General features: G+C 34.8%; 15 protein-coding genes across 23 annotated transcripts; 5 read left to right on the forward strand and 10 right to left on the reverse strand.

Annotated features, from left to right (window-relative positions):
- Positions 1-133: 133 nt before the first annotated feature.
- On the reverse strand, positions 134-3,043 carry LOC129316416 (uncharacterized). Of its 3 annotated transcripts, none has more exons than XM_054960835.1 (9): positions 2,583-3,042; positions 2,293-2,479; positions 2,072-2,205; positions 1,863-1,975; positions 1,538-1,781; positions 937-1,089; positions 711-790; positions 558-619; positions 134-414 (listed from the first exon to the last, which is right to left on the reverse strand). In XM_054960835.1, exons 1-9 carry the CDS (start codon positions 2,979-2,981, stop codon positions 275-277), a joined length of 1,512 nt encoding a protein of 503 aa, XP_054816810.1. In that variant the 5' UTR covers positions 2,982-3,042; the 3' UTR covers positions 134-274. The 3 variants fall into 3 exon arrangements, with proteins under 3 accessions (XP_054816810.1, XP_054816811.1, XP_054816812.1); XM_054960836.1 differs by having other exon boundaries at positions 570-619; positions 2,583-3,041; XM_054960837.1 differs by lacking the exons at positions 134-414; positions 558-619 and having other exon boundaries at positions 710-847; positions 2,583-3,043.
- Positions 3,044-10,617: 7,574 nt separating this feature from the next.
- LOC129316417 (uncharacterized) lies at positions 10,618-14,143 on the reverse strand. Its single transcript, XM_054960839.1, has 9 exons — positions 13,699-14,143; positions 13,398-13,587; positions 12,797-12,930; positions 12,582-12,694; positions 12,258-12,501; positions 11,622-11,774; positions 11,399-11,478; positions 11,247-11,296; positions 10,618-11,077 (listed from the first exon to the last, which is right to left on the reverse strand). The coding sequence occupies exons 1-9, from the start codon at positions 14,101-14,103 to the stop codon at positions 10,929-10,931; spliced, it is 1,518 nt and encodes a 505-aa protein (XP_054816814.1). The 5' UTR covers positions 14,104-14,143; the 3' UTR covers positions 10,618-10,928.
- Positions 14,144-19,184: 5,041 nt separating this feature from the next.
- Positions 19,185-27,745, reverse strand: LOC129316030 (vacuolar protein sorting-associated protein 41 homolog). 3 transcript variants are annotated; one of them, XM_054960267.1, is made up of 20 exons: positions 27,326-27,745; positions 26,550-26,819; positions 26,258-26,440; positions 25,802-26,062; positions 25,037-25,169; positions 24,829-24,919; positions 23,965-24,067; positions 23,394-23,497; positions 23,223-23,316; positions 22,968-23,123; positions 22,822-22,884; positions 22,639-22,704; positions 22,044-22,244; positions 20,825-20,902; positions 20,600-20,719; positions 20,421-20,501; positions 20,233-20,318; positions 19,893-19,974; positions 19,600-19,780; positions 19,185-19,499 (listed from the first exon to the last, which is right to left on the reverse strand). In XM_054960267.1, the coding sequence occupies exons 1-20, from the start codon at positions 27,581-27,583 to the stop codon at positions 19,282-19,284; spliced, it is 2,829 nt and encodes a 942-aa protein (XP_054816242.1). In that variant the 5' UTR covers positions 27,584-27,745; the 3' UTR covers positions 19,185-19,281. The 3 variants fall into 3 exon arrangements, with proteins under 3 accessions (XP_054816242.1, XP_054816241.1, XP_054816240.1); XM_054960266.1 differs by having other exon boundaries at positions 19,185-19,780; positions 26,258-26,437; XM_054960265.1 differs by having other exon boundaries at positions 19,185-19,780.
- A 1,896-nt stretch (positions 27,746-29,641) lies between these two features.
- Positions 29,642-34,600, reverse strand: LOC129315353 (serine carboxypeptidase-like 51). Of its 2 annotated transcripts, XM_054958988.1 has the most exons (13): positions 34,346-34,596; positions 34,137-34,231; positions 33,915-34,022; positions 33,547-33,787; positions 33,377-33,420; positions 33,219-33,286; positions 33,024-33,129; positions 32,707-32,909; positions 32,566-32,635; positions 31,815-31,865; positions 30,290-30,342; positions 30,046-30,187; positions 29,642-29,927 (listed from the first exon to the last, which is right to left on the reverse strand). In XM_054958988.1, exons 1-13 carry the CDS (start codon positions 34,467-34,469, stop codon positions 29,868-29,870), a joined length of 1,365 nt encoding a protein of 454 aa, XP_054814963.1. In that variant the 5' UTR covers positions 34,470-34,596; the 3' UTR covers positions 29,642-29,867. The 2 variants fall into 2 exon arrangements, 1 of the variants encoding a protein (XP_054814963.1); XR_008594460.1 differs by lacking the exon at positions 30,290-30,342 and having other exon boundaries at positions 34,346-34,600.
- A 7,250-nt stretch (positions 34,601-41,850) lies between these two features.
- On the reverse strand, positions 41,851-45,733 carry LOC129316235 (serine carboxypeptidase-like 51). The gene is made up of 14 exons (XM_054960550.1): positions 45,672-45,733; positions 44,955-45,107; positions 44,744-44,838; positions 44,488-44,595; positions 44,162-44,402; positions 44,030-44,073; positions 43,881-43,948; positions 43,667-43,772; positions 43,356-43,555; positions 43,203-43,272; positions 42,806-42,856; positions 42,517-42,569; positions 42,294-42,426; positions 41,851-42,175 (listed from the first exon to the last, which is right to left on the reverse strand). Exons 1-14 carry the CDS (start codon positions 45,730-45,732, stop codon positions 42,101-42,103), a joined length of 1,458 nt encoding a protein of 485 aa, XP_054816525.1. The 5' UTR covers position 45,733; the 3' UTR covers positions 41,851-42,100.
- Positions 45,734-46,846: 1,113 nt separating this feature from the next.
- LOC129316809 (serine carboxypeptidase-like 51) lies at positions 46,847-56,173 on the reverse strand (the record flags this gene model as incomplete). The annotated part of the gene is made up of 11 exons (XM_054961179.1): positions 46,847-47,481; positions 53,829-53,961; positions 54,045-54,097; positions 54,391-54,441; positions 54,629-54,698; positions 54,900-55,105; positions 55,207-55,312; positions 55,404-55,471; positions 55,562-55,605; positions 55,687-55,927; positions 56,012-56,173. Coding segments are annotated over 11 exons (1,206 nt in total), but the record flags the coding sequence as incomplete, so codon positions are not given.
- A 14,001-nt stretch (positions 56,174-70,174) lies between these two features.
- Positions 70,175-71,096, forward strand: LOC129315177 (cyclin-dependent protein kinase inhibitor SMR1-like). The gene is made up of 2 exons (XM_054958738.1): positions 70,175-70,466; positions 70,587-71,096. The coding sequence occupies exon 2, from the start codon at positions 70,593-70,595 to the stop codon at positions 70,908-70,910; it is 318 nt and encodes a 105-aa protein (XP_054814713.1). The 5' UTR covers positions 70,175-70,466; positions 70,587-70,592; the 3' UTR covers positions 70,911-71,096.
- Positions 71,097-79,006: 7,910 nt separating this feature from the next.
- Positions 79,007-83,796, reverse strand: LOC129315785 (uncharacterized). 3 transcript variants are annotated; one of them, XM_054959835.1, is made up of 10 exons: positions 83,660-83,724; positions 83,472-83,536; positions 82,853-83,107; positions 82,002-82,788; positions 81,403-81,521; positions 80,382-81,290; positions 79,974-80,298; positions 79,649-79,814; positions 79,424-79,529; positions 79,007-79,338 (listed from the first exon to the last, which is right to left on the reverse strand). In XM_054959835.1, exons 3-10 carry the CDS (start codon positions 82,987-82,989, stop codon positions 79,221-79,223), a joined length of 2,667 nt encoding a protein of 888 aa, XP_054815810.1. In that variant the 5' UTR covers positions 82,990-83,107; positions 83,472-83,536; positions 83,660-83,724; the 3' UTR covers positions 79,007-79,220. The 3 variants fall into 3 exon arrangements, with proteins under 3 accessions (XP_054815810.1, XP_054815808.1, XP_054815809.1); XM_054959833.1 differs by lacking the exon at positions 83,472-83,536 and having other exon boundaries at positions 83,660-83,796; XM_054959834.1 differs by lacking the exons at positions 83,472-83,536; positions 83,660-83,724 and adding an exon at positions 83,208-83,455.
- An 11,704-nt stretch (positions 83,797-95,500) lies between these two features.
- On the reverse strand, positions 95,501-96,522 carry LOC129316396 (NDR1/HIN1-like protein 10). The gene has a single exon (XM_054960802.1). The coding sequence runs from the start codon at positions 96,422-96,424 to the stop codon at positions 95,819-95,821; it is 606 nt and encodes a 201-aa protein (XP_054816777.1). The 5' UTR covers positions 96,425-96,522; the 3' UTR covers positions 95,501-95,818.
- A 5,611-nt stretch (positions 96,523-102,133) lies between these two features.
- Positions 102,134-103,448, forward strand: LOC129316293 (cyclin-dependent kinases regulatory subunit 1). Its single transcript, XM_054960638.1, has 4 exons — positions 102,134-102,263; positions 102,361-102,466; positions 102,564-102,624; positions 102,991-103,448. The coding sequence occupies exons 2-4, from the start codon at positions 102,414-102,416 to the stop codon at positions 103,141-103,143; spliced, it is 267 nt and encodes an 88-aa protein (XP_054816613.1). The 5' UTR covers positions 102,134-102,263; positions 102,361-102,413; the 3' UTR covers positions 103,144-103,448.
- A 4,850-nt stretch (positions 103,449-108,298) lies between these two features.
- Positions 108,299-113,875, forward strand: LOC129315346 (uncharacterized). 2 transcript variants are annotated; one of them, XM_054958981.1, is made up of 4 exons: positions 108,299-108,444; positions 111,082-111,194; positions 111,285-111,441; positions 113,429-113,875. In XM_054958981.1, exons 2-3 carry the CDS (start codon positions 111,112-111,114, stop codon positions 111,409-111,411), a joined length of 210 nt encoding a protein of 69 aa, XP_054814956.1. In that variant the 5' UTR covers positions 108,299-108,444; positions 111,082-111,111; the 3' UTR covers positions 111,412-111,441; positions 113,429-113,875. The 2 variants fall into 2 exon arrangements, with proteins under 2 accessions (XP_054814956.1, XP_054814955.1); XM_054958980.1 differs by lacking the exon at positions 113,429-113,875 and having other exon boundaries at positions 111,285-112,052.
- A 3,528-nt stretch (positions 113,876-117,403) lies between these two features.
- On the forward strand, positions 117,404-122,379 carry LOC129316084 (pheophorbide a oxygenase, chloroplastic). The gene is made up of 7 exons (XM_054960342.1): positions 117,404-117,995; positions 118,125-118,360; positions 118,524-118,650; positions 119,825-119,961; positions 120,954-121,113; positions 121,213-121,491; positions 121,802-122,379. Exons 1-7 carry the CDS (start codon positions 117,579-117,581, stop codon positions 122,054-122,056), a joined length of 1,611 nt encoding a protein of 536 aa, XP_054816317.1. The 5' UTR covers positions 117,404-117,578; the 3' UTR covers positions 122,057-122,379.
- A 2,518-nt stretch (positions 122,380-124,897) lies between these two features.
- On the reverse strand, positions 124,898-126,456 carry LOC129316246 (protein SENSITIVE TO PROTON RHIZOTOXICITY 2). The gene has a single exon (XM_054960568.1). It carries the CDS (start codon positions 126,395-126,397, stop codon positions 125,153-125,155), a length of 1,245 nt encoding a protein of 414 aa, XP_054816543.1. The 5' UTR covers positions 126,398-126,456; the 3' UTR covers positions 124,898-125,152.
- A 1,716-nt stretch (positions 126,457-128,172) lies between these two features.
- LOC129316085 (50S ribosomal protein L9, chloroplastic) lies at positions 128,173-132,994 on the forward strand. The gene is made up of 7 exons (XM_054960344.1): positions 128,173-128,385; positions 128,680-128,807; positions 130,699-130,744; positions 131,055-131,152; positions 131,246-131,293; positions 131,717-131,894; positions 132,667-132,994. The coding sequence occupies exons 1-6, from the start codon at positions 128,242-128,244 to the stop codon at positions 131,835-131,837; spliced, it is 585 nt and encodes a 194-aa protein (XP_054816319.1). The 5' UTR covers positions 128,173-128,241; the 3' UTR covers positions 131,838-131,894; positions 132,667-132,994.
- A 3,339-nt stretch (positions 132,995-136,333) lies between these two features.
- On the reverse strand, positions 136,334-137,507 carry LOC129315979 (zinc finger protein ZAT5-like). Its single transcript, XM_054960179.1, has one exon. It carries the CDS (start codon positions 137,233-137,235, stop codon positions 136,450-136,452), a length of 786 nt encoding a protein of 261 aa, XP_054816154.1. The 5' UTR covers positions 137,236-137,507; the 3' UTR covers positions 136,334-136,449.
- Positions 137,508-141,409: the final 3,902 nt, after the last annotated feature.

The raw sequence follows: 141,409 nt of genomic DNA on the forward strand, positions 1-141,409 counted from the left end.
GAACCGTTATCACAGAAGCTTCTAAAATTAGATATTTATTTCATTTTTGTTTTCTCGAGATACTATAAATGCTCGATACCTACTCGGCCTTTTTTTTTTTGGCCGGTTAGAAGCACAGAAACAGACACTCAGATAAGAACAAAGGAGCAATGTACCTCAAATCGTATATCATCGACAATTATTGTTGATTTTACGGCTACAACGAGCATTTTTCCATTAATATAATGCAATTTTAACGCATAATTTTTCGCGCCAATAATTTTCTGTGGCAAATTTAATACACCTTCAGCGCGCGAAGATCTGCATAGTACTGTGTGATCCATCCTTCAATTATCTGGACTTCTTCCTCTCGTTGGTTGACTAACCACTTTGGATCGCTCGGCATTGCGCGCAGAATATCCAAGCAATGAGATCCTGAAAAGTCAATTCTTCCGATCAAAAGGTACCCTAGTGTTCCTTTTTCTCTGTCTTTCTCTTGATGTTTTATACAATATACTGTTTGATAGGTCGAACAGAAATGATAGAACACTGGAGATCCTTGAATATGATGTAATTACTTAAGAGAATACCGTTGACTGTATGGACGGCAACGATACTGTCCGATATGTTGTCCAGAACCCTGAAAATATACACCAGATTCACACGATGCTGTTGCTAATCATCGGTCTAAACATCGCGATAGTAAAGTTTTTGAATTTTAAGGTGCTTACCCTCCGCTACTATATGGATCTCTGAGCCCATTTGAGAAAATGATGTTGCTCCCAAACCTTTGAAGGACCAATTTGATATGCTGTGCCAATAGCCACAACAAAAAACGAAGCTTTCATAGGGGGTCAATATCTCACAACTGGAAGCATTTTAAAGCCATACATATAGAAAACACGTTAAGAACGAGTCTACATGGATGTTAGCAAACAGAACAGCACAAGAACTTACGTGGCCTCCATAGTAAGTAGTGACCCAATGAGGCCGAGGTGCAACATCGTATGCCTTCTTGCAATCCCTCACATAGCTTTTGAGATTGAAAGGGCTTGGTGGAAACATTGTATCATTTCCACGCCCTATAGGTATTACCATCTCACTACATCTCTGTAAGTAAAGAACAGTCTCGTATCATTTTAAGGCTAATGTAAATATTTGTGCGCATGATTTCTCATCCATCATAATTAATTCGTCATTCCAAATGTAAGCTCAAATGATAAAAGAGTGGGGAAATATTAGGATAGAGATCTGAGGTTTAAAATAGACCAAAAGCACTCATAGAAGCAACTGAGCTGCAAGCCACACTTCAATTTAGTAAGAAGGATCTAAACCTTAGCTATTGTGGTATAGCCTTGGCTGTGTACTTTCAGGAAGTTCGGTTTTATTAATTGAAATTCAACTTTTTGTGGGAATGAACAAATTTTGGAAGTTACTGCATTTCGTTAGTTATATTGTGTTATCATATAGAATGCTATTGCTAAACGAGACAGTTAAGCATTTGGAAGGGAAAGCGTATGAAAATGCCAAGTTGTGAAAACTTTGAAAACGACATAACCTGCCATCTCCAACCGACAGCAGTCTCAGTTGTGTTGATAGGGCCATTGACTTTACATGTACCGTTACCCTTGTACGCCACTACACCTGCATATATCTTATTGAGAATATCACTTCCAAAAGAGGCTCCATCAATGCCGCCACAGATCACAGTAACTGGGTACCTTGGTGGTCGATTATATTGAGCTGCAGAAGCATACATCGTCTCCAGGTAGTCTTTCAACTCAGAAGATGAGTTCAGAGGACTACCAAAATGTTCCAGTGTAATTAATCAGGAAGTGAGCTAATGGACTAAAAGCTTAAAGATAATGACGTAGTGTTTGTACCTGCAAGTGTTGAATCTCTCACTAAGGATGGAAAGGCCATCTGGCTCAGAAGCTGCTCTGTCAATTTCAGACCAGGACTTGAGGATATTTTCATAGCAAGTCTCACTTGCTTCCTGAATAGATACATATCAGATCATCATTGAAGCTTCTTTTTAATGCATTTGATGTGAAAATTTGCAGGGTCGAAGCAGAAAAGCATGGTATATTACTTGAAAATCCCTCGTGACAACAGAATAGTAACCATTTGATGGTGTAATGTTATCAAAATAGAGAATTGGAGCTGATGAGGCAAGCGCACCGAGAGCCACATGGGGATATTTGAGTCTAAACCATGAAGCAAGCACTGCAGAACAATAATTTATTGACTCAGAAGCAAATGGCAGTATATGTATGTATGTAGAGAACTTTTCAGGCAACTTGAGGTGCTTACTTCCACCATATGATCCTCCAATAACAACCACTGGGGACTTCTGTGCCTTCAGTTTCTTCTTTATATGTAAGAGGACTGCTGCATAATCTGCAATAGCTTGAGCAGAGTTGAAATACCCTCTATTTTTTGCATTCTTCAAAGCTTCTTCCCTGGATCCAAACGGAACTGATTTGCCATAGTACCGGTGCTGATTCGAAAGGAAAAGGAAAAAAAATCATATGCTATACCTTTGAATCAGTGGATTACTGAATATCAGTTAAAAAAACAGAGGGTATGTGCCACTGGAGTACCTCTATATAAACTATGAGAGCCTTGAAGGAAGGGGCGTTATCATTGAGAAATCCAATGACCTTAAGGTCATCATCTATGGGTTCTTCTGCGCCAAAGTAAGCAAATATGGGAGCACTGGAATTGGCTCCACCCCAGTACTTGAAATTGATCAGATATCTTTGCGGAAATGTTGTGTAGCTTTCTGGCCTGTAGTTGAAGTGATCCAGGGTCTGTTTGTAATAGAAAGTTTTCAAGTCCCCTGTATCTGTATCATCTGCTGTCAGGGCTGCAGTGTCGTGTAAAGTTATATCCCCTATAGGGCTCAACCTTGGAGTTATTGAAGATTGCGTTGCAGTCAAATAGGATGAAAATATGAAAGAGATGAGCAGAAGGCATTGAAATGACGAGGGGTGTTCCATTGCAATTAAGGAGCAGAAGGGCTCCTTGTTGTTTTGTTTCTATGTTGGATGTGAATAAGAAGAACACGTCGTTATATGAGGACTTCCGCTGAGTTGAGCCGTGCTTATCATATAATTGGCTCGTTAATGCGGCCAGTCTTCTTAGTAATGCATTTGCCGTGATTTTTTTTTGCACGTCCCTTAGCTTCAAGAAAATCATTAGAGATATTAATACTTTTTATCTTTTAATTTGACGTATCTTATTTTATTTTTAATTTGTTGAGATTCACAGTTTTTGTTGTTCTACAAGATTTACGGTTTTAACAATCTTTTTTTTAAATAATTATCTGTTTTATCCAATTAGTTATTGGGATTGTTTTATGTTATCTTAAAGTTTAAATTTTTTATTTCACTATCTTCTATTTCAATGCATAGAGTTACTTTTATGCTAAATATTAAGTATTAGATGTATGTGTCTCTTTTATCGAGAATTTAAACAACTTGTCATGTTTTGAAGACTAATTCTTTATGCTAAATTCAATTCTTGTTGATTCATCATGTAGTGATTTATTTGATGGGGCTTTTTCACATTTAACTAATCATAATTTAAACAAATTAACACATTTTGATCTACAAAACAAAATAAGGCATTTTGACCTACTTGCTAAGTGATTTAAATGTATGAACCCGATTTATAGAGTTAGTTGTGTGGGTTGACTTGACTAATCCACTAGAAGAAACCAAAATTAAAATTAAGCACATATATAGCATGCTTAATTGAGGACAAAATCGAGACTCACTTATAAAAGATTAGTAGTAAATAACTATTCAAAACGATGTTGCTAACTATGGCCATAAATAAGGGCTAAGGATTTATTTATATAATGATGAAAAAAAAAATCACAACTATATAGTATAATGATGTAAAAATACTATAATTATATGTACACAGAAAAAATCTGCGGTCAAGTAGGCTGATTTGATAATTTAAAAGAGTAAATGAATTAAAGAAAGAAAATAGGTAAACAAAAACTAAAAGGATAGTGAGTGAGTTACATTTATATTAGAATTTTTGTTAAAAAATCTCTTGAAATGAAGGAATAATATTGGAACATTTTTTTTTTACTAGACAAAATAAGTGGCGGTTGGCAACGATTAAATAATTCATGAATCTGACTAGTTTGGTGATTATCGAGCAGTCAGTGGTATTTGGGTCCATATAACAAATCAACTATGGAAGTTAATTGATTAATGAAAGCGCGACGGATAAAATCACCCTAATGAAACTGTGGATAAAGTTTTTTCAGCCGTCAATTTTATCTTCAGCCATTTGCATTTCAGTTTTGACTAAAAAAAATGAGATGCTTAGGACAAAACGATAGAATGCAAGCCACATGGTACTACCCCGTCCTTTAATTAATTTTTTTCCACACAGTATCCCTAACAAATTAAACACTTTTTTTTTTTAGCAAATAAACACTCCTTTAACTAATAACTTTTATTGAGGATGATTTTAAAATTTTACAAGAAATAATTAATTTTAACTAACTCCATTAATTTACATAAAGTATTATTTATTTTTATAAAAAGGATCAGAGGAGTATCTTTCAACAATTAGTGTTCTTCTTATTAGATGCATTAGCAGTGAATAAGGAGAAAATATTATATCAAAGCTAGTTAATTACAATTTGAAACTTGGTGAAAATGCCTGGTCAAAGCGTTTTTTTTTTTTTTGGGAGAAAGGATATGTTATTGTTGCTCATTTGAAATGATTAGAAATATGGATCAGGATATGATTGAGGTGGAGTTTGAAGAAGATAGATACATAGCCGTTCCCCAAGAAAAGTCGCATGCCAAAAAGTTGGGAAGCTATCAAGTAATGGATTCAACGTGAAGCAAAGGGAAGTGTGTGAGATTCTCACTGAAAGGAATGTTTACAAATCATTAGTAGATTGATTTTGATTGAAATGGTAAAACATGTCGTAAATGATGCTCCCTCCCATCCTTTTTACAAGAGAATTGTAGGAGGATTCTCTTAGTCTTCTACTTTAAAGAGACAACAATCTATTGTCTTGAATATTCGTCAGGGTTTTTCTTTTTTACCCCTCAATTTCATTCCTTGAAATTCACTAGTTTGCTTCATAAACAAGGGAATTATTGAAAAGAATATGCATTTACAATATATTTATTGAATACAAATTAATGTTAATGATTCGGTTAATTGAACCCGAGTGAGGAGTCAAATTTGTGATTGTGAGATGGCTGTCCACAAGAATAATTTTGGTGCCCATATTTCGCATTCATTCCCATCCCATCATTCTTTCGGTATTTCAAGCCACAACCACAGCATTGTAATTCCCCTCATTTGGTTCTTTTCAATAATTGTATGGAAATCAATGATCACCTCACCACGCATGTGGTGGAACCTGCAAAAGTCGCCCTTCATACTTATGAGGCAGCTATTTGGCGCGTGAAATGTATACTCACAAGATTTTACTCAAAAATATCTAGATGTAATAGAGATATATTTTAACGTTTCTGTTGTATTTCTAATAAAATAAATTAATATAATTATAATAAAAACTATTTCGACGTAATTATACTTTTTTCCCTCTAAAATCGTCGCGCATTCAAAGAAAACACTTGTGTTAGTAATATAATAAATCCTTTTAACCAAATATATATTATATATATATAAACAAGCCTATATCTATGAATGATGTGTTCCTATTTTTTAAAATATGCTATTTCATGAAGCCATGTAAGATCGATTTAAGAAATTAATTTTAATTTATATTTATATTTTATTTCTTAATTCTCACTTCCATTACATCCATTATTATAATTGTAACTTCCATTCTCTTAACTCCTTTATTAATTTCCTCATTTATTTCTTAACTTTTCTCTCTCATTATTTTTATTATCCAAACTTCCATATCACTTTTTCTTGTTATAAAATTTTAAATTTTTAATACAAAATTCTATATCACTCATCTTTTATTCTTAATGAAATACGGAAAAAAGAAACTGCCCATGATCTGAAAAAATTGAATTAGATTTAAGTATGAAAATTTTAAATTATGAATAACTTTCATTTTCTATGATCTCTATTCTCTAATATCATTACTCCTTTATTTTTGTATTTCAAAATTGTGATGTATCTTACTTTACAATTATTTACATTTAAATTTATTGTTTGATTATTATAATAGATTTTTTTCATTCTAATAACTATCCCTTTAATAACTATTACTTTAAATATTTTAAATTTTAAATTTATAAAATTTAGATTTAGATGCAAAACTTTTCAATCATGAATTACTTCCATATCCCATGATCTCTATTATCTAATATCATATCATATTCTCTTTAATTTTGTATTTTGAAATTAATGATGTATCATATTTTATAATTATTTATGTTGAAATTAATTTATTTAATAATTTCTTGTTCTAATAACTACCCCTTAATTTGACTTTCCCTAATTTTTAGATCTATGTTTTTGCATATTGCTTCCCATGTTAACCTCCATATTCTATCTTAACTTCCCCCATGACCTCTCAATTTGCAAGATGTGTCCCCCTCTGTGTCTCTCTAAACTATCATGATGATTTCTCTTTTCAATGGTAGCCTCCCCCATGCTTTGCTCTATGCTTTTCCAGCCACATGAAGATGATTGCATCAACATGAGGGGATTATCACCAACTCTTTGTTCATTCACAATACAATCTCAAGCGACCCCACCAAAAAGTAAACTAACATATAGGATTTGCTCTCCCATCGTGTGAGTGCATTGTTAGAAATATAAGTCATATACTATCAACTTGTGAAGGACATTAAAATTTCTTGATGAAGTTGTTGAAATATGTATGATCTCCTCTAGTATTTCTCTATGATAGTTTTATTTTAAAATTCTTATATTATTCATTTTATTTGTAGATTTTTTTTTCACTACTAAAAAAATTAAAATTAGGGACGGATATAAAAAAATTAAAATTAGGGACGGATATAAGATGTCATCACATTTTGGTTAAATTTTATAAATTTAGTAACCAATTTAAATCTGTCATTAAATCTTTATATTAGTGAGAAATATTTTAATTGAAAATATTTTAAAAATGAGCTCAAATATTTTATAAAAATAAGCAATTTATAGCATGCATAGAGAGGTTCACATAAAAAAATTTCAAAATTATCACATTAAATAATTTCATAAATAATTTTTCTCTTGTTATAAGTAAAATATATAATATAAAATTATATAACAAACAAAATTATTTTTTATTTTATTATGTAAATTTAAATATAAAATAAAATTTTTACCATATGAAAATATTTTAATTATAACATAGATAATATAAAATGATATTTACAAATATTTATTTTCATAATATATATTATTTGGTATTAAATAATATATTTATTAAATAATAAATATTGAATTATATACGCATGTGTTATGTGTGTATGTGATACTATATATTATCAACATATTTAAATAATAATATATTAAATATATAAAATACATTTAAGTTATATATATGTGTTGATTAAGTAAATATATATATATATTATATATATATTAAATTTTGCATATTAATAATGAAAAGCCATCACAGCTCAACTGGCAAAGGCACATATGAAAAGAGAAAAATTTTTATGTTCAAGATGAGGCAATGTCACATTTAAAGAGAATTAAAATAGATTGTTACACATTTAAAGAGAATTAAAATAGATTGTTGACATGATGGTAACGAGTCATGAAAGTCTAATTGACTATGGCATGGTGAGTGGCAAGTAATGTGTACTTGTAAGATAGCATGGGAGGTGACATGATAGTGATTTAACTCATAAAAAATTTTTAATTATAAAATAAAGTAATGACAAAAGTTTGTTAATTAGTGATAGATATTTTCTGTTACTAATAGTAACATATTCGTTTTGGTCACTAAATTAATAACGTTGTATTTGTGATAAAAATTAGTGATGGACGATTCGCTACTAAAGCTAAAATTAGTGATGAATTTTGCTTATTAGTGATAGATTTAGCTATTAATATTTTCATTTTTTTAATAGTTTTTTTGAATGCATTGATAAAGAGTATTGAGAATTTATCTTCCTTCATATCTATATATTGTAGGAAGATGTGCTTCTTATAGTAGAAGAGGCCTTGATGCCTACAGATTCTTTTTTTGCATAAATGATGCAATCCTTTTTACTAACCCATGTGCATTATGTTAAAAAATATTTTATTGATTTTCAATATTCCTCTATTATACATTTCACTTATTTTTTTTCCTTAAATTTATATGTTGATTGCCTCTTGAGGTCTTTTTTATCATTCTATAAGTTATCTTATTTTAATCTACAGCCATTATCACAATTTGTAGGCATAAAAATTTCCTTGCAAATCTTCTCTACAAATTTTGGTATTCTAATTTAACTTGCTTTTGGATTATTGGGGCTCTCTCTCGCTCTCTGGATTTTCTTTTTAATTAAGTTTTGTAGTATGCATGGACACTTTAATTAAAGACAATTCATAGTTCTCAGTTGATGTTGGATTTTTCACATTTTGTGATTAAGATAAATGACAATATTATTTGCTAAAACAAAATGTTAAATTTTTTTCTAGTTTATATGAACCCTTATATATGTGCGGTCATGATTGATAAAATGTTTTCGTTATATTTCATTTTCATTTTATGCCCTTCAGTAAATTATATTTGTGTTTTTTTAACTGAATTATATAGAAATTATATCTTCAACTTTTTTATCTTAATTTTCTTTTTCCCTGATTCCTCACTGGTCATCCCTACCATTCTCTTATCAATTATCTTAGCTTCCAATCATCTTATTTTTATTTTTAAAAGTTAAAAATTGACTTGGAGGATGGTTATTCTTATAGGAAGAATGGGTTGAGCTGCAAAAAATTCACTTTATTTCCATGACTTTATGCTTTGGGGTTGAGGCTGTTTAATTAATTCTTAAAAAATATTAAATTATATTTTATTTTTTCACACATTAATAATAATAATAATAATAATAATAATAATTTATTTATGACTTATACTAAAAAATTATTTTCACAGGATACTTACCAGTTGATTAAATAGTTTAAGAAAAGCGGTTAAAATTAATTAATGGATCCAATTTTTTTAAAAAAAATTATCAAAACATTTCAAAACAATCACTAGTTTAAGTCATTAACCTTTATTATAATATTAATCACTCCCTACTCCAAATAAATTGAGGGCTTATTTTGTTTAAAGCATATAAGACTGGGAGTTGGTTGCGTGAAGAGAGCATTATATTTTGAGAAATATGTCATGAATCTTTCACCAAATTCTGGAAAATCTTATATATTATGAACCATGAAATGATTATAGAGACATCATCTTATAGATAGGAGGTGGAAATACAAACATCACATGTTTCGGCCCCTTAAGGAGGTGCTTCGACCTCTTTCTTGTAACCATTACTGTAGGCAGAATCCATTAGACAGCAAGTGTGATGATACGCATGGCAGCAAAAGAAAACAATGACACATATTTTCTGTATAGAGAAGGGCTCAAAACATATACAACATCTTCCTATTCCCCTTGTCGTTGACTTGGCTTCCATGCTCACACTTGAGTCCTTTCAGGTCGCGGCTCATCGATCTCCTTCATTACTTAGATACATTATTAAGTAACCTCGCGAGTATATATCCACAATAACGATGCAGCTGACCCACATCAAAGCAACTTTAAACATTGCACGCATTAATTATGTTGCATGGTGTAGTTGAAATTTTTTTTTGAGTTGAGTCTAATTGAAAAGGTTAATTCAATTGAGATTTGAATCCTCACTCACATTTAGTGCAAGATTCATGTGCCCAATTAAAAAAAAGAAATATATATATATATATATAATTCATTTATAAATCAATAATTCTTTGTAATTTTAATTAAAATTTTTATTCTTACATTTAAAACGGTCATTTCTTTAATCTCTTAAGAAAATTAAAATTATTGCATCCTCTGTAGGGATTCGTCTAAATTGTGGGAGATCCTATTCTATAATAACTAGTTATCTTACTCCTTTGTTCCTATTTATAAGGTAAAAAGAGAAAATTAATTTTGATCCTACTTACAGGACCCTTCATTATTTTTTATATTTATTTTTATCATTTTGTTTTTATTAAAAATTATTAAATAGAACCAGATGGAGTATCTTTTAATTTGTAAATGAATAGAACTCTTCTTCCAGCCAATTTTTTTATTGATTTAATTAATTTCAATGAAATTCGATATATTGTAATAAAACCGGATATATTGCCACTTCAATTTTAATATAGAACTTTACTAAAATTATTTGGACTCTGGGGACAAATTTTAATATTCTTGTATTAAAATGCAGGAGACTTTTTATAATTTAACTTCAAATACTTTAATTTTAAAAATAACTTATGCTCAAGGGGGACAAAAAAAGAAATAACTGAACCGTTATAACGGAAACATCTAAAATTAGATATACTTATATCAGTCTTTTCCGGATAATATGAAAGCTCGCTCTATGCCCCCCCCCCCCCTTTTTTTTTTGCCGTAATTAGAAGCATTGAAACATAGATAGTCAAAGATAAGAATTAAGGGGCAATAGTGCAATACACCTCAACTAGTAAATCATCAACAATAATTGTTTTATTTAAAAAGGATAAAATACAAACACTCATACAAAGTTACATATTTATTCATTCGCTTATAAGAAAGAGCAGCCCATTTTTTACCGAAAAAGACAACACACAGGGACCACTGAAACACTCACCAAATTCATATAGAACCCACAATCTCCTTTTCACAAGGGGGTTCGCGTTGTTATTGAATTGAGAGGACAATTATTGTTGATGTTACAGATATTAGGGGCATTTTTTATTAAAATAATGCAATTTTAATGCATCAATTTTGGCTCCAATAATTTTCTGCGGCACATTTAGTAGACTTTGAGCGGGCGAAGATCGGCATAGTACTGTTCGAGCCACCCTTGAATTATCTGGAGCTCTTCCTCTCTTTGTTTGACAAGCCACTCTGGATCATCGCCTGGCTTTGCAGCAGCAGGCAGAATATCCAAGCAGTGAGATCCTGAAAAATCAACGTTTCCGATCAGAAGTTAACCTAGTGTTCCTTCTTCTCTCTGTATTTCTCTTGGTCCTTCATACAAGATAGTGTTTGATTGTTCGAAAAGAAAACGTTAGGAAATTGGAGATCCTTGACTGTGATGTAATTAATTAATTAATTAATTAGAGAATACCGTTGACTGTAGTGATGGCAACGATACTGTCCGATATGTTGTCCAGAACCCTGAAAATACACACACACACCCCCCAGATTTACACGATGCAGTTTTTAATTATCGCTCTGAACATCGAGATAGTAGAAAATTTTGGGTTTTAGGTTGCTTACCCCCCGCAACTAAATGGATCTCTGAGCCCATTTGAGAAAATGATGTTGCTCCCAAACCTTTGAAGGACCAATTTGATATGCTGTGCCAACGGTCAAAACGAAAAACGAAGCTTTCATACCTCACAAAAGGAAGCAATTTAACGTCATACATGTAGTAAACAGTACATCTTAATGAGAACGAGTCTACATGAATGTTAACAAAGAGAACAACACAAGAACTTACGTGGCCTCCATAGTAAGTAGTGACCCAATGAGGCCGAGGAAGGACACCATATGTCTCTTTGCAATCCCTCATAAAGCTCTTGATATGGAAAAGGGCAGGTGGAAACATTGTATCATTTCCACGCCCTAAAGGGATCACCATCTCACTACATGTCTACAAGTGAAGAACAGTCTCATATCATTCTAAGGATGTAAATATTTATATATGCACATGATTTCTCATCCATCATAATTAATTAGTCATTCCAAATTTAAGCTCAAATGGTAAAAGAGGGTGGAAATATTAGGATAAATGTCTTAGGTTTAAAACAGACCATCAAAAGCACTCATTGCTAGCTGCAGCTAACCAAGCCAACGTAAGCCACGCTTTAATTTAGTAACAAGGATCTAAACCTTGGCTATTGTGGTTTAATATACAGATTTAGACTTAGCTGTGTACTTTCAGCAAGTTTAGTTTTATATTAGTTGAAATTCAACTTTTTTTGTGGGATTGAACACATATTTTGGAAGTTACTGCATTTCGTTAGTTATATTGTGTTTATCATATATAGTGCCATTGCTAAATTAGACAGTTAAGCATTTGAAAGAGAGAGCGTATGAAAATGCCAAGTTGTGATAACCTTGTAAGCTACCTAACCTGCCAGCTCCAACCGTCAGCAGTCACATTCGAATTGATAGGGCCATTGACTTTGCACGTACCGTTACCCTCATACGCCACTACACCTGCATATATCTTACTGAGAATATCACTTCCAAAAGAGGCTCCATCAATGCCGCCACAAATCACAGTAACTGGATAAGACGGTGGTCGGTTATATTGAGCTGCAGAAGTATACATCGTCTCCAGGTAGTCTTTCAACTCAGAAGGTGATCTCAGAGGACTACAAAAATGTTCCAGTGCAATAATTAATCAGGAAGTGAGTTAATGGACTCAAAGCTTAAGGATGATGACGTAGTGTACCGGCAAGTGTTGAATCTCTCACTAAGGATGGAAAGGCCATCTGGCTCAGAAGCTACTCTGTCAATTTCAGACCAGGACTCGAGGATGGTTTCATAACAACTCTCACTTGCTTCCTGCATAGATACATATCAGTTCATCATTGAAGCTTCTTTTTAATGCATTTTGATGTGAAAATTTGCGAGGTCAGATCAGAAAATTAAACCATGGTATGTTACTTGAAAATCCCCCGTGACAACAGAATAGTAACAGTCCGATGGTGTAATCTTTTCAAAATAGAGAACTGGAGCTGATGAGGCAAGTGCACCGAGAGCCATCTGGGGATATTTGAGTCTAAACCATGCAGCAAGCACTGCAGAACAATAATGTATTAACTCAACAGCAAATGGCAGTATGCATATGCATGCAGTGAAGGGAGAATGTGCCCCTTCACTTGAAAAAAATTTCTAATTATTGTTATGAGATTTTAGATTTTACATCTCCTTCCTTTCATATTTTCCATTTTTTTTTCAATATATTTTGACCATGAACTTCATTTAATGAGATTTTAGATTTTACATCTCCTTCTTTTCATATTTTGCATCTCTTTTTTTAATATATTTTGAACATTAAATTCATTTAATTCTTTCTCTTCACCCGTATTTTATTTTTTTAACCTTTTAATTCAAAGCCTAGTAATATGATAGATATAAAAAATTATTTTTTAAAATTTTTAAATTATTTTTTAAAAAATTTGTCTCTCTAATTGATGGTCTTGGCTCTGTTACTGTATGTATGTGTATATATGTAGAAACTGTTAAGGTTACTTGAGGAGCTTACTTCCACCATATGATCCCCCAATAACAATCACTGGAGACTTCAGGGCATTCAGCTGTTTATACTTTATATGTCTGATGATTTCTGCATAATCTGCAATAGCTTGAGCAGAGCTGAAATACCCTCTATTTTCTGCATTCTTCATAGCTTCTTCCAAGGATCCAAATGGAACCGATTTCCCATAGTACCGGTGCTGATCCGAAAAGGAAAAAGAAAAAAAAAAATCACATGCTAGACCTTGGAATCAGTGTATTACTGAATATCAGTTTTAAAAAAAAATAGAGGGAATGTGCCACTGTAGTACCTCTATATAAACTATGAGAGCCTTAAAGGAAGGGGCGTTATCATTGAGAAATCCAATGGAGCCATTAAGGGCACCATCTATGGGCCCTTCTGCGCCAAAGTACGCAAATATGGGAGCACTGGAATTGGCTCCACCCCAGTACTTAGAATTGATCGCATATCTTTGTGGAAATGTTGTGTAGCTTTCTGGCCTGTAGTTGAAGTGATCCAGGGTCTGTGGGTAATAGAAAGTTTTCAAGTCCCCTGTATCTGGATCATCTGCTGTCAGGGCTGCAGTGTCGTGTAAAGGTATGTCCCCTATAGGGCTCAACCTTGGAATGACTGAAGATTGTGTTGCAGTCAAATAGGCTGAAAATATGAAAGAGATGAGGAGAATAAGGCATTGGAATGACTTGGGGTGTTCCATTGCAATTAAGGAGCAGAGGGCTCCTCCTTATTTCGTTTCTAGGTTGGATGTGAATGATAAGTTAAGAACACGTCGTTATATAAGGATACTTCGCAGAGTTGAGCCTGCTTTATCATATAATTTTCAAGCACTAGGAGAGGCATAATGATATTATATCCTCTCTGGTGTGGTTAATAATGTGGCTAATCTTAATTAGTGCCAATATATTTGGCTGGACAAAAAAAAAAAAAAAACAGTAATATATTTGCCGTGATTCTTTGCATGCCCCTAGCTTCAAGAAAATCAATGGAAAGAAGTTAACAGTTTTTATCTTTTAATTTGGCGTATCTTATGTTATTGAGATTCATTGTCTTTGTTTTATCGCAAGATTTATGGTTTTAACAACTCGTTTTTTCTTTGTGAATGATCATTTGTTTTGTCTGTTTTATCTAATTAGCTGTAAGGATTGTGTTTTGTTCTCTTATTATTTAAATTTTATTTTTTTTGTCATTATCTTCTATTTTTATGCGTTGTATTTTTCATAATTTTATTTATAAGTTACTTCCAACATATTTTATTATAATTAAAAAATCTTAAAAATTATTAACTTTATTTTAAAATGTAATAAATTTCTAACCTCGCCCTATTAAATATATGTTTTAATAACATATTTTTTATATCAACACTTAATTAAGGTAAGAGGAGAAATTTATGATAAAAATTTAAAATAAAATAAATTATTCTTTTATAACATGGAAGATGAAAGTGGGAATAAGATTTATCAACCTGGTTGACTCATGTGATGGTTTACTTGACTATAGATTACCACATATAACAAATTAAAATTTAAAAAAAAAATTACATTCAAGTTTTACAAAAAAAAATTAATTATTATATAGTTCAATGATAATTGAATTAAAAAAATTAACAATTATTATCAATCTTCTCAATTTAATTGCTACTAAATTTTATAATAATTAATTTTTATGTATAAAACTTCAACGTAATTCCTCCTATCAAATTTAAACAAATTAACACATGTTCACGGACTAACTGCAGTGAGTTGAATGCATGAACCCAATTTACAACGTGTGGATGTGGAGTTGTCAGTGGTTTTTGGGGCCGTAACAAATCAACTATGAAACTTAGCAATTGGCTAATAATGAAAACGGGACCGATAGCCGTCAACTTTATCCGAGTCATTGACGTGTCAGTTTTGTCCATAAAACGAGATGCTGTGGACAAAACAATAGCATACAAGCTACATAGAACTATCCTGGCCCTTACTCAGCATATTTTTTTAAAAAATAAAATGCACCAACCTTCCTTTCATTTTATTAAAATTACAGCAACTTTCTCTTTATTTTCAAAATTTATATGGTAGTCCAACTGTTAGAAATATTCTAAAATATTTAATTTTTATTTATAATTATATTAGAAAATTTAAAATTGTTAATTTACCATTATTTTTTTATTCTACCACCCGAGAATTTTGAAAAATCTGGGAATGTTATCACGATCCGTCCAAACTTTAATTTACCTTTATAATCTAGTTGTTTATCCTCTTTCCCAACTAATTAAGTACAACAATATTTAAATTAATAATCAAAATACTATTTTAAAATTATAAAAGTAAATATAAAGTATATTGACTAACTCATATCTGATTATATTAAATCTCCATGTTATTAAGGTTTTTTTAATGTTTGAAATATTAAATATTTAAAAAAATACTAAATAAATAAGTTTGCATAACTAAAAAAATTAAAACATGACTAAAAAGGATAAAAAGTATAAGTTAAATATTTGTGGTAACTTGAGAATAATTTTTAGATAACATCCACATTTAAATAGGAGTATTTTTAATTCAACACATGTGACTTAACAATCAATTAATAGTTCAATGGAAGTGACTTAGTAAAAGGAAAGTATGTGTTTTCTAACTATTTTGGTTTTAGAGGATGTTCATATAAGTTTTAAAAACAAAGGGGATGCATATGTAATTAAGATAAAATAGACAGAAAGTCAATGTATTTTACTCTATATTTTATGATAACATTTTTGGTCTAAAAGTATTAATTTTTTCTAACCAATTATAAATTTTTATAACTAATTAAATAAAATCCTCTGACTAATGACTTTTTATTGAGGGTAATTTTAATTTTTTACCAGAAATAACTAATTTTAAAAGCCTTCGTTAATTTACATAAAGTTGCTAATAGTTTCACATAAAAAGGACCAGAGGGAGTATCTTCGGACAATTAAGGCTCTTCTAATTAAGCAGATGCATTAGTGGTGAATAAGGGAGAAAATATGACATCAAATCTAGTTAATTACATTTTGAAACTCAGTGAAGCTACCTGGCTAAAGTGTTTAATCATTTTGTGATGACTGGAAATATCGATCAGGATACGATTGAGGTGAACTTTGAAGCAGGCTAGGCCCCACAGTGAAGCAAGGGGAAGTGTGTGAGATCCTCGGAGAAAAGGAATGTTTACAATTAATCATTAGTAGATTAATTGATAATTGATTGAAATGGCATTAATGATTCTCCCTCCTATCCTTTTTGTCGGCGGATTCTTTAGTCTCCTACTTTGAAAAGGCAACAACCTCTTGTCTTTGAGCATTTATTGGAGTTTTTCTTTTTTACCTCCATTTCCTTGCTTGGAATTGGCTGTGCATTAATGAAATTAATTATTAAAATTCACTACTCAGCTTCGTAAATAAGCGTATTATTGGAAAGAAATTTGTATTTGTAATATATTTATCACGCCTAAATTGATTTTAATGATTCAGTTATTTTTTTTAAGAAGACAATAATAAAAAAGTAGATATCCCCATTCAGATCATAATATAAGATGTCTTCTAAAAATTATATTTGATCTAAAATATAAAATATTAGGTAGTTTTTATAATTGTATTCTAATTATATCTCTACTTCATTTATTATTATTATTATTATTATTATGAATAATGCATTAGAACTTTAATTTTCATTATTAAGGGACTTACATAAGAAATATAATGATGATATAATTAATAAGATGCACATTTTTTCAGAGATTAAAGTTTTTCTTTTGGCTTTTTTTTTTAGAATTGTAAATGGGTCACCAATGTTATATGTCGTGGTCTAGAGACATTAATTAAAAGACCAATTAAGTTTATCATGACTGTCAGGCTAAAATTGACGGGTTGTCTATTCATTGGTAACAGGGCTTGGGTGACACAACGTAGGTCAAGTTCTCCCTCTGTCTTCTGGGTGAAGGGACTCTCCTATTCTTTTTCTTTTTTTCTCTCCGCTTTCCCCATCTCCACCTTTAATATTATTTTATTAAATAATTTTTTTAGAAAAATAAAACTAATGAAGGGTGGAGATGGGGGAAGTGGAGAGAAAAGAAGAGAACAGAAAAGGAGAGTCCCTCTTCCCCCATCTTCCTCCCTCAGTCCCAAATTATGAGATTATATTAGAGAAATTTTTTGTCTCAAAATAAAAGAATTTGAAAAAAAATAAAATTTTATTAATAATACTTTTTCAATGTTATCTTTTAAATAAAGAAAGAACTAAAATGATATTATAACATACTAATTAAGTGTGTACGAGCATTTTTAAAAGTTTATAGTTTTATTATGAAAAAGTAAGTTTGTAAAATATCATCATTATATTTTATTGGTATTCCCAATCTTCTCTCAAATTATTTTATATTTTAGAATGAAAAAAATAATTTATAAAATAAGTTTAGACAAAATTACACATGCACATAAAGTTCATTAAATATAATTTACAAACTTAATTTTTTAAAAATAAAAAAAAATAAAATTTTAAAAATACTATTCATTTAATATAACCTTTAATGATTAAAGAGAGAGAAAATGATAAGGAGGGAAGGGTGATATTAAAAAAGTACATTTAATAAATCCTTATCTTTGTCAAATTATTTTATATTTTATAATACCACATTACCTTCTAAATTATCTTATAATTTAGGATAAAGGTAATATCTTCTTACTGCTATTACTTATTACAATTAATTTGTTTTCTACATTTAGTTTTGACAAGAACAACAATGAACAAGAAAAACACAATGGTCCAATAAATAGGACTGTGAGATGAGGCATGATGGTTTGGCTGTCCCCAGGAATCATTCTTCTGCCCATGTTCACATTCACTTCTCTATCCTTCGGTTGGGATTTCAAATCACAACCACACCTTGTAAATTGTAATCGCCCTTATTTTGGTTCTTTCAATAATTGCATGGAAATCGATTATCACCTCACCATACATGTGGTGGAATCTGCAAAAGTCGCCCTTCATACTTATGAGGCAGCCATTTAGCGTGTGAAAAGTATAGTGGCAAAATTTTATTTGAAGATATCTCGATGTAATAGGGATTTTTTTTTTTTTTGGGTGCCAACGTAATAGATACATTATGTTAACGCTTTTGTTGTATTTCTAAGCAAAGTAATTAATTGATTCAAGAGTTAATGTGTTCTGACTGAGATTAAACCAGAGTCGAACCAGTTTAATTAAATTAATATATTTTTAATTATATATTAATTATTTTAGATAAAAATAGAGGGATGTATATCGTAATTCAAAATAATAATAATAATTTTTAAAAAAATGAAATTAGAAAGTTAAAATATAAACAAAATTATGTTTAAAAATTAAATTTTTACACATGATATTAATATCTTTATTCTTTCACGATTTAATTTTGTTACTTGAATCAAGACCTCTACTCATATTTTGTTTAAAACCGTTTCGCTTGCCCATACAGCTTGTCATAGACTTGCCTTTTATTTTATCACCAATACCATATGATTTGAAAGTTTATAATTTTATTTTGACAAAATATATAAAATGTTATGATTGAATTTTATTGACATGCATAATCTTATTTTAAATTATCTTGAAGGAATTTCTTTCTTGCAATTCGAGACTCAAGAGTTAATAACCAAGAGGTGAGTCCTTCAATGGAGATGCACTCGCAATTTTCCCTTTAAAAAGAACTGCCTTTCAACTGAACCAAATGTTCAAGGCAAACCACAAACACGCGGGCATTTCAGCTCACAAGAAAAAATGTAAATTTTAAAGAATAAAATTAAAAAGAATATGTATGATCTATATTGATGATAGATTGAGGACAAAATTGAAACAAGGGAGAAACCACACGTGCACAATCGACATGCAACCCTGAACTAAGATGTAACCATGCATGCACAAGCTGTGGGCAAAGACACAGACAGAGAAAACACAAACTCAACTAGCAGCAGTAGTACACAATATACAACGCATACGAGGGCTGCCTGACTTGGTTTCTTCTTCTTCATCGCCCTCATCGTCCACATAATCATTATAAACATCACACGTTTCTGCCTCTTGAGAAGGTGCTTCAACCTCTTTCTTGTAACCATTACTGTAGGTAGAATCCATAAGACAAGAAGTGTGATACGCATGACAACAAAAGAAAACAATGACAGATATATTCTGTATAGAGAAGGGGTCAAAACATATACAACATCTTCCTCCTCCCCTGGTCTTCGACTTGGCTTCCATGCTCACACTTGAGGACTTCTCAACCGCCTGAGAAGCATAAGCATCATTCCTTTTAGATCGTGGATCATCTCCTTCATTACTTAAATAAATTCCATGCCTTGCCTCATTGTTATATTTAATCAAAAGATTAACAATGTCCGCCTGTTTCAATGACAGCAAGTCAGTAAGATATTTTCTTGGTAGCTGTAACCAACTTTTGGTATTCGAAAATTTTTCCTATACTATGGAAAGGGTGGGTGGGTGGGTGGAGCACCTTAAGGATATCATTGCATCCATGTCTGAGTGAGGTTTCGGTTCTGTAATCAGTAATAATTTTAACCAGCCGATCCCTGAGCCTGTAAGAAAAGCCGATACAGAAACAATAGTTAGTGAAGACAAACGTATCCATAACATGGCTATCCTTGAAAATGAGGGGAAAAAAACAATCCGATCGCAATTGGAATTAAAACATGGTGATTGACATGAAGATCTAAGATTAGAGACATGGACATCTGCTTACTCAATTTCTAACCCAGATAATCACGGACTCTTCCTTGAATATGTTCTATGTAATAGATGATACAAAATGCTGTCAGGTCATACTTGTTACTCACCGAGGTATTTCCAATCCATTGGGAACCTTATTCACAATGTAGAGGGGATCAAGATTTCCAACAGTGTGCTCCAATAGCATGCCCACCTGACAGTTACAAATCAAGCTTAGAACAAGCGAGCATGAGCAGGTATACAAAGCATGTGAATATATACATCTTGTATCCCCAATTTAGTTGTCAGCACATACCATTTCAGGTTTGTGAAGACATTGCTTGATTAGCTCTTCCCAGAGTTCATCATCATGCTGCATATTAACAAACTCTACAGCCTGTGCAATGCAAAATTGTAATGTTTCACTAATTATATAATTCACAAAAAAAATACAAAAAATACAAGAGCCACTTTAAATAGGCAAAAATGAGATACCTCCTCTATATCCCCCAAATCATTAATAATGACAGCCAGGGCTTGCTTTGAGTTTCCCATCCTTCCTAAGATGAATACTTGCTCCCTCAACAAATTTCTTTTGACGCAAATTTCGTGAGCCTGAAATAAAATACTATGACTTTGATTCACAAGAATGAATACATAGAAATTTCTTTGACCAAGAAAAAGATATAAATTTCAACATTAATATCTGATTGATCTCACCTTCTCAAGGGTATAATGCTGACTGCTACGAAGGAATGGAAGTAGCATTTTTGGATCAAAGTCTGCATAAAGTTCTACCTACACAGGTAACAAAATTTGACATTAGGGCCATAAAATACATTCACAAGATTCACATGACCGTTGTTTATGTTTAGATGCAGAATACAGGTATAGTACAACAGAGACAAGTTTAAGGCATATCCAAGAAGAATAAAGCACCAAGTAAGTTCACTAACATATCCATAATGACATGGCAAGACCACATCAAAGTAAAGCCAGGCCATAACCAGAGATTATTTGAAGTTTGCAAACATAAATTGTAGCAATAGCTAAAGGTTACTAAACAGAAGTGTTTTCATGCAATGACGGGAACATGGCAAAATATGTTTGGTACACGGAAATAAAAAGCTTTCCATTTCCATTGAAAAAAAGAATATGTAACATACATTATGCCCCTGATACAGTTATTTCAAAGTAACTTGTCATTATTTATTTATTTAGAAACGCAATCCAAAAATAGTTTAGGCATATACAAAGAAGGTTGTTGGAGATGCTGATGAGAATGGTGAAATAGACAATTTTAAGTCCTGTGAAGAAGGGTAGAGAAAGACTAGTGAACACTCAACACTCAATGAAGTTATTGAAAGAGATTTTTCGGTTAACAATTTATCTAAAGATATGATTGTTGATAGAGCGCCATAACATCATGCAACTCGTATAGCTCCTAGTGAAATCATCTTGACTGTTGTTGCTGTAGCAACACATTTCTAAATTACAAAATCACCTCCTCTTTCTATTTTCTTTTCCATCATATTCCATTCTGCCACGGTGCCACCAAAACAACCCCTTATCATTAAGGTCACATAGTGACACCTTTTTTTTTTTTTTGGACCATCAAATGAATAAACATCTAAGTTTTTTTGTAAGTTCAACATTAAATCATTAATAAAAATTATTTACTAATGGTTCCTAAATTTTCCTTTCAAATGTTTTATATAGCTTTCGCCTTGAACTTGGTTGGAGCTGGTTGCTTAATGCGGAATCACAGATAGCAGGATAATTTCTGACATGTACACAATGCGGCAGCACTTTGGATTGGATTCCTAGTAACTGTTCATCGTGGCATTCATCTATTGCCAATAGAGATATTGCATTCAACTACAAACTTAAGAATCCAAATCAAAGGATGGAAATTTCAAAAGAAAGAAGGGAAAGATACCTGCATATCATGAAAGTCCTTCCCAGCATGTGGGTTTACTTCAAACAGTGAATGGAGATATAAATATAAGAAATATCTGTAATCACACTTATTATTAGCATTGAGAAGTTGCTTCACAACTTCGGCTGGGCTTATTGAGTCCCTGTTTTGGATTAACAGAGAAACAGCACGCTTGCAATCAAGAATCATCAGTTGGACAACCTGAACAGGCATAGATTAGACAAGTAAGTGTGAAATGATCAAGTAAAGAAACCTAGTGCAAAAAGAAGAGCAACTCTATGCACTAGGTTTCTAAAGGATCTGAGAAACTGTAGGACTGTTGGGGTCTAAGTCTAATATCAAACAAATATGAATACCACCGATAATTCTCCCTTGGTCAATTTGCTTGTTCATATACATTAAATAAATCCAAGAAATATGATGGCGTAAATTATCATTATCCCAGTTTACTACACAAGGCTCTTCAAGTACAATAAGGCTAAAAATTAAATGCAGGTGAAGAGAAATGAAATATGAATTTTCAAAAATAATAAAAAATACATAGGAAACATGGAATATTCTAAAATAAATTCCAAATTCACAAATTACACCATACCTTCTCCCGAACTGCATCATGTAGATTGTGTTTATCAATGAAGTCAAACACTTCTGGCTTTATAAGCTAAATATTTCAACCAACACAGAATAGGTTAAAAGACATTAGTCCCAGAGAATTTTTATGATATTCAAGCAATTTATTACTCGCCGGACACAGGAAAAACAGATCAACACCACTTACATCAGCATACAATGAAAAAGCTTTCTCATATTGCCCATCAATTGCATATAATTCTGCCAATGCCTGCACGCACAAAGAGGAACAATTTAATGCTAATATAAGCAAATGTTATCAGACTCAAGGCATATATAATTGACCAGACTAACCTCCTTGACTGAATCAGTCATAGATGAAGTATTAATCTGAGGTTCTATGGCTGAAATAACCGGCAATGCAGAATAAATTACAGATGGCCAGGATTTTACTGTGGAGAGGAGACTCTTATGATAGGATGGATTTGTAGCCAATGCAACAAGAGCAACCTGTTGAACAAAAAGCAAAATAGATAATATTTTATTCAAGTCAGTTTATCATAGATGCTTCTAACAAACACTAATTGTAATAGTAATTATTTAATTTACCTCATAGGCAGTATCACGCAGTCTGGGGTTCTCTATGGGCATATAAGGAACCAGAACAGGGAGTTGACGAAGATGAGCAAAGTGAAAAACCCATCTGTTGGAAGAAGTCTAGTGACAATCAACAAAAAAGAATTATAACAGAATAGACTGAGAGATAATGGCATGTTGTACCTCTCCCATGCTGAAGCTGATCCACGGAGCAACTTGGGACACAAAGAAGCCGCTTCAGCATATTTCCTTTCCACAATAAGATGATCAAGATACCTAGAACCCACCTATAGAGGTAGGTCCAAAAATTTGGAATAAAAAAGAGAGTGGGGAAAAACATCAATCATCCGTAGATGCTCAAATTCAACTTGAAGGAAACAGAGATTACTACTAATATATAGTACAAAGACTTGAGAGATTAGAATCACAACCAATCATGCTCCAATAGTGATCAAATTAATTTTAATTTTCTCCCACGTGCATACATAGGCACAGGGGATATGCAGGTTTATATAATGCAAGCACACAAATTATGGAAGGTTAAAAGTTTTTTCAAAGAACAAAAATACCAATAGTTAAGCAATACATGATTATAAATATTCAGATACATGTAATCAACAAAAACAAGTGTCTCCATATGCATACATATTCATGGTTTACAATTGAGCAGTACACACGTTTTTACTGGTATGAGGATACACATCTGACTTTAATAATCATAAACAAAGGGAGCACATCGATTTAATTTAACTACCTCATCAAGAAGTTCACTCCGTCCTTGACCAGATTCAACCACAGCCAAAGCTTTTTCATGCCAGCCATGTTGAAGAAGCCAAGTAATATGATCTTCAGCATCCCTGTTTAATAAGTCATAACATAAAACAAACATTTCAGATATGTTTAGAAAGTTTCCTTCACAATTTTTGAGAAAAAAGCTGAAATCCAGATTTCATTTGTTTTTATTTAATTTTTCCAGTCACTTGAGGCCAATGGATAAGGTAATTATTCATTAATGCCGAAGTTGTGGTCTAGAGAGCAATAAGTTGAAGGGGGAAAGTATATGGGGAGGGGGGGGAGATACTTATTTTCCTACCAAATGGAATGAAATAAATATCTAGAGAGATCTGGCACAGAAAAGGGGATTGATGATTTTTTGTACACACTTTGAGGGATCTAATTTCTTTTCTTTTCTTCTTTCTTGGTATCAAACCATTATATATCTGGAAGTTATATTGGACTTTGATTAACTGAGTTGAACCGAGAAGGACCACAGAGACAGAAAAACAACATCTAATTTTCTTTAGTCATTACAACAAGGAGTAACAAAAATGGTTCCTTAAATTAGAATTCTTAATTTCTAATATATGCGAAGCAACAAATTAGGCAAATAGTGAACATGCAAGTCAACATATAAATCATAGCATTAGGATATTCCTCCATGCCTAAAAGATAGCTGGCATTGGAAGGGCACATCATTAATATGAAGAAGAGCACAAAATGTATAAATAATGATAGTCAGACAGATAAGGTTCCAGACATGCTTTTTCTGGTTATAATTCTTATATAAATGCATCAATCCCTACGAGAAGTATAATAATTTAAAGAAGTTAACATTAACCTTGGTTTTGCAATGACAACATCCTTTGGCGATACAATGTAGTAATGAGGTTCATCACCTGCAGCCCACTGACCACCAGCATAACTGCTACCTAAATTTGAAAGAAAGAAGTTACTACTACTACTACAACTGCTGCTATTACTGTTATTATGCAAATCCAATTCATTCACATAATACAGATAATAAACAATGCTAACCAAATGTCAACCTGAGAAGGGAGTGTGAGCAAGGGAATAGTCCTTTGCCTTGTAATGCTCAAAGCCATGTACTGGTAGAGCATCTGTTGAAAGTTCATCATTATTCCATGTAACTACACGTACTTCTGGTCTTTGTGCATTGCCCTGTTGAAACTTATGTTTATTCACCTTAAGAACGCAGCAAACTTTCAAATTTAATGAGGATGATGGTATCATAGTGGCTTCACGGTTCTAGCCTTTTATGATATGTGATTATCGTTTTACATTCTTCCCATATTTAAATTTAATGGACATTGTGCAGTTAGTTCTAGATAAGATCTCCATTTCAAAACAAACGATGCTAGCTAAGAGTACTAACAAAGAATATGATAACAAAATTCCTGACCTATACCACAATAGAGAATGTAATAGCAGAGTGTATATATGATTGACTAGTTTGTAAGAAGCAGCATTATGTTAATATGGTAAGGAAACGTATTTAAAGGTATGATGCAATCTAAAATTCCAATGAGACCTATCATGATTTGATCCTTTACAATGAAAATTATAAACTTCCATTGCATCCCAGTAATATGGACCAGACTATGACCACTGTAAATTTAAAAATTTGGAAGCTACAAACCCTTCATCTTAGTTATCTTAGGAAACATAAACAAAGTACACAAGGCTGCAGCTTGAAAAGGCAAGAGAAGATAGAGATGGTACAAATAGGAGGTGAAATGTCTCTATGAAAAGTTGAATGAATTTTATCATTGAGTGCAACTAGCATAACATACCTGACGTGAAGGAGCAGTGCTACTAAAATCCCTTTCTCCATCCTTTTCTGCAGGAATATAAGCTAGAACAACCAAAGCATCACCAAAGGGTGCAATTCCCGAGATGAAATAGGTGGTTTGGAAAGATGCCACAATATCCACTTGGTTCGTCCCAGACAAGGGAAATTGCCTGTATGTCCCATTGGCTATTTTATGGTGATGTGCTCTTATTGATGCAATTTTGACAGACGTACCCCACCCAATAACCAAGAGGGTGTCATCCTGTGTGTGATTGAAGGACATCAGGCTTCCGTCTTGTCAAGAGATAATACAACAATGAATTGTACGGTGATCATGCAGCTGTTCAAATAACTAAAAGTCTAAAACAAGCCTCAGATTTAACTATAGCTGTGGCATCCACCTGCCACAATGCCCATGTTCGAATAGCATGCATGTCTACTTAGAGATTTGACAAACCTGCCAAACCAGGTGGGGAGGCAATAGCTCAGGGCGGGGACTATTGCGTGGTCTTTCAATAAAAGTTATACGCTGGTCATTGGCAGTATCATAAACCTTCACTCCTGCATCATTTGCCCAAGCAACAAGACTTGTTCTCCATTTCACTGCATGTATTGGACCTTCACCAGAGTGCAGAACCTGCTTTTTATTTTTTGTTTTTTGTTTTTTAGGCGTTATTTCTATGGTTAATAAATAATAAATTGAAGGACTAGTGAGCAATTGTGTTCCTAGGGTTAGAAGAATCCAAAACCTGATCACGATAGCCTAACCATTTCTTTGAATTAAGAAATAAATGGCCAGCTAGGCCACCAGCGACGAATCTCCTAGATGTTTTTCTTGAATAATCTGGGTCAAGAGCAATTGCCTTCAATGGGCGATGATACCCAAATTTTATTTTCTCATCCGAGAAAAGGCTGTTTATCACAACCGATCCGTCATCAGAACAGCTTCCAATATATTCACCTTCTATGTCAAAGCAAAGGTCGTTAACAACGGCAGAATGAGCCGAGAATTCTTTCACCTGTAATAGGGAAATTCGATTAGAGAGATTTTAGAAACAATACAATAACATGTCTGCTATTGGCTGTGGCATTCCAGAAGCTACAAGCAATCCTCCATGACATTGCATAAGATATATGGTGCGTACAGTGTGGCCTCTAAGGACCCTGAAACAGTACGAGTAATGATAGACATAATTCTTAACAACCACTTGAAGAAACAGACAACGCAAACAAGCGCTCACTCATGATAAAAGCAAGGGAAAGGAACCATTTTGAGTCTAGTGAAACGAGGCTCGCAACCTAACCCTCATGATGCCAAGCACTCGCTATAAAACATTAAAACATAGAAACAAGTTCCAGAAAGAATGAAAAGAAGTTAAAAAGAAAAGGGGAAATGCAGTAGAAAGCTCCAAAGTTGATATGAAAGCTCGAATTTTAAATAAATAGTGCAACACCAGACGAAATTGGATCCAAAAGATCCATCGTCCACTATAAATGACGAAACGAAATGAGAGTGTTAGGTCACCTGATTGCCAAGAAAATCTAGTATGTGAACGGTGCCAGCATGGGAGCCAAGAGCGATCATCCGGTCGGCAACCGCAATACAGGACGCCGCATCACTTGCTAGCAAGGAAGGTATGCTGCCTCCCAATCTCTGGTACTTAAGCCTAGGCTCCTCTTCATCTTCCTCCTCCCCCTCTTCCTCCTCTTCCTCCTCTTCTTCGTCCTCCTCTTCTCGCTCGTCATCTCCTTCGACGCCGTTCTCAGACGGAATCGACGCCATTCCAAATCCTTAGTCTAATCCAAGTTCAGTTGAGAGGGACGATTGAAGAAAGGAGTTGATCTGTTTGTTCTCTTTTGACAGGCTTGGTTTTCTTTTTTAATTGGGCTGTGAAAGTGAAGAAGATGATGGAAGAAGCACGAGGGGTGGCTGGGCTAGCGTGAAGCACACATACATGGCTTTAGGTGAATAAATGATATTAATTGGCTACGCGACAACAACAGAAAGCGTGCTGCGTATCGAGGGCAGGCGACTCCCTCTATCGTTTCTGTACGGATCAAAGGGAAAAACTAATAATTATAAAACTATTTAAAGTTATTTTTATTTTATAATGAAAATTAATGTTTTATAAAATATATTTTAAGAATAAAAAATAATAAAAATAGATATTTTTTTATTCTTTTTTATTCTTTAGAATAATAATTTCAGAATATTTAAAATTTGTTTTTATTTTTTATTTTTTAAAATAATATTTTATTTTTTTTTTTAAATACCTTTTAAAGACATGATATTAAATAAATTTTTTTATTCTTTTATTTTAAAAAATAGAAAATTGTTATGAGAATAGATTGCCAAACATCCTTTTAGAGTTTTAGATATATTTTTTTAAAAAAATGTTTTATATAAATTTTATAAAATAAGGATACTACTAAAAGCTACTAAAAATTATCTCACAGCAAATAAGAATAAGAATTTTCCTTTTATAGCTCATATGTATATACTTTCTCCGTTTAAAAATATAAGGTATTTTTTAAAGAGTTATATGTTTATAAATGTAAGACATTTTTAATCTTTTAATGTATAATTATTAGCTTTTTTTAAAAGTATCTTTATTAATAATGATTTTATGTTTATTATAAGGTATTTAATAGATGTAAATATAAAGAGATTGAGTTAGTTTAAGAATAGATAACTACTTTATTGAGGTAAAATTTAGTTAAAAATACCTTATAATTTTAAACGGATGGAGTATTAAATAATTTTTGGCCAAATATATTAAACATTAATTAACCAATCACAATCTATAATGTACATATCTGACATATTGGTACTTTTATTTTTTAAAAAATATAATTTCAAGTCATAAAATTTATAAGTATCGGATATGTATAAAAAATACAAAAAATATTTTGATGCTCTATGAATACATATTAAAGAAGCATCGATATCGGATACAATTTCAATAGGATATGTGATGTAATTTGAAATATTGGTATTTTACAGATTCAAACTTTTAACACATTATTCGTGGCTTTGGAAGCTTAAATTTTTTGTAAGTTCAATAATTTTTACTCAATTATTAGTTTAACTTATAAACTTTAACATGGAATTAAACTACTTACTCCCTACACAATTTCTTGATTTTGAAAAACTCAATCTGATATTTGTAATTCAAAACAATTCAATTGTTATAATTCATTAACTTAATATAAATTGATTGAATTGTTTTAAATTAGCGTGTAGAAAAATAATAGATAATTGAGAAAAAAAAACAATTTAAAAATAATATTTTCTTAAAAAAAGAACTACAACGTTTTATTTTTCCCAGGGATCATTATGTAAATTCATAAAACTGATGGCATGAAAGAAAAAAATAAAACTTACTTGTTTGGGTGATGAAGTTGACTGATAAGAACTAACAAGAAAGATTTTCTTATTTTTGAGACATATTTAAAATAGTAAAGAGATTTTTTCCCTATATTTTAAAATATAATGTGCTTTTTGACAATTTTTAATTCATCTTCAAGCTAAGCAAATAGTTATTTACTATTTTTTGGTCATATGTAAAGCTTATCCTCTCTCTCTTTTTTTAATTTTTTTGTACAAATAATACGTTCGATGTTTTTTTGTTTTTGGTATAAATGAATGCACAATGTAATAATACATTCGGTAGTCTTTTCAACCAAAAAACTGTGGTTTTTGGTGCGCGGGTGTAATATTTTTTTCGGGCAAAGAGCTTAGAAATGTACTCGAGGGCCATCATTGTAATGGGCTCATATCCCAAGCTCTTGCTCTGAGTTCTTTTACTTGTCACTGGACCCATATATACTCATCACTCCATTGCTAAAAATATGTTAATCATAACTTCGTAATCAGTACATTGCAGAACTTGGATAGAGTTTTGCTACATCTCTCTGTTACAAACACACACACGACAAGTTTATGGTTGTTCTTTTGCTTAATCTTGCTCCGATTCTTACTGTTCACATACACACACAGTCTATACGTACGTAGTCTATTTATGTTGCGCTATATATCTCCTTATGAATCAAGTAGAAGCAGGTTGTCATGGATGTGTAATAGCAGACGCCACAATCAAGCCCATACATGGTTGGTCCTTAGGCACCTGCATGCATACAGAGGCAACTCATACACGTCACTGCGAATTAATGCATGGGTACTGTCAAAGATACGATTAATGAATATACCGTGGCCATGTATATATGATTAATGTAATTAATTACCATATGGCCAGCACCAAGAATCCAATAGAAATGAAGGTTTTTGTGAGACTTGAGGAAGCCTTTGCTGATATTTTTGTCACTCCCACACCTCCCGGTCAAGAGCTCCCTTTCTTTGCCTAGGAATTTCGGAAGCCCCTCCCACCTACATTATGCAGAAACAGAACAAACAGTCATTAATCAAATTGACGATGTTAACGTTGCCTTCTCCCTTTCTTTAACGAACAACAGCAATCATATATCTTACTTGAGCTTCCTGATCCATGCTTCAACTCCCTTGGTCGCACAAATCACATCCAGCTACAGCCAGGCCATGTTACACATGTTTTCTTCTTGTTAATTATACCACACAACATCATTAAACATGATCCACAGGCAATCTGAACAAGCAGGCCTCTCACTCCACTGGCCGACTGACCGTTATTCTATTTAGGGTGCCCGTAATCAATGCTTCTAATGTTTTAGTCTCTCACATTTATAGGATCCTATCATAGACCTATCTCTGCAATTATAAAATATAGTAGAGGGGAGAATATGTACGAACAGCATTACTTAGTTCGTACCCTGCCACCGTGCCAGTCCAAAGCGAAATGATTGTGGTTGGATTAAAATATTTACAATCAAATATGATTCAATTGAAGTTAAAAAAATTAAAGTTGAAAAAAAAATCCATAATTATAATGAGATATATATTTAAATATTTTTTAGAAGTTTATTGGATAAATTAATTTTTTTTTGAATAATTTAATTTAAAAATTAGTTGGGATGTATAATAATAGAAATAAACATGAATTTCTTGTATATATTTTTATGACTAATTTGATGCTTTTAGAGAAAATATTAATTGGAATTATAATTTTTTTAAAAAGGAAATTATAAACATAAAATACATTGATAACTCAAAAATCTTAATTTTTTTTAAAAAAGAATGAAATAATAAATTATAATTATTGAAAAAACAATTATAACTAAAGTATTTTTTAGCAAAAGAAAAAAAATTGAATATAAAAACTATTTATTGACGTAAAAACATAATAACAACATATGAAAAAAATCCTCCACCTCTCCTCAATTCCTTTGTCTTTTCCCCCCCACCAGCCATGGAAAACAGGAGTCACAGACGGTGAAATTTCAGACCTGTTACCCATAGAATATTCATTCATTCCTCAGTTCCTGGAAATGAAGTGTTTTCAAATTTTGTCAACTACCTTAAAACACACCCCATTCCCCTGAAACACTGGAGAACTTCTTATTGGAGACCTTGTAAATTAGCGACAATAGTGCAAAAAAAAAAAAAAACATAGGAAAGGGAGTCCAGAAAACATATCAGACGCTGTGACAGTGATGAGTGAAGAGAGGAGAGGGAGGGAAGGATGAGGGAGTGAGGGAGAGAGCAGAACCGAAGAAGGGGAGAGAGGGTACGGGTAATTAAATTGGATATTCACTCCAAAATTTCATCCAACATAATGCAACCTTCAGACTACGTTAAAAAGCTTCTCCAGGTAGCTTCCGTCAAAACGCCCATTAAGCCCCCACTGCTTGTTCATTTTTTTTTTTATAAATAATTTCTAATTAGCTTTTAACATCCCCAAACCTCAGCTGGGATGTTATCCAAACACATCTCAAGAAAGGTGGGATGATTGATTAACTATAGTCACCAGAGTAATCACATAATGGTTAGCTGTATATCTAAAAGAATATTGCTAGCATGATATTGTCATCAATTCTTCTCAACCAAATGCGAAAGGCGTGTCCAGAGGAAGTATTCTTACTTGTCCATTGAACACGGTTACATGCACTCCCTTTGCTAGCAGCTCGTCAACCTAGCTCAAACAACCCAACTAAAATATGTCAATTATATACATTGCAAGGAAAGGTCAGGCTTTTATATAATTCTGTTAGTTTTCATAAATAGTTTAAAACATTATAAAAATTTAGTGTAATATTCACAATGAATTTTTATTAATACACCATTAAGTTTTGTTAACACAACACTAGTGCATCATGGACGCAAATTTTGACTTATAAATTATTCCCTTAGAACTACAATATTTATCATTATTAAGTAACTTACAGTTTATGAAAAATATTATTTAACACCTTACTTTTCTACAAATATTTATATCTTTTCAGTTTTCATTTGCAAAGTCTTTAAATATGAAACATATAAAGATAATAAATAAAAAAGCAAGGGTATAGAAGGAAAAAATATAAAATTTATCTAATACTCTGTATGTTAAACTAATAGGTAATTGTAGAAAGCAACTTCTATTGTGGTGTGGTGGGAGTAATTAGCTTATATATTTTAACTTGATTTTAAAGAGGAAAAAAAACAATACATTTCTTGCACGAAACTTGAACAATTTAACGTCGTATATTAATAGATGGTCAAAAGATGAAAACGAAGACACGGTCTCGCCAACAGCCGACAGTACGTTATAATTGAAAAAAACAATTAAATCGTAATTCACAGCTGACATGTGGTTCTAATTAATCATTAATTAATCACCGATGTGTTGTTACCTCGTCAATTCTGGGCTTCATAAAATCACCGTCAAAACGATGGGTTACAGGGTCTGCCAGAAGTTGCCATCTGTCACCACAAGTGATAGCTGGTATAAATCCGTCTTTTACACAGTGGAATAGGTGAATCACGAAACTTACGTAACATTCTCCGGAATAATCTCCAGCTTCCTCCTGACGGCACCGTTTAACAAACTCCCAACATCCCCACCACCACCTGTTGAAGACCACAATGCTTTCAAATAACTGGAGTAGCGTTTCCTCACGGTTCTTTGGGGTGATCTCGCTTCAATTCCTGATAAAACTCCCGAATCTTCCTCATCCAACAGGAAATTGTACATGCTCTGGATTAATTACCCAATACAATATGTTTTACTATATTTAGTTAGTAGCTTAATTATGCAAGTTAACTATGTTTGAGAAAGGATATATAGAATGTAGACAAAAAATTGCTGTACCACTCCGTAGCTGCTATATGATATCTCCCCCTCAAGATCGAGCCATGAATTTGTGGCATTAAAAAATTGGCCATCCTGAAGTTGCCTCTTGATTTTCCGAGCTATACTGGTCTCTAGAATGGAGTTTGTTAGATATAAATAACTGAGAAATTCTTATATATCGTACAAAGAAGATGGAAACAGTATGAGATGAACCTGTTTGATCTTCGCAGCCCATAGTCATCGAGTCTCGAGACGTCTTTGAGAAGTGGACCCCACGAGAGCTGCAATTGCAATATGTGTACATGATATATAGTTAAAACGCAGAGTCAACATACAGTGGACAGTGGTAAATGGTGCATTCAAGCAATTACCACAAAATCTTCTGGGGAAATCCAACTATTCCCTAATGCCACACCTGAGTACGAAATACAAGGGGATTAATAATTATATTGTATTGATAATTACAACTCATACATTAATCTGAAGGGCTTCGATCGAGAAACAGCGAAAGATGAAGATGACTCTTCGAAGGAGGGATTACCTCCAAGTTTGAGTCGCAACTTCCCAGCTTCAATGGCTTTGAGAGCGGATAATCCAAGGGTAACCACAAACTTACCACCATAAGACTCTCCCACAATGTAGAGATGACTCTTTCGGTGGCTTTTATTCTTTTTGAATATCTTAATCAACAAAGTAGTCAAGTCAGTTGCTGCTTCCTCATCTGTTTTCGCGAGCAGTTTCGGATGCTCCACGAAACTGAATCCAGTTCCAACTGGATTATCCTATATGCATGGTATTGAGCGAAAACAACAAATTAAAAGGTTGGAGGATAAAAGTAAGCTAATCAATATAATCACTAGTATGGAACTAATTGCCGTCGAAGATTAGTTTTCTCTATGGCTGGGTTACCACAAACAGCAGATCGGCTATCCTCAACCATGTGGAGTCTCGTGGCTTCAAGTTGACATCAAGAGGCCCAATCTCTTCAAAATTTCCATAGCCAGCTCCTGAAGCACCCTATTCAATATTTACACCAGCTCAGAATTTTGGGTACCAGAGCAACCTGGGTTTTCATTCATGAAGCATTTTATAATCCGTTCTTGACCCTCAAGCATTCAATGATATACTTACAGGACCTCCTTGCAACCAGAGAATGATTGGCCATGGCTTGGAGGCATTTTTTTCTCTGTTGGGACTCCTGTAAAGCCACCAGAACATGTGGGCTTCTGTCATAACAATCCAATTATAGAAAACTTTATCACACCGGCCGTTTCAAGAGAAAATATATTTTATTTGAAATATGACCAAATGGATATGGAATCAACAAGTATTTAGCTCACTAGGTCTAACTTCAACATATCCCCATTCCTCTAATCCATCACGGCTCCTCAAAGCTGTTGCTCTTGTTACAAACGGCGGGCCAAAGATTAGAGAAGCGACGATGAGAGCGCACAACTTTTCCATTATACCTAAAGGAATGTTCAGAAAATTAACAGATGGAAGAAAAGAAGACTGCAACTTATACGAGAGGTCGAGTCACGAGTGAGCGGGCCATCATTCCCTCTATAATGTTCGACGTGGCGCCCTTGGACATGGCCTATCATGCATTTGTTTTCCAGTTCGTATAATAAAGCAAATACAATATATAACTTAAATCGTGAGGTATATATTGACATTTAAGAGGTTTCATGCCTTGATTGAGTAGCATCCTATGTTGTTCCACCAAATGCCTGATATTGCGGAGTATAGTAGTCTACATATGAGAAAAGGATTTGAAAACTGGGTCATGATTCCATCATTGTGTCTTTGCTGAATGAACAGTAATTTGCCAGAAATGCCCACTTTTTCCCTGGTTTTTTTAAATTTGTTGCGAAGTATGCTCTCTCTCTCTCTCTCTCTCTCTCTCTCTCTCTCTCTCTCTCTCTCTCTCTCTCTCTCTCTCTATTTTTATTTTTATTTGTTAATCTTTTTAATATGATATACAGTTCAAAAATAAAAATATTTTTTATTAAATCTCACCCTTTAATAAAGTAATTATTTACTTTTCAACTAACCTTATATTTTTATATTTATATTTATTAAATATTCTATAATAAATATAAAATTATTATTAATAAGGATATTTTTTTAAAAAAATAATACTTACACATAAAAAACTAAAAATACCTTACATCTTGGAGAGGGTAATAAATATTTTCCTTGGTTTTTTTATCTGTAAACACAGTTTGACTTTTTATTTTTAAAAAAAAATTGTTAGAGTATCTATCATTCTCTTTCTTTTTTTTATTTTTATTTGTTAATTTTTGTAATATGATATAGTAAATTAAAAAAGAAAAGAATAATGTGATCCCTGTAATAAAAAAGGTACATGTAGGATCTACAAAAAAATAAATTGTTGATGCGGAACTTATACTTGAAAATAAAAAAATTATTGTATCCATTTTATATTAAATAATGATACCTCCTATTTTTTGAAACCTATATGAATATTTTTTAGTATGGATAGTTATAAAACAGTCCTGCTTTTATTTTTAAGATTTTATTTTTATCCATCTAACTATTAGTTGACTATTAAGTCATGTTTGTTCGATTAAAATGCCCCTATTTAAATATAAATGTTGTCTAAAAATTATTTAAATTATTAAAAATTAATTTTTATTATTTAAATGTATTTATTTTGTATATTTTTAAAAAATTAAATATATAAATTGGCCAAAAAAGATATTCAAAAATGCAATGTATGGACTCAATAAAGAAAAAATAAAATAAAATATTTTTTAATAATTTGGGGTAGTTAAACTAGTCTAAAAAAATCATAAAGCTAGAGGTGTTAAGAGTTAAACTTGACTATAAATTTTTTTATATATTTAAATATTTTAAACTTGATATGAATTGAGGCTCTAAAGGTAATTGAGGGAATATAATATTTTAATAAACTAAATTTTTAAAAAATAAAATAGTGTGGTTTAAAAAAATGGTGTGTAGGACCTACAGTTAAAATATATGAGTAGGGTCTAATTTAAAATTTTAAAAATTTAAACAAGGCATAAAAAAATAAAATTTTTATATTTTGAGAGATTATATAGAATTTTATATTAAAAATTAATGGTGCATATAAGATTTTAGTAAAACAATAAGTGTTAGATATATAAATAATTTTTATTAAACTCCTTCCATTAAAAAATATAAGACATGTTTTAAGAGATTGGATGTTAAAAAATAAAAAAAATTAATCTTTTAAGGTGTAATAAATTTTTCATAAATATTCATATTGAATAAATCATTTTATATTTATTTTAGGGTAAAATAATTTATTAAATAGAGGTAAACATAAAAGATAGAATTACTTTAAAGTTAAGCAACAAATTTATTGGAGGTGGTATTTAGTTAAAAATAACTTTTTTTGAATGGAGGTAATATTTATTATTAATAAAAAATAACAAATTAAAATAGTTTGTGTGAGCATATATAGAACAAGTTTTTATTTATATTCTTTAAATGCAAAAGGAATAAAAATTTATTATTTTATTATTTATATGTAAAAGTTAATTATGATTTAAACACCTATAAAAAATATTAATATAGTTAGGTGCCTCGAGTTTAGGTAACAAAAATTATAAGCTACAAATTAATTGTATAATATTAATAAATTTATCTTTTACTGCATATTTAATCTTTTTTTAATAATCATTATATTACTTGTGATGCTTGTACGTATGATTGATAAATGATAGTAAAACATGAATTATATTATTTGCTTAGTTTAGAACTATTATAATTATGATTTATAAATAATATTATCATGTAAATTGTAGTATGATTCATTATAGTATATTTTTTATTTTTTTAAGGTGATACACAAGGCAACACATTTAAAAAAAAACAAGCTAGATTATATTTCAAAATACAAGATATGAGAAATTTTAAAAAATAATAATAATTTTTAATATGTATAAGAGTAGCACATGGTAAAATAGAAGTCATTTCTTATAAGTATCATTCCATTAAAATTTTAATCTCATGCTTGCCAACTATAAGAATATCTCAGGAAATAAAAAGAAGAAGTGTTCCTTAAATTTTAACTTACATGAGATAATACACTCTAAAATAAAATAAGTTATTATTTATATTTTTAATACATATGAACATAATAAATTTTAAAATAAAATATTTTTAGATTTTAATCTGCACAAATTAATAAATTAAAGAGTAAAATATGCTAGCATTCCTTTTATTTTGTTAGAATTATAAAGATTTCTTTTTTGTTTTTTAAAACTTACACTTTAGTCTCATTATTCAAGATTATAAAATTTAAATAAACATAAACATAAAGTATATCAACTAATTTATCTCTTATTCTATTAATTTTTTTTTCCTGCAGATATGTGTTGGAAATATTATTTTTGAAAACTTACTCCTTTTTTCAAGGGGTCATTTCTTAAGAGTTAAATGTTAAAAAATATAAAGTATTTTTAATATTTAAAGATATAATCATTAACTTTTTGTTCAAAAATATTCATAATAAATAAATTATTTTATATATATTATAGAGTGAAACACCCAATTAAACAGTAAATATAAAAAGATAGTATTATTTTAAAAACAAATAACTACTTTATTTGGGATAAGATATAGTTAAAAATACCTTACATTTTTTAAAAAATAAAATATATATTTAATTTTTTTTAAAAATACTAAATAAATTAGTTTGTATGACTAATAAATTTAAAATAAAAATAAAAATTTTTAAAAATATATTAAGAATAATAACTGTCAATTAATAATTAAATAGGTGAAAATGAAAACTTAAAAATAAAAGATATATTTATATTTTACAATTCTTAACTGTTAATTTTAAGGAGAATTTATATAAATTTTAAAAATAAAAAATATTTATAATTAAGATAAAATAAATAAAAAATAATATTTGTTACTTTAAGAATAGTAAAATAATTTTTTAATATTTATATTTTTTATTTTTAAAAACTAAAATATTTCCGATGAACGGGGCATAAATCTAGTGAATTAAGAACGTTAGAATTTATATTGGATTTGATGCGGATGGGGCCGGTAGTGTGGCACGGTGACACTTGTTCACTTCCTCTTTGATAATTAGGATTTTGTCTGATTTAGAATGGCCCAGGGATATGACAATGGGGTTTTGGTGGGACAAGACGCGCAGCACCCAATATTTACCCAGTCACGGGTAGAGATGTCTAAAAAATTCATTGAATACAGATTAAAAAAAAAAGGGGAGTCTTTTAATTTAAAATTGATTTGGAATTTTCTGATAATAGTCTGGTGGAACTTGAGTTGAAGTTGGACGGTGAGTCTTGCTGTTCAGTTGGTCTGTTTTATAGTGTGTGTTTTTGGATAGCTCATTGACCGATTTTTTTGAAGAAAAAAAAAAGTAATTTTGCAATTTAGAATCCAAACAGCAATTTTTCCAAAAAAATCAATATTTTTTTTTTTACAAAGCTATCAGAGGCAGCTTTTGGGTTCAAATTACAAAAATATATGGAGAAAATTATAAAGAAAGGTTCAAAAAAATTATAAAAAGGCACAAACTTTAATAAAAAAAATCAAACTCTCTTTTTTTTAGTAAAATTTAAATTTTAAATCCTTAAAAAAGTTATTAACATAAGTTTCTATCAACTACTATCCTCCACTTAGCACTTGCTATAAAATTAATTTAAATAAATATTATTTGGTAGAAGAAAATTAATTTAATTTAATTTAAAATTAAAGGTCATTATAAAGATTGTTGCAAAAGTACATAAAGAAAGAAAGAGATTTTGTGTCATTTGTTACATCGTTATATTTTTTAGGTTGCTAGAATTTTTAAGCAGTGCTTCACGTCTTCATCGAATATGGCTTATATTTGTGATGTCATTACAGATCAACTTTTACATTATCATTTTCATTAGTTATTATAAAATTGATATTTGGTATTTAAGAATACAATCTTTCTCTTTTATTAAATTTATTTGAATTAAGATATATTAAGTTATTTATTTATGTATATTAAAATTGTCAATACTAATATAATTTAAATTTTTATAATTAATCAGATATATAATTTAAATAATATATTTTACTTTTTAAATATTAGAAACAAGTTTATCAATAATTTAATTTTAAAAGGCAATGTTTTTTATGATAATTTATACAGCTAAAATTAATTCTGAATAAATTATTCAAACATCTTCAATTCTGTTAAAATTAATTTTAAAAAAATAGTATCCAAACAGATTGTATTATAACACAATCAATTATGATTAAAATCTATCATTTAATCAATTATTTTTATAATTTATTATATTCAACTAAAATTCAAACAGGTATTAATCATTCATCTGTGAAAAACTCTGAAAGCATGGCTATTCACTATGTTAATCTTTTATTTTTTGGGCCAATACTATCCACTACTCCTCCAATTTTTTTTACAAGTGATTTTTATCAACTACATTAATATTAATATAAAAAAATAAAAATATATAAAATTTTAAATATATTCTTATATAATGAACCTAAAAAAATAATATTATAGTATTTTTTTATAAAAAATAATTTAAAAATATTTTTTAAATATTATTTAAAAAATTATATCGTAACCAATAAATGAACTAGATGGGGGGGGCATTATGTTAATCATGAGTACCTTTTTGACTCGTTGAAAGTCACTAGCTAGAGCAGCTGTTTCCTACGCTCCTGGTGATTGACATGTCAAGACTTGAAAGAGTATTATTGATGAGTATGGCATAAAATAACTGCACAATTTATGACTTTTTACCTTCTTATCCAAACGGAAAAGGGATGATTTTAAAGAAAAGCCAAGAACATGATATCAAGAATCATAGGATATATATGTTATAAAAAAAAAATTAATCTTTTAATTTTTTAATTTTTAATTCACTTATAATTCAATTCTTTAATTATAATTTATTGTAATTCAATCCCTCAACTATAACTCGTTGTGACTCAATTTCTCAACTTTTGATTCACCTATAATTCAGTCTTTATTTTTTAATTTTTTAAAAAATTTCTTATCAAATAAGAGAGATAAAAAAAATGCTTATATATTATTCTAAAATATCCTCCTCTTGCTCATTAATGTGAGATCTAAGCTAACATGCAAAAAAAACTAACAAAAGTTGAGGGACTAAATTATAAGCGATTCAAAAGTTGAAGGACTGAGTCATAGGCGACTCATAGTTGAGGGACTGAATCACAGCGAGTCATAGTTAAAGGACTGAATTATAAGTGAATTAAAAGTTAAAGGATTAAAAGATTAATTTTTTTAAAAAAGAATTATCGGATGTATATACATATAAATTGAAAAAGAACGTTTTTGTGATTTATGCATGCACTTAATTGTGTTGTGTTTCTTAATTTGTTCAGGGTTTTTAAGCTGTTGACAATTGAGTTGGAAAGGGAAATCCGTACGACTTGGCTTATGGAGTTTCCTCTCTAGATTTCTCCTGATATTATTTTCTAACTTCAAAATCGCATCTTCTTTAGTAAATTAGTAACTTCATTCTAATTCATCTTCCCAGAACGCTTAATGCAACAACTTGACACGGTTAGTTTCATTGTTGACTCTCTTGTTTCTCCTTTTAGTTTTCTTTCAGGATTTTTGTGGTGCACCGCGTGCAAATGCATGCAATCACGCTCACGCATCATGTATGTTAATACCGCAAGGGTTAGTCAGAGTGTACATGCAGATCAAGACCGATTAGATACTGAGACAAAACAGGGACAGAAGAAAATAACCAAGAAATCATTTGAATTTAAAATTGCTCGTTAAACAAGCATTTTCTATGATCATAATGTGATTTTTTAAGAAAACAGTGATGTGATTTAATAGGCAGAATATAATCCAAATGCAAAAAAAAAAAAAAACAAATATAAATCAGAATTGTTTTTAGAGTGTGAATGCCTATAAATAAAGGAAGCGCAGTTAACGTACGTGAACTAAATCAATGGAAAGTGGAACCAAATTAAACTGGCAAATCTCTGGTCCATCGTGGTTTATAGGAGTCAGCTAAGGATGAAGGGTAATTCTTATCAGTTAGTTAAGCGTACTTGTATTTCCGTCAGCTAGTTTGCTAACTTATTTGCCGCCATTTCACTCTTGGCTCATCCATATATAAAGTAAACACATTAAGCACCAATGAGCAATCAAGTTACTCTATTGCGCCGTTGTGATATGGTTATAAGCTTTAGTGCGTGCTTGGTGTTTATCTGAGCATTTTCAAGTTCATTTCCCCGGTAATAGGTTCGTTGCTATGTTGGACATCCTCCCTAAGAACCAATCAGAGTTAAAAAAAAAAAAAAAGAGGAAATAATGGAATCCGCAGATGTTGAGATAGCAGAATCCTAGTTTGAAGGATTCTGACCGAGACAAGTCCAGGAGGAAGCATTCTAGCTGGTCCATATGTCTGCCATTGCCAATATTCTAAGCTGATACTTAGATTATCAGAATATTATGCATGTGATACTAATTAAGATGATATTCGTTAATACAGGTAATAACGCATTTGTTTGTTGGCATCATGCGAATCGCTTTCTTTTATTAAATTATTTTCACCTTTATTTAATATATTTTGCATTCATTAAGGTAGTTAGGTAACAAGATGACAGGAACCTTATGCAGCGATGACAGGCCACCTTGGTTTAAAAGGAAGAGCCTTGTGCCTTTCAGGGGCAGGAAAGGATAAGTGCACTGGACACGTACGGACACACGGTGGTAAGAACGTCCCATCTCTTCAACATACAGCATCTTAGAATCCATTGCTTTGTATGAATTCAGGATAGCCTCCAATTACTATATGTTCTTCAAGGAGACACACAACATAAAATATATTTTTTTAAACAAAGGCAGTTTAAATCTATCTCATCAATATATATATATATATATATATTTGTATGCTTATTCAAGAGACCCAGAAAGACGTGGAAATGGAGCTTAAATCATGTTTAATTTCCTGCAGCTTCGTGACTGTATTGATGTTCTCTGTTAGTTCCTTGCTGGCAAGTAATAAATATATATATATATATGTAGAGAGAGACAGAGTAGCCGATTTGGTTCTCTTTTAGCTGGAAGCAGCTGGTGAATCCGTGACAGCACCGGCCATGATTAAGGCCATGCAAGGCTGATCGCTAGGTACCTGCATTAACATACAGATAGTGCACCAAGAATCCAATAGAATTACTAAGCTTCTATCGCGGTAGCTGTTAAAGGCTATTATATATATATATATATATATATATTAATCAATGACTAACCATATGGCCGGCACCAAGAATCCAATAGAAACGAAGGTTTTTGTATGACTTGACGAAACCTTTGGTCTTTTTGTCACTTCCACAGTAGAGTGGTGTTCTTTCTTTCCCCAAGAAATTTGGAAGCCCTTCCCACCTACAGATTTTTTTTAATTTTTAATTAAATGAAGCCTTTTGCTAAATTTCTTTTGGAAAAAGAAGCTGGGAAGAAGAAAAGAAGAGTTACTTGAGCTTCCTGAGCCAGGCTTCAACTCCCTTGGTTGCACAAATGACATCAAGCTACAAGGACCACACACGTTTAATTTTGCCATTATTGTGATCGACCCTAAACGATAGGTATATATGAAGACAAAAAACATCACGTAACATCATTCAGCGGTGTTTATTCAAGAAAACGGGCCCATTCATCCAATTAAATTAATTCGTTGACACATAATTAAGTGGAATTTCCAGCCATCGCCCCCAGGCCTCAATTATGAGAAACACACTACTAAGAGTTGTCTGGAGAGACTTACTTGTCCATTGTACACATTCACGTTCACTCCCTTCGCGAGCAGCTCGTCCACCTGGCAGAATACAATGTGTCAATTATTTTCCAGAAAGGTTTAGGCTGTGATCGATAACGTCATCTAATCTTGTGTAATTCCTAATTTACTACTGACATCGACGCGGTAATCATTATATACAATGAAATCCAATTTTCTGTACATAACCTGCGCATTTTCCAAAAACACGATTTTTTTTTTAAAGAAAAAACTGAATTCGCATTCCATATTGGACGAGGAAACTTCTATAATAGAGCAAATCATCAAAGAGTTTTCTTTTCTTTTCTTTTCTTTTTTTTTTTTTTAAATATTGGAGAACTCACAGATAAAATAAGTCAGGAAGGATTTATGTGCTTATCACAGGTACCTCGGCAATTCTTGGTTTCATGAAATCAACCTCAAAACTATCAAACACAGCATCTGACTGAAATTGCCATCTGTCATCACCACAGTTGCTAGCCGGTCATGGTTTTTAAATTTGATTCCTGGAGCGTGAAATAGCAAGAGACTTAAAACTCACATAACATTATTCGGGATAATCCCCAGCTTTTCCTTGATCTCTCCATTCAACAACTTCACAATCTCTTTATCCCCGCCACTTAATGAAGACAAATATTTGGAGTAGCGTCTGTGTCGGGTTCCTTTGGCTGAGCTTATCCCCGCTGGTGATAAAGATGCTGACTCATCCTCCCAAGAATCTAACAGGAAATTGTAAATATCCTGGAATGAAACCATGTTAACTTCTTCCCCGAAAAAAATAATAGTCTTAACGATAATATTACAAAGCTAACTTGGTTTCGGGGATAAAACGTTGAGTAAAAATTACAGTACCACACTGTTGCTGCTATTAAAAATCTCGGTCTCAAGTTCGCGCCATGAATCAGTTGCATTAACAAAAAGGCCATCCTGGAGTTGCTTCTTGATCTTCTGAGCTATACTGTTAATGGGCTTTGTTAGATAATCGAGAAATTCTTAAAGAATCAGACTATGCTTTTCTCTTAGATTTTTGTTGGATCTAAGAAGATGGAAATAGTAGGAGAAGGACCTGTTGGATCTTCGAAGCCCGTTATCGTCAAGTCGTGAGACGTCTTTGAGCAGGGGACCCCATGAGAACTGCAATGTCAATGAAACAATGAAAATGCGAGTCTCAATATAATGGTGAGCACTGGGCAGAGTATTGATTCAAGCAGATACCACGAAATCTTCAGGTGAGATCCAGCTATTCCCTAATGCCACACCTGCACAAGACATTTCCATTTAGAATCATGTTAACAGATCATTCATCTCATTTATGAAGCTAAAGGGCTTTCAAGGAGGGATGATAACCTCCAAGCTTGACAAACAATTTGCCCGCTTCAATGGCTTTAAGAGCAAATAATCCAAGGGTAACTGCAAACTTTCCACCGTAAGACTCTCCCACAATGTAGAGAGGACTCTTTTGGAGGCTTTCATTCTTGTTGAAAATACCAATCAGCAAAGTAGTCAAGTCAGTGGCTGCTTCCTCATCTGTTTTCACGAGGAGTTCGTTATGCTCCACGTAACTGTACCCAGTTCCAACTGGATTATCCTGTATATTACTCGTCGAAATGAACCAACAATTTAAACAGAAAAGCTAGTAACTATAGTTCTTTCATTATGGCTGGGTTAATTACCACAAACAGGAGATCTGCTTTTCGCAACCATGTGGAATTTCTTGGCTTCAACTTGACGTCTAGAGGTCCAACCTCTTCAAAGTTTCCGTAGCCAATTCCTGAAGCGCCCTGGTTCGACATTCACACAAGCTCAGAAATTTTGGGGGGCGAAGGGACCTCCGTTTTTGTGCATGATCAATTTTATAACGCACACATAATATAAAGACAAAATCTGGGTTTCTCTCTGTTAGTTTGGCCTTCGTTTAGCAATACTCACAGGTCCTCCCTGCAACCAGAGAATGATTGGCCATGGCTTGGATGGATTTTCTACTCGGTAAGGACTTTTGTAAAGCCACCAGAACATGTGGGCTTCTGTGATAACAATCCAAAGAACAATTGAGTGCATCTACAGCATTCTCATGAAAGTTATCTCTTTGAAATATGATAAAATGATTGCAGATTATAGAATTATAAAACATCCAGCTTACTGGATCTGACTTCAACATATCCCCATTCCTCTAATCCATCATGGCCCCTCAAAGCTGCCACTGTTGTTCCAAGAAATGGCAGTCCAAAGACAAGAGAAGTGACGATAAGAGCACGCAGCTTGTCCATGATCGATGCTGAATACAACTGCGGGGCTGAATAGGTGTATAGTATTAGTAATGACAGGTAATTTCAAGTTTTTTTTTTTTTGCAGGAAACAAAATATTTAATACATCAGAGTCGAGTTATATTTGACTAGAAGTTAAATAACAGCGAATTATTTGACAGATAAGCTAAACCAATTGTCAAATTGTCAAAGATAAAGTATAAAGGCAGCACCTCAATTTAGACTTTAAGAAATATATAATTCTTCAACTCTCACATTGCACCAAAAGAAAATCATCACAGATAATTAGTGGATGGGCAAATGGAGATTCAAATCTATATAAGAGTGACCTCAGGGAAGATTAACTTCCATACTGAAATTATGAAAGATGGGCATTAAAAATATCTAAATTAACTACTGAGAAAAATAAAAAAAATGATTATTGAAAATATTAAAGAGAACCATTGAAAAAAAAAAAGAATTTCAACTAAGGGCCATAGTCTATTTATGAAGTTTTATAATTTTAGAGTCTTTAATTATAATTACTATTTCTAGAAGGACCTCAAATGTGATTTTCTCATATTTGGGAGATTTGGAAGGAAAAAAAACGTACAAGAATATGCAACACTATTATTCTCCCACGAGTCTGAGCGGCATCGTGTATGTACGATCATGATGTCATTTGTATCGGTTATAGCGAGGGAAAACAAAAAGAGAAGAGGGGCCAATAGTTGTCTGTTTTATTGTCATCCATGGACTCATGGCTTTAATTTGTGTGGATACTCCTGCAAGTAGCAGAGATAAGCACGGGGGCAGAAAGTTCATAACTCACGTGCGTAAAAGGAGACTGTGGTTGAGATGTGATAACAAAAGCATTGCTAAATGGAATTAGTTCATTTTAGGTGTATGCTTTACGGTACTGCATGGAGATGTGAGTTTATAAGATGGCTCATATTAATGTCGCAATTTTTTGCGGTTGCAATCTACGATGGTAACAAAGATCTGCCGTTGTTTCCTTTTCCATAAATCTGGATGCTCCTGCATTATCCGGTTCGAGATGGGTTTCCCTTTTAATCCCTGTCGTCACATCCATGTCAACATTTACTATTTGGACCGTTCTATCAACTTCTACTTTTATTGCTGCCATCAAGGGTTTTCATCTTTTAAATATCACGCGTTTACTAGCCACAGAATTTATCTCCCATAATGCTGCTGCGTTTAGGGTGAGCAAAACTCAATCAAAACTAAAAATTAAATCAAATCAAATTAAATTTTATCTATTTGATTCAATTTTTTAGTTTTACTTAATTTTCTTTTAATGAAAATTTCAGTTAATTGATTCAATTCGGTTTAAAAATTTTTGAACTAAATAAACTGAACCGACTGAATTATACATATTTTTTATATTTTTAAAAATGTAAATAATTCTCATTTAGATGAGTAAGAAATATTTTTTTTATCACACTTGCAATAGTAGAATTTTTTTTTTGGTTTAATATGATGTTCTAAGTTTTTTATTTCCATAATTTAATTTTTAATGTCATAATATTGAGTCTCATTAATTTTCTTATAAATTATGATATAAGATTATTATTATTTTATTGGGTCTTCAACATCAATGGATAAAAATTGAATAAAAAAATATATGAATAATTAAATTTCATAAATCGAATTGAATCATCAATTTAGTTTTAATTTTGTTAGATCATGTATTTTGATTCGATTCGATCTAAATTTTTCATATAATTCAGTTGATTGGTTTTAAAAAAATTGAAATCAAAATGAACGAATGCCCACCCCTAAGTCTGCATTCAGCTTTCTGTAGTTTCAAAATATAAAGGACGAGGAGGAACACACAAGACATGGCATTTCACAAAATTTCCTCGCATGGCTTGGGTTATTTATTTGCTTGCTGAATCTCCTTTATTTTTGTTGCGAGCTTTCCTGTTCTACAATAGTTATTTTGTGATGAGTTTGTCATAGCACACTTGCTGGCCCCCCTTAAATCCGTCCATGCCCATTTTGTTGCATACACTCCCTCTAGCCTGTGATCCTTCTTATAAAAAACAAGTAACTAATTCATCAGGATTAATAATCAAGACATGCGGTTAAAATTTCTTTCTAAAAATACCCCCAGTTAATTGGTCGGTAGTTTTTTACACATTAATAAATACTCTTTTTAATGAGAGTAAAGAATAATAATAATAATAATTAAAAATACACAAGAAAAGGCATTCCACAAATTTTCCTCCCGAGGGTTGAGTTATTTCAAAGCTTGCCGAGTGCTCAGTATTGTTTTTATTTGCCTGCTGAATCTCCTTTATTTTTGTTGCGAGCTTTCCTGTTTTACATTACTTACTTTGTGGTGAGTTTGTAATGGAGGCCACCATATCCAATGCCACACAGGGTTGATCAGTGGGTACCTGCAGAAGCCAGCAAACAAATAGTAAGACAAAACCGAGAACAAACATTGACACTTCATTTTCTGATTCTCTAAGGACACGCAGCATTGGAGAAGAAAATTTGGCCATGCAGTCCACAACTAAGTGGAATCTCAGGAAGCTCTTAACCGATATCATAAAACGAAATCATGGGATCTGCTGGTGTTTGGCTTTTTATAGCAGCATCACACCCCATTTCCGCCATGGCTTCATTCTGAATTTTTTAGGGTATCAAAGTTTGACAGCATATTGTCACGTTTCGTCATTTTTCACAAGGTCCGGAATGCTCCAGAACCCTCCAGAAGGCTCCCAGCTAACCTTAAGAGTGCTAGAGAGTGCAAGAACATTCTAGAGAAGCCTACACAACTCTAGCCTCAATATTTTAATATTGTCTCTAGATTCTTCCATTAAAATATCTAGATATTTGTCAAGAGAATTCTAGAGAATCAATTGTAACCGTAGGATAGATTTAATCTCCACCGTCCATTAAGGAGGTGGGAACATTCTAGATCCAAGGGGAGGCCTATAAATACCTCACCCCTCCTCATTTGTAAATCATCCTTGAGTTCTCAAAGCTATAGAACTCTCACATTCTCTCTCTACTCTCCTTTGCCTTCAAGCTTTCCCTTTCCTCTTCTTAGCCAAGCATCCTCCTTTCCTACGAGTTAGGCTTACTTAGCAACTTCCCGTGAAGGTTGTCTAAGTGCCGCACGGGTCGAAAGACTAGCCCCGTGACAGTTGGTATCAGAGCCCGGTTCTACCGTTGTGCTTGAAGGAAGGTATTGTACGATGGCAACTGAGGAAGGAAACGTCGTTGGCACGGAAGCACAGGAGCAAGCTCATGCACAACAAGAGCAAGCTCACCCCAGGTCCAAGCGAGAGCGAGGCCGGAGCAGGGCACCCGCAGGTGAGTCCCTTGAACCTCGTGTTGGTAGCTTGGAATCTAACATGGAGGAAGTGAGAACTACTATAGGGGGACTCAACGATCAACTCAACAATCTCCTCCAAGAGAATGCTGAGATAACGCGGGCTGCCAAGTTGATGATTGCAGACCTTAACGATGATTTAGGGGAAGACATTCGTTCCCTCAGACGTGATCTCGCCGATCTCCGCAAATATGTAAGAGATGAGGTACGAGGTCTACGCTCTCAAATGGATGAGATTCGTCATGAATGGGATTCTCATCACTGTGTGAGTAGCCCTATTAGTGGTAGTACTTCAAACGCCACTTCTCAGGGTCTGAAAGTGCCCAAGCCGGCCATGTACAATGGGGCTCGTAGTGCTACAATTGTGGAGAACTTTCTCTTTGGCCTGGAACAGTACTTCGAGGCCATGGGAGTCTCTAACGACTCGATCAGAATCAACAATGCTTCAACTTTTCTCCGGGATGCAGCCCAACTATGGTGGCGCAGAAAGCATGCCGAACGAGAAAAGGGCCTTTGCACTCTCAACACATGGGAGTTGTTCAAGTCAGAACTCCGCAAGCACTTTGTTCCCCACAATGCTGAGACAGAGGCTCGAGGTAAGCTTCGTAGATTGAGACAAACTAGTAGTATTCCTGACTACATCAAAGAGTTTACTACCATCATGCTCGAGATCGAGGACCTGTCCGACAAGGAGGCTCTTTTCTACTTCATGGACGGACTTAAAGACTGGGCGAGAGTAGAACTGGATAGACGCAAAGTGCAAACCCTAGATGAGGTAATTGCTGCTGCCGAGTCTATAATCGACTACTCCACCAAGTCCAAAAAGCCTAATCCTGGTAGCAGTGGAGGAGACAAAGGAGGACAAAAGAAGAATTTTGATCGTAAGGATGGTGGTAGAATCTTTGGTGGGAGTTCTAGACAGGATAAACCACCCTCAATCAGGCGTGATGCCTCAAAGCCACCGAGACCATGCTTCATGTGCGATGGTCCACACTGGACTCGTGACTGCCCCAACCGTAAGGCTATGAATGCCTTGGTTGCTGAGATGAAGGATAACCGGGACAAGGAGCAACAGATCGACCTTGGTTCCCTCCAACATTTGAATTCCTTGACTGGACTCTTTTCTCCATCTAAGAAGGAAGAGAAGGGTCTACTTTATGCTGATCTTGCCATTCAGGGCAAGTTCGCCTCTGCCATGCTCGACACAGGAGCATCCCACAACTTCATGGAGGCTGAAGAAGCTAAGAGATTGGGTATCCAACTCAACAAGGGAGAAGGCACCATCAAGGCAGTGAACTCCCCAGCCAAACAAGTCCTTGGGATTGCCAAGGATGTGAAGGTGAAGATTGGGGACTGGCAAGGTACGTTAGACTTTACTGTTGTCCCTATGGATGATTTCAAAGTTGTATTGGGACTTGCTTTCTTCTGCAAAGCACATGCCTTCTCGATTCCTGAAGCTAAGTCTATGGTGGTCATTGACTCCAACATGATTCGGGTAATCCCCTTGAAACGCTTGGAGAAATCTAACCCTATGATTTCTGCCTTGCAATTCAAGAGGGGTCTCAAGAACTCAGAGGGGTATATTGCCACTATACGTTCATTGGCCGAGGAAGGGGATGACCCAACCAAACCACGGGAAACCTTGCCACCTTGCATCCAAGAGGTGCTACAGGAATACAAGCACGTCATGCCCGATGAGTTGCCCAAGAAACTACCTCCCAGAAGAGAGGTAGACCATCAGATCGAGTTGGAGCCTGGTGCCAAACCACCTGCCTTGACACCTTACCGCATGTCACCTCCAGAACTTGAAGAGTTAAGGAGACAACTGCAAGATCTCCTTGATTCAGGATATATTCAACCATCTAAGGCCCCATATGGTGCTCCAGTCCTTTTCCAGAAGAAGAAGGATGGATCGTTGCGAATGTGCATCGACTACAGGGCCTTGAACAAGATTACCATCAAGAATAAGTACCCGATACCTTTGATCGCCGACTTGTTCGATCAGCTTGGAAAAGCCAGGTACTTCTCTAAGCTTGATCTCCGATCCGGGTACTATCAAGTACGCATCGCCGCAGGTGATGAACCGAAGACAACCTGCGTGACGAGATATAGAGCATTCGAGTTTCTTGTCATGCCCTTTGGACTGACGAATGCCCCGGCAACGTTCTGCACACTCATGAACAAGTTGTTCCACCCTTACTTAGACCAGTTTGTGGTGGTATACTTAGATGACATCGTGGTGTACAGCAAGACTCTTGAAGAGCATGCTCAACACTTGAAGAAAGTCTTCCAGGTACTCTCTGATCATGAACTTTACATTAAGCTGGAAAAATGTTCTTTTGGTAAACAAGAGGTGGACTTCTTGGGGCACAAGATCAAGGATGGAAAGCTCATAATGGACCCAACTAAGGTTCGAGCCATCCAAGAATGGCAGCCTCCCACCAAGGTCCCAGAGTTAAGATCATTCCTTGGTCTGGTGAACTACTATCGGCGGTTCATCAAGGGGTATTCAACTATCACTGCTCCATTAACAGATTTGCTCAAGAAGAATAAGTCTTGGCAATGGTCACAAGATTGCCAAGATGCTTTTGAAAAGCTCAAGCAGATGGTCGCGCAAGAGCCTGTTATGTCCTTGCCCGACTACTCCAAGCCATTTGAGGTACACACCGATGCCTCAGACTTTGCAATAGGAGGCGTGTTAATGCAAGAAAGACACCCTATTGCGTACGAGAGCCGCAAGCTCAATGACACGGAGAGGCGCTACACGGTGCAAGAAAAAGAGATGTCTGCCATTATCCATTGTCTACGAACCTGGCGTCATTACTTACTTGGGAGTAAGTTTACTATTATGACAGACAATGTTGCTACGAGCTACTTCCAAACACAAAAGAAGCTCAGCCCAAAGCAAGCTCGTTGGCAAGATTTTCTTGCTGAGTTTGATTATCGGTTGGAGTACAAGCCAGGCAAAGCGAACGTGGTGGCGGATGCCTTAAGCAGGAAAGCCGAATTAGCCACTCTCTCAGCAAGCATGCCCCAGAATGACTTCCTTGAACGAATCAAGGAAGGTATGTCTCAGGACTCATCTGCAAGCAACTTAGTAAAGCTTGCTACTGAAGGCAAGACTCGAAGATTTTGGGTGAATGATGGAATACTCTACACCATTGGGAACCGAGTCTATGTGTCGAAATGGGGCAACCTTCGAAGGGATGTCCTAAAAGAGTGCCATGATTCCATGTGGGCCGGACATCCAGGTATGGCACGAACACTTGCTCTCGTACAAAATCATTTCTATTGGCCACATATGCAAGATGATGTTGAAGCATATGTGAGAACTTGCTTAGTGTGCCAGCAAGATAAGGTTGAACAACAACATCCTGCTGGTCTGCTCGAACCTTTGCCAGTGGCTGAGAGACCATGGGAGAGTGTCTCCATGGACTTCATAGTTGCTCTCCCTAAGTCTGAAGGATGTGGGAGTATCATGGTGGTGGTTGATAGATTCAGCAAATATGCCACCTTTATACCAGCCCCAACAGATTGCAAGGTCGATGAAGCGGCACGCTTATTTTTCAAGCATGTCGTGAAACTATGGGGGATCCCTCGCAACATCGTGAGTGATCGAGATCCCCGATTCACCGGGAAATTCTGGAGAGAACTTTTCAAGCTCTTGGGGACAGACTTGAACTTCTCAACAAGCTTTCATCCTCAGAGCGATGGACAAACGGAGCGAATCAACGCTTTGTTAGAGCTCTACCTTCGCCACTACGTGAGCGCTCATCAACGAGATTGGGCTAAGTTGCTCGATGTGGCCCAATTCTCTTACAACTTACAGCGAAGTGAGTCGACAGGTAAGAGCCCTTTTGAGATAGTTACCGGACAACAACCTCTAACCCCCAACGCACTTGCCACTCCATACAAGGGAGACAATCCAGCTGCCTATAAGTTTACCAAGGGATGGCAAGAAGAAGCCGACATTACTCGTGCATGCCTGGATAAAGCCTCTCGAAAAATGAAGAAGTGGGCAGACAAGAAGTGGCGCCCCATTGAATTTCAAGTAGGTGACTTGGTCATGGTTAAGTTATTGCCGAATCAATTCAAGACACTACGCAAAGTCCATAAAGGCTTGGTCAGGAGATATGAAGGCCCTTTCCCTATCATCAAACGTGTGGGAAAGGTTGCGTACCAGGTACAACTCCCTCCCAAGCTTAAGATTCATCCTGTCATCCATGTTAGTCTCCTGAAGAAATACTACGGAGATGAAGAAGATCCATCTCGAGGTATCTCTAAGAGAGCACCGACAGCGGTCATCACTGAGTACAACAAAGAGATAGAAGAAATCCTTGCCGACAGGGTGATCAGAAAGAGAGGAGTTCCCAACTATACTGAGTACTTAATCAAGTGGAAGGGTCAACCAGACTTTGAAGCTAGTTGGGAACGTGAAGACCTCCTGTGGCAGTTCACCGACCAAATCCAACGCTACAAGGAGGAAGGCGCGACGAGGGCGTCGCGAAATCAAGTGGGGGAGAATGTCACGTTTCGTCATTTTTCACAAGGTCCGGAATGCTCCAGAACCCTCCAGAAGGCTCCCAGCTAACCTTAAGAGTGCTAGAGAGTGCAAGAACATTCTAGAGAAGCCTATACAACTCTAGCCTCAATATTTTAATATTGTCTCTAGATTCTTCCATTAAAATATCTAGATATTTGTTAAGAGAATTCTAGAGAATCAATTGTAACCGTAGGATAGATTTAATCTCCACCGTCCATTAAGGAGGTGGGAACATTCTAGATCCAAGGGGAGGCCTATAAATACCTCACCCCTCCTCATTTGTAAATCATCCTTGAGTTCTCAAAGCTATAGAACTCTCACATTCTCTCTCTACTCTCCTTTGCCTTCAAGCTTTCCCTTTCCTCTTCTTAGCCAAGCATCCTCCTTTCCTACGAGTTAGGCTTACTTAGCAACTTCCAGTGAAGGTTGTCTAAGTGCCGCACGGGTCGAAAGACTAGCCCCGTGACAATATGCTTGGATGCTTAGAGCGTGTAATCCTATCATGATCTTCATTAATGTAAATGTATTGGAGTAAGTGACGGATTCACAGTGGGGCAAGCAGGGGCACAATTTTTTTTTTTTTCAAAAAATTGTTTCATTTTTACTTGAAAAAAAATGCTAAAACTAACCTTTGCGCCTCCACAATTATATGATTTATCATTTTGGCCCCCCCAGAGAGTCATTTTGGGATCCATCCCCCACGCTTTCGTTAATTAACTTTTCACTTTTTTAAGGAAAAGGAAAAGGTATTTACCTTCATGGAGGGAAGTAATAAAATTATGAGAAACATGAAAAGAAGAACCGTGCATTTATGCTTGTCTGAGAAAAACAACACAAGAAGTATGATGATGTGTACTCACAAAATGGCCGGCACCAAGGATCCAATAAAAGGACAAGTTTTTGTATGACTTGAGAAAGCCTTTAGTACTTTTGTTATTTCCACAGTAAAGAGGTGTTCTGTCTTTGTTCATGAAATTTTGAAGCCCTTCCCACCTACAACAGAGGCGTGAAACTATATTTATCAGAAATAACAAAAAAGTCTCGGGATATTAAATTATGGAGAAAAAGGGAGTTACTTGAGTTTCCTGAGCCATGCTTCAGTCCCCTTAGTGGCACAAATGAGGTCAACCTATGATAATTACAGACAGATTATTTGGCTATAATGAAATAAAAATAATAAAAGATGCTCATTTGATTGAACGTGATTCTGTAGTGAAGGTAAAAACAAGATAGTCACAATTATCAAGTTTTAAAAGACTCTGCTTTCATTGGTTGAGCTCTGCATTATTTCAAAGATAGACAGCATGGACAATAATTAAGGTTGACCATTACATAATGGCACATCTAAATATAAATCCTTTGCTATCATTAATTCTAGTAATATATTAATAGCCAAAGTATTGAGCGGGGAAAATATCTTACTTGTCCGTTGTACACAGTCACATTGACTCCCTTGGCTAGCAACTCATCTACCTGAGCAACTTCAACTTAAACACGTCATATCCCAAGAAAGAGAAAAACGAAAAAAAAAAATTAAACTTTTGAAAATCCAGAGAGTAAAATGCTCAGCTGTAACAATTCTCTGTATTATTTACCTCAGTTCTATTAATTAGAGTAAACTGATGCTTAAGTCAGAGATCCCATATGTTTATCTTCTTACCTCATTAATTCTTGGCTTCATAAAATCGCCTTCCAGGTATGTGAAAACATCACCAGATTGCCCTCCCCATCTGTCAACATGTATGGAATACTTGGGAATAAAGATGGAAACTATTTAAAGCTTGATTTATGGGTTCATCAAAAAGTAAATCAAATCATGTGATATCATATAGTAGATGACAACAAAGACGAATTGATTCCCATAAAGTTGGAATAATGAAGTGAGAAAACAGCAATGGCTTTGCGGGGAAAAATTACTAAAGTAGACTTACGTGACATTCTCAGGAATTATTTTCAACTTCTTCTTTATGACACCATTTAGTAAGGTGTCAAGATCAGCATCCCCACCCGGAGATGCCCTCCTTAAGGTAAGATACTTGGAGTACTGGCCCATTGCTATTTCTCTCGATAATCCCAACTTCATTGCTAATAATGTTGCTGAATCACTTCCCGAATCCAACAGAAAATTGTAAAAGTCCTGAAATTACCCCAAAAAAATCCCGAGACATTTAAGTGAGACATTATCGTATGAACTACTTAAGTAATCGCTAAAAGGTAAACAAGAGAACTTAATTCTACCACATTGTTGCTGCTAGAGCTAATGACGGACTCAAGTTCACTCCACGAGTTAGTTGCATCAACGAATTGGCCATCCTCTAGCTGCTGCTTGATCTTCTGAGCTATACTGTTGTCCAAAATGGTCTTGTTAGATATAATTGAGACGTTGGTATAATCTGTTTCAGAAGATGGAAGGGAATTGAGACACAACAACTTGCCTATTTGATTTTTGCATGCCGTTATCGTCAAGGCGAGAGACATCTTTCAGAAGAGGACCCCACGAGAACTGCAATGTGGGTTTAGGTGAAAAGTTGAAAAACAAGAACTTGAAAAGTAAAACTGACAGCTAAGAAGCGAGAACCATTCAAGTATTTACCACAAAATCTTCAGGGGAGATCCAACTGTCTCCTAATGCCACTCCTGCGGAAAGGACGCAAAGATAGTATCAATGAGCTGATCTCATTCATGTAAAACTGCACAGGGGTCAATTACTTGTATTACCTCCAAGGATAAGCTTCAATGTCTTGGCTTCAATGGCCATTAGTGCGGATAGTGCAAGAGTAACAGCGAATTTCCCACCATAAGACTCTGCTACGATGTACAGAGGACTGCGTTGAAGGCTTTTAGTCTCATTGAATACCTCGATCAACAATGTAGTCAAGTCAGTGGCTGCTTCATCATCTGTTTTAACGAATAACTTTTGATCCTCCACGTAACTATATCCTGTTCCAACTGGATTGTCCTATATTATATTGTAACAGCAAAGCATTCAGTGCTACTAGATAATCAAGGAATTGCTAAAGGGGAAAACAATCTGAAATCATACCACAAACAGGAGATCTGCTTTTCTCAACCAAGTGGAATTCCGGGGCTCCAAATTAGCGTCCAACGGCCCAACCTCCTCGAAATTTCCAATACCAACTCCTGAAGCACCCTGTTCTATGCTTACATTTCTCAGACTCTGGATTCTTCTGCTTGTTTGTTCGGTTTATAGCAAATTAAAGTAATACTTACAGGTCACCCCTGCAACCAGAGGATGATCGGCCATGGCTTGGAGGGATCTTCAACTCTATATGGACTTCTGTAAAGCCACCAGAACATGTGGGCTTCTGTGATAGGACATCCCAAAGTGAAAAAACAAAGCAATCGAACTTTTTCAACAACAGAGATGCAACTTCGCAGCTACGAGTCAAAAAACATATTGTGAAATTACAGAGTTGTAATGGATTTGGCTTACTGGGTCTGACTTGTACGTATCCCCATTCCTCTGATCCGTCTTGAGTTTTCAAGGCTATCACTGGTCCGCCGTGAGATAGCAGAGGAAGACATAGAAGAGTGACAAGAAGAACGCAGTGATTTTCCATTTGAAGGATGGAAGGCAATGGCAGCGAATCTGTAAAATGAACGGCAACAAAGGAGATAGCGAATTAAAAGGAGCAGGTCAAGCATGGGGCACAGCGTTGGCAGTTTGTGCAATGCAAACAACAAAAAGATGAGACTGATTAGAATCTGATTGACGCAGAAGGAACAAATGAGGGGTCAATTAATGGCGTTTCGTTTTCAGGCCGGAGTAGCTTTGCCGGGAAGGTTTTATTTCTAAGCGGCTCTTTCGTAAAATTAAAAAAGCAAAATAAAAGCTGTAGTTACTTTCTTTACGTTACAAAAACCAACACGTGGATTAAAAAAAATCCTTTCTTTGGAATACAATGCGATAGAGACATTACAAGGAAAAGACCGAGAAATGATATGATAGGCTGTTAGTGATTAACAGTATTGAAGTTAAGGATTCATCAACCTATCATGAATATGGGGCATGAAAGTTCTAGGAAGCCAAGTTGTTTAAAAATCATAAATCCTATGAATCTTATTTGATTTGTTTGAAATTCTGTGTAAAGACTAAAGATACAGAGCTAACTTGTAGATGGACCCCAAAAAAAAAAGTACGAGGGAAGATGGGAAAGGAAGCTAGTGACCAGGATGGGGATTGAAAGATGAGGCAGTGTGGTGCTGAAGCTGATAGGTTGCGTGTAGAAAACTTGGTTTGAAGAAAGGGACGTGTCTTGGAAATACTCTGTAGATGTAGTTGATCTGTCTCTCTCCTTCATCTGGTAGCTTTTAGTGATAAGCATAGGAAAAATTATATTTTGATCTCACGGGAGGATGTTTATTACTGTAAAATCTCATAAATCTTATAAAATATTTTTAAATCTTAAATCCTACTGGCAGTTTGATCAAGGGCATTGAATGTAATTTTTTCATAAGTATAATATAATATAACGATGATAATATTATACAGTTGAAAACGCGAACTCGGATGATAGGATGTCAGGGATACTGGGGCCTTGGGTACTGATTTTGTGCGGTTATGTTGAGAGGGATAGGCGTGGTCTCTGTTCTGCACAGTGGGGAAGTGCATATGCCATAGGGTGTGTGGAGAGGTAATTCGTATATGTCGCATTGTGCACTCACTCTTACTTACCCCTCCACTTTTTCCTTTTAACAAAAATCATAATTATGGACATGAAAAAATAACTAATGATGGAAGACACAAAATCTTGAAATTAAATTTAACGACTATAGTTTTTTTACGGTTAAAAAATAGTCTTTTGAATAAAAGATCATTTACATTCACTAAATAATTATGCATTTTAAATAAGTGTGTTTTTAATAAAAAAATTGTTTTTTAAAAATTGTAAAAAAGGACCATGATTCTTAAATTTAATTTTATAATTTGTTATTAGTTTTTTTAGGTTTTTAACTGTAATTTTTCCTTTTTTTGGGGGGCAAGTTGGCATATATTCCACCAAAGGAGGGAACTTCCCATTAAATACCTTCCTCTCCCCATGTGGGTGCGTGCATACACCATTGTCTATTGTATTAAAAACTGTGTTTATTTGGTTGGTTGAATTGTTAAGTATTTGTTTTGATTGATTCAACGATACATTTTGTTTATAGTCAATCTGATCATGCTTCAACAATAATTTCAATTATTAACCTTCAAATTAATATTTTAATTAGTTCAATAACTAATCTGATTTTAAATATCTTAATATATATTGTCTATCCTATTTATAAAGTAACTTCTAAAGAAAATTATCTTTATATGCAATGTTACTATATATCATATGATGGCTTACCATTTTTATCTTCCAATACTTTTATTTATTGATCTCGAAAGTTGTGGATAAAAGTTGATAATAGTAAAAATTAAAAAAAATTGATTTTTTTGAGACAGATTTAATACGTAACAAGGGTGAAAAGCATGAAACACTTTACACGGGTGTGTTTTCATAAACCCGAGAATTCAATTTTTGATAAAAAAATTCAACTGAAGTTTAATGCTGTGCGAGTATGAAACAACAGTTTTAGTCTAGACTAACGCCATTTATAGTCTGCATGAGAATGTTGGTATGAAGGGGGTAAGAGTTAAAGATCTCTCTCTCTCTCTCTCTCTCTCTCTGCGCGTTCATTTAGTATGAAACGAAACTCTATATCTTACTTCACATCTAAATATTTGATACTGAAAATGTTCCAAACAGGGTTGCGTTTGTGTGGGGTTGTTGAACATTCTTAACATTAACTATTGTATTTCTTTTTAGGGCTGATATATATTTTATCTTTAAATTATTTTTGAAAAGTATTTAGTGTCTTCAACCATTTGTTGTAGCAATCTTATATTTAAAATAGTCAACACATATCATATTTGCCCCTGACATTAAATGCATTAATATTAATCGTTAAAGATACTAACTAGAATTTAAATTTGATTGAAAATGACATCTATCATTCAAGTGAATCCAAGTTCATATGCATTTTTCATACATTTTAATTACTTTAAGAGTGAAATTGCTACAATACCAATTATTTATGACATGGGATGCTTCTTTAAGAATAGTTGCAAGGCAAAAATGTACCTAAATTTGGATCTATTTGGTATGATAGGTGTTAAGTTATCTAAGTATGAGTAAACGTAAAATGATATGGAATAAAGTTGGACTTTAGGTTTTGAATTAAAATATGATATCATTCCACTAATTTTGCCCGTCTCTCTCTCTTCCATTTACAGGGGTCGCTCCACATTCCCTACCACTTATGATATTAATTATTATAGATCCTTCTTTTTTATTTTATAAATATATATGTATATATATATATATTAAGTTATTAATTCTGATTTTATTCGATGTGAAACTTCTCACATCAACTTACATTTATGTATATTTGGACAACCTAACAACATATAGCATTTTTTTTTATCAAAATTAATTTTCAATGATTAATGTTGGGATATTTAATGTTAGGACCTCAAGGGCAAATAAACTATATTTTAATTACTTTTGAAGTGAAATTACCATAGCAAATAGTTTATGACATTGAGTGCTTTTTAGATAATAAGCTCAAAGGCAAAAATATATCTTAACCACTTTTTTTTTATTTATACTACAAGACACTCTCAACATGTATCGTGAATTAATATTAATAATTCATTTTTAATTTTGTAAAAGTTGACTTGCTTTTTTTTTTTTTAAATTTCTTTTAGTTCTGATCTTATTCACAACTACTATCCACAATTTCATACATAATTACTTAGTGCTTATTAACCAACACCTAGATACAAGTAAAAATGATATATATACATATATATGTTTAAGAACTACAAAGTATCTTACATCTTGGACGAATTATAACTTACTAAAAATATCTTATGTCATGGATAAAAGGGGTACAGTGCCATTTAAGGCTCCATATGGTATTGGTTGGTCATCGCACGCCCAAATTCTAACATTTATTTCGCTTGCTCTGGAAAATTTATGGCGGCAAAACAGAAACCTCACTAATCATTATTCACATAAAAATCACTGACGGCTGAATAATCGTCCAATGTGATTACTTTACTAGTTGGCTGCGGAACCTAACACGCTATATTTGTGCCTTTCACGTTCTTTGTTCTCTTTATTATTCAAAAATAAAAATTCAATGCATTGCCCCTTTGTTTTTCTTTTTCCTTTTGTGAGAAGGGGATCATTCAGCTTGTCAAATTAAAAGGAAAAGAAAAAGGAAAGCCAGGCGCAGTCTAGAGAATGTGAATTCGCTGCAGCTTAGAAAGGAGAAAGAAATTTAGTACGCAGTTAATGAATGTCTTTTTCTCGGATATGTTTGTATGGTGAAAAATCCAACGGTCATAACAAAACAAGACGGAGATATATATTACATACAAGGGCGACGGCTGTGGTTAATTAGGAGGCTTGTTTATGAATGAGGCACAGTTAAGCAGCGATAAGGGATCCCATGGTGACGTCCAATCAAAGGAGGATATAGCAATTAATCGGTCCTGATAATGCAGAAAGTGGTGAGGACTGGGGAAGCCAATGAGGGTGGGTGGAGATTAGAAACATGTGTTTGGTCATCATTGATTTGCTGTCATTGTCAATCACATGCTTTTGAGAATAATGTTCTCCAACAAAGAATGATGACGTGCTACTTTGTGTTCGGCCCCACGACCCAAAGAAAAGGGCCAGGGTTAATAATAATAAATCGGCTCTGTCTAAATTCAAATGCCAAATTAAAACTCCTTCATGTCTGGCCCTCTGGGAGACAAATAAAGCAATAAACTGATAATCAAAGCCATTCCTGTTTGTATTTGAATATGTTTTTGGGCCTTTGATAAGTTGATGGGTACTTGGACACGAACTTGATCCCGCAACAGGTAGGCCTTCCACCCTCCGCCTCCACTTTCAACCCTTGTCCGGTTGGTGAGAAGTGGCTTTTTTTATAAAAAAAACAGGAACAAAATGGGACCCAGAAAGGAATCCCAAATAAAAATGCAAATGTATTTACCAAAAAAAAAAAAAAGCAAATGTAAGCATGTGTATGATGCAACTAGATCCATTGTAATTCCACAATGCTCCCTTCACGTAACCTCTCTCTGCACCCTAGCCATGCCCACTCCAAGAAAAGAAGCTAATTAACCTGTTAGCTCAGAGTTCAAAGAAGATTAAAAATGCAGGTGATAACACAAGCAAGAATATCCTGCAAGGTCACCAGCCATCATTTGGTTCCAAAGCTACTGAATTGTCTTCTAGTAAACCAACTTTTGCTGATAGACTTAATGATATTGACAAAAAGGAAGAGTCTTCAGATGATGAACATGAGGAAAATGGCAACTCTGAAGATGAAAAGGGTAACGAGAAAGCTTCAGACCTAATGGAACCACACTTATCTACTGTTGAAGACCTAAAGAATAACTGTCCTACTTTTGTGTTCTATAAAAGCTTAGGAAGAGGCTCTACAAAGCACGGAAGAAAGCTGTTACTTGTCATGCTACTAGGTAGGTCCATTGGCTTCAAAGCCCTCGAATCAAGATTGCAATTGATGTGGGTAAAGAAAGGGGTTGTCCATCTCATTAACATTGGCTATGGCTATTGTGTTAGAAATTGTGCCCTAAAGTTAATCATTATATTATGCACTTTGTTATTTAATGAATTTCTTTTTGTTATCATATCAATTGCATGTTCACTATGATAACTGTATCCTTGGACAAACTATAATGATTATCATAAACGTCCATGGTCGGCCATCTATAAGGAATCATAGATGAAACAAGATTAGTATGATTTTGATTAATTATAGAGATATGGATCAAAGTTATAGGCACTTGAAAGAGTACAAGGTGCTGGATCGACCCGCTATGAGAAAGTTGTATGGTACAAGTTATAAGCTTATCTCATGTGCAACCATATCACCAAGCTTTTTGACCTGAGATCATCATGAATTCCTAGATGATGACCATTGAACTTTGACTTAATCAAAAGTCACTTTTGACTAGATGATCATAAAGACTATGATTGAGTTTAGTGATATTCATACAGAGGAATATGAGTGGTCAAGATGGAATTTATTCCTCATATTAAATAAGAGATATTATTGGGCCCCTCAATAAGTAAGACTGAGAAAATATATGGTCATACTATAATGGAAAAGGTTTTTTTTTCATTGCTACAGTCAGTCTACTCAGAGATCGAGAAAATAATGGTCAGATAAAAGAGAATGACAATTTTATGTCTCACACTTGATCGAAATATTGCGTGACAACTTCATATAGACCTACAGGGTCGCACACAAGAGCAGCCTAACTTGAGCTATAATGTCCAAGTTCATTGAATTTGAAATATGTCTAGATTCAATGAATGTAATATAGGATGAATGAATTATATACATATATATATATATATATAAATATTTATTTGATAAATATATATATATATATTTTATATGAAATATAAAATATAAAATATAATTTTGTGTGTGTGTATATATCTTTTTGAAATACGTGTGTGTGTGTGTGTGTTTCTGATATATATATATATACATATACATATATATATGTATATAATATATAAAATTAAATATATAGTATAATATATATATATATATTTGAAATATATATGTATATATATATTGTGTGTGTATATATATAATATAATATGTATATGTGATATCTATATATATATTATATATATTGTGTTATTTAATTTTATATGATAGATTAAATTTAATAACTAACATAATATGAAAGAATATCATATCAATTTTATAGTTGAAATTTATAAGATAAATTTAAATTAGATATGATATTATAGATTTTATTTATGAGATAAATTTAATTTAAATTTTGGTTGGCTTTTCAAGAGGAAGGCAAAAACCCTAATCTATATATAATAAATACAAGGGGACGTGCAAAGAGAGAGTTAGAAAAGTTCTGACGGCCAAATACTTGAAAATCCATGAAATACCTTAGAGAAAGGAAATCAATTTTCAAAGAAGAATGGACGTTGGGAGCGCTAGCATGCTGTTCAAGTTAGAGAGTTGTTCGTATGGATACTGGTGGAGAGAGCAGATCTACATTATCAGCTCCTGAGATTCAAACTTTTGAAGAGAACATGCGTCAAGTTCCAAGAATTAAAATGTAACTCTTCTATCCACCTTGACTTAAAACGAGTTTGTTTGGTCCATATCAAGATAGGAATTTTAAAATTTTAATTTTTTCACTACGCCTCCTTATCCAACATACTATGTGGTCAAGCTCTCCAATAAAAAAGACTATTTCCATGCTCTGACCAGTAGTCCTTGCATGATTTACAATCATTACCTTATAGTTATACCCTAAGAACCTTAATTTAAACCTCAGTGTAACTATTGATAAGGTTGTTGTGTGGGTCAGGGTGCTAAAGGTTTTTCTGGAGTATTATGATAATGAAGCTCTCGCTTTTATTGGCAAATAAATAGGAATGACGATCAAGGTTGACTTGCATACAACTTGCCAAACTTTGAGGACACTTTGCTTGGATTTGTGTTCTCATTAATTCAGGTAAACAACTTATGTCTAGTTTCCATTTAGATAGAGATGATTATTATTCATAATATGAAGATTGAACGTGCTTTGTACAAATTATGGAGTCTATGGCCATAGTGTAGACACCTGTCCTTTAAAAACTTGCCAAAAAGCTCCATAAGGTAATGAAAAAAATAGAGCCTACTCTTATGGTAGCTTTGGTGATGAAAAATGCTAATAAGCCCAATCAAGATGTCTAGGAACAATGGTTTGTAGTACAAAAGTAGCACCAACCTCAAAAAGGAAAAGAGCAAGTTGCAGTGCCTTCACACCTGAGCCCTTTGGTTCACAATTTGGTGTTCTAGGTAAAGAGGTTGCTGCTTAAATAGTAAAGGATAGTAGATCTTCTTTGTCTTTGCCTATGGAAAAAGCATGTTCTAACTAAGAGGCCTTACAGCACAGTCCCAAAATATGGAAGAAAAAGGGAAATAGTGACAATAAAAACAAAAATGTGGATGAAGATATTGACTTAGATGTAATCATTTCATACACCACAATTATACTATAGGTGTAGTGGAACAACAAGCGTACAATGAGAAAGTACAGTAGGTGATAGCATAGAGAAGGGTAAAGAAAAGAGCAAGGAACATGATAGGAAATTATGCAAAGAGTAATGAAGTGCTTATTGCCAGTCTTTCAACCCACGCGGTACTTAGACACTCTTCATTATAAGATGTTAAGTAAGCTTGATTTGTTGAGAAGGAAGATGCTTGGCTACGTTGAGAAATGGAAATCTTGAAAGCAAAGATTGAATGAGAGAGCTTGAAAAATGTGATACTTGTATTGTTTCAAGAACTTAAGGATGGTTACAAATAAGGAGGGATGAAGTATTTATAAATCTCCCTTTAAATCTAGAATATTCCCACCTCCTTAATGGATGGTGGGAAATAATTTGATCCTTTGGTTGATACTATTTTTCTAGAATTCTTTACAAGATATTTATAATAAATATCTAGTTATTTACAAAGAGTTCTCTAAAACCTATATTAAAATAGTTGTGTTAGAGCTATGAAGATTTCTCTAGAATGTCCTTGCATACTTTAGCCTTCTCAAGAAACTTTTGAAGGATTCTAAAACATTTCAGACCCTTTTAACCTCTTGAAAAATCATAGATTGTGACATTGTGCTTACCTTAAAGGAAAGTAATGGTAATGTTAACAATAAGGGACGCCTTAATGAGTCTGACTAGCAACACATCTCAAATTTAATGAATGAATCCCTTTCTTCCATTAACCTAATGGAAAACCTAAAGAAAATTTAGATCTTCAAGATCATAAGGGGCTAAACTTGGTGCCTTCTTCACAAAAAAGCCTAATAACAAGTAATCAATTAATAAGTATAGTAATTCCTTATACCTAATTTTCTACTAGGCTCTAAAGTGTTTCCTACTCCCCCAAATCATTTTTATGATTGATCTCTTTTACTGAAATTTAAGAGGGGCTTATGGAAAAGGCTTCCCTAGAAATGTCAAAACTGTTTTGGATGGGCCTAAGCCCAATCTACTCACAATTGCTAATATGTAGAGTGAAATTGATTATCATCTCCTTATGTTAAAACATCTTAATTGTGACTCTCTCACTCTCAACCTTAGCATCAGTCATTCTGAAGGTATTAACGTCACTTGGAAAAGAAATCTCCTTTAAGTCTCAATCCTTCAAATTAACTGCCGATTCATTTACTTCAGATGCTCTCAAGGCAACTTTGACTTTTTAGCCACGGCTATCTATGCTCTACCCTACTTGAACCATCACAACAATTTATAAGACTAATTGTGTCTCTTAGCCTCCAACATAAATGATCCATGGATATTCTTTGTTGACTTTAATGATATCTCTTTTAGCAATAAATGTGTTAAGGGCTCGGGAGTTTCATATGCTCACTTCTAATAGTTTCAAGATAAAATCCCTACATGTGCTCTTACAAATTTAGGTAGCATAAAACCAAAATTTTCTTAGAAAGGTCATCGTTTAATTAATTTTCTTTAACTTTATGAGAGATTTACTAAGCTCTTGCCAACATCCAATTTCTCCTTCACTTCTTAGATTGCATTGTAAAGGCACTTCCCTGAACCTACTTTCAAATCATAATTCTCTTTTAATTCAAACTAGTAAATGCTTGGATTTGGGCTTTGGCATAATACCTTTTAGATTTGAAACTATATGGCTTTCTTATTATAATTTTAAAAGTTTTCTTAGAGAAAGTTAGGTTGTGAATGACCCTTTATACCTTGATCTTGAAAATTATAAAAATTCTCTCTTGGATTGTCATGAAGAATTCTTTAGTTTTATGGAGTAGAAAGAAGCACATTCTTACTCGGTTGAATGGTATTCAAAAATCCAATTTCTATCCCTTCTCCTATTTCCTCACCAATCTAGATGAGAGGTACAAGTTGATTTAGAAAATATCTTAAAATTGGAAGAAACTAAGTGGTTTCCAAAGGCTTGAACTAAATGGATTACTTAAGGAGATCAAACACTCGCTACTACCACCGACCACTATGAGAAGACAGGGAAATCATATGATTGCCATGATTAAGGTATTTAGATTGATAATGATGATGATTTGCAAAAGTTAGTAACCAATTATTTTAAGGATATGTTTTAACAGAATGACTCTACTGAGGCTAACTTACAGTCCATAAAATTATTTCCCATATATGACTTAATTATTTGTTAGTAACCTTCCTTTGACACTTATAAATAAGGAAATTAAGAAGGCAATCTTTGCCATGGGTCCTCATAAAGCCCTCAGTAATAATAGTTTTGCTCCAATTTTCTTTCAATCTAAATGGGATGTAGTCGAACCTTCTTTTTACTCTTATATTAAAGATGTTTTTGAAGAAAAAGTTAATCTGGCTGATGTAAAGAAGATGTTGATTGCCTTGATCCCTAAAAGGGACAACCCTTTCCTTGTAAACCACTTTCAATCAATTTCACTATGTATTGTGCACTACACATATGTTACTAAGATTTTAAACCATCAATTAGAGGGTTTGATGAATCACTTAATCTCCCCCTTTCAATCTAGCTTCATCCCAGGCCATTAAATTGAAGACAACATAATCATTAAGTAGGAATTAATGCACGTTATGAAAAAATCAAAAGGCAAAAAGGGTTTCTTTTTTATGAAAGTTGATTTAGAGAAAGCTTTTGACCAAATCCATTGGGATTTCTTGAAGCAGGTTCTTCAATCTATAATAATGAACTTTGACTTTATTGATTTAATTTTAAAATACATCTCTACTCTTTCATGTAACATACTTTATAATGGTTTACATTTTGATTTTTTTGTACCTAGAAGAGGCCTCTATCAAGGGGACCTATCTCACTTTTCTATTTTTCCTTTACATGGATAGATTGTCTCATTTAATCTATGATGCAAAAGAAAATAGTAGCTAGAAACTTATTTTTGTATCTTTCTCTATCCTACAATTTCTAATCTCATATTTGCATATGACATCCTTTTATTTGGGGAGGCCTTAAAAGAATAGGCCTTGGTTAGGATGAATTACCTATAAGCCTTCTATAATGCCTCTGGGGAAAAAGTCAACTTCAGCAAATCATCTCTCTTCTTCTTTAAGAATGTCCCTGCTACATGAGGAGGGAGAATCAAAGCTATCACTAAGCTACATATTTTTAAAGATATACATCATTACCTTGGCTTTCTTATTTCTTCTAGTCAAAAGTCAGCTTGACTAAAATAAACTTATGGGATGGAAATCCAACTGCCTCTCAACTACAAGCCATTTTACTGTAGCTAATTTTGTTATTAGCACCATTCTTTTGTATCCAATATAAGTTTCTAAGATTTCTACTCTCTATTTGCAAAGAAGTTGAAAAATTTCAAAGGAACTTCATTTAGGGAAATAGCTACTATCGTATTAATTAGGAGAGAACAACCATTCTTAAAGCCTTTTTAGTCTAGGCATCAAATGACTTGTCTTTATTAATGATGCTTGTGGTGTCAAGCTTTCTTGGAAACTTCTCTTGGGTGATAAGGGCTTATGGGCTAATGTACTTCAACATAAATACATGCTTAGAAATGAGGAGAATATTCTTCAACCAAAGCCTGGTGACTCTCAACTATGGCATTTCATTTGGCAACAAGAGGAGACTATTAAGGAAGCCACTATGTGGCAAATTTAAAATGACTTGAGTGTTTCTTTCTTTAATGATTATTGGTTAATTCTTGGTATAAAGCTCAAAGACTTGTCTTAGACCTTTATCTTTAGGGGAAGCGAAAAGCATAGTATAGCTAATTGGATAGTTTATAGTTCATGGGATTTCATAAATCTCGCACCCATCCTCCTCGAGGATGTGATCCTCAAGTTAATAATTGTCCTCTCTTCCTCATAGCAAGCTAGAAATGATATCATGACATGGAGTTCTTCTTCGAATGGTATTTTTTTCTCTCGAGAGTGATTACTTTCTACTTGGAAAAAAACCCTTCCAATCTCTATAGCCCTATGTTTAATACTATTTGGAAATAAAGAGGTGTTGAGAGAATCTACTTCTTTATTTAGATGATGTTTCATAATAGATTTCCTACTAATTTGTGCAGGAGCTCTTGGTCCCAAGCATCCCCCTTTTGTGACTGGTGTAATGCTACAAATGAGGATATATTACATATTTTGCCTGATTGTAATTATGCTCACAGCCTAGGTGGTCCGCCTGAATCATCTTCCCTCTTTCTTCTCTTACTCTTTGAAATATTGGATGTCCTTTAACCTAAAATTGAATATGAGCCTCTCTTCCACTCTTGACTAGGACTTATTTTAGGGAATTGCCCTATGGCACTTATGGAAATGGAGGAACAAATCCAAACTTTAATTCCAACTCTTAGAAACCAGCTAATCCCGTGACTAACTTACTGGCGATATAGAAGTCATCTACATTAAATTATGTTTTGAATCTAAACTACTCTAAAGCTTAAGTTCTATTAATATTACAAATGTCCATGTCACCATGTTTTTTATCTTAAAAAATTTAGCCAAGTTGGGCCTTGTAATTTACCAAAGTTAGAGTATACCTTCTAAGCCATGCTTAAAGAGCATTAAAATATTTGTAAATCGCTCACCATACAATAAGATATTCACATTGGTAATAGGATTTAAATTTACAATTTTGTGAGTCATGGATGACATTAGTAATGAAGCTACTATTACCTTGGATTGGGGACAAGTTCATTTAAAGATTAGTAATTTAAAAAATAAATTAATAATTTAAAATTAATTATATATTCATTATATAGCCAGGCTATGAGTTGATAAAATTTAAGAATTTGGATTCATATTAAGAGTAAGATTAAAGTGGGTTTAATTTTTTTGGTCAAAAATTATATAGCTAGGCTTTGAGTTAAAATATTAAAAATGGAGGTGCAAAATATTTATAGGAAAGCGTATGCAAAATGGAAAAAAAGAAAAAAAAAACTCATCCCATCATTTGCAACTTTTTTCAAGTGAGGGTGCATATTATGACTCCGCCACTTAATAAATTCATATAAACTAATTAACATTTTTCTGCTTTGTAACACTTAAAAATGAAAAATAATAATATTATAATTATACTTTATCAATATATTTTCTTAAGTAAATATGAAAACTCACGATACATACTCGCCCAACTTATGATTTTACCAAAAAACTAAGAAATTGAAGCACTAGGTGTAGACCAATAAAATAGGGCTAACAAAGCAAGTCGTAAAGAGATACATGGAGAAAGAAGAGCTTAATTGCTTAATTTCTTGGTCATGGTGATTTAAGGAGAAGAGCTGATGAAGATTTTTATGGAGAGTGATCAGAAGACTCACTCATAAATTAATAAGTACTCTATCGTATATAGTCTTGTTGGAATTTTGCCAGAGTAAACATTATTAATGTTATATGGAAAATATCTTGAAGTGTGAAATTAAAACGGCAAACGCCAGATGGGATTGAAGTTTTCGATCATGTGATGAAGCTATGGAGAGCTATGAAACTGAAGTTCCCTCTGCATGCACGCCTGCTTCCTCCTGCTCTTCTCAGAAACAATATAGAGAATCCGATGCCTGTCCCATGTTATCTGTCTCTACCAATGACAAAAAACAAGAAAAATAATCAAATCCACTAATAATCCCCATTTATATTCACGTTAACCAACTAAAAAAATGACAAATATAGGAATTCTTTACTGATCCTAATTGGTGTATAATTCTGCATTTATTTAACAGGGGTATCCAAGAGTTTTTCTAAATATTTATTTGAGTACTAGAAAAGAGTTAGATAAAAATCAAATGATAATTATTATTCTACTCCTGCATAATTTTAGAAGATATTTTTAAAAGTAATTTTATGTCCCCAAATATAAGTCATTTTAAAAAAATAAAAATAAAGTTAATTAATGATGGCTATTTGAATATTATTTCTAATTATTTTACTCCTTAAATAAATTTTCCTTAATCTTTTTTTACCAATGAAGGATATTTTAGAGTTTATAGAGTAATTAAGATTATTAGTTGTATTTAATGAATTTTATTAAGATGTGTAATTTTCTTAAAAAAATATCTTATAAACTGGAATTGCGAAAATACAATTAATATATAATTAATGTGTAACCGAATCACTGAATAGAAACAAAAGTTTTTGAAATTTAATAATATAAAAAATGAGTATGGACGTAGAAGAAACGCAAGCAACCCATATAACTCCAACAAGTTCCTTGGGGATCACCCTGCATCTCGTCAGCTTACACGCTTTGCTCAGCAGGGGCTGTCCAGAGCTATAACTGACAGTTCGTCCTCGTCAGTACGTTTTAACCCCAAAAGAGATCGATTGAGAAAGCAAGACAGACATCCGAAGGGCTGAGAAGGAGCAATACTAGAAACGAGATACAACGCAGCGGCGCTTCTGCTTGTACCTCCCCCCCCCCCCTTCTTTTTCTTTTTTTCCGAGCTAGCCAGATATCTCTATCATTTATTAATTTATACCCTCTTACGCTTCTGTTTAATTGTACTTGAATTGTCCTTCAAACAGGCAGCCATGTCTGCGTCCGATTCCACAGGGAAGCAGCCAGATGTTGTAGAAGCTTCGAGTGGGATGGCAAAAGAACCTGAGCTGAAAGATGTCAATGATATGGACGACGATGGGTGCAAAACTCCCACTAGGCCAGAAAACCAGATACGTGTTCAAAGCTGTCCACCTGCGCCCAGAAAGAGAAGACCAACTCCTTCGTCAACTTCTAACAGGACGTTCTTCACCTTGCAGTGCATCATTGTGCTTCCAGAGACGATCGATGCCTTCTTCCCAGCTTCTGGGCAGTCTTCCAGCGGGGCCACCAAGAGGCGCAGAACAGGATAAACATGTGAAAGTTTTAGTCTTTCTGGTGATTATATGCTTAGTTGTGGACTTCAGTTTCGGTGTTGTGGGTCATATATATCATATGTATTTCTTATCCATGTTGTTACTTAGAATTTTCCTAGTTCTGCATGGTTGGTTGTTCGTGTCATGTCTTCTGTATTGGTGCCAGTAATCAGTTCGTTAGCTGTATGCTTACAGCTTCCATGAATTAGCTGAGTTATGTATTCTTGCATGGTTCGTCGATTTCCCTCTTTCCGCGGAAAAGTTGAAAAGACTTTTTCCTTCATTCAAAATGAATGAATGGTTTACATGCAATTTAATAGAATGAGCCAGTCTTTGATTCCATATATATATATATAGAGAGAGAGAGAGAGAGAGTTGAACATGCGCAGGTCTGGACAAGAATATTCATTCGACAAGAATATTCATTGACCAGCTTCATTTTACAGCGACCTGCAGCTGCACTGTGTTGTGGTGAGTGAGGAAGACACAGAGGGTGTGTAGGTCCCACATGTCAATGGGACCCACACAACCCCTCAGTCTCTCTCTCTCACACATGCCACGACGTTTGATAGAATCGGTGATCACCGGAGCAATATTTAAAACGTCTACACTGAATGAATCATCTTCCATGGTTTTGTTTTGTTTTCTGCGAAACTGTTTCATGCCAAATTGCCAACTCAAGCACACTGCATCGATCAATTTGAAAGGGAAGAGTGCTGGTGCTTTCTCCAGAAACAAGAACATATTAGCATCAACGGTATTTCATCAATTTGCTCATGTGTTTATGGTCCAAGTTTAAAAAAAAAAAAATTGCTCTCGTTTTCTGTTCGAATTAACTTCGAAGTTTAATTTGCACCACTCCTTCTAGAAGACTTCATGACATATTTGCGACGTCACTAAGCCCGGGCATCAATATGTACATGCTCCTATTAGACACTTCAATTTCATTTCCTGCAAAAACTTGCATATCAAGGTCTGATCGATAAGGTTCGAAGTTGGTTGCCACCAGCCGTTTGGGAAAAATCATAAAGAAGCAAAGGCACATAACAGGTCTACAATCCAGATGTTGATTATCTGCAGAGCCACATTTAATGATCGGCAATCCTTCTTTATGACCCACCCATATTCATAACTCCAGATCATTTGTCGTATCAGGCGGCTCTCAACCTTGGGTGATTTAATGTATACATTTAATTAACCCTGGAAGACTTATCAGGCCCAACCCCATAGTTACTCCGCTACCAACTTCAATTCAGGTGTGGATCATCTGAGGTAGGCTTATGTGAAGTGCCTGTAAAGTAATTGAATCGTAACCATTCATTGGACGATATTGGATGAAGTTGCGATTAACTCAACCACGTGGTGCAATGCATATGCCAGAATGTTGAGCATTCATCCCCATCCTCTAGCTCCATCGTCATCGTCATTCCCAAACTTCACAAGGAGCTCAGCGCTACCTATCGTTCAGAAAATTTGATGCCGATAAATAGTATCACTATCCTGACGACGTAAACTTCGCAGGTCTGGCACGTCCCAACAACACCCTCTTGAATCCTCAGAACCCACTTTGAATCCTGCCCCTGAGTTCTATCGCAACTCCAAGTACTGCAAACCCGTCAAAGATGGTATGTTGCATCAGAAAGTGATCATTACTCTGCTCGCACCGCCCACATTGCTAAGGCCATGAGCTGAAAGCGCCACCCGAGAGCTCGAAGAACCATTCTTTCATTCTTTCAATCCGAATTCTCCTATGCTGTGTGTTTTGTTGTTTCTCACATATTTCTGCTACGGTATTGAATTATCCAGTGCGTGTGTTGACGGCCTCGGTATACTTGCTGTCTTCAGATATAAAAGGGAAAATTTCAGCCAGGACCCCGGACCGAATATAATGAAAAAGAAGACCTTCAAATTTCTGATATCTCATTGCAAGTCTTGGATCCTCATTTGATATTAATTTGGCAAGCCAAGGCCAAGTTGCCCGCAGAAAAAAGAAAAGCTGAAAGCTTGCGGTCGAAGAGGCGAAGTACGGGAATGCTCTGTTCCTCTCACTCTCCTTCTCTCTCACCTTTTCTAAGATCATGACCACTTGATAAATTAACCAAGGTGTACTCTACGAAAGTATAATTGATTTGGGGTTGGGAACACGAGTAGATATGGTTGGGTAAGACTTATCTTTCTCTCCCTCCAACCTATCTTTAGTAGAAAATCACAGAGGAAATTTCATTTTGGTGAAGAGATGGTAACGATCTAGTTGAGACAATCTTAGTTTCCAATCAGTAGGTTTTTGACATATGGTTAAGAATGAAACAGAGCCACCTATTATAGCAAATATTTTCATACCGTGATGTTACCCATATATCGGTATAAAAAAGTTGTTGGATGTAAATTTGAAATGCATGGATGCAATTAAAAGATGAAGGGAAAAAAATTACCTTTCATATTTGTATGTCACTAATATACTAGTATGTGATTTTCATACTGGTATGTACAAGTTATACCGATATGAATGTGTGTTTTTTATCTATCTATAACAGCCTCCATCATACTGGTAATACCTATTGATATAGGTATGTATAATACATACCAATGTAATCACGCCATATTGATATGATTTTGGCATCCATAATAGCCTTAAGCATATCGACATGTCTATTTTATACTAGTATTTGTAGTACATACTGATATAGATAAGACATACCATTATGATTGTGGCTTCTACAATAGCCTCAATCATGCTGTTATGTTTATTTCATATCATTATGTATAATATATATATCGGTATAATTAAGACATACTGGTATCACAATGGCTGTCATAATAGCCTCAATCATATTGGTATGTCTACATACCAATATGAGTTTAGTTTTAAACACTGAATTATAAATCTTTCAAATTATGGTTCACTTACTCTACATATCATGTTGATTTCTTTACCTAACGTGTTTGATATGACATTGGCTTCAAAAAATTTCAAGTGTATGTTAGTTTCATGTTTCAATGACTTATTTGAAACCTTACTTTTTGTGGTTCATTTCCCTACATGATATTTATGGCCCTACCTTACTTGTTCCTTATAACACTGACTTTCAAAAAATTTCAAGTGCTTGTAATAACTAGTTTTAAGTAAGGATGACTTGTTCATTATACTACTGTGTGTAATTTATTACCTTACAAAATGTTGTTAGTTTCCTTATATAACTTGTTCATTACACTACCTTAAGTTGACATGGAAGTACATCTTTATACTTCATTTTTCCTATTAAAGACAATTGCAAAAGAACATAAATGGCTAAATTTATTCCCTTCCAATGACTTCTTCACATATAAACAAAAAAGATAAATTCCAAGAAATTTCATGACAACAATAAAATGCCAAAATTTATAACATTGACATTGTTAATTCAACTTTGCCTCTTCTTAGCACTATCACTTCCAAAAAGTTGTAACACGGCATTGTGTTTGGAATTCTTCTTAAGGTTGACAATCCACCACAACAATTCAACTTTAATGTTACAAACATCCTCATCAAAGTATGATGGACTTATATACCCATCTTCATCAAAGGAAGAGTTATCCCATGATTTCAGCCACTCAATGATGTGAACCCTGCAAGATCTCTTGCATAGGCAAATAGGTTTAATCAAATTGCTTAAAAAACTAAAAGAAGCTACAATAATGGAAAGTTAACATATTAATGTAACGTATATATCGGTTTGGAGATTTTTTTTTTGGCCAAAGGTTTGGAGATTTAACTTGTGCTCATTTAACATCCTTCTCAAATTCTTCCTCATTCTTAAACAGTTGGGGTTTCATTGCATGCAACAATTGGTGGTCAAAGGAATAACAATCTTGACCAAAAAAGCTATGAGGTTAGAGGCAGCAACGGACTTGGTGGTCATTCCTTCAACGGAGATTATTGGATGACAAGTCCGGCCACAAAGGCTTTGTTGAAAAACTTTGTTAACCTCGCTACGTGATGCCTCAGTTACATGCTTCAAAGCTTCCAAGTGAATGTGTACACAAGATGTTTTTCTTCTCAACAATTTTAAAGGCAACTTTATCATTTGACTTTTAAAATTAATTTCATATTAGAGCCCCAACTGTGCAGTGATATATTAGAAAGTTTAGGGTCCTTTTTTTTTTTTTATCATCATCAGTCAAAGGTCCCTCTGTGAAATTTTCCCAATATAAAAACTACAGGGATTTCTATGACATATTGAAATTCATTTATGTAATAACTAGCTGAGGCTAGATTCACTTGTCCAGGTTCGAAACTCCAAGAAGAGTTCACGGTTTCAATTTGGTTTGGTTTCTATCGATTCTTGTAAGCATGAGATCTTTTCGATTTTCTAGTAATCGGTTTTGGTCACTTTTCCTTTGGTTTTGGTTTATGTGTAGATCTTCGAATTATTGTTAAAATTTTTAAATTTTTGTTTTCATAATATATATATATATATATATGTATGTATGTATGTATGTATGTATGTATTAATATTTTTAACTTATTAGCATTATTCATTAAAAAAATTCTTCAAAGAAAAGAAGAAAAAACATCTACCCATAATTAACATCAATTTAGAATAAACTCTATATTTTCGTTGAGGAGAAAGAAGCAAATAAATTCTATATTTTCATCGAAATTCTTTATTAGATTGGGTCGGGGAACTTGAGATAATTTACTAAGTAAATAAATAGTGTAAATTTTTTTTTACAATAGTATAAAAATTTCAATCAAGACTGGTCAAGGTTTGGTTTAGGTTCTTAATGCCCAAAACTGAAATTTGAACCAAGCTACTCGGTTTATAAAGCTTGAAGACTAAAATAAACTTGATCACCAATTAACTTTAATCAATTCTTTTCAGTTTGATTTGATCCTTTTGTTTGGGTTTGAACACCATTGTTAGAAAAAAAAAAGTTGAGTGAATTTGATGTGATAAAACTCATATTAAACAAAGTTGAGGGAAAATTAGTACATAAATGAAAAGAACTCATACATACATGATACTTTATATAGCATTTAGATTGATAGATTTAAATTTAAATTTTAAATTTTAAATCTTACATTTAAAATTTATGTATATAAAATCCTTTGTTTGAATATATTATTAAAAAAATTTAAAAGTAAAAGAAAGACAAGCTGATATTTAAAGTAAAAACGAAAGATTGAAAATAATAAGTTTACTTTTGTTTTTCAATTGATGAGAATGAAGAACGAGAAATGGTGAGAGTGGGAGACTAACAAAGGCACTAATAGTAAAAATATAAAGAAAATAAAAGAGTTGGAATAGGTGAAATTTTAAATAATCAAAATTAAGAGAAATTTAAAATTATAAAGAAAGTATATAAAACATAAATTTGGTTATGGATCAAATCCAGATCCAAAAACTTTTATGTATCTAAATAAAGGATTTAATTTAAATCTAAATTCAAATCCTCCTACGTCCAAACACACTATTAAAATTTTAAACTAGAGCATAGAGCATGTTTTTATGATGAGTAAAAGGGACTTTCATTGATAATGATAGGATCTCAAATGCGCTTGATGATACAGAGGTTTTGTGCCATCTATCTAAGAATTTTTGGAGCCAAACGAGCCGAAGTGGAAGAAGTGGAATGTTAATGAGTCATTGTATTATTGTGCATGTGTACGCCTACATTAACACTTCCATATATTTACCTGCAAATACGGTTTTATATTAAACAACTTCTTATATTTATCAGACAATAACTTAGGACTTAAGATTGGAAATCAAGTCAATTTCATGATCTGTAGCATTTGTACGAATTGATTTTCAAAAATAACTACACAGTTGGTGGAAAATGATTCATTAATATTCCCGTGCAAAACTCATCATTGAGATTCTAACCACGCATCTACTCCTTTCATTGGCACCTGGACGCCGGCCTTCCACACGTCAACCCTTTAGTTCCCCGAGATACATGTGCTGTATGCATAATAATTAACTTTTACTGGGACGCTCCCATAGTTTTCCATTTCTACCACGGCTTAATCAAAGCGTGCCGCGAAGATGAAAGTTATCAGATCCACAGGAAAGTTGTGGAGCTTTCTGTGGTTGAAAGCACAGAAAGCCCAACCAGAGCAAATTACAGAGATGCTCTTATGTCTGAAGTGAGTAGCGTCACTACTGAAGACGCCCAAGATGGTGAAAGCTCTCAGGAAAAGCATGAAATGAAAGAAGGGGCGTTAATGGAGGAGGATGCGGCAAAGAACGGTGAAGAGAAAGAGAATAAGACGGGAAGGGTACGAGAGGTACGTGTACAATGTGCCGAAACAAGTGCACCCAGGGATGTGGATTTCAAGAGATGCCATGATTATTCACAACAATCTTTGAGAGGCTGGCTGATGAGGCTGCAAGGCTCATGACCTGCATAGAGGAAGACTCTGTCTTCCAGGGAGATGCAAGGGTCAGTGAAGCTGGTTTTGCCAGGAGAGCCTGCCAAGCACGCCCATGCTGAAGCTGTCAAAGCTGTCATCACCTACCTTTCTTACGATGCCTAATTGTTGGCAACTCCGTTTTGATGCCTTTTTGCGTGGATAGTACTGCATCGCTGGACGACCACTTATCGTTATCTTAGTGTATCTGTTAATTTTGTTTATAAAATTTTTTGGTACTGTATATAGTCTCTGAGAGCAGGTGTACTTGGAATATTATAGCAGTAACTATACCGTGTAAGAGCACCAATGTTCCCTGACTTGGCTTGGGATTTCAATTGAACCTGATGTTCATGAACTGAAGTTTCACATCTATCAGATGTCTCAAGACAAATTCTTTTATATATCGTGCTTCAGATGAAGTTGGAACTCTCTTAACTCTTCCATCAAAACAGGTATACCACTCTTTCTGAGAATCTCGCAATTAGTTGAACTATCCAAAAAGCAGGCTGCACTATGATCCCATACCACTGTTTCAAGTGGAGAATCATCGGTTTAATATTTCGAACATAAGAGGAAACGTTGCCGTCCGAAAAGAGTCAACTTTTGGGGCTTAGACCAAAGAGATGAGGATGAGAGGGGCTGACTGATCGAGAATAGATTTCCGCTGAGATCAAAATGGTTAGTATTTAATTTAATTTGTTTTTATATTTTTTATTATAATAGATCTTGAATTTAAGAAAAAATATTTTTTAAGTATCACCTCTTTTTTAAAAAATAATTTATCATTTAAAATTTTAAAAATTAAAAACTTCAACTGGACAATTTAAGTCTCATACATCACAATTTGGACTTAGTTAACTCATTGCCTCTCCAAGTGTGTTCAATGACAAGCTTGTACATGTTTCAATGCATAAAAATGGGGAAACATGCCTTTTGATCCGTTCAATTGAAGAGAAAGGATGTGAGAGAGGACGCCTGAGCTAAAACAAACACGCCCCAAGTAATTCCGAGAATCCATTCATGTAGTATTTTCGTCAAAATAATAATGTTACTTAGAATGGAGAAGGAACATTTTGTTATATTGGTTAGGTAGGATATAGCATGGCTCAGGAGGAATTGGCCATCATCAAATGCTTTTTTCTCTGATAGTAATTTAATCTAATTGTGAAGTAAAAGGCATTCCTCAATATTAATATTAATATATGTAAGGTGAATACGTTCTTACGAGACTGTCTGACGAGTGAAAAGGGGCTTGCCAAGATAAGCTGTCTAGCCAGACTGCCAGCCCGGTAAGGGAAAATTATATATATGTGTGTGTATGTATATATAGTTCCATTACCAGAAGTTCTTTCCTGATAAGGCATATCATTTGTCAAGCAACAACAAGCTTGCATGCGTGTGTGTGTGTGTGTGTATTATCTCTAAAAAATGAAGGCACGTAGTCCCCTGACGATTCAGTTCAACCGATGAAACTACAAGCCCAACATCACACTGTATGCATCAGTAGCACTAGAACTCCACACACCACGACGCCTCTCTTCTATTATTTCCTCCCTTTTGAGTTTTTACCTCTTTCCCCTCTTTTTTGGATCAGCAATCACAAAATGAATATAAACCTACAACTAACCGGCAGCTCACGGAATCAGAGGAGCCTAGGGTCTCATCCCTATTAAATTAAACGAGATGCACAGGAGGAAGCTCCGTAAACAGCATATTTTTTTTTTATTCATTTCAGAGTCGAGGGCGAAAAAAATGCTATAGGGTGGGTATCCCCATCTGTGCACTCAGCATAAATACAGACATCATGAAATCTGAAAGGGGGGAAAATATACCTGGAAAATGTCCAGGATCTACTACTGGTCAGGTTCCTGTATTTTGTTAAAAGTGTGGGCATTATTTTCACGTCGAAGTTATAGTATAGAATAAGCACGTATCACCTCCACCACAGGCGCTTGACACATTGGACACTTTCTTCTACTTTGGAACAGCTCATTGGCACATTTTGAACAAGTGCACATGTGCCCGCATCTACAGCAAAAGCATAATAGTTTTTCAGTGATAATAATCAGGCGTAGACCGGCCATTAATGTGTCAAATTGATACAGAATAATACCTGTACAACAAAGAATCAATATTGCTTGCGCGGCATATACAACATAGTCCTTTTCTTACGCATTCCCATTTAGACTTTACATCGGGTGAATCATGGTCATGCATATCTGTGATCCATGTAACTGAATTTTCTAAGTAAACCTTCAATAGAAAACCCAGAAGGCCCAAATGAAAAGGCCTGGAGATCAATATAGGATGTTAAGGTTGAAAGAAAAGAAATGCAAACCTGATGAACCAGCTGAGCGATTTAGGGCTGCAGAAACTTCCTGTCTTATTGAGCGCTGCAACTCAAGCTGCATATCCATACAGGCCTCCAACATTCTCTGCATATTATTCATTCTTTGCTGTAGCCTAGCCATGTCAATTCTCAAGTCATTGATAATCTCCCACTCCTGACAAAGCCAGTGAATCAAATAACATAAATTTAATAGAACAAAAACTCAAAAGTCCAAGCCATGAACAATTCAGCTAAGGAGAAGTAAAAATGTTGTATTAAACATGAAACCTAGGACCAATACTAGAGTAAATGAAACAATTTTTCTCATACTCACCAAAGAAAATGAATGCCCAATTCCTGGATGCTGATTATTCATCTCAGCTCGCGGCCAATTGTCATGATTGGAATGTCGTTCCCAGAGAGGCTCAGGAGGTGTTGGTGATGAAGGTTGGTCAAGTGGAATGTTGATGGTATCCTCCTGACCAACAATCTGATCCCTACGCGGCTGCTCCAGGTCCTGTTCAACTGAGGCAGAAGAAGGAGTTGTTTCTTGCAGCTCCCACTCAACATGAGCATGACCTTGCCTTTCAACATATGATTGTATCAACTGGTCAAGACTTTCGCGAAAACTGCTGCCAAGGAGGTTGGAAACACTTCTCCTACAAAATGAGAGAATACTTGTTCTCGTTTAGTTTTGTTTTATAAAAGGGCATGCATTATCCCTCCTATCATATTTACATACCTATTTAGCAGTTCCCTGAGTTCCACGCTGTTCACATTGTCATCATCTGGAAAGTAAAAGCCATGTATTCTACCAACTGGAGCAACTTCATGATCAGAAGGTCCACCCAACCAATTTTCCACAGCCTCCTGAAAGCCACCATCCTCCTGCCACATTTCTGGGGCTTCTGGTAGATGAGAATTTTCCCCATCTTCATTGCCCAAAATGTCTTGAGGCCACTCATTGGCTGTACCACCAGGACGATTATCATCTAGACTTCCCTCTAAGCCATTTCTCAGGGATTCATCACTTCCTTCATTTTCAATAATTTCTTCCTGCTGATGTTCTTCCAGAGCAGTAGAGTCATACCTATTTTCATCATCTACCATAGTGGCTTCCATAACATCACTAGAAGCTGATAAACCATTATCATCATTGCTTGTGACCCTCGGCTCCGATTCCTCAGGATATACCTCACTAGATCCCTGCATGTTGCTATATTCTGTAACTTCAATCTGACAACTCTGTTGCATGAGTCCATCAATGGTATCTTCAACTCCCATCACAACAACATATTGCCCACTATCATCTCTTCTTCTCATCCCAGTACTGGATGATGATTGGCAATCTCTTGACTCAAATTCCAAAAGCTGTGATGACCCTCCTATATCAGCAGCGGGGTCTTGACAATCTAAATCTTCCGTAATGGTTACTTGAGTAAAACTCTGACCATCTACAATCCCAACTCCATCACTTCCTCCAACGGTAGGTTCAGACTGTTCAAAATGTACAATTGAGACCAAAGGTAAGCTGCTGGAGTCAGTTTGCTCGTTTGAATTATCATCAATGCCACTGTTGGATGAGGTATCTGACAGAGCGCAAATTACTTGACTTCCACTAGAATTGTCCTTCCCAGAGAAAAACCCTTCCCTGTTTGAAAAACAAGTTGACAATTTTGATATGAAGCACAAACAAAACATTACAACTATTACAAATCAGAATAAAGTCTCTTTTCAAATTACAGGCCGAAAGAACTACTCACCTTAGACCTGATACAGTCTGTTTTTGCCTCAGTAAGCCTAATTCACTTTCAGCTATGGAAGTGGGCCGGTTAACATCAATCGATCTGTCGTTTCTCAAGAACCTACCCCTGAGAAATGCCTACAAACAATTTTAACATCCACTCATCAACTGCAAATTGAGATTCATCATTTAAGATGAAGATAGTCTCAAAATTCTTTGTACCACAGTACTTGGATTCACGGCAGCTTCAAAATTCTTTGGATTGTCAAAATTGTTTCAACTTTTAATGATTTGTGTCTCAAGAATTTCTCGGATTTCACCATAGAAAAAAGAAGAAGAAGAAGAAGCAACTTTCAACTTTCCTTTGTTTCTGTACTTCATATCAAAATATAAGTTTAAGTCGCTACATTAACAAAGACATTATTTCACATGTAATTTAACATAGAATTTTATTATAAAACCAAGATGACTAACCAAAACAGTTAACAGATAACTAAATATCTTTTGCCCATTTCACAAAAATAGAGTTTCAAACTTGATGCCCATGCTGCGCAGGCAAAGAGGAGAAGAAATACCTTCAGAATCATATAAATTAATTAATAATTATTAAGGGCAAACCTGAATGCGGTTGCGATGGGGAAAATGAGATACAGCTCTATGGTCCAATAATTCCTGAACTTCTCTTTGTCTTTCCCTCTCAGCCTTCTTAAGCATATCAAGCAGGACCTGTCTGCCACACAATTTACGAATACCCCTTCGCATATGCTCTGTTTGACCCTCACTCTGATTAACAGCAAACCCATCACGAACTCGTTCTATTTGGGTACCAATTTCAGCTGATTGTTCTTCCCTGTTGTCCCCAGAAGCAATAACTCTCTGCTGGCTACTCAATTGTACCCACTCCCTTATGATTCTCACCCTCTCCTGCTCAGTTTCACCCAGCCATTCTGATCTTGAACTGCTATTACCTTGGGGAATGTTAGTGGCTCGATCCCCAGCACCACTTTTCATCCATTCCCTGAAAATTTGCCTCACCCTTTCCCTTTCAATTTCTCCAAGATCAGAAGAATTATCACAACTAGAATTGTTTAATTCATCCTGCTCGTCAGGAGATTCAAGCTGACTTTGTGACTGTGACCATGTTTCACAATCATTCTCACCCAAAATCGAATCTTCTACAACATGCCTCTCTCCTGTCTCATGGCTACCTGGAATACTTGCCTGTGAGAGGTCAGTGATGAACTCGTCACTCCTTTGCTGAAGTAATTCATCACTAGGTCTTCCTTGGACTTGACCCACCACATGCTCATCCTCAATCTCTCGCCACGTTTGCAAGATTGAAGAAGATCGGGTGCTTCCACTCCCTCCATCTCCTCGCCTCCTAGGTGATTGAGAATGGGAATCCCTAAGAAAAGAAGAGTCAAGCACAGACAGATTATGTAGGCCAGCAATAGCCATTTCTAATTTACCCTTTTAACGAGCATACAGATCTTTTACACCCATCAGAGTCCAGTGCACTAAAATTCGCATACTTAGCAGGCAGAATCAAAGGAGTCCCTATAGAAACTGGTCGCTTCATATCTGCAAGGATTCGACCCCATTGCATTTGCCATTAGAATCCGTGTCCTAGCTATCACCCTTATCAATCTCAGCCCCATCATCAAGAAAGGGATTACGAAAATTGGACTATTCAAATGAAGGAGTTACAGCTACTAAACCTCAGCCTGCAAAAGAAAGGGAAAAAAAACTATATCAATATTTTTAATAAAAAAGATTAATTTGAAATAAAAAGGTGACTTACAAGAAGTCATCGAATTTCTATACCGTAACAAAGATTCGGCAGATAGTAAAATTGAAATCAACAGACTCAACAAAAAGAAGACTCTGTTTTTTGATCCTTAGCGCCGTCTAAAAATTTGCCGGGAAATCGGACCTCGGATTCTTTATTTGGTAAAACTCATACTCGATAAGGTCAGGGGAGCTGAACAAAACACAGACATTCGCCCCTCTGCACTGAAGGAGCTGGAATTCTTTAGTTTATCTCCAGAACAACGAATTTGAAAATCCATTCCTGACCATTTTTCTCACCTTTCTCAAAAGCCCGCCAGAGAGAGGACAATGGAAACCGCACACAATTGAAATCGGGAAGCTGACTATTCAATTTTCCAATAGAAAGAAGGCAATGGAAAACATAACAGAATCCACAATCAGCCTTAGAACCCGAAACAGAGGATTTGAGCATCCGATTCGATAAATAAAGAAGATAAAAAACTTACCAGTGAAGTTCTGCTTTTGATTATAAAGTAAAGAAAACGAAACCCTAGCAATGAAGAAATTCAAAGAGAGAGAGAACGTAAATGGAAGTATGTGAGGGAGAGAAGGAAAGAGGGAAGAGCGCCGATTTACAAATAAAATAAATAAATGGGGACATGTCATTTGGCATCTGACTTTCCAAAGAAACTGCCGTAACACTAACGTCTGAATTTTCGCGACCGGTTATCATTCAGTGACACGTGGCGGTTTCCTTTCATATCTTTTACTTTTGGGTTAGCAACGACGAAATTTGCTAATCTTCAATTCAACGTGAAGTTTGCCATTAGTCACCGCACCACCATTCAGCGCAGTCGCACATCAGAGCCAATCCCCCCAGAAAAAAATAAAATTAAACAGTATTGAAATTGAATATGCAATTGCAAACCATGCATAACATTCTTAGATATTTTAAAATGTTATTTATATCTCTTTCACTAAAAATGTCTGAATAAAAAGAACTCTAATGAGAAACACACATGTAGTGTTAAGTAGTTGGTTAAGGAGTAGAAACATATGTCATGAGTAACTTTTCCTATGATTTGTATCTCTGCCAACAATGATTTGTTAGTTTTTGTTGAGTCAGAAAAATGAATTAATAAACACGTAGACTGATTCCAATCGATCTTAGCTACGGCTTCATAATAATTTCGAGGAAAACCAGCGGGAGAGATGGGATGAAAAGCTGAAGGAATAAAGTTGTTTGTCGATGATGATGATGAGACGGAAAATTCATGGTTTTGGGAGATAAGACGGGTTACTAAATGGCTGTAATCATGGGGTCATTTAGGTGATCTCATCCGATGAAACAACAACTGTGCTTTTTATATGAATAAAAAATAAACATAAAAATAACCAAAAAGGGAGGCAACCAAGTAATCATCGTGGAGTACTCGAGAACCGGTAAAATTGATGTCCTGATCACCCTCTCTTAAATACTTTAAAGTTGGCGGGACCTGTGACTAATTTAAGTAAAACCCACGCAGAAACTATGTTCATCAATATAGCCTCTTTTTTTGCACTCATGTGTAACTCTCTTTACAGTTTAGACTATTTCCTATAGTTTGTTGTGTTGCATTTCTCAGATCCTCGAATCTACGGATAAACAGTATAGATTTTGATTCCTGAGCTCCAATTTCAATTCACCAGCCGCGGAATTCTAAAAAGAGAAAACTTGTAAAGATGTCTTCCTAAAGCCACTCAAGCCTAATCATCAGCTTTTGCTTTGTTTTAATATTAACTTTATCCTGTGAATTTTAGAGTTCGTGGAGCCAAAGCAACCCCCAAATTCAAAAATATAATTGTTAGGCTCAAGTTTTGCAGCCCCGCTACCAACCCCCTCCCCCCAAAAAAAATTCCCCTTTTCCTTTTCTTCTTCTTTCTCTCCTAGCTTCTTTCTTTTTTAAATCCAATCCTCCCTTCCTCTCCGTCTGTGTTGTTAATAAACGACTTCTAGCGCAGAAAGAGAAGATCAGAATGAAAAAGCTCAACGACCGAGTTGACTTCCCGACAACTTGAGCGCAACTAATTGTGTTCACAAGCTCACTAATTTGAATTTCCACAAGCAACTGACGTGGTTGATAATGGTAATTGAAGGGCTTCCTGAAGCTGTCGACATCGATATGAATAAAAAGTCGTCAGACGCCAATGTTGTCCGTACATGCATGGATCCAAATGTTCCGAGTGGGAGGGCTTCCTGAAGCTCGTACAAGGGCGGGCAACGCAATGTGTGTGAGTATGGTCCCGTCTCCGCGTCTAATCTAATCTGCTTGCTATTTACTGTCAGACGCAAGTGGCATATTCGCGAGCACGTTGCATGCACATCCCGAAAGGTGCGGGAATAGTCATGTTCTTCTGTCTCGCTCCCCTTTAAACAACAAATCGCCACTGCTCGTTTCCGTGGCTTTATTATTGTTCTTTAAAGTTATGATGGGATGTAAGTTTCTTTGGATTACTGTCAATGATTACTTCATGGGATGCTGGAGTGCCATATTTTTAACTAAAAAGAATGATCAGAGAGTGAAAAGGCAAAGGGTGGTGGCCATGGGAAATAATATTAATGGTTGGGCCAAAAAGCTAGTGGAGAAACCGGAGGAGGAAATTTAAAGGAGAGATGAGAAGTGAGTTGGGAGAGAGTAGATAGAGAGACGTGCAATAGCAGCATGTCTCCGGATGAAATAATATAATTATTGTAAATGATGGATGGAGTTATATATTAATCAAATCACTAATATAAAAATGACTTTTTACGGTGATTAAAAATGACTTTTTACAACGGTTAACGAGACGATGTTGTTCCAGGGGGTGTAAAAAGTCTCTCTTTTTATATCGGTTATAAACCCGATGTAAAAATTAAATTTTTTACATCGGTTATAAAGCCAATGTTGAAAGTTATATACAAGAAAATTAAAAAAAAAATTACTTTAACTTTTTACACCGGTTCCAGTCCCAACCGGTGTGATTGGGATTGGAACCGATGTAAAAGGTGCACTTTTTACACCGGTTATGACCATAACCGGTGTAAAAAATATTATATTCTACAACGGTTGTGGTAATAACCGGTGTAAAAAGTATTTTATTTTTTTATATTATATTTATTTTATCGATTTTACCCATTCCTGTACATAGAAATTGTCAAATCAGACAGCCCAATTAATTTACAATTGTTTATCAAGTATTTATCAACTATACAAAGCTATTTAACTATTAAAAAAACTAATAATTGTTTAAATTGTCAAAATTGCCATTCCTGTGCATAAAAATTGCCAAATCAGACAGCTAAATTCATTTACAATTGTTTATCAAGTATTTATCAACTATACAAATCTATTTAACTATTAGGAAAACTAATAATTATCTAAATTATGTCAACTATCAAAATTAAAACATGTCTAAAAGTAATAAAAAACCTCACAAAGTCTCCACAAAATAGGTTGCCCAACGTATGCGGATGTCTTCAATTTCAACTTCAGAAAATGCATTCAAATTGTCGAACATCTAAAATTTAATTCATAAAGTAGGCATATTAATCAATCTCAAATAACATAATAAAATAAAATTTTAAAAAATATATATATTTACCTCTTTTGTAAGTTCGGTCATGCCTAATGTGATAATATTGAGCATGTGCCTCATGACATATAGACCGCACAAGTTCGTCCTCACCGGTTGTCTATGACTCTATATAAGAACAAATCATAAAAAATTAGTAAGAAATCTTAATGGTTGAATATATTAATAAAGTATAGCATCACCTTTGGCTCAATCCATGTGGGATCCTTGAGCTCATGTCCATGCTTTGTAAGACTACATTTTGATATGTTCTCATTGCCCTATGATCAAGATTACCAAGTTAGTAAAAATATTCAAAAAAAATTAAATTAAATAGTTTAGTAAAAGTATTCTTACAAGTCTATCGTCTTCTTCATTTCTTTCCCAAGTTTGTAATGGAGGGAGCATAAAAAGACGACAGTGTTGCTCTTCATTGAAAGAACAAATAATTGCCAATGGTCCCTGCTAAATATAATACAAGTTAAAGTAAATCCACATTAAAAAACTATTAATTATAAATTGATCCTTACGAGTGCACATATGGAGCCATAAAAACATCCTTTTTGACTTCACATATTCTCTGTTGGAGGTACGCGGCCCTTAACTCTGGAGTATTACCTTTCTCTATCATGTGATGAGGGCAAAGGAATCCAAACTTATCACCTTTGCCCGATGTAATGCACAAATGATGAAGATACCTACAACAATGTAATTATATTAGTTTACTAAACTTGATGATTAAGTTTACTTACAACAATGCAATTATATTAAAGAAAAAGATACTTATATCATAAATAGTTCAATGTGTGGTGTGGTAAGCTGATTATTTGATAGAAGTCGAACCAAATCTTCCCGTTCAATTGTCACTATCATGTTTTTCTTGCCCACAACCTCCGAATCCATTTCTAAACTCTTGAACTTGAATGATAAATCATACGCCATTAAAATCATTCATTGATGCGGAGTCAACGAGAGTTGTGGAAGCTTTGGGAGATTCGACGAGGAAAGCTTCTACATAATAAAAAGACAAGAAATAGTTAATAAAAAACATATATTAGGAAGTTGCTACATAATAAAAATTTATGAAATTTTGTACCACAGCTTGAACTAGATTCACAAGTCTCTTGGGCCATAGGATAAAATTGCCAATAACTTCAACCACAGTCTTCACCTCATCAGTAGGGAATGGAACCAAAGCATCTGGCACTTTTGGATCTGCAACCACCACTCTTACTTGATCATCTTGAATTTGCTTGTGGTGGATGGTTGACCCCAAGCTATAGATGCTACCAAGAGCAACCAAGCATTTATCAGGATCTTCTAGAAATATCTCACATGGTTCACCAATGTTGTCACCAGAAGGACCCTCTGACACATGCTCAAGAATATTACTCCTTTTTGTACTATGAAATGCAGGAGATGTATGAACTGGTTCAGCAGTTGTCTCCTGTCGTGAGCTCATCATGCTCATCATCTCCTCCTTCATTTGCTCTTTCATTTGTAGAAGCCAAGCTTTAAATGAAGCTTCAAACTCATCCTTAGTCTGTTGCCTCACAGTGGATATCAATGTATCAAGCTCTTTTCTAGTCACTACACCTCCTGAATTAGGACGTGCAGGTGCTCCAAAGTAGTCCTTAATGCCCACACCATATCCAACGCCCCTCACACGACCCGGATGCTCTGGCTTGCCTGTAGCAACTGTTAAGATATCATTTCTGCCCTCTGAAATGAAGCTTCCTTGGGCTTGTTGCTCCTTAAGAGTATTCTATAATATAAAAATAACAATATTAATTGATAATATATGCAAAGAAATTTAAAGGGACAAGGAATAATAATTTTACTTACAATCCTCTCGACAATCTCCCGTGCTATCTTACTTGTATAGCCTCCTTTCTTGTACTGATGTCCATATCTTCATTTCTCCTCTCGAGAGACAGGTGATGGTGGAGAAAGGAGTATGGAAGGATCAGACTTGGCTTCTTCTTCTCTCTTCTTCTGTTTCTCTGCCATCAGTATATCATCAGCTCTAGCATAACCTCCATGAGATAGGGTGTGGGGACATTGATTCTACCGAGCAATTTCTCGCCCTTTAGCTCATTTTTCCTGTTAATAAATTGAATTTTAGTTTTATAATTAAAGTAAATCTAAATAAAACTTAAATAAATTAAAAGTTAACAAACCATAACCTTTTCAGAAGTCCGAACCTGACAAATTCTTCCCAAGTATCTTCATCAAGGAATTGGTATGTATCAAGAGGATTGGGACGAGCCCGACCTTTTGGCACCTCAATAAAGATATATCTTCTAGCAAGATTAGTCTTAAAATTTCTCCAACGTGTTCCACAGTAAGAAATCAATTTGTGTCGACAATCTTGATTAGATGGAACATCGTATGTGAGCTACAATGAAGACATAAGATAATAATCAATAATTACTCGATAATATATAACTATAAAAAAATTTTAATTTTTAATTACTTACCTGAATACTTTCCCAAATCTATTCCTTCACACGTTCTGGCACATCAGGCCAATTCTCAAACACAATAGGAGGCTTGGTACGCGATAGGAGGCCAAGAAAACTAACAAACTTGGCTTTATGTGGCCCTATTGGATTCCATCTCCGGTCAAATTGAATTGGTAACCTGCGCCCAGCACTCCTACTTAATGTCAGATCTCTTAATCGTGTGCCACATCTCCCCCTCCTCACAGACTGGCTCTGACTCGGCTCCTCACTAGGGGTGCCCTGACTTAGCTCCCCACTAGGAGCAACATCACCAATTAATATCATAGGCACTCCAACATATAATATCAAAGTTAGGACCTCCAGCCAACCATTTAACTGTTTCAGAAACACCACTTTCATTCAAAATTTTCTGCTTGAACCAATTCACAAAAGTCCTATTATGCTCTTTCAACAACTTTTGTTCTGTCATTCTCATTCGATAATTTTTTGCCTTTAAAAGTTCTTTATGAGAAGATATGTAATCTTTAACTTCATCAATATTATTCAAGATATATAAATGTGCTTCTTGTAATTCATCATGATTCATGCTCTTCACTGATACTCCACGTGTGCCTTGACCATATTGCCTTTTCTCATGACAAGATTTAGGAAGTCCAATTGATTCTGTACTTGACAAGTAATCAGAATAAAACTCCATAGCTTCTTCAGCAACATATTTTTCAACTATTGATGCTTCGGGTCGAAATGAATTTCTGACATACCTTTTCAGTATTTTCATGTATCTCTCAACTAGGTACATCCATCGCAAATAAACAGGGCCACATAATTTTAACTCCCTTACCAGATGCACTATTAAGTGAACCATAATGTCAAAAAATGTAGGAAGAAAGTGCATCTCAAGTTGGCACAAGATAGTACAAGCTTCTTGTTCTAACTCTTCCAGTTTACGGGGATCAATAACTTTACTGCATATAGCATTGAAAAAGAAACAAAGTCTGGTTATTGTAAGTCTTAAATCTTCTTTCAATATGCCTCGAATAGCCAAAGGTAATAGTTATTGCATCAAGACATGACAATCATGAGATTTTAAGCCTACCAGTTTCAACTCTTTCACAGATACAAGCTTCATAATATTTGAAGAATACCCCGAAGGAACTTTGATTCCATGTAAGCACTCACAAAAACTTGTTTTCTCAGATTTGCACAATGTATGAGAGGTTGGGGGACAATAAGTTCGTTTACCTTCTGGTCTTGGGTGTAAGTCTTCCCGTATTCCCATTTCTTTCAAATCCAATCTTGCATTCACACCATCCTTAGTCTTACCTGGTATGTTCAGAAGCATTCCAATAATACTATCACAAATGTTGTTCTCCACATGCATAACATCAATACAATGCCTTACTTCAAGATTGCGCCAATATGGGGGGTCAAAAAAGATAGACCTTTTTTTCCATATGCTTTTTGCACCAGTATTCTTTTTAGTCTTACCGAAGACAATATTAATGTTTTTCACACGTTCATATACTTGATCCCCAGTCAAAGCATCCGGAGCATCATTGTGTTCTTGGTGACCATGAAAAGCTTTCTTCAATCTACGATATGGGTGATCTCGTCTAAGAAACCTCCGATGGCCAAGGTAGACTGTCTTCCTTCCATGTTGAAGTTGATGGTAGTTTGTGCTTTCTTCACAAATTGGACAAGCTTTATGACCTTTCACGCTATAGCCAGACAAATTTCTATATGCAGGAAAATCATTTATAGTACAAAAGATTATAGCACGTAACTTAAAATTCTCCTTTCGATTTGCATCAAACACTTCCACACCTACCTCCCACAACACTTTCAAATCTTCAATCAGAGGTCTTAGATAAATATCAATATCATTTCCAGGTTATTTTGGTCCCGAAATCAACATGGATAGCATCATGTACTTCCGTTTCATGCACAACTTAAGTGATAGATTGTAAATCACCAAAAGAACAGGCCATGAACTATGTATACTACTAAGACTACCATAAGGATTCATTCCATCGGTAAAAAGTCCAAGCCTCAAGTTCCTTGGCTCATTGCCAAATTCGGGAAACAATTGATCAATTTTCTTCCATTGAGGAGAATCGGCTGGATGTCAAAATTTTCCATCACATATCCTCTCATTTGCATGCCACATCAAGTTCTTTGCATCATTAGTATTTGCAAACAAACGCTTGAACCTTGGTATAATTGGAAGATACCATAAGACTTTTGTAGGAGCCCCCTTCTCTTTGTACCGTGGTGCCTCACATTTCGAACACTTCTCCTCCCCTTCAAGCTCTTTTCTGTACAACACACAATCATTAGGACATGCGTGTATTTTTTTATACTTCATACCCATTGGACACAAGATCTTCTTGGCATCATAATAACGATTTGGTAGTACATTACCCTTCGGAAACATTATTTGAAGTAACTCTAACAACCATGTGAAACTTTGATCACTCCACCCAGCTCTTGCCTTTAAGGTAACTAGTTTTAACACCCCAGATAACAAACTAAAACCAGTGCACCCCGGGTATAGAGGCTTCTCTGCGTCAGTGCACAAGTTATCATACACATGTGCTCGTTCAAAAGCCTCTTCCCCAACATCACAGATCATGTCCTCTAATCGATCTTCATTCATTTCTACTTCATCATCAAGATTATCAACTCCCACACATTGAGATGTGTTACTATAATTTTCCAATCGTTCACCATGCCAAATCCATATTGTATAATTTTTGCAAATCCCATCACAAACTAAGTGCTCTCTTATTTTGGGAATACCTAGTCTCCTCTCATTTAAACAATTAACACAAGGACAATAGAACCTTTCACTATTGTCAGCAGCATTTTTCTTAGCAAATTCCAAAAATTATTTCACCCCATTATCATACTCGTCACTCGTTCGTCTAGCATTCATCCAACTACGATCCATATGTCACCTCCTAAAGAATATAACTAATGTTATTATCTTCAAACTATTTTAAAAAACTAAGTTCCTAATTAAATTAAGATTTGAAAAAATTTCGGCAGAATCTTCCTTAAAAATTAGATCTCCCAAGACTTTTAAAAAAAATTTACAAGAGAAAATTGACAATTTTAAACCAAATAAATGATCACATATAACAACCTGAGGCCTTATGAAGCCATTAACAGCACTTCCGGCAACAATCAATATCATTAAAAACTAAATTTAAAAAAAATTAAAGGAAAGAATAAATTCAAAAAAATTTCGACAGAGTCTCCCATAAAAATTGGACTTCCCAAAAGTTTTAGAAAATTTTTACACGAAAAAATTAACAATTTTAAACCAAATAAATGAATCACATGCAATAACCTGAGGCTTTATGAAGCCACTAACAGCACTCCCAGCAACAATCAATATCATTAAAAACTAAATTTAAACATTATAAAATTTAAAAATTTATATTCAACACATACCTGGGTGGTGGCAGCTGCAGCAACGGCTCAACACTGAGAGGGAGGGAGAAGGAGTGGTGGAGGGGGGCAAAAGGGAGGGAGAGGGGCAGGGGGCGGGAGAGTGAAGGGGTGGGCAAGGGGAGAGGGGGAGGGGCAGTGGGCGGCGGGATGAGGGGGAGGGGGAAGGCCGAGGAAGGGGGAATGGGAGGGGGACGGGCGGCGGGACGAGGGGGAGGGGATAGGCGGCCGAGGAAGGGGGAGTGGGAGGGGGAAGGGGCGGCGGGACGAGGGGGAGAGGGAGGGGGCGGCCGGGAGAACCGAGGGGGAGGGGGAGGGGGAGGGGGAGCGACAGGACGAGGGGGAGGGGGCTGGGCGGACCGAGGGGGAAGGGGAGTGGGCGGCGAGGGGAGGAGGGAGAGGGGGCTTGGCGGACGAGTGGGAAGGCTGGGCGGACGAGGGGGAGGGCGGCCGGCAAGGGAGAAGATGAGGGGGAGGGGGAGTGGGCGGACAAAGGGGAGACGAGAGGGAGGGCGCGAGAAGGAGGAGACGAGGGAACTAATGAATGAAGGGAGAAATAAATTTAAAAAACATTCCCGGTGTAAAAAATATACTTTTTACATCGGGTGCCTGGACACCCGAGGTAAAAAGTGTCACATAATTCAAGATAATTACAAAAATACCGCCGTTTTTATTTTTTACACCGTTTGCCTTCCAACCGATGTAAAAAGTACCCCATAAATTTTATATTTTGTACTAGTGAGTCATGGAGTGAAAACCTGATATTAAGGTTGCAGTGAATTGAATGAAAAATATTACTTGTAGATATACTTCCCAGTAGCTTAATTAATAATAAACGTTTGATTTACTTATCAGTTTCAATGTTGAAAGTAAAATACTTGTTCATGAATTCTCGGCAACACAATACATCTTGCAGCAGCTGGGTCCAATAATAAAATATCAATTGAATGTAACCTAATGGATCGAGATTTGATCTAGCAATTTTGGCCAAAGACGAAAGGGTTTGATTTAACTATATGCCGACTAATGAAACATTACACCTGCACTTGATCTTGAAATTAGAGTATCGAATTAATTCACATGTTATTTGCACACGGTGTTGCCCGTGTGTTAAAACAATGTGGTGGCCAAAAAAGTTGTACGTTAACCTTCTGGATCAATGATATCCCACATCTCATGAAAAAGAGAGGTTGTGTGTTTTATCTCCAAATTATCTATAAAAATATTATTAAATGTGCGTGTTGTGGGTGTATGATCGCATGTGTGCAGACCTTCTTTTTTGAGGGGCAGAGTTAGTTGGTATTGCCTTCTCTCCAATAAACCTTCCCTCCACTACCCTTCATTTGTACCACATGGCAAGATTTAAATCGTTCAAATTTAATCTTACGATTCAAATTTAAATTTTTTTATTTTTATTATATATTTATTAAAATAAAAATTTATAAACATTATTAAAAAATAATAATTTTGCTGATCACCAATCTGGCAATTATACTTACTGTGGATGATTAGAATTGTAAGACTAAATTTGTCCAGATTGGTTATCAACAAAATTATTAAATGTTTCTATTATTGTATTTTTTATTCTAATAAACATAAAATAAAAATAAAAAATAAATTTAAATTTTTTAAATTAAATTTAAACTATCCAAATCTTGCCACGTGATGCAAATGAGGATTAGTGGAGAGAAGCCAACAAGTTATTTAGAACAGTCCGAAGAAAAAAGAAAATAGAAAACGCGGTAGTTCATGTGGACTAAGGAGCCAACTATCCATTGCCACTTTTATTAACACAACATCCCCCCCACCCAAAGGTTATTTTCCCATTTTCTCCCCTTCTAATCCTTAATTTATAACAACAAATTGATAATGGAAAATTTATGTATACATTACATGGACGAGTTTTGTTGATATATATATATATATATATATTAAGCGCGGCAGGATCTTACAGGTCGCTGTCATATATATTGCGCGGGAAAAATGTTGTAGTGTTTAAATTCACCCACACAAAAAGTCTATAAATTATACTCCTTCCATCCTTATATATATGAAAGGCTTTATAGAATTTTTTTTTATTCTTAAATATAACAGATTTTTAACATATTTTTAATAAATGGGCCATTATATCCTTATTAAATTGGAAAGGAAAAAAGATAAGTATTTTCTTTAATTTACTTAAAAAAATTATCTCATATTCACAATAATTATCAACAAAATTAAAATGTTGTTGTATTTTTAATTAGATAATTATTTTTTATTGATTTATATGATTTGATTAAAAATCTTATATATAAAGACAAAAAAAAAAGTTAGTAATATTGTAGGAGAAAATAAAACATGAGGAGGCACAAAATCCTAGTTTTAGCTGTCCTTGGAGGGGAATTTCAAGTTTCTAAGTTGGTGAGATTTGGAAACGAGAGACAATGTTTTTTATCGCAACCTTTCAGACGCCTAGCAAAAAAATAGTAATTTTAAGACGAAACAACATTGTCAATGTTGTTGGGAACAACAAGAGGGATCGAATGGACATTGAAAGGAGATGCCAAAGAGTCATTTTCGTGCTTTAATATTAGTTTTGCTCTACTTGCCAACGATACATATGGATGGATGCTTCTTTCCTCTTGGCATTACTTGAAAGCCTGGTAAAATCGAAGGGGATTTAGGTGCCACGCACTGCCAACTACCAACTACCCACAAGCCACCTTATATTAAATGGCTCTTTAAATGCTTGTTTCTCTCACTATCTCGACTTTCCCCTCTTCTGATTTAGATTTCGATAAGACACCATATGCACATCACATCGTAACAAATGGGCTTTGATTAATCCAAGCGATGTTGCATGCCAGTAGCTGGATTTCCTTCAAAAAGCCCAAAACACATGAAAGGCTTGCATATACACATTTGAGTTCAACTACTCTCATTACAGGCGCCAATCGGCCCGAACAACAAATTAAAACCAAATCCACACAAACGACGCAAATTAGAATGTGAAAATACTAGAAAGCCGGAAAGGCAAAACAGCATATAAACCCGGAAAAAAAAAAGAAAAGAAATATATCCAAACCCAAAAAAGACCAACGGAACAAGCCCAATTAGCCCGTACACGTACAATTTCCACCGTCACGTTTACACGCTCGCAAGGATTGCTCTTGCTTATAGTTCTACGCTGCAGAGGGTCCTCTCGAAATTCTTGGACACAGAAAAGTGGACCAGCACGGGTGAACAAAAGATTTTCATGGTGCGATCCTTCGACTTCCACACCCCTACCTTGAACCGTATTCTCGCCTTGATCAACACGTCTAGTTCAATATCCCCTGAGCGTTTCTCCAGCTTAAGGTCTTCAGGCAAAGACCCATATAAGGACACGGTCTTAGCAGCGAGCCTCACTTGAAGGCTAGTCACATTTCTGTGACGTTGGAAGAATGGCTGAACTGCATTGGTGGCCAGTGTCTGATCCTCGTACACCACAAACACCTCCATGGTGTCATAGTAAATGGAGACCCTGGAATTGGGATTGTACGCTCTTATGTCGAAATCGAAGTCGGCATAGAGGTGGTTAGCATCTGTTAAGTTGAAATTGTGGATTGAAGCGTCTTCCACACTGTACTCAAAACGTCTGGGCTTCACAACCAACCAGATTATGAGCACTGTTATGCCTGCCAGCACTATCAGCGCCAAAATGGCAATGGCTATATAACGAAGCAGGCCTGACCGCCTTGGTCTGGCTGCTGCTTGACCCTGTGATTGAGGAAGGGCCATTTCTAAAGGCTGCTTCTGGGGCTAGAATATAGGGAAATGAATGCTTTGAAGCAGAAGCAAGTGATGAGCATATATTGTGGTGAGTGAATCAATGCAGGACAGCATCTGGGATTCTGGGCTACCAATTTTTAATGCGACACTTTTCTCTTTTAGAATTTCGTGCATGAAACTCAAGACATCTAGGGATTCAGGTCATAGGATTGTTCTTTCCTTCAAAATGTAAACTAATATTGCAAGTCTAACAGCTGTTGTCGGCAATAAAGTGAAAAAGCAGTGTTCTGGGCCGGCAGATGGTGTCTGAGACTTCAGTATTTTAACTTTACGGATTGCACGAATATATTGACTCAAACTTTAAAATTATTAGACAGAAGGGAAGGTAGCTATGCTTTCATCATGTGAGGGAATTCCAGCATCGGTTTGGAACAACGTTTCATTGCTGTTTTTACAGTGTTATGCATGGTTAGCTAGCTTTGCCCCCAAGACATTCCAGAACCTCTTCATAAGTTGATGCGTTACTTGCTTCCCCGGGTTGAGCAGAGCACCGTATGATATATAGTAATTCTCTAAAGTTTCATTCGGCAAGGGTTTCTCAGCTTCGCATGCAGAACTTGTTTAGAATGGGAGAGAATGGGTGGACAAAAATCTCAAAACTAAAAGGATTTTTGTACATTCTATAATTAAACTTGCTCAAATGTGGATAAACACAAAACTGAATTGTAAATGAAGCTCCAAACCTTTTTTTATGTGCATGATGATTCTTTCTTTGCATCCAAGCTATTCCATTTTTGAGTTTTCAACCTTATTTTAATTGAATTTCAAGTAAGCAAGTCAGCTAGACAGCGAGAGGAAAGTGGGCATTGAAGTGCTCTTCCATCCTCTGTGAGTAATTGATTTGAAATTGTGTATGTGAATGGCAATCGAATAGCTAATAGTTCAAAGAAAGATCATTTTGGATATCTTCTATGATCAAAGCCTGTTAAAGAGCGAAGGAAGCTTAATCATTACTCGCCTAAACTAACAGGGCAACGAGAGGCCTGATAGTATGTCTAAAGTATCTTTCTAATCACTCCTTTGATCATATATAATCTTTTAATATAAAGAATGAAGAATATGTTCATGCTAAGTTTTGCCTTACTTGTTTCACTCTCCTAAGGTTCAATAATCTTTTTTTATGCTATCACTCGATTTGATCATGCTGCTGAAGAAAGAGGTTACCTACCTTCAATTCCAAAGCTGTATATTATTCCTCCATAGAGTGAAGAAGAAAAGAATATCCTCATGCAGTATTATGATTGTAGAGCTGTGGCCATTCATGATGTCCTCTACTTAGCATGTTTGAAGGGCTAGAATCAGGTTCAAGTAGAGTCTGACAATGGAACTCTTGTGCAGATGATCAATGCTTAAAACTCCTTGATCAAGGAAAACTCTCGAATGCTACTGGCCATCCGTGGATTATTAGAAAGAGACTAGATTGTTGAAGTATGCCACGTCTACAAGGAGACAAAGCATAATGTAAACTTTCTCACAAGCTATGCTTTTCTCAGGAACTTGGCTACTGTAACGTTCTCACTCCACTAAACAAAATTAATAAAAGAAACTCACGGTAATAAGAGGATTAGCTCAAAAAGTAATTACCAAGTTTTAACCCATAAGTTAGGGATCTCAAGTTTTCTAAATAGAAACGAGTTAAAAATCAATCAAAACCTTTCATATCAAAGTAAAAATAAGTTTTAGAAGTATGGGATACCTCAGAGGAATGAAAAAGGTCGAAAATAGTTAATAACAAATTATGTACTGAAATACAGAGCAATGTGTCGTGGCATGTTGCTTTTTATGCCATACATTGTGGCTCAAGCACTGTGCACCACAGTGTGTTGCGCGAAATTTCACTGGTTTTGTTGTCATTTGATAGTAGAATCAGGGGAACTTCTGACTCGCCCTAATTCTCCGTCCGACATCCAAACAATGTGATTTATGTGTCTATAAAAAGCTTTTTCCCTATACTAACTAATGGCACAAGTTTTACTTTCAAAATAAATCACACTAGGAAGTTGGACACCCAAACACATTTTAACCACTTTTTAATACTTTTACACAGAATGGGTGTCCAAAACCCTCAACAGATGCCAAAAGCTTTTTCTAACACCTAGATCATGTCCAATGGACCTAAGACTGCTAGTACAACACGTCACAAGTATCAAAATATCAGTATAACTAAAATTCACTCCTCAACCCCATTTTACAAAAAACAAAGGGGGAGGTAATTTACTAATGCATTTAATTCAAATTGTTCAAAACATGCTCAAATCTTTATTTCTATACTTGCACTAGTATTTTAACCCTATAAACATATATATGTCAACATACCCAAAGGCTAAGAGCTCAAAATACAATTCTAACATTTTCAACAATTAAAATAGTGCAAGTGAGGTAATATGCATCCCAGAATTGACAAGCTATATACTATTACACAATTAAAGCTAAACTAGAGGCATACAGTAGGAATATGCTAATTCCCCGCCTCTTTAATCTTCTCCCTCTCAACACCAGAGCTAGAGCCTGAAAAGTATTAAATAAGATAAGTAAGTCTAGCCACTTAGTAACTAAGGTTAACGTTACCCTATGCAGTTATATATCAATTATAAAATAAATACATGCACAAGGAGATCAAATTTATAAAATATGTCCCCATATATCACATTTTATCATTTATCATTCTATAGCTTCTTTACTCACATAACTAAGTGCATTGTCACTATATTCTTAAATATGTGACAAGACTCATACTTTTATGACTTACCACTACTTAGCATATGTGACACGTCATATATTTACTAATGATCATTTAACCTTATATCCTCTTTATTTTTTCAGACTAAAATTGTGGGTTATAACATTGATTAGGACTATGTCCATGTGATTGGACTACCCAAACTTACCAATCGTGAGATGTGACCTAATCAAAGATCACAAGACTCACTTTCGGATTACGGCTTCCCCCATTCTCAAATCCTTGAGGTGTCTCATATTCTAGGCTATTCTCCTCATTAAATCGGTAGAGATAGCTAGGTTCTACCCCCTCAACAAACTATGAAACAATTCCTCAACAAACAGTGGGATAAGGCTATAACCCTCGCGCACCGGAGGGCAGCCTAATTACCATATAGATTTTCTTTACTCCTAAATCCCTAGGCAAATTTCTGCCACTAATCATGCCATAATTATTACTCACTTGAGTTTACTTTTTCACTTTCATTTACTTACTATTACAACAACCACTTTGGGCTTACAACCTTGCACTACCCAAGCATGTATTCTCATTATTTTCTCAAATTTATTTCATGACTAACACACAAATATCTCTACTCATTATCGCATTCATTTTTCAAAACATAAGTATTTTTATAGTATAATCCTTTTGACTTTGCATTTTGCATTTCAAGCCAATAATAGCTTTTTCATGTACTCAATGAAACTAACATATAGTTTTTACTTAAACAATCAATTCCCTACATGTAACATTCATAATATCACAGTCAACAACCAATTAACCATTAATTAACATACAACTACCCAAAGTAAAGTTTTCCTTTGATTATCTCAAACCTTTGAAGGTCAAAGGTTTATCCCTTAATCAATTAGCTTTCAAGTTTGAATTTCTACTCCAATAGGTGACCAAGAGCTAAAACTACAATCAACCAAGTTGAATTTCATCAATATAACAAACTCAAATATTTAAACCTTTAATCTCTACTTCTAAATTGGCCAATCTTCACTTTACAAAAGGTGAAGACTAACCATTGGATTTGATAATTACCTTTAGTCCCTAATAGCATTAATAAGTCATTAAATCCCCATTAATGACATCACAAACTTTCAACCACCTATAATAAAATGAGATTTTCAGGTATTTATGGTGCCCAATAATTCAAGACACAAAAACTCATCATATCTAAGTTTAAATACTCTAATCTATCCTCATTAACTCTATTTAAGTCAACAAATTTGGACCTATAACCTATATGGACTGAAATCTCACTTTCACTATCAAATCCTAACCATAAACTCATAAACATGAAAGAAAAAGGGAGATTAATGAGTATGATACTTACCTTGGGTGTTTGTAACTTTCAAAATACTCTCCAAGTAGTCCCTAAACAAACCCTAGCAGAGCTTTGGCGTGCATCTTCTTTATCTCTTTTTCTCTTCTTTCTTTTTCTATCTCATTTCATATTTGATAAAGTGCAGAAAATGGCCATGCGACATGACATATGGCACAGAGAGGTCCTCCCTCGCTCAGAGATGGCTGTACGCCGTGGTAGACGATCTATGCACCACGGCGTTTGGGACAACAATTTCAACTCTTCTTTTTCTTCTTCTTTCGATGCTCAGGTGGCCTGCCTCAATACCGAACCCACAACTAGGGCTGAAATATTATCAAACATGATTATTAGGTTTCTCTGGCCACACACCACTTCAATTTACTTAATTATCCTAATTAGGTTTAATTAATCAAGAAATTAAAACTCAGAATGTTATAGCTACCACCTTCTTGAGGAAGGACCGCCAGGCATTCATAGATTCCTAGATGATGATGTTAATGGCTATTCAATGCCCAGACTTAGCTTTCATTTGCCAACCTTCCTGCATGTGCTACAGATCCAAGCATCGTTTGCATTCCTAAGGAGCGAAGTTGAACCAGAGATCCCAATAACAACCTTTCCCACCAAGCCAAGGAAAAAAGGAAAGGTGCCCTGGGAAAGGCTAAGACTAGTGTCAAGGTCAAGGCAAAAAGCTTAGTAGTTTTCAACTTCGAGTTTTCTAACAACTAATGGGATTTTTATTTAAGAGCCTATTCCGGGTATTGACTCATTAAGAGTAGACAAAGATTAAGAAGACTTTTTTTCCCTTATGTTTCGGCCTACGATTTTGGGCTGACAACAGATCTTTGTGGATAATAAGTTTAGTTTCTTTTTCCTTTTCACATGTCACACTTTGTGAACAAGTTTTCCAATTTGTGGGTTTGGTTTTCATGTAAATAGTATCCAGGGATAAGATTTTGTGAGAATGAACTGTACAATACTCACAGTCGAGATAAAGATGAGCGAGAAATGATTTTTTTTTTGGATGACTAGCTCTACAAAAAATTTTAAAACTTATTTTTGATTTTAAGTTACTTTTGGCTTGATTGTGGAGATTCTAGTGCGATTTCTATAGAACCCTTGTTCTTTTGTGGATCAAGAGCACATTTATTTTCTCTTCTTTTTTGGCTTGGTGATAAGAGAAAAATTGGAAAAGATGGGATAATATTTTCAATGTTTTTCTTTTTTTTTTAATTAATTCTAGTTTAAAGGGCGTGCATCGCAAAAGCAAAAGATACACAGATGATCAGACTGGGTCTTCGTACGACCAACATTGACACTGGGTTTTAATAATCCAGTTCAAGGTCCATATGGTTTTTGGAGAAGAATACGGCCCGTTTCACAGCTACAAGCACCCACCTCTGGAATCTGGATAGCCCAATAGAATGTTACCGTTGTGTTTAATGATCATCCTAGGGCGCTGTGTAGAAAATTCTCAAAGCGCGAAGTTTCAAAATTTGAAGCTCCAAATTCTGGCCGTTAATTTCTAATATTTATTTCTATTTTTATAGTGATTTATTTTTTTAAAAAATGCAGCCACTCCACTCACATACTATGTATCAACCCTCTGAAATTACAAAATCGCCCCTCTTGAGTTTCCTTCTCTGATATGCTGTACCCTTCTCTCCCTCTTCTCCATTATATATCCTCTCCCCACGTTGATTCTATCCCCACTTCCCCGCCCCAAACTCCCAGTGGTAACTGAATTGATCGCCGTTTTCTCCTGAATTATTATTTTCTTTTCTGAGAATTTCATAGTTTAAAGATTTTGCCTATAAATGTTTATATTTGCAGATTGAATCGGCAAACCCTATCGTCCCCGTGCCAGACTGCCTTCACAGTTAGAGATGGGTCAGATCCAGTACTCTGAGAAGTACTTCGATGATACTTATGAGTACAGGTATCGATTTTCTTCATCGTCATCTGCTTTTCGCTATTCAATTCGCGCTTCTTTGGGAAACTTTTCGATTCATCTCTTGGATATCTTTTACGTTTAGGCATGTGGTTCTGCCTCCTGAAGTGGCCAAACTGCTTCCCAAGAATCGGCTTCTCTCTGAAGTAAGTGTTTGCGGTTCAGTTTTTGCCTGTCGATTCTTGCTTGAATTGCTTGTTTCCGATTCATGGTCCGCGTGATTTACTGTAGAACATAAGAGGTGCCTGTATAATTTTAATTTTAATGTGCTTTTGGTTGTTAAGTCAATCTAAAGGGCTGACGTCTGAGCCCTGCTCCGAAACCGAACTCAAGATTAATTCTTAGGCAGTTGATTAGGGTGCCCTGAGTGTCATTGGTAACTCCTGTATTAAGAGGAATTTGGACGGCTATTTGCCTTAAGTATTCAGAGTCTTGGTCTCTTTGATGGTCTTCATCAACTGGAAACTAAATGGTTGCGCGCTTAAATGATTTATATTGGTTTTATGACACAGAATGAGTGGCGTGCAATTGGGGTTCAACAAAGCCGTGGTTGGGTTCATTATGCAATTCATCGCCCTGAGCCACATATCATGCTTTTCAGGAGGCCTCTGAACTATCAGCAGCAGCAGGAAAATCAGGCCCAGCAAAACATGCTTGCCAAGTGAATCGACTTTAAAGTGAAAATATGAAAGTAAATGTCGAAATTATACAGGTTTCTGCTGGGTAATGTATTTTTTGTACGGTGTCACACTGTCACTGTTGTAGAATTCTCCGACCTGGAGAATCTTTATATAGATCTTGGTTGTCTGTACTTATTGGATATATGTTGATCTGCCTCTGGTGTGCTATTTATTTGCCTATGATGGACTAATAGTCACTGGATTTTTTTATTAATAGCGTCCATCTTATTAGTGGTTTGTGACTTTGTGTTGAACAATAGTTTTCTCATATGTTCTTTTCTCTTCTCTTATTCATTTTTTTCTACCCTGATTTTTTTATTTGAATTGTTCGAGTGAGTAGTATAAATGAGATGCCTAGCAGCCTGGGTATGCCGCTATGCTCTACTGTGGGCTTTTATTTAGCGTCGGGTTTTAAACACCCAAACAAAGAGGAGGAGGAACGGAGAGGTTTCTTTATTTTGATTGTCCTTGCATATAGAATCATATACGGGTAAGAAACTATTAAGAACAATTTTTCTTAATTGTTTGTTGTGTTCGCCAAATTAATGGACAGTTTTTCTTGTTTTCTTTTCCTCTCTAAAGAAGAAATGTTTGTCCTGCACTTTTAATTTCAGTAATAAATTGTCTTTTCTTTTAAAAAAAAACTCTTATGATATTTTGATATTTTCTATCAGTTACTAAAAATTTAAAATGTAGAACTTTTTACAAAAAATTAAGTATCGTTAAATTATTTTTCTATGTCTTTGTTAATTTAATTATATTGTAGAGAGAAATTATATAAAAAATTAAAAGTAATTAAGATAGATTGATTTTAATTGAATGATAATTTTAGAAATTAATAATAATTTTGTACCATTTTAATAATACAAATTATTTTTAATTACTTTTTTATTCTTATAAAATTAAAAATTTAAAATGTAATGTATTTTGAATGGAAGGAAATATTCTGTAAGTAGTAGTTCATTTAGTATCTTATAGTACTCCTGTCAGGATTTGGAGAAAGCTAGTTGGGGATTTTATTTAGGGTGATAATGATAATGCAAGAAACTTTATGTGTGTGTGTTGGATTAAAAAATTTACAATTGAAATTAAGATTCGATAAAGATTAGCAAATTGATGTTAAAACAAAGTTAGTGAATACATAATTTATATTTGGATATTTTTTTTTAAAGTCAGTTAAATAAATTAAAATTTTGTTTAAATCGTTTGATTCAAAAGTCAATTGAAATATTTAATGACAAAAATGAATATAAATTTTTTTGTATATATTTTTGTGACTAATTTGATATTTTTAGGCAAAAATATTAAACTTAAAATTAAATTTTTTTTAAAGAATTAGATTACAAATATAAAATATATTGATAAATGAAAAGTCTAAATTTTCAAATTGCTAACAATAATGTGTGTGTGTGTGTGTGTGTTTTTAATAAAATTAAAAATAATTATATTCAATGTTGTTTTTATAAATTGCCAAAAAATATATAACCACACTAATATCCTCATAAGATATTATATAATTATAATAATTATAATAAATAATTTTAAAAATGATCCATTAAATTATTGCCATGTCATTAGTTAAAAAAAAATATTGCCATATCTTGTCTAGTTGTACAAACCTGCAGAAGTATGAAGAATCAATGGAAAAGCAAAAAAAAAAAAAGGCTATTAAAGAAACCCTTACTCGCTCCTTTCAATTTCAACCTCTCTTTTCTCTCTCACTAGCTTCTATTCCATACACACTTTGTTTTTACATGGCTTGTTCTCTCTGTTTGTTTTCTCTCTCCTTCCCTTTCTCCTTGCACGAAGCCAACATAGGTGATCTCTGCAACTTTGCAGTGGCCCAAGTTGCTTCTTTGCTGAAGGTGGATGCATTAAGGTTAGAGCTTGAAGTTCAAGAATGCATTGATGCAGGCAAGCACAGATTTAATTGGAGAAGAATGAATGATAGCAACCACACTCTCGAAGTGAGGATACTCTCAATACACGAAGAAGGGACAACGACAAGTAAGAATTAATGCAAGCAACACATATAGTCGAAATCGGACGACGATGGTGATGATCTGTGGTTACATTTAGCGGAGCAAAGGAAAAAAAGGTAGAAATAATAGAACAAAGGACTATTTAGAGGTGAAGTAGAACAAAGAGAGGATCAAGTAGCGAAGATAATGAAGAGAGAGAAGCCCAGTGTCCACTACCTACTCAATGTGACGTTGTAAAAGCTGGGGAAGTGGCAAAACGCCCATTCAGACCCAACGCTAGTTACAATTTTTTTTCCAAACAAATTTTTTTAAACTTTTAATATCCCAACCTAGGTTTAGGCCATTCTAACGTGAGTTGAGATGTTATCCAAGCATACATTACACCTTTTGTCTTGGGATATTTTGCAGAAGCACAAAGAGTATGAGGCCCTAAGGATAAGAAACCTTGAATATCAAAATAAGCCCTTCATTTGGAAGTTATTTTGGGAACTAGTGACTAATCAAAAAGATTTATGAGCCAGAATCCTTTGATCTAAGTATAGATGTGGAGAAGGCGGAATGCCTACTGTTAGCCAAAAAGTTGGAGCCTCTATTTGTTGGTGTACTATGTGCAAGGTCTATAACTCCTTCTAATAAGGATTAGGAAAGTCTATCATGTTAGTTTATCATATGTCTTTCTAGTCTAAATTAAGAGATGGATATCTACTAGGATTCTGCTAATTGATATGGTGGAACATGGACGTGAATTCATAAATGTAATTAAAACTGTAAATGATAATGTCCTCCAGTTAAATGCTTAGGATATTCATAAAATGAGTCTCTAGCTACCAAGATCTATTGTGAACCTTATTACCAGTATAAGAGCCCCTTATAAGGAGAGTATACACTTTTGGCTTTATTGGTTTGATGGAATGCATTTTGTGAAATCGGGTTATTCTCTTCTTCTTGCAAGTATAATAGAGCCTAGAAAACCTTTATGGTGTAATATTTGGAGATGGAAAATTTTGAAGAAGATGAAAATTTTCTTTTGGCAGATTGCATGTGAAAGAGTTCACATAATGGCTTTAAGAGTTTGAACATATCTCATGGTAATAGGGCTATGCCCTTTCAATTGTGATACTCTCCGTGAGTGCCATCATGCTAGAAAAATAGTGGGAGGAGTATGTGTACCTTGATTGCATGCAAAAATTTTTCAACTTAGAGTGAGAGGACTGGATCTCGTGGAACACAGGGGAATTAGCAGGGCCCTCTTCTGCTAAGTGTGTGCCTTGGAACATTCTCTTTACACATACTTGCTAGAATATTTGAAAAAATTGTTGCAAAGTCTTGTTTCAGGAGGAAAATAATGAGGTGTTTAAGGATCCTTAATCTTTCATCTTTAAGGTTGCTGTAGATATGAGTTTGACTAATAAGTTTAGCCTCCAACTTTCTCAAGGCCACGAGGTGGCTTGTAACAATATAAGGGAGGGTATTATCATGTTAGAGATTGATTGGTCTACCTTGAGGAATAAGAAAAGTGCCTGTGGCAATGTTTTAACTTTTAAAGGACACTAAATAGTGTATGGTTACATGGATTTAGCTGGAAATTAGATGATGTTCTAGCTACCATTGTAGAGATTTATAGGGTTTTCAAATTTTCAAAGGCTTGGAGCTTTGTTGGAGGTCTTTTGCAATTGTGCGTTTGCTACCTCCAAGATCACAAGAGATAATAATAATTATCATTCTTTCTTGAATATCATTGATATTACGAGATAGTTATTGAATAGACAATGGGTTGTTAATTTTAATCTTGTTTATAGGGAGGATAATAATATTATTGACCATCTTGTTAAGTTGGCTCAGTTTAAATTTTAACTTCTTGCTGTTTGACCTGCATCACATAGGTAACTTGTGTTGTTTTATGGTCGGGTTTGTGCCTTTTAGTTTCTTTTTTTATGTTTGGAGGTTGCCTCTCTCTCCCCCCCCCCACAGCATTTGTATGAATGAAATTATCCAGTTCTATTAAAAAAAGAAAAAAAAAATACTCTTGTATGTTTAGCCATGCTATCATCACACCTTATATCAATGAATCAAATAAAAATTTGTATTCTTGTTACTTTTATGCCCTATATCAAGGATTCATTTTGGTTGCTAATTAGGGGTAGTGAAATTTAGATCATTCAGATTTAATGAATTATTTTATATTCATTACAATAAAATTTTATAGAAAAGCATAATAATTTTTTATTATCAATCAGGTCAAGATTTAATTTGAAGGGTTCAATTTAATATTAAAATTTTTATATATTGATTATTTAGATGTATTGTGCATAATCCATATTTAAATTTTTTAAATTATAATTTTTAAAATATTTTTAAAAATTGTTTTATATTTTTATTAAATATGAATTGTGCATACTACATATGAGTAGTCAAAATATAAAAGTATAAAAATTCTAATATTAAGTTGGGTTATACAGAGACAGTTTTGAAAATTATAAAATTTTTGATATTAAATTAAATTTAAACCTGGTTCATGATAAAACATTTATTAAATTTTTTTATAATTTTTATAATTTATTTATTTTAATAATTTTAAAATAAAAATATAAAATAATTTATCAAAATCTGAGTTATTTAAATTAAAATTAGATGGTTTAGATTTTATCACCTAAGATGATGAGTAAATGAACCCTAAACCCCTGTATCAATGGATCAAATTCGGATGCACCAGCTCCGGAACTTCGAAATCAGCGTCTGCTTTTGAGGTTAAAAAAAGAAAAAAGAAAATCAGCACCTGAGTTTCTTTTGCGCCAACTATTGCCAACGGATTCAAATGTCTCTCTTTTTGAACAAAGAACGGATTCAATTTTTTGGTAAAAAACGTAAAACGGATTTAGATGTAATTTCTCTTACATGGGCCATTTCAAAATAGAAAAAGTAGGCCCAACAACTATTCCTTGGCCCAGAAGGTGAGATCTTGAGGGCCTAAATGATTTATAGCTCTTTTTTGTGTGGCCGGTATATATAGCTCAGATTTATCTAAAACACCAGTTTTTACCCAAAAAACCAATTTATTAATCACAAAAAAAAAAAATCAAGTACACACTCTAATAGAAAGTCCAAAAAAAAAAAACCAAAATACAAATTAACGCACAACTAATTAAAAAAAAAAAAAAATTCATCGTCCAGCATACTGGAACCAGACCCGGCGTCCCATTGGGAGTCGTCATCTTCGTCAGTCATCATCTATTCACTTGGTTGCTATGTTCCGATACTGCTGACTTCGACTTGTCTTAGAGATTTTGAAATCTTTGATCTTCAGGTACTGAAATTTTGTAGTACTGGCATTTGCGTTAATTGATGGTGTAGTGTATACTCTCAACCTCAAAATCAAAACTTCTCTATGTTTAATGGACAATGGTTTTTGGTTCTGAATTGCTTTCATTCATGATAGATGGCAGCTAGATTAGTGCTCAGTTTTGTCAAATTCATCTCCTTCCTTTACAATTTCTTAGGTCGCAATTGATTGATACGGAGCTTATGTCACTCTGTGGCCTATCGTTTCATATACATGAGTTTTCTTGAATTTTTGCAACTTTTTGCTCGATATTCATTCCATGTCACGTTATTTTGCCACAATCAGTCTCCTGGGGAGATATGCTGATTTTGTTCAGCTGAAAGAGGCGTCTTCATAGACTTTTTGTATGTTCAAGTTTAGGTTCTGATTTAAATAATAGAAGTGGTGGGCTGCCCTTTTGAGTTTTATGTGGGTATTTGCTTGACTCCAATTTCTCTGTTCGGTTAAATTTTTGCAAGATTTGAGTTCAAATCCATGTTGTGTCAATTCCAAGCATTCCTAGGATGCTTATGTGGCTGATTGCATGATCTCCTTTACTCTTTCTCTTATGTTTTTTTCGCTGGATTTTTAGGAATTATCTACCTATTGAAATTAGGATAAGATGCTTGAGAAAGTTGTTCAAGGGTTATCTTCTTCTTGCTTGCAGTTCCCAAGTCAAGTTTCAATGCCTTGGTATTTGGTTAGGAGATGTTATCATACGACTTTCTGTTAGTAACTATATGGAGTTATTGTCAAAATCCTTTTTGGGGTACACGTGAAGGAAAAGCATTCTCTTTGCACGAGTCTCCTATTCCATATTTTTATTTTACCTAGTTAGGAGTTACTTAGTTCCTGGAAATTTCACTTTTTCTGGAGCTTGAATGGTAGAAAAAGTTCCATACATCACAATTATTTTGACTTGTTCTAAATTTAGTACCCCTAAATTCCTCACACACTCTTCTCATAGACAAAATTCCTCACTCTTAAGCCCCATTGGAAATCTAAAGCTATCTTCAAGGTTAAGTCTTGCATCTAAACACCATAAGTCGTGAAGATTAATTCTACTGGTGTGCTATAGATTAGAAGGCCCCACCAGACTACTTTCGCATGGAACAGATTCTATGGTGCTTTTGGGGAAGATTGGGTGTGTTCTCTTAGTTTAGAACAATTTCCTATGATTATTATCCTCAGGCCCTTAAGTTCTATTAAATGAAGAAAAACTTTATGACGTTCTGCTATCTGTGCTGCTCTTTGCTATAATTAGTTTTAGCAAAATCCTTGCTTTATTTTTTTTTTTTTTAAATGTTTAAAGCCATTCAGTACCACCAAGCATTTGAATCAACTGCTAGGGGGTTGATCCAGGTTAACCAGAGACCTTGAGTTTGAGTCTTGGGTATGCAGCAATAATTAAATTCTTGGTGGGAAGTATGTCTCCCAAAGAAATGCCTGCAAGTTGTTAACCAGATTAGTTTGGGTCAAAGACCTTGGTCTTAGATACTAGAGTGAAAGCCAAAAAAAAAAAAGAAAAACAAAGACAAAAAAAAAAAAAGCATTCAGGTCTAAATGAAGCCGCCTTTCTTAGTTGTCCAGCCCTTGCTTTCTTTTGAGGTGCCTCCTTAACCAATTTCAAGGGGATTGGAAAGCCTTATTTTGTTGATGGATGGGCTTACATTGTTTTCTTTTTTGGCCAAGGGGCTTGCATTGTTTACCGTATCATTGCATCATTGCTGAAAGTAAGTATCTTAGCCTTCTATGTAACATCTATTCCTTTCTAATAATATATCATGTTTAACCCAAAAATAAAATGTGGATACACCACTACAAAAAAAAAAAAAACCTATAGAAGCGTCCGTATTAGAGCCTTTTTAAAGTGCTCTGGTATTACCAGAGTGCCCAGATCAAGTGCGTTTACAAAAACTCTCCTGCGGGTGTAAAAGAAGCACTTCTGCAGTTTTTTTTTTTTTTTTTTTTTGCAGTGATAAAATCTGTGAGTAAATTTTATGGTTCTGACAATGTGTTCCCTAGTCAGATAATATCAATGAAGAAAATCCTGCATCTGGCATCTTATCATTCTCATGGATTTAGAAATCCTTAAGTATATGGGAAAAAGTTAGAAGGAGAGATAGCCCTAAAGTACTCTAGGGGATCTTAATCCCCTTCAGTTCACAATGACTTGTGAGGTTATGCAATTGCCAGTGCTATTTGATGTTTTGGCTTCATTTTGTGGATTTATTTTTTAATATATATATATATATATATATTAGTTACTATTGTAATCTGGATCCCATCTCCCTTGTTTCGTGCTTTCTTTCCCAAATTTATCCCATGAACTATCTTAGGCAATCTAAATCCCCTGCATGCCGGCTTTTGACTTGTGAGGATGTGTGATTGCCAAAATTCTATTTGATATTTATGTTTGATCAAGTTTATTAATTTTGATTTTTTTTCCTCACTTCATTTTCCATTGTGACCAATAGAAATAATCAATCTAAGATCGGGATTTTTCTGTCATAATTTTACTAGCACATCCTGATACATACTTATGTTACGCAGTTCATTTGGTTTGACTTAAAACCTGAAAATTATGTTATAAGAGGCTATGACACGTTCTATTTTTACCAGGCCACATTCCTAACCACATTTTTTACATCCATGACTCGAGCGCGCAATGTCATGGTTGCTACTGGCTTAGTTGCTTTTGCAGCAGCTGGCTTGGCATTTCCCTTCTACATGGCGTAAGTTAATTGATATTGTAGTGGACTGTTACGATCTGTATTCCTTTGCATGCACTGAAGTCAACGGCTCAACTGAACTTATATTGCCAGGTCGTCGAGGCAGCCAGTTATTGATCCATCAAGGCCATTGCCACCACAAGCAACTTTTCGAGGCCCCTACATAAACACTGGCTCGCGTGACATTGGGCCTGATCATCAAACTTACTCGAAGAAATAAAGCAGTCGGTGAACGAAACATTCCGAGTTTGTAAGTACACTTAGCCTATTTATGCCTAACTTTCAGAAGCAATTTTCTGCAGTTTGATGAAACCCGGACATGGCTTATTGCTGAACCAGGAAAGTGTCTTGAATGTTCTTGTGAAAATCACTTTCGTGGTTGCGTATGGTTCTGGAATGTGTTAGAATCAACCATGTTCCGGGGAAAAATGTTAGAATCAACTGGAATGTGAGAGTTCTTTCTTTTCTTTTCTTTTTTTTTAAGAGTGGATGAGAGAATTTCGACTGCGGCCAAGTAATGGCAGTAAAATACATTTACGACATATATCAGTTTCCTGATTACATATAATTTTGGAGTGGGTTGGAATCAATCGTCTTTCCAGAATGTTAGAATCAATTAGAAATATATCTACGACATATTTTGCTACGCATGGAAAGCATTGGTGCGAGGTTTATCCATGGAGCCTGTGGCGTTGATATCCACTATTAGTTAAGATGCTGACTGTGGCATTGTCAAGTGGCTGAGAGAGGGACCAACAAATGTCACGAGTCCTTTAATTTTTAAATTTTTATTAACATTATATGGATGTTATACATTTCTGACTTTGAAAGTTTTGGAATATATATGTTTTTTAATCTTAATTTCCTTTATCGTTAAATCCTGGCTTCATCCTTTTTATCATCACAAGGAATTAACCAAGGAGGAAAATAATTTCAGCCATTGAAATTGAGTCTTTTGAAGCAAATTCTCATAATAGAGCACTATTTGTATTAAATCCATACTGTAATACCTTTAAGGGTTAAAAATATCCTTGAAGTATATACGAAAGGTCAAAATAATCTTAGACCATGTTTGGTATTTAAATTGTGAGTAAGGAAATGAAATCAAATGTGGAATTGTTAATTGACTTGTTTGGTATGTTGAAAATTGTTTTTTGAAGGAATTTGATTTCATTAAAATTGGTGGATTTCAATTCTATTGTAGAAGTCATGAAATTGAGTTTCTCAACATGAATTGGCTTATGTGTCATTACAATAAAATAAAACAAAAGGTATTTTGAGCCTTAAAAGTACATTTTTTATTTTTTAATTGTTAAGTTTTTCATTAAAAAAATAAAATAAAAGGCGTTTTTATTTTTTTATTTTAAATACATATACTTATTAAAATTATATCATAATTTTGTCTTCATACCAAACACACTTTAAAACTTAATTCAATTTAATTTTAATTTTAATTTTAATTTTATTTTAATTTTAATTTTAATTTTATATACAAAAGAGCTCTTTAACCATAGGTTATTTATATTCTTCAACCCAAAAAATTCTTTACTCCATTACCTTACTTTTTTTTGTTTGTGGGCCCACTTTTAAAATTTTTAAAATTTTTATTATTAATTATTGCTTAGTGTTCCTATCAATTTTTTTTTATAATATAAAAAATTCTTCTCCCCCCCCTCGCTCTCTTCGACAGCTCTATCATCAAAAATCCTTCAGCAGCTAACTTCTTCAAGTGTCACAAAAAGCACCATCACAGTGAAGGGTCTATCGCATCGAAGTATGGCATCTTCCCACCTTCATGTTCATCACTTCTGTCTTCAACATGCCCATCGAGTTCATAACCACAGCAACCATGAAGCTCGCGATCATGTGGGTTTTGATTTATGCAGCTTTTATCAATTCTAAAGCTTCCATCGAATTTGTTTCAACAATGACTTGTTGGCATGACAACCATAATCCCAAGCAAGCTTCATACCATGAACACAAGATTCATACCATATCCTTCTTACCTCTGTCTCCTCTGTCTCCTCTAACAAGGATCTCCCATAGCTCCTAAGTCTAGTTTTACCCTTTCTCTCCTCCCCACTTTCTCTCTCTTTCATTCCCTCTCCTCCACGTTGAGCATGCTTGACATTCGAGCCTAACTCCCTTGCACCTTAGCCTGTCTCTGTTTCTAAGAAAAAAAAAAATAGGGGAGAATAGAGCACTTTGAAAGGGAAATTGATAGTGCATGCATGCAGGGTTTGAATGTCAAGCATCCTCTTTCTGGAACAAGAAGGCGTCACTCTCCCCCTTGTTTATCGACCCTTGCCCTGTTATGCTGTACTTCACCACCAGTAGGATTGCACATGCAAGCTCAGTAGGATGATCGTGCCAGTGATGACTGACGACATGAGGGAGGCATCGTCCCCAAAGCCCAGAGTATTGAAGAGCACGGGAGCGTAAAACATGGTGATGTTGATGCTCGTCATCTGCTAGAAGAAGGAGATGAAGATGCAGAACGTTAGCTGTAGCCTATACTAGCTCATAGTGATCTTCTTCCGTAAGTTTTATACCTTATTGTCCACCTTACATAGACCTAAGATGAGTTTGGAGTTCTAGCTTGTCTCTCTCTATAATGCAGTTCCAACGCATGAAGGTGATGAGAGAGAGGAGGGGGAGAGAGAGAGAGGCAGAGGGGGAGAGAGATGAGAAGAAGGTGAAGAAGAAAGGAGACAGATTGGATCGAGTTGCAGAGGGAGGGAGGAGAAAATATTTAAAAAATAAAAGGTGGGACCCACTTTAAAATATTTTATAATAAAAATATTTAAAAATTTACATGTGGACCCTACTAAAAAAAATTAACAAAATACACGAAAGGGTGATAAGCTAAAGAACTTTTCAGGTTGAAGGATATAAAAAATTTTTAGTTAAGTTTAGGATTATTTATAATCTTTTGTGTGTATTTTAAAAATATTTTTTACTCTTAACCCTACTTTTAATATACTTTATTTTTTCAAAAATCTAAAGCTTTTTAAAATAATTTAAATATTTAAAAATATAAGATATTTTTAAATTTTAAGATATAATTAATGTACTTTTACTAATAATGTTCTTAATAAATAAGTTACTTTTTATTTACTTTAAAAAGAAATGCTCAATCAATTAAGAATAAATATAAAAAGATAGTGTTAGTTGAGGGACAACTAACTACTTTATTTAGTATATAATTTAATTAAAAATGTTTTATATTTTAAAACGAAAGTAATATTCCCTTCGTTAAAAAATGTAAGATATTTTTAATTGAATCTCACCTTTAATAAAATAGGCACTTACTTTTCAACTAACTTTATATTTTTATATTTATCTCTATTAAACACCTTATAATAAACATAAAGTCACTATCAATAGAGATATTTAAAAAAAAAAGATAATGATTATACTTTGAAAGACTAAAAATACTTTACGAATGGAGGGAGTATATGTTAACAAATTTTAAAATAGAATAAGTTTCCCATGTAATTAGTTGCTTACAAATGATACTCTATCCATTTTAAATTATAAAATACTTTTAGACAAAATTTTATATATTAATAAATTTTATCAAATACATTTAACAATCTTATCTTTCCATAATAAAAATATAAAATTTTAAAAATATCTATTATTTACTATATTAAAAAGAAAATGGATGAAATTAATTATAGAGAAAGAAAGAGTAATATTTAAATAAATATATTTAATAAAATTTTAATCTTCTTAAAATATTTTATATTTTAAAATGTTAAATCTATTCTAAAAGTATTTTATAATTTAAGATGGAAGGATTATGTTATATTAAATATTGATTGTATTATTGTTTACCACCCAATTTTTTGTATGAACGGGACTAAATATTCAAGTGGCCGCCGCCGCCGCTCTGTGCATTGGTGGTTTGTTGCCATGTTTTAAGCTTCAAATCACAGGTTCGCAAGCCGACATCCAAAAACAAAAAAAAAAAAAGACTAAAAAAAACTTAAGGGGCCAAGACTCTTCGGTGCCTCTGATTTCGCCGCTGATTTCCAAAAGCTCATATGATTCTCGTATTAAGGTTACTCAGTGATGGTTGCTTGGATTACGAATATCAAGATAAGATTTTAAAAAAAATATTTACGTTGAAATAGTTTAAAAAAATTATTTTTAAAAAATATAGGATTAATAATGATATTAAAAGTTTCAACTCTAAAATAGTCACTAGATGATTTATAATATAAAGCTTAAAATAATTGAATTTAAATAATTAAATATCTTATTTAACTCTTAATTGTAAATGTAAACTTTTCCACAACGTGATAGATAGCCCGCAAGTCATAGGTTATGTCAATAGCCCCCGGTTTTCGACTTTGTTTCCATGGGCAAGTTGCTGGTTGGATATTTGATTTGAATACATAATTACACACTTATTTATTTATTTTTTTTGGGTAAAATACACACTTTTTTTTTTACACATATATACAATTTGAAGAGTAAACATCAACATACTCCTTTATACCCTAATTAGAAGACAAAATTTTAAAGTTTTGTTTAATTTTGAGGGTTAAAATGAACCGACGGGAAATTTTGCTTATTTAAAAAATAATTTAGAGAGAAAAATACTTCATTTATTAGTGTAGGGCACTTGATTCTTTTCAAATGAAAATATAAAGGAAAAATGTACAGGGAAAATTATAATTGCTTCTTCTATTTTGGTCATTGTTGAAAAAAATAATTATTACTTAAATTAAAATAGTTATGGATATTTATAACGCTTGAATTTCAATGAATCAAAAATTTTTATTGGAAGATTGTAATTGTTTGTTCCATTTTAGTTATTGTCAAAAGAAAAGTAATCATTATTTAAATTAAGATAATAAATAATATTTATTTTTATTATAAATTGGGAATATTTTATTTATTTTATAAAAAATCATCAATGTCATAATAGTCTCTAAGAACTTGAAAAAAATCACGACATTTTGTGAAATCTTATTTTTATTTTCATATTTCAAGAAGTAGTGTATTTTTTTTTTATACTTTTCTTCAAAGAACGTCAAACATCTTGTACTAATGAGTAAAATATTGTTTTTCTTAAGCCATTTTTTAGATGAGTAAAAATTTTTCACCATTAACAGATCACCAACGGAAGAAGATTTTTGCTCAACTGAAAAATAATTTAGAAAAAAGCATGCCTTACTTATTAATATAGAGTACTTAATATTTTTTGAAGGTAAGTTTAGAAGAAAAAATATACTTTAACTCTAATTTTAAAAATAAAACATAGATGTAATAACTGTTTCTTTAATATTGTCTCGTTTTAATTATATAAAGTTGTAATTTTTAAATGCACTTTAACATAGTCATTAATTTTAATAAAGGATAAAATTAAAAATTCAAATTTTTGTTTAAGAATTTAAGAATATTAATTAATATTTTTTAAAAATGGAAAGTTGATTAACTCTAACTATAATTAGGGTAGGAAGGATTATTATTTGTTAGCGGTTAATATTACTGTTTGTAAATTTATATGATTTATAAATAAAAAAATGACAGTTAAGTTTTAAAAAATTTAACAACAGTTAGATTTTTGATAAAAAATTTTAAAAAATAAATTATAAATATCAATTTAAATAATTATAAATTTAAAAATTTTAATTATAAATAAAATATTTACATTTTAAATATAATATTTGGTTTGCGATTCAAATTTTTATTTATAATTACTTGAATTAATATTTATAATTTATTTTATAAGAAATTTTATTAAGGTCTAACTTTCATCAACCCATCCTATTTTATTATGATTATTCTTTTATATGACATTTATTTGGCCTGGAGATCTATGCTAAGCTGGCAGCAAAATTTAGCCTTTTTTTTTTTTGTTGGTCGGCCAAGAAATCCAGCCAATTTTGGTATACTTGGCAGCAGAATAATCAACTTCGAATGCTCTTCAAAGTTGTGGACGTGCTCTTTCTTTCGGCCGAACTGATTACTGATTTTTCACACTGGAAATGCACAAATTTGTCACCATCATTAACAAGTAGCGAACTCGGATTTTGATCAAAACTTTTTGACACAAAATAATTGGCCCAATTTTTTCTGCAATTACTCTTTATTTAATTAACCCCGTAAAGTGACACTGGTTACCGCGGAAGTAAGCCAAAGCCTGAGGAGAAAGAAAACCGATTGTATAGCGATGAACACCTTTTTTGTCTGGAGCTCGGTACCCACCGCAACTTGGGCAGCAGAAACATTTCAGACTTGCACGCAAAGTTCTCTAGAGTTCTCGCTTCTCTTGCATTCTCTTGTTACATCTGAAACCCCGTCTCTCTCTCACTATAAATTTGCTGAGCTTCCCTTGCGGTGAATTGCTCCTGAACTTCTCTTAAACTGTCCATGGCTCTGTTACACCCTACCTCTGCCTTGGCTACTATCGACACAGTATTATCAGCAAGAAACAAAACTCTGAAGGCTTTTCCTACTTATACTCACACCAATACGCCAGCTTTCACCAAAAGACTAAATGGACCCAAGTCTTTACGCGTTGCCGCGCCACCAAGCATTGAACCTGAGCAATCAATTCCAGAAACAGAGAAGGACGAAACTGAGAATGAATTTAGTGATGAGAGCTCGTCTTCAAAGTTTTCTTGGAGGGATCACTGGTACCCAGTTTCTTTAATTGAAGATCTGGACCCTCGATTACCTACCCCATTTCAGCTTCTGGGTCGCGAGATCGTACTGTGGTACGACATATCCAAATCCGAATGGGTTGCTTTCGACGACAAATGCCCCCATCGTCTTGCCCCCTTATCTGTAATACACGCTCTCCTCTGTGTCCTTTTTCTCCCCTTCCTTCAATTAATTCTAATCTGAAAAATATTTAAGGTTATAATATCGCTTTGCCGGAGAACATCATGAAAATAAACTGTTTGATTCTTGTAGGAAGGACGGATTGATGAAGATGGCAACTTACAGTGCTCCTATCATGGCTGGTCCTTTGATGGATGTGGATCTTGTGTTAGGATCCCTCAGGCGTCATCAGAAGGTCCTGAAGCTCGTGCTATTGGATCACCTAGAGCATGTGTCACAAAGTTCCCTACCATGGTATCTCAGGGTCTGCTATTTGTTTGGCCGGATGAGAATGGTTGGGAAAAAGCCAGCGCCGCTAAGCCCCCATTGTAATTGATTTAATATTTTACTACTTTAGTGAATTAAATATTCGTTGAACTGTTTGATTTCATTAAACTATGTATGTTTGGACAGTTTAAGATGTTGTCGAGTGTTTTCACTGTTAAATAATGAGTATTTAATTGACCTGCCTGGTGTTATGGTTTCTTTTAGGTTGCCCGATGACTTTGAAAAACCAGAGTTTGCCACCGTGAACATTCAACGTGATCTGTTCTATGGCTACGATACACTCATGGAGAATGTCTCTGATCCTTCTCATATTGATTTTGCTCATCACAAGGTAAGAACAATATCTTTGAACCTGAGGATTCGATTTAAAATATTATCTTCTTAATTATTAGATATTTTATAGCCCACCACTTTGCCAGCAGAACATGTTGGGCATAATAAAAGTTACTGGGGACAGTTTTTCGATTAGTTTTTGATTCGTTCATTGACTTCTTCACATGATTAATAGCATATGTAGAATCTTCGAAGTTAATCTGGCGATATAAGGAAAAAAATTTTATCCATGTATAACATTTTGATAGATCACGGTAAAACTTGGTCCTCCCGCTACTTATGTTCCTCAACAATCCTACTAGTCTCTTGTGACAATTAATTATGTTACAGGTTTGGCCAAACTTGGTTCAGCGATTACTCTCTAAATGCAAACCAATTTGAGAAAGTTTCAAGGAGGACCCCTTGACCCAATTTAATTTCAGTTAAAATTCTAAAATTATGAAATTTCACGGTACATGTAAGAATTGAAATGAAATTAAAGAACTGACTGAAATAACCTCATTGTCCCTAGTGAAGTTAGTTTATTAAACAACTCATGTCAGGAAAAGGAAAAACTGATATATGGAAAATGAACAATTGATATAGATAGATTTACAATTCTTATTAACAACATAATACCACTATGAATTTGCAACTCTCATTTCACCTATGTTAGCTGTTCATTTTCTATACATTAATTGTTTATTTTTCCTATTTGAGTTGTTCATGCGCTTGGCTTTACTTGTTTATGTTGGAGTTATATTGTTAATAAGAATTGCAAATTCCATTTACGTCAATTGTTCATTTTGCATGCGTCACTTGTTCATTTTTCATACATCAATTGTTCATTTCATCAAGGATAATAAGATCATTTTAGTCAACTCTTTAATTTCATTTCAGTCTCCCACATGTCTAGGATCATAATATACGGCCAGATTATGCTTTCAGTACAAGCCTAGTGCCTTTGTTAACCTTCCGTTATTTATCTTCCAAGCTGGTACACCTGCTCTGCCTATTTATGTATGCCCCTGGTTGTGGAAATGTTTCTTTATCACTTTTCTCGTGAAAGATGATCAGCATGCTAGTACACCTTGTGCTAAATTAGGATAACTCTTGAATAGGCAGTTGTGAGAGTTGAATTTATTTGATTTAGTTTGATAGATGTTTCATTGCTGGCACCAAATGAATTACAGGTTACAGGAAGGAGAGATAGGGCAAAGCCTCTACCATTCAAGTTGGAGGCTAGTGGTCCATGGGGTTTTGCTGGAGCTAATGATGGGAACCCACAAATCAGTTCCAAATTTGTTGCCCCATGTTATTATATGAACAAGTAAGCCCAAGGATTTAGTGTTGTTGGAAGTAAATTTTGCATGTGTTTCATTTCATTTTTCACATGTGCTTTCTTCATTATCGTGAGTTTAAATATGATTACATGGAAGAATTTTGTACAGTTGAGTTCTGCTAATGTTTCAATGCAAAGTTTTGGTCAGCTTGCTTTGTGTATCGAGTCATAATCATCCTGACTCACACACGTTCAAAACAAAAATGATTCTTGAGTACCAAAGCATCCTCAATATGTGAATGAATTATTTATTTAACTTAAATTTTACAATGCTGAGATAATTATTTTTCTCTGCTTTTTACCTTTTGAAATTTCTTTCACCTTTAATATGGGATCCGTATGAGGTGGAAGAATTCCCAGATTAGTTGTGTGCTGCTGCTGCTGCTGCTGCTTTTTTAATACAAGACCATGGAAAAACCATGTAGAGAGTTACAAAATCAGGTCATATCAGTTTCTAAGAGGATTCTACATCTCGAAGGTGGATGACTAAAAATAAGAAGATCTAAATTGCTTTCAGATGCATGGCAAGTGAGCATAGCAGCTCATCTGTTAGCTTTTTTGAACATGTTCGAATGTGACCATCCAGTTTTTGTGAAATCCCTAATTTTCTTAATAATTTCCAAAAGGGGATGGCTTTCAAAAAGTTATGCTGGATGAGCGAAAGAGCTTTCGTGAAATTAGAATGAATATTAATTTTTGTGAATTTAGCATTCCAACAAAGGTTACGACCTTCTAAGATGCTCAAAAGTTTAGCCGCAATATTGGGGTGGTAATTAAGATATTTTGACTTTTCTTTGGACGTGAGTTTATGGAGTTGGTAGACATATAATAGTGCAGTTGAAGGCAGTTGTGACTTGCTGTTTATTGTTTCATGTGCTATCAAGATGACTTTTCAATAAGAATTACTTAATGCTGGTATGATATCATTGTTCCACATGTCATTGCTTTTACATCTAAATCTACTTGTATTATCTTTGCAGAATAGAGATTAACACCAAGCTCCCAATAGTTGGTGACCAAAAATGGGTAATATGGATATGTTCTTTCAATGTCCCCATGGCACCTGGTAAGACTCGCTCCATTGTTTGCAGTGCCCGAAACTTTTTCCAGTTGACAGTGCCCGGACATGCATGGTGGCAAGTAAGAATTCCATGTTCAAGGCTGTCATTTTGTTTTCTTTGATTAATGCTCCAAAGCTTCTTAAATCGGGTATTTATTTTTGGCTTATAAATGTTTCAGGTGGTTCCTAGATGGTATGAACATTGGACCTCGAACAAGGTATATGATGGAGACATGATTGTTCTTCAAGGTCAAGAGAAAATATTTCTTGCAGAGACCCATGAGGGGTCCGGGGATGTTAACAAGCAGTACACAAAACTCACCTTCACACCAACACAGGCAGATCGCTTTGTCTTGGCATTTCGAAATTGGCTAAGGCGACATGGTAACAGCCAACCAGAATGGTTTGGCCTGAGCAGCCAGCAGCCATTGCCATCAACAGTTTTAACAAAACGTCAGGTTTGAAAATTGACCATGTGTTTTATTTGACATCGCCACAACTTTTCCCACAAACCAAGAATCAAAACCCTTTTTAAAAAATGGTGCTTCCTCTGGACTCTTGATGTTAAAAGCACACATGCATAGATGTTCTTGACGAGAAATGATTGGTTAAATTTTTAATTTCAATGTGTTCCTTGATTTTTACTATGCAACACCCATATCCCTGTGTGAAAGATGGGTAGGGCAGAGATGGAGAAGTCTCTGTTTGAGCTTGTCCAAGGGGTTAGAGCATCAGTTATATCCTGAATTAAGCATTATTTTTTCGCAGATGCTGGATAGATTTGAACAGCACACTCTGAAGTGTTCATCATGTAAAGGAGCTTATACAGCATTCCAGAAATTGCAGAAGATTCTTATTGGTGCAACAGTTGTGTTCTGTGCAACGTCGGGAATCCCTTCAGAGACATATTTCCGAGTAGTTCTAGCCGGACTTGCAGTCGCTAGCGCTGGCTTGGCTTTTGCCGTAAACGAGCTCCAAAAGAATTTTGTATTTGTTGATTACGTGCATGCTGATATTGATTAGACACAACACACAGCCTTCAATCCTCATGCGAATCCGGTAAAGCAGAGCCTTTACAATCTCAGCAAACAATTGTAATAGTGAGGTTTTTACACTCTTGTATATATTTATAAAAGGTTAAATTCAGCAAACACTGTCACCAACCTTTTTCTTTTGCTGGACTAGAAACGTTTTAGGTAACCTTATCATGAAGCATCGCTATGAATTAAAGTCCCTAGAGGTTGAGTTACATGAACTTATTTTCCTTACAAAAACAGTCTCTTGAGGTTAAAAAATGTGATGACAAAAGAATTGTTCACAATAAATTCTGTAATCCTTTTGTTTTATTTTATTTTTGTGATACTTCTATTTTTAAAATGTTGTCGTTCAATTTTAATTTTTTAAACAAATTCAGGCTTTATTTAGATACACATGTAAATCAAGGGGCTGTTTCGTTCGAAGAAGCAGAGGGGCCCCTAAAGTATGAAGCCTAATTGGATCCCTTCTTTGGCCACATGCTATTTTTGAATTGAAGGTGTTGGAATTGCCCGTGCACTTTGACGCACGGTCAGACGTAGGGATTATCAAATAATAACTGTGTGAGCCAAATAATTAAGAGGATATAGGATAACACTTAAAAACACGCACATCCACACCGCATAAGGTATAATATACATACAAACAACCATCCTAAGCATTGCAAAAGTTACCTATAATTAATACTAATATGAATCCACCATTTTATTAATTGATTGGAAGAGTGTTCTTCATGCTTAAACAAATTTATTTATCAATGTTTGATCCAAAGAATCAAAAGAGATCTTGACATATAATATAATAGGATAGCTTTGTTTGGGAGATGTGGGAACTCAAAAAAAGGGCAGCGCTGATTCCTTTTTTTTTTTTTTTGGGGGGGGGGGGGGGACTTTCCCTATCCTATTGCAAACTACTAAACTACAAACTTTGAAGTCTAAGATTATTTTCGAAGGGTATAATCTGTCCCACAAACTCGAACGAGACGCTACGTGTCGGAGCAGTAGTTAGTAGTTAGTATCCCCTCACAACAATAGGGTAGTTTAATTAGTTGAGCTTCATCAAACACAAATATTTGGAAGCTCACAAAATCTTGCATTCAAAACTTCAACTCAGCACCTCTTCCATATTACGCTTTTAAGTCGTGTTGTTATTTGATCATGCATGAATTGTGCAGCTCAATGGCGCATTGTGCCCCGCGTTGCACATTAATACGTACCATTATATATAAATATAATATAATATAGTCCCCCCCCCCCCAAAAAAAAAAAAAAAAACAAAACCAACACACACACACACTTTTTTCTGTGGGCATGCAAGGCAAGCCTAATTATGCATCAGATCTTGCTAATCACAGCAAACTGGGTCCACTTCCTCCCCTCAGTTATTTAGTTTTCAAGCATTCCTTAGACCAGTCCAGTGAATGTGTTTTGTGCCACCTATTCAACATGGAATGCTACATTTCAATTACTCTCTTTGATTCTATCATTTAATCATTTCTAACATATTTTGCTATAATTAAAAAATATTTTAAACCTTATTATCTTAAAATTTAAAAAGTTTATAATTCTATCACTTAATAAAGACAAAAAAATTATTAATTAAAATTTAATAAAGGCGTAAAGGTAAAGATAAATATAAAATTAATATTTTTCTCCGTTTTATAAATAAAACAGCCTTCATATCAAGTGTGCATCAATTGAAATAAATAGATTCAATCGTATTTTGTAGATTCGTAAGCTTTGCCAAAATAATGATATTAAATTGATCTTGAATTTACAATTCACCTACCTATATATCCTGCTTCCCTACCGCTTAGGATTAAAAATTATTAATAGCGTGTTTAATTTTGGAAGAATGATAAATAAGTCCTAAAAGGATCAATTAATTTAAATTAAATTTTAAATATTAAATTTTAAAAATTTATAACTTAATCTCTTAAATTTGTAACTATATTATGATGAATTTATAACTTATTCTTCAAATTTTAATATGAATGAATAATACAATTTTTTTTAAAATTTAAAATATAAGTTATAAACTTATCACAGCTAAATTATAAAATTAAAAAATTAAATTATAAATTCGTAAATTTTAACATTTAAGACTAAAATTAATTCGTCTTTTAGCACTTCTCTATCATTCTACCTTTAATTTTTGGTTGGTATTATTGATAATTAAAAGTGTCAGTTGTACTTATGATTCTTAATTGGTTGTCAAGTTCAGTTCGATATAATCCAATAGAGTCTGGCCTCGTCGGCCTTTGCTGCTTTTAAGATTTGTATCTTGTAGTTTGCCTTAAGAGTTAAAACTTAACTCGAAAATCTTTATTGTCAACCTCGAGGGGGAAAAACAACTGGCAATCGATATCAAAGCTCTTCGTAATCTTGAATGAAACTGTACTGTAAGTGTAGATCTTGGAATGACTGCAAATGTGGAAGGCAGAGAAAATTACAACGCTGCTGGAGTCCTGAAGGTCAAAGATCATAGCTGAAGAATGGCAAGAATCGCGCATTTTCCCTCGATTAAAAAGGAACAACTTCCAAATCATGAGCAATAATGAGGAGAATTTCTAAAAAAGAGATTCAACTAAAAATCCGTTCAGACCAATGTGTCCGCAGCGAGGGATATTTATTGGTACCGCTCGACCCTCCAATCAAATGTGGTTTATGCTTACCTGTATGATCAGCTGGTACGTAGTTGAGCAATAGACTTACAGTTGAGATGTTAATTACTCTGCTGGCATGGATCATGGTCGAGCCATTTGGAGACTTCTCAAATTTAATATCTGAGCATTCTTTCAATCACATCCATCTCAGTTTACCTTTGCAGTTAACTTGAAAAAAATATATATTAACTTTATATGATGCTATAAAGTTCACATTTTCTTCTATCCTGTGTCACGACTCACAATTAGGTAAATTAAAAGCCATCAGATTACAAGACAATATCTGAGCTTTCATAAATATAACTGCACACGGTTAATTAACTATATAAAATGCAGTAGATTTTATTTATCGCACACACTGAGTATATAGAACGGCGAAGCTTGGAGAAGAAGACCTTCAAGATCAATCATCAAACGCTTCATCTTGAACTACCATCTGCCTGCAGTTGCAAAGCCTTCTGCTCTAACAAATTTCCTGAATACGACAAGGCGCTGACAGCTGGAGCGTGCCCAACGAACAAAGCAACATGGCCCATGAGCTTGTCTTTCCTTGAAAACGTATTACCACACGAGCACTGCCACTTGAGATCCCCGCAGTGCTTCTCGTGTGTTCTCAGATCTGACAGCACCGAGAACTGCTTCAAGTTGCACCTTTTGCACACGTACATCTTTGGACAATGGCTTCTCTTGTAGTGATTCTTCACACATATCATTGACTTCAAAGGTTGAAACTTGGCATGCTTCTGGTTCCACCTACATCCTTCCTGTGGACATGAATATTTCTTAGGCCTATACGTGCTCATCGAACATTCCTTGCCTCTATTCTTCATCGGGTTGCTCAAGGCAGCACTCGTCTTGTACTCGTCTCCATGAGCTCTCATATGCATCCTCAAATTCGCATCTCGCTTAAACCCTTTCCCACAAATTTGACAGTAATGTGTGTACTTGGCCAGCAAATCTGCAGCATCCAATTCAATTATGTCGTCGCCCTTTCCTTCATTATTGTTTTCATCCCCTTGAAATACTTCTCGCTTTGTCGCACTTATTCCAACGCTCGGATGATCATCATCCTTAAGATTATTAGCACAATCATTGTTATTATCATAGCTTTCACCACCGAGCCAGTCCAAGGTTTGATCAAGACCAGAAAAATTACTTTGCTCTCTGTGTTCGGCTATGGTATTTGAATTATTACTATGCACACCTGTATAATTGCCAAAGGTGGATTCAGTGCAATGAATACCTGGTGGTGGAGAGAAGTTAAGGACCATGTGTTGGCACGTGAGCATCATGGAAGAGGCGGTGACTATGAACTCCTGGATTATAGAATTCATACTGGCTAAGGTTGTACAGGTCGAGTCTGGTAGGGTCGGATCCGAGGAGATAAGAATACCCGCGAGGGTCTGAACCTGCGTAAGCTTGTCTTTGAGGGCGGAGAGATTGAAGACGAGCGAGATTGATTGAGAAGGAGCTGATTCAACAGAAGGCGAAACCAGATTATCACCAGCCGCAGGAGGAAACATGTTGTGCAGGTCTTGAGAGAGATTTGGGAAACCAGACGCTGTGCCCCTTGAAATCATATTTTGATCTGTCTCTTGAATTTCGGATGTTTCGAGGGAGGTGTGGGCTCTGTAATTTGGATCGTCGAGTACAAAGAGACGCATGAGAGACGATTCTCCAATATTTATAAGAAAGGTTGAAACTATTGGGTCGTAATACAGATAGATACGCAGAGATGCAACATTTAGTCAACCGTGTGAGCTAACGGGAAATCCTTCCCCACTTACAACCTGCCTTGCATGTACCCAAAAAGAGTATGAAAAGGAAAATTATTGCAACCGAAGGGGTTGATATATATAAGTTGAGTGTAGCTTCGTTGGACGACCAATTACACGTTGAAAATCTTAAATTGCTTTCGCTTTCTTGTTCGTTTCTTCTCTCCTTATATAAAGAATTCATTTTTGTCTTTTCCATTGAATGCTCACTGTTCAATCTTGAGTCTTTAAAATTCAATGGTCAATATATTGGAAAGGTTTGACATGTTCAGAACGAGGTGTCGTCTTCTTAGCTTGTCTTTGAAAGAAACCTTGAATTCACAATAAGCAACAAATATGAAATAACCCAACTCAAAACCTAACGGCGGCTTGCATGCGCAGATTCTCAATTTCGAGCTTGAAATTTACATTTAATTTTTATTGCTAGGCAATAATAATATTCACCATGTCTTTTGATGATATATTTATAGAAAGGAAGAAAATGTGCATGATTGGAAAGAAGCGTATTTGAGAGTCACCATCCGATTTGACTTTTAAGCTTGTCTTGAATTATGTCTGTGATGGAAAGATACGCATGCTTCGCAGGAGCATGAGCATTGCCAAAAAGGCATCGCGTTGGACACTTAGGTGTGTGCATTATTATTATCATAATTATAAATAAATAAAAGAATAATATAGTTTCCACGTGTATGACAGTACAAGGGAATCTCTCGATGCGTGCCGTTTTTCATTTTAGGTGTGCAACCTTCACATTTTCTTACCGTCTTTTTTCTCCACTTTTCTTTGCAGTTCTCAACTTTCCATTCACTTGTTGCAGCCATTAATCTCTTCAAGCTTTATACATGCCCCCCCTTCCTATACTCTTCTACCATTTATATGTGTGTATGTTTGATACAATTAAACTGCGACTTAAACTAATCAAATTTACAGAATACCTTTTCTACTTTCATACTTTCATATAAACTTAAATTTAAAATATCATATTTAAATAGTCACAATCTCTTTCGTTAAAACAAATATATGTAACGTTTCTTTTGTACTCACCCCTATATTTTAATGACTAAGTTACTAATTATTATAATTGTCAAGGGCCTAAACATGCATTCAGATGTCAGCCGCTTGATTTACGCCTTTTTTCCCTAAAGAGTCCAAATCATTTTCTCTATTCAACAATATCAATCATTTATAACTCAACATGTTAAATCAGCAACATCTAGCTTATTTACGCTTCTTAATTATTAATTGATTATTTATTTTTATTGGTTTGAAATTAATTTGTTTGTGCTTGTTAAAATTTTCTAATTTCGATCAAATTGTTATACTGTTATGAAAATAGCCAATTTTCAATTTTGTGAACTGCACAATGGGCATCTGCTGGTTATAAAAAAAAAAAAGAATTATGTTTAAGTCACACTCAACACAATTAATTATTCCTAAATTCGTTAACATAAGCCTAGTCAAATGACAACACATTTTTCATTCTTTTAAGTGCTGCTATCAATATATTTAAGAGTAATTAATTATTTTGTGTCAGATTTAAATTAATTATCCCAAAAATAATCCCCTCCCCTATAGCTGTGAACGACTCACGATTGCCATGTCGTTGCCCTGTTTAAGAGTTGAATAAACGACATGTCGCAAATCAGGCTGCGCGCCCTGAGGCAAAGAAGATAAGACCGGAGCGCGAAGAAAGGGAGACACGGTAAGTTGAGCTCTGGGTGGAGCGGACAACAATGGCATCCGTAGTGTCTAATCTGTCGTGGAGTTCTTCCCTGTTCCAAAGAATCGGCGAAAGCTTGAATGAAGGCACTAAATTGCCCAACAACAGGATGGTCTTCGTGGTTTTTGCACAAAAGAAGACAAAGAAAACTCGAAAGGTAGTGTGGATACTGTACAGGATAATTTGGACTATCATCTATGTTGTTTAAGTTTTTAATTACCTTATTTTGTTACTCTCGAATCTGTAAGGGGAAAATAAAAGCTCTGTCTTCCATGGAAGTAGGAGAGGTGGGGAACGCGAGCTAGACAGTCGCTTTTGTTCTTGATTATTATTCATGTGTAACCAGTAGCCTAGTCTGAATTCTTTGACTAATTATTGCGCTTCACTTCCTGCGTTATGTTGGGCTGTTGCTGCTGTTTCCATCCTGCTCTTGTGCTATTTGTGAGGTCAGATTATCTTGAAGGAAGACGTTCCTGATCTTGGAAAGAAAGGGCAACTTCTTGATGTGAGGGCTGGATTTTTCAGAAATTATCTGCTACCCATGGGACAGGCCCAGATTGTCACTCCTTTGCTGCTCAAGTAATGTATCATCAAACCAATACCACGCTAGACCTCCAAGTGGCCAATTTTAACGGCATTTATCTTCTTGAATATTTTACAGCTTATGTTTTTCAATTTCCCTTTTTTTTTAAAAAAATAAAGTTCAGTGGATATAGAACGTTCCAGAGTAGTCCCTTGTAAATCCAGCAATAAGATCAACTATAAAAGTTCAGGAAATATAACTGTCCCCACTACACGATATTGTATACAAGGGAATCTGTTGTAGGCAGTTTAGGTGCTTGCTACAATGTAGCGTGTAAACTTTATGGACATGTTATTTAATTGGACATGATGGTATGGGTGATATTTGATTGTTGTACCATAAAAAATAGACTTTGTATCTATAACGACTTCTGAAAAATATATTTCATCTTGTTGGATAATAAGTAAAAAAATGACCAAGTCTAGATACTTTGGTTAGTCGTTTGTTTCCTGTTTTAGTAATTTCTATTCGCAGGTCACGGGTATTGTATGTTGCATGTCAGTCGGAATCTAGTTTTGACTCCAAGTTAGCCTCTTTGTTTGCTTTTTACTGAGTTTGTCATTTTCTATCAATAGACTATGGTCTGTCAAATAAAATACCACCATTCTATCATCCCTTGCTCTTGTCTTGGCTTCCCCGTTTCAGTTGTTTCCTTTACCTAGAATTTTGTAACAGTACAGCTAAAGAGAAAAACTGAAATATGGAAGCATAAAGTCATAAACTATAGCAATAGATTCTTGGATGGTACTATTTTATTCCAAGAACTGTTGGCCAGCCTATTTATGGGCGGCTATAGTGTACATAAAGGAAAAATCTGAATGAAAACAAACTCCTATTAATCTGCAACGTATTGACTGCCTGAGCTAGCAAAATAGAAGATTTGTTACTAACAACTAGATTCATTGCTAACAATGAGTAGATTCGGTCAATATTGACTTATTCAATAGTTTCTTTTTTAAAGTGAAAAACCATGTATTCTGTTTAATAATGCGAGCTGCAACTCTTAAACTGGATTCAGCATGTTGCAAACACTATGTAATTTTGCCAGTTTCACAAATGAAGCCAATGTGAGAAGCTTGGTGAAAATGTTAGCAACTTGACCTTTACTCTTTCAACAGACCGCATCAATCATTTCCTCCTTTTGAGAGATTTCTCAAGAAATGAAACTACACGTGTGCATGCTCACATTTTCTTCTTCCATGCAAGATTGGATATTTTGAACGTTTTATTGCTGGGGTTGGTCCTCGTTTTGTGAACCATACTTCTGCAAGTAACACATCTTCTATATTTGAGTGAAAGAGAATATATATTTACTGGAGACCTTAATTAGAATAACTGTACTTGCTGCAATCATCAATATAAAATATCAAATCTTTGGCAAGTTCTATTATCCATAATTCATGAATGGTGAATATTTCTGACTCTATGATGCATGGGGAAACTTGTGTGGTTTACTTATATTACATCCTTGTGGCTTTAATGTTATGGTTGAGCTTACGTATGTTTCCATAAAATAATGGCTACAATGACATTGGAACTTCTGCTATGTACATTCATTGAGACATGGGATTGTAGTTGTGGCTTTTTGCTGAAAATAGTTGCATTTCTTGCTTTATAATAGTTGATACTTCTTAATTATAAAGTTACTGATCCGACCATTTCTACCTGTCAAGTCTTATGGGCAAGTTATGTTGACTGGATAATTGAATTTCCAGTCAGCCTTGGTCATTTGAGTGCAACATATCTTTCATGGTTGGATTTTTCTGTGTAATGAATGTTGTAGTCGGTGTTTTGAAATGAAGGCAGTAAAGCATTATGTGCAACGGTTTTGGGATACTTTTTCCTTGAATTGCCTTATATAACATTTTTCTTAACTTCTCTACCCAGGGAAATGAAGATGGAGGAGGAGAGAATTGAGGCCGAGAAAAGACGGGTAATTTGTCCTATTCCTCATATTATTTTTTAGCAGAACATTTTGTGGTTGTGCACTGCAAAGCTTGCCGTTATTGACTTGGAGCAGGAGGTAAGGAATGCTATGCTATTAAGATTTTCATGTAACAGTTGCAACAAGGGCTGATTGCTGAACATGAAGTCTCTTCATCATCATCCTCCTTATTTTCCTTTTATTTTTGGTCTGATGTTTGAGCAACATATTTTATTTTCTTAAAAAAATTGTACTGTAGTTGTTTCTCCGACTTCATTTTCATAGATGCTACGTGTTATCTAAGTTCATTGTTCTGCAGGTTAAAGAAGAGGCACAGCAACTTGCTCTAATTTTTGAAACTGTTGGAGCTTTTAAGGTGAAGCGTAAAGGTGGCAAAGGAAAACAAATTTTTGGAAGGTGAGTTTTGACCAGTGCCATGCTAAGCAGTCAACTTATGCCCTCAAATTCAAATCTTCTATGTCATAATTATGTTTTTTTATCCTTTCTTAGTGTTACAGCTCAAGATCTTGTTGATATAATCAAGGCACAGCTTCAGAGGTACAGCAGTCTTCCCAATATATAGAACTCCTTTTGAAAATCTTGCGCATATTATCTGAAAATTGAGATAGAGATAGGGGTTGTGTGTGTGTGTGTGTGTGTGTAGAGAGAGCGCCTGTTCTTTTATTAGCGACTTGTTTGCTTTCAAGTGATGTCACTTGAGCACATATGACTGGTAATAAACTTCTAAGTGGCTTAATGTCAACCTGCTGTATGATCATCCTAGTTCTTGAGATTTATTGTTTTCCCGAAGTGTTGAGAATTGTTGATGATTCTATATTCACTACCTCATCTGTCTTGATCTTGTAGTAGATTATACTTTTAGTATATTTTTCTTTGATAATATAAATTGATCTTCATGTTTTGTTATCTCTTTAATTCATTCCTTTTTTTTTTTATTTGTTTTCTGCCGTTACTCTTCAGGGAGGTAGACAAGAAAATTGTTTCTCTTCCAGAGATCCGGGAAACAGGAGAGTATATTGCAGAGTTAAAGCTACATCCTGAAGTTACAGCTAGAGTTCGGTTGAATGTTTTTGCTAACTAAGCATAGGCCTGTTCTGAAATTTCATCTGCTGGTGCAAGCTTCCTACTTCTTCCTAAGGTACACATGACCATCCAATGATAGTAAATCTGTAGGGATTAAGTAGTTTTGTAATCATGTCCGAGTTACTCTTAACTGAGGAAGGGAATCTTGCTGCTGCTGCTTTCTTCCCCCCTCTCATCTCCCTCATTTTCCCGAAGTGTATGTTTGGATCAAGGAGAACTTTTTTTTTTTTTTTTAATTCAATCCCCATAATCGGATTAAGTAGTTTTGTAATCATGTCCGAGTTACTCTTAACTGAGGAAGGGAATCTTGCTGCTGCTGCTTTCTTCCCCCCTCTCATCTCCCTCATTTTCCCGAAGTGTATGTTTGGATCAAGGAGAACTTTTTTTTTTTTTTTTTAATTCAATCCCCATAATCCTGACAATCTAAATGTCATACCATTTTCAGGATAACTGTTTTAAAATGACTACTATTCTGATGGCAAAAGATACTTCCCTAGTCCCTTTTTGGCCTAGTGAAACATAAAAACAGACTTTATAGTTTAATTTCCTATGTTTTGGTTCAATTCCTAAATTTAAATTAGAATGAGAAAATATCTTAATACCCCTGAGTGCCACTTATGAGCGATTAACTCTCATGAACATGGTCCCAGTGTCGGAGTGTTTGACGCATGGATATGAAATGGTATGTGTTTGAGTGGAGGAAAATCACCTCAGCTAGTTCTTTGTGACAAACAATAATTGATGAATTTGTTGAGCTGCAGTCCATGCAATGAAATCAAAAAATACGTCTGAGTCCAATAATTTGTTTATCGTGGTGTCTCATGCAGATTCTGATTGATTTGGATATGCACATTGGAGGGCAACAAATTTGCTGAAACTGACTGATTAAGCTCACATTCTAACATTCTACCAGCAGTTGTATTTATTGTGTTGTTCATGTAAGTTTTTTGGTGGGCCCTTTGTAACAATTTCCTTTTCTTGAGTTTTAAATAAAAAGATGCAATTAAAGAAATTGCGAGCACACGGAAGAGAAACGTGAAGCAGCAGGGCACCTTGTTATCTTGAACGAAAGCACAAGATTACTAACACAACTATCGTGAATCTTACCATCATGTATTGATCTCAGTAAAAGAAGTTATGGTTGTTTAAGTACAAGATCTTAAGTTTGAATTCGTATAAATGTGAAAAACATCTTTAAGAAAGTTATTCTTAATTGAATTTGATAATATTTGGATATATTCCGGTTAGATAGGTAGATCAAAAAATAAACGATGAACCTGGATGTCATATGTAGTTCTCTGAGGTCTGTGCCAGGCTGACACCAACGAAACACCTGAAATGTGAAGTGAGATAAAAGAGAATTTACTAGGTGGTTTCCAAGTTATATACATCCACTTATTGACTGATCGCTAACATTGGATGTTAAATGACATAGTTCACAATGTAGTCCGTAACTTGAAGTATAATGGTTAAACTTCTTTGATGGTCAACTAATAATTAGTGGAAGTGCATCTTTTGCGGAATTTGTAGGAATTTCGACTGATCAATGGATAATAAAATTTTAAAGGTATTGTACTATCTGTAACTTAGTGGGATTCATTCTTTGGATTTGAATAAACGTATATCCAGTTTTGTCCAACGAGTCGAATCCATTAGTAGCTGGAGCAAACATGCTTGTCTCTTTTTCTCACTCGTCAGCTATCGGAAGATTGCACGAGGGGAAATAAATATAAATGTCCGTATGTTTTCCGTTCAGTTATTGTGGCTGGCGAAAGATTAATCTTAAATCAGGCCCTTTGTCCTTAACCACAAAGGACTCGGCTGACTAAGCCAAGTTCTGTCCACGGATAATTGGATATGTTTGGGGAGAATATTGTGATTGGCTGATTGGCTTCAGGAGGAGGTGTATCTTGAAATGGCATGGGCACATATACAGGTTTCAAATGGCACCACGTTGCTGCCAGATCCTGCACCAATTCAAACAATGCTGCCACGTGTTGATATAGCATCTAATATAATATGGGTCCTATCCAATATTTGCTTTCACTGTATTTGCCATTGGAAAAGCCAACCAAACCCAAACCAGTGAAGTAGATTTTAGGTAGCCATACTCCACCGAAGTAAGAACTACCACTCGAGAGATGAAAACGAGAGATCCACATTAATTATTAATCCGCCATAGTATACCAAACCCAATAGATAAGGTTAGGTTCTGCTTAATTTGGAGCCAAACTCTGTTGATCAACAGAAGGCTTAGTAATTCCTTCGGTGGCATCGAAATTTGTTCAACTCATTTACCCAAATAGAAATGCTGGCCAGTGCCTACTTTGGTGGGTCATGATTTCATAATAACTCATGCAGAGGCTTGTAGTTATGAACAGGACAAGAAGCCACATAGCAAACCAACTCATGCATCTGAGGCACTTGTCCCTATCAACAAAGAGTGACCATTTTAGCACTACACTCTCAAGCAAAAAGGATAACAACTACATGCTCTGTGTTTATTTGCTCCTGTGGTGTCCCTTCACTAGAGGCTATAATTCGTGTAACAGCCCCTCCAGCTGCTAGGTTTGAAAATTACGCCAAGGCCTCTAATCTAATCTACTTGGTCATATTTCTGGTAGAGTAATCGCTCAAGATCTCACCCAAACCTTCCTCTTCGTTTTCCTCAAAAGGGCTCTCTTCCATCTCGGCATCCCACATGCCCTTGTCTCTTTCCTCATTACTAGTTTGGTCTCTGCGGCCACTTGGACCCGACAAAGCTTCTTTTTAAGTACCCCACCCTGCCTCTTGGTTTTGCCTTCATTTGCATAAATTGGTGAATTAAGTGCCATCTACTACCGAGTTAATTTTTAAGTTGCGGGGTCCGAGCCTCTCTCATCTGCCAATATTTTTTCCTTAATCAATTTAACTCCTCTGTTGGTAGATGTTGTAATTTAACAGGGCAATCGATATGGACTAGACTAACAGAATCCTTTGTATGTCTCTGTCAAGCAGATGAAGTGATTATATCCAGTACCAAGAAAAGTTGGGTTTTTTTTTTTTTCCAAAATAAAAATAGAAGCACCACCAAACTTCGGTATTTTATAGCCTGTTCACCTTTCGACGTCACGTCTGGTTAGTGAATCACAAAATAATCATATATAAGTATCCTATGAAATCAGGTCAATAATTCGGTTCCATTGATGTCAATTTAATAACAATGGATCTAAACGGAGGGGGGATTACTGGGGAGGATAAACTCTTGCGATCAAGAGAGAACGTTTTCAAATGCTTAGAGAAAAAAAAATGTAAATTATATAAAAGTAAAGGGGAAAAAGTGAGGGTGAAGGTCTGGGAGTGAAGTCTATATAAATAGAGAAAACATTTGGAAGAGAGTAATGTAAGACAATAATAATGAGGGAATAGTGGGGGGAAGTTGCTTGTTGAGAGGATAATAATAAAAGAGAGGTAAGGTAAGGTAAGCATATAGATTTGTAAAAGAAGAGAATAATGGGTAGGGGGTTGGATGACCCCCAACTACATGTGCTCGTGTATTGTCAACCACCTCTCTCTATTTTCTCATGCCTTGGGACACCTCACGCAATGTCTGTGCCCACATGCTTTGCTTACCAGCGTTCACCATAACCTCCCCCCATTTAGATTTGGATACCCCTAAACTAATTAATCGCCATAATCTCTCTCCACCTAATTTAATCAACGTCTCATCTCCTCCCTCAAAACGCAAATATAAGGTCTGTGTTGCAAGTCGAGCGAGCGAGCTGAGTGTGAGAGTGGACCCTACTGCGTATTAATCTGAACCCAAATAAAATTGTCTGTGGCCTCAGACTCGACTCAGCAGTATCAAATTTGTATGGCTCCTGCTCCTCCCAGACAATCCCAAGGCTCTCTCCCGGGGATAATACCACGCACGTCATCTTCTCAACTCGGAAAGTAAGATTGATCAGTTCAGCAGTGTCACTGGGACTGTCCTGAGAGGTGGAGAGAGACATATGGCATGCGGTGGCATTTAATCCATGATCCTTTATTCCGTGCATTAAATGGAATAGTGTGAGCGTGGGAGTGTGGGTGATCCCAGAAAGAGACGCTCCGAGTGTGAGAGATATCTTTTAGCTTTTTATTATAATTAGTACAATTACAATGAATAGCACCCAAAAGGAACCTAATCCACCTCTTTTGGTTGTGGTGTTGCTTCTGCCAAACCCTAGCTAGCACCTCTCTCTCTCTCTCTCTCTCTCTCTCGTGTAAGAACCAACAACGCTACAACTCCATCCATGCACGCCCCAAAATATATATTAAATAAAAACTGACGAAAAGAAAAGATGCCCCATCGCTCCTTCACTTTCCGTGAATGAAAGGCAACCATCAACACTAGCCACTTGCTCACTCAAAGTATTCCCATTCGTGTATATGTTCCGCCACTACCGTACTGCTCGTTTGTCAAAATGGCGATTATTATTATTAATTAATTAATTATAATCATAAACCAAAGAATCCATAGTTACGGGTATTTGTAAATTATAAATAACGCTAATAATTCACATTCATCCATCATTAACCTCCCTGATAAACAATAATTAATTATAACTTGTTTTTCTCTTCCCCCTGGCCTAATAATGGCAGTCCACCAGAGACGGAGCGGACAGCACCAGTGGTTTTTCTTTCGCTCTGCACTCGAACTTGGAATCCCGCTGATCCTCTTCCGGCGCCGGCAGGTTTAGATCCAACGCCAGCACTCTTGGCTTCACTTCAGCTGCAGCGATGTCATGACTCCCCTGGGGCGCGCCAGCGGTCATGGATGCCCTGTGCCTCCTCATGTGGCCCCCCAGTGCCTGCCCAGACGTGAATTCGGACCCGCATATGGAGCACTCGTGAATCTTCGCCTTGTTGATCGATGCGACTCCGTTCATGCTGCTGCCTAGTTGAAGAGAAATCTGGGGGCTGCTTTTTATCCGACCCTCTTCAATCCCATAACTGTTGATAAGTTGCGGCGGTATTGGCGGCGGCGGCGGCTGTTTCTTCTCCTCTAACGTCAGCTTAGGCTTTTTGTGGCTTGCCCTGTGCCCGCCCAGCGCTTGAAACGAAGGAAAGCTGCGGTTACACGTTTTGCACTCGTACACGAACAAACCGACTTGAGCGGCACCGGCAGTGACGGTGGGCGTCTCGACGAATCTCCGGCTGCCTCCCGGATGGGTTCTGGCGACTTGAGATTGAGGTCGGTGCTTGAGATGATGAGAATCCCCGCTCTGGGCCAAGAGAATTAAGCAGTTAGCCATGTCTTCCTCTTCCTCGGTGCTCTCATCATAATTATGAGTGGTCGTGGTGGACGAGATGGAGCCGTAATCTCCTCCGGCGCTGATGTGTTCGCCAGAGACGCTTGATGAGCTAGAGGCCATGGCCGCGACAACAGCACAGGGCGAGGAGGGCCTGTGCCTCTTGGTACGCTTGCCCTTGGCGATGTGCGTACGGAGGCATGGCTTTTAGACGGCCCCGCGAGCTCCAATTCCTCCGCACCTTCCATGTTAGCAAGCTCGCGCGGAGACGAAAGAGACTTATATATGTGTATGTAAGTGTTTGTGCGCCCAGGGAGGGGGAGAGAGAGAGAAGTGAGAAGAAAAGGTGTAGAGTGAAGAGTTATATATATATATATATATATATGGGAGAGGGGTCCAAGAAGAAGCCGTCCCCTCCTCTTCGTTATATATAACAGCTAACTCTCAATGAGCCTGGCACCCCAAAAATCTTCCTTGCGTTTCCAACCTTCGAAGTGTTACTCACAAGGAAACTTCTCACGCGCTTTCAGTTTCACGTCACTCCCACGCTCCCATCTTCGCCACACTTTTCCCTCTCTTCCTACCTATTATTATCTCTCTCTCTCTCTCTCTCTCTCTCTCTCTCTCTCTCACAGTTGGGTTGGGTGTTACTTACTTCTCTCTCTCTCTATATCCCTCAGCTTAATTAATTCACTCACAACTAAACATGCTTTTTGTTATTGAATTTGTTATTTATGAATTAAATTTAGGTTTCAAGAGTAGAGGTGCATGCGAGTGAGCAGAGATTAGCGTCGTCTTATCAATCAGACGGTATCCAAAAAGAAAAAAGAAAAGAAAAGAAAAGAAAGTTAGGTTAGGATTAGAGATGGAAATTAGTGGCAGATCTGTGGTAACTGCTAAAGAGGAAAAGTGTAGGGAAAGTTTTAAAACTAGGAGTTCAAGTAAGGTTGGTGTTAACGTTCTGATAAGTCGGTTTCACTCTTTTCCCTTTTTTATTAAAAAAAAAGAGAAAATAAAAATTATTACACTTAGTAGAGTAATAAAGCCAAGTACCAGCTGATGGGGAGACGTGGATAAAAATTTACATAAGCCAGTGAAGCAAAAGTGCACGTTAAAAGCATGTCAACCCCCTTATTCAGTCCATTTCCGTTTATTAAAGAAATGTGCTAATCCCGTTTGAATTATCAGATAAGATCGATTTGGGGTGCCTTTCAAGCAAACCCCTTTAATCTTTAGGGGAGGAAAATTAAACTTTAATAGTTTTATTTGTTTTTATTTACGTCAATGGATTTGGGGGGGGGGGGGAGTGTGTGTACACTGTAAGCGCTCTCGTAATAGCGTATGAGGCAGTGAGTGAGGAGTCCAATGAGAAAAGAAAGGGACAAATGTGGAATGTCAAGTATAGGATTCAGTTAAGGAGAGTATGTGTAGATTGCAAGTATGTGACATAAGCACTTTAATTACCACGCTTCTGATACCGGAGGGCTGCTATACATATATATATACACATACACACACACACACTCATCATCTGCCTGCAGCTCATCTGTCATGATAATTAATTATGGCTAAACCATGCTAATCATTTCATGTCTCTCAATACTGGAACTTTTGAAAATTAATTTACAACTAATCATCATCATCGCCTTGTTTAGCTTCTAAACAGGTTTTTCTTTTGTTATTTTGTTAATTTCATTCCCTGGTTTTCTTCTCATTATAATTAGGTGCCAGAATGCGCCTTTCCTCCCCTGCTCGCGAGGCTTAATTGCGATATAATTTACCAATCATCAAAGGTTATAATCCCTGTAAATAAATCCGATTATCATGTATACCCAAATCATAATTAGGTTTTCACTAATTAAAAACTGAAAAAAGAAGACCAACCGACCACGTGATGTTATATATATAGATCTAATAGAACGCTTTACCTCTAATTTCAGATCATTAGACATGTTTTGATGCGGGTGAAGCTGTTACATGTGTGTTGTTTTGACATTATTAGCGGGGTTTGTATAGGTACGTAAGAGTCAAAAGACATTTATGGTGCGTTAAGATTAATGAGGATTTGAATTTAAATCTGAATATACAAAAAAATTATAAATTTAAATTAAAATTATGTTTTATTATAATTCCTTTTTAATTTTAAATTCTCTATATATCTTAATCATTTGAAATTTCAATTACTTTAAATCTTTATTGTTTTTTGTATTTTTATTATTGATGTTTTTATGACTTTTGTATATATATATATTTTTCATTTTTGTTATTGTCTCTCATCAATTGAAAAATAGAGATAAACTCATCACTTTTTATTTTTCATTTTTGTTTCAAATTTCAACACATCATTTATATTTTTTTATTTTAAATGTGAGATTTAAGATATGATATTTTAACACTAAAAACGAAATTTAAATCCGCCAATTTAAATACTACCAAATATTCATCTATTCCAATGCGCGCATATGTATGTACCAAAGTATGATTTAATCAATTAATAAATAATTAGAGTCTTAAAATAATCCTCCCCTAGCCAGGCCAAGACATGGTCCGCTGGGAATACTCGTTCGTTAATATATTTTGAAGCAAGGAAAAAAGACAGCACCGATGGCAATGAACAATCTTTTCATTTCTAGATGCCTAGGATTCTATAGTTTTATTTAAACTTGAAAATTTTTCAAATGGCTCCATTATTTAGATTGCATAATATTGTGGGGAATGGTTTATATATTAATTGAGTCGACTGTAATTAACAGGTTCATGAACCTTAGCCTGCTTACAGTTACGGATTACCGACCAAATTTGATGGTGCCAAAGACTCGTGGCATCCCTAATTGGTCGGTCCAAATTAATTAATTTCTATTACTCTTCAGATCTATTTATATTTGCATTTTTGAGTATCTAATCTTTATACAGTATGCTATCAAATAGGTGTGGCTATCACAATCATCTAAACGGGTTCTGTATATTCTGGCTCACCTACTTGGACCTCTGAAATTGGTTATTACTGAATTAGAAAAACAAGATCCGACAGATGGGAAAATTAATGTATAATATAATTGATAAATTGAGAAGGAACTTGGAAGCCAACAAGTTGTCATTCAAACTTGCTCTGGGTCACGTTTTAGTTTTAGAATCTTTGTATATATCAATCTGTGTACGCTAACCTTATATTCCTTCCGTTGCTAGCTACATGTAGCGCATGCTAACGAACCAAACAAAGTGAGTCACGAAATCAATGGCTGAACATCATCCTTATCTGATATGGCCCAAGTTTGGCTCTCTTGGCGCTCATAATAACCATTAACAAAGTTTGATTTAGCAAAAGAAGCCAGTCCTTTATCATGCAGTAAACTAAGGTTTGAATACTCATCCAGAGAATAAAAATATGCACATTTAGTGCTTGATCGTGTCTGAAATAATTGATAAATGCTTGCAGAAAAAATATACAACCAGAAAAATTGTGATTAATGGTGGCAATTAGATTGTTTGAGGAAAGTGATTGATGACGATGAGAGTAATTAGGACTTGGTAATTTATAATAATGAAATGGTATGTGTGGTAGCAGCCATATAATTAAGGTTGTGCCATACCTAAGCCGACAGTATGTTTTTTTAATCTCTTCATGTGTTGTATCCATCTGTCACCATGCGGAGAAACAAAATTAAACATGAACGGGCCTTACCGCTTCTGGGTCAATCGATGCATGCACATATAGCTCATGAATATAATAAAAACATGAGCAAATTAGGGGGAAAAACAAAGTGACACTGAAGGAAATTTGGTCCCAATGCATTGGCTAATGGAAATTAAATTGGAGGATACATGTGGGAGTGATCAATAATTGAGGCAACATTTTAATTGTGAGACAAGTAAGAGGAAAGGTTCATTGAACAGTGATTTTTTTTTTTTTCAGAATGAAAAGTAGAAGAGATGGGTATGAAGATTCTTAGCGTAGCAAATAATAAAATGTGATGAACATACAAGTTGTGTTGTGTGAGGCACGTAATGTTGATGAGGATCCGATTTGCCCTCCCATATCCTGCTAGCTAGCTCTCTGGCTCCAATTCACTGGTATATAACTGCTTTCTCTCTTTTTCTTCATTTATTTTATCATCTTTAATTTAAAGGCCAAGAAACATGACATATTATTTTTATATATTATGATCAGTGGAGTGTGTATATATATATATAATAATAAACGTGACTATGCAGCCCTTTTGCAGCAAAAGCGCTCACACGCAGCAATTTTTAATTAATAACTCAACTCAACTTCTTGCTCATAGACGTCACTTCCAAT

The sequence above is a fragment of the Prosopis cineraria genome, unplaced genomic scaffold, assembly GCF_029017545.1.
Source record: "Prosopis cineraria cultivar Desert tree isolate PC_DT_omini unplaced genomic scaffold, ASM2901754v1 PC7, whole genome shotgun sequence".
NCBI lineage: Eukaryota > Viridiplantae > Streptophyta > Magnoliopsida > Fabales > Fabaceae > Prosopis > Prosopis cineraria.

Bases quoted from the DNA above. Each gene is read 5' to 3' on its own strand.
- LOC129316416 (XM_054960835.1), bottom strand. From the start codon at position 2,981: ATGGAACACCCCTCGTCATTTCAATGCCTTCTGCTCATCTCTTTCATA. The intron at 1,976-2,071 runs GTAATATACCAT...GTATCTATTCAG, and splicing joins TTGTCACGAGGGATTTTCAA to GAAGCAAGTGAGACTTGCTA. The intron at 620-710 runs GTAAGCACCTTA...GTATATTTTCAG, and splicing joins GATCCATATAGTAGCGGAGG to GGTTCTGGACAACATATCGG.
- LOC129316417 (XM_054960839.1), bottom strand. From the start codon at position 14,103: ATGGAACACCCCAAGTCATTCCAATGCCTTATTCTCCTCATCTCTTTC. The intron at 12,695-12,796 runs GTAACATACCAT...GTATCTATGCAG, and splicing joins TTGTCACGGGGGATTTTCAA to GAAGCAAGTGAGAGTTGTTA. The intron at 11,775-12,257 runs GTTAGGTAGCTT...CTTCACTTGTAG, and splicing joins CTGACGGTTGGAGCTGGCAG to ACATGTAGTGAGATGGTGAT.
- LOC129316030 (XM_054960265.1), bottom strand. From the start codon at position 27,583: ATGGCGTCGATTCCGTCTGAGAACGGCGTCGAAGGAGATGACGAGCGA. The intron at 26,820-27,325 runs GTGACCTAACAC...TCCCTATTACAG, and splicing joins TAGATTTTCTTGGCAATCAG to GTGAAAGAATTCTCGGCTCA. The intron at 24,068-24,828 runs GTTAATGTTAAC...CTTATTAAACAG, and splicing joins GTTGTCATTGCAAAACCAAG to GGATGCTGAAGATCATATTA.
- LOC129315353 (XM_054958988.1), bottom strand. From the start codon at position 34,469: ATGGAAAAGTTGTGCGCTCTCATCGTCGCTTCTCTAATCTTTGGCCCG. The intron at 34,232-34,345 runs GTGAGCTAAATA...TTGTTATGACAG, and splicing joins ATATGTTGAAGTTAGACCTA to AAGCCCACATGTTCTGGTGG. The intron at 32,910-33,023 runs GTACAGCAATTT...TAATTAATCCAG, and splicing joins CATATAGCAGCTACGGAGTG to AGCATGTACAATTTCCTGTT.
- LOC129316235 (XM_054960550.1), bottom strand. From the start codon at position 45,732: ATGATCGTACATACACGATGCCGCTCAGACTCGTGGGAGAATAATAGT. The intron at 42,427-42,516 runs GTAACTCTTCTT...AAAAATCTGTAG, and splicing joins GCCTGGCTCAGGAAGCTCAA to GTGGGAAGGGCTTCCAAATT. The intron at 42,176-42,293 runs GTTAGTCATTGA...ATGTTAATGCAG, and splicing joins TTCTTGGTGCCGGCCATATG to GTACCTAGCGATCAGCCTTG.
- LOC129315177 (XM_054958738.1), top strand. From the start codon at position 70,593: ATGTCTGCGTCCGATTCCACAGGGAAGCAGCCAGATGTTGTAGAAGCT.
- LOC129315785 (XM_054959833.1), bottom strand. From the start codon at position 82,989: ATGCAATGGGGTCGAATCCTTGCAGATATGAAGCGACCAGTTTCTATA. The intron at 81,291-81,402 runs GTGAGTAGTTCT...TTTTTCAAACAG, and splicing joins CAGACTGTATCAGGTCTAAG to GGAAGGGTTTTTCTCTGGGA. The intron at 79,530-79,648 runs GTTTGCATTTCT...CATGGATCACAG, and splicing joins TCGCTCAGCTGGTTCATCAG to ATATGCATGACCATGATTCA.
- LOC129316396 (XM_054960802.1), bottom strand. From the start codon at position 96,424: ATGGCCCTTCCTCAATCACAGGGTCAAGCAGCAGCCAGACCAAGGCGG.
- LOC129316293 (XM_054960638.1), top strand. From the start codon at position 102,414: ATGGGTCAGATCCAGTACTCTGAGAAGTACTTCGATGATACTTATGAG. The intron at 102,467-102,563 runs GTATCGATTTTC...TTTTACGTTTAG, and splicing joins GATGATACTTATGAGTACAG to GCATGTGGTTCTGCCTCCTG. The intron at 102,625-102,990 runs GTAAGTGTTTGC...TTTATGACACAG, and splicing joins AGAATCGGCTTCTCTCTGAA to AATGAGTGGCGTGCAATTGG.
- LOC129315346 (XM_054958981.1), top strand. From the start codon at position 111,112: ATGACTCGAGCGCGCAATGTCATGGTTGCTACTGGCTTAGTTGCTTTT. The intron at 111,195-111,284 runs GTAAGTTAATTG...TTATATTGCCAG, and splicing joins GCATTTCCCTTCTACATGGC to GTCGTCGAGGCAGCCAGTTA.
- LOC129316084 (XM_054960342.1), top strand. From the start codon at position 117,579: ATGGCTCTGTTACACCCTACCTCTGCCTTGGCTACTATCGACACAGTA. The intron at 118,651-119,824 runs GTAAGAACAATA...AATGAATTACAG, and splicing joins TTGATTTTGCTCATCACAAG to GTTACAGGAAGGAGAGATAG. The intron at 119,962-120,953 runs GTAAGCCCAAGG...TTATCTTTGCAG, and splicing joins CCATGTTATTATATGAACAA to AATAGAGATTAACACCAAGC.
- LOC129316246 (XM_054960568.1), bottom strand. From the start codon at position 126,397: ATGCGTCTCTTTGTACTCGACGATCCAAATTACAGAGCCCACACCTCC.
- LOC129316085 (XM_054960344.1), top strand. From the start codon at position 128,242: ATGGCATCCGTAGTGTCTAATCTGTCGTGGAGTTCTTCCCTGTTCCAA. The intron at 131,153-131,245 runs GTGAGTTTTGAC...ATCCTTTCTTAG, and splicing joins GGAAAACAAATTTTTGGAAG to TGTTACAGCTCAAGATCTTG. The intron at 131,294-131,716 runs GTACAGCAGTCT...GTTACTCTTCAG, and splicing joins ATCAAGGCACAGCTTCAGAG to GGAGGTAGACAAGAAAATTG.
- LOC129315979 (XM_054960179.1), bottom strand. From the start codon at position 137,235: ATGGCCTCTAGCTCATCAAGCGTCTCTGGCGAACACATCAGCGCCGGA.